The sequence below is a fragment of the Embiotoca jacksoni genome, unplaced genomic scaffold (assembly GCF_022577435.1).
Source record: "Embiotoca jacksoni isolate LCO1_2020_lvr unplaced genomic scaffold, fEmbJac1.0.p SCAF_23, whole genome shotgun sequence".
Classification (NCBI taxonomy): domain Eukaryota; kingdom Metazoa; phylum Chordata; class Actinopteri; family Embiotocidae; genus Embiotoca; species Embiotoca jacksoni.
The window spans coordinates 2,178,404-2,290,282 of NW_027185374.1; the positions used below are offsets into that span (position 1 = coordinate 2,178,404).

At 40.8% G+C, this 111,879-nt stretch overlaps 1 protein-coding gene across 4 annotated transcripts; it reads left to right on the top strand.

Annotated features, from left to right (window-relative positions):
• Positions 1 to 9,651: 9,651 nt before the first annotated feature.
• On the top strand, positions 9,652 to 97,764 carry stxbp5a (syntaxin binding protein 5a (tomosyn)). Of its 4 annotated transcripts, XM_069158215.1 has the most exons (27): positions 9,653 to 10,254; positions 12,542 to 12,639; positions 41,784 to 41,865; positions 43,309 to 43,409; positions 52,116 to 52,250; positions 59,242 to 59,305; positions 60,378 to 60,461; positions 69,634 to 69,757; positions 72,021 to 72,099; positions 72,895 to 73,049; positions 76,923 to 76,995; positions 77,290 to 77,437; positions 79,344 to 79,411; positions 80,436 to 80,476; positions 80,854 to 81,074; positions 82,583 to 82,764; positions 83,118 to 83,243; positions 83,657 to 83,808; positions 85,732 to 85,794; positions 87,318 to 87,371; positions 89,418 to 89,467; positions 90,508 to 90,790; positions 91,076 to 91,445; positions 92,923 to 93,088; positions 93,383 to 93,494; positions 93,581 to 93,801; positions 94,769 to 97,764. In XM_069158215.1, the coding sequence occupies exons 1-27, from the start codon at positions 10,117 to 10,119 to the stop codon at positions 94,808 to 94,810; spliced, it is 3,432 nt and encodes a 1,143-aa protein (XP_069014316.1). In that variant the 5' UTR covers positions 9,653 to 10,116; the 3' UTR covers positions 94,811 to 97,764. The 4 variants fall into 4 exon arrangements, with proteins under 4 accessions (XP_069014318.1, XP_069014316.1, XP_069014317.1 ...); XM_069158217.1 differs by lacking the exon at positions 87,318 to 87,371 and having other exon boundaries at positions 9,652 to 10,254; XM_069158216.1 differs by lacking the exon at positions 89,418 to 89,467 and having other exon boundaries at positions 87,318 to 87,370.
• The last annotated feature ends 14,115 nt before the right edge of the window (positions 97,765 to 111,879 follow it).

Consider the following 111,879-nt stretch of genomic DNA (forward strand, 5'->3'; position numbering starts at 1 on the left):
TGTGTGGTATAATTCTTGGGTGTGATTGCATGCGTGTTGTAGTATTTTGTTGTTAGAGAGAGAGATCACCCAACACTCTAAGTGACAGTGACATTTGTGTATTAACGGAAAGGCTGTTTGTTAATTGGCAGCTGTTTGCTGGTGGTTTGATGCAAATGTGCTGTGAGCGACAGAGGAACACCATTATAACCTTGAAAACGAGCAGACAGTCAACCGTTGTGTGTGTGTGTGTGTGTGTGTGTGAGAGAGAGAGAGAGAGAGAGAGAGAGAGAGATTGGGTGTGACTTCCCACAAGTAATAAGAAAATATTTGATTCTTAAATGGACCCACATAGAGGGATGATGAAATTAACTGAAACTAGATACACATCCCCCGAGTGGTCTGGAGACTGTGATGACTCCTTAATTCACTTCCATATTGGAGGTAATAATTCCAGGATGCCGTAATCAATTTCTTTGCTGTTGCTTTTGTGAATGAGAAAAGAGCATTCTAGTTAGCTTTAAATTCCTGTCTGACATTGCTTGATTTCTCTTTTTCTTTAATATCTTATTCAAATACTTTATGTATATACAGTCCTGCATCCTGTCGTTTCACTTAAGCATACCCTTACGTCACCAGAGTTTAAAAGTCCAACCTGTTTTGTCAAGTCTTTTCAAGTCATCAGTGTGTTTCATCTGGTGCAGCAGTTCAGGGCAAATGACCTTGTGGTGCAAATGCAAGATGTGAGTAGATCATCAAACAAAAGCAGGCTGGATTTTAAGCTTTATAGTATTTTGCCCTTGTTTGATATTACAGCAGTATATATAGGCATGAAAAACACAGAGCGGGGCGATAAAAGATGAAAAGATTTTCTGACTGGAATTGTACCAAAAACTTGGTCACATTTTTACATGTGCATGGTAACCCCACTACTATCAGGGCACTCAACAGAAGTGGCTTCTTCATTAGGGTCAGACCTTTATGAGTCACTGCGTGCATCAAGCATCTCATTTGAATGTAACAAAGCAAAACAAACAGTGTACAGTGTGCTCGTGGCTCTGTGAGGCTGTACTTGGGTGTTTTGAGCTAAATGCTGTTGTCTGCCTGCTATCCTTACCGGGTTTGATTTTTACCCACATTCATCATTTTCGCTTTGCTTTTTTGTTACGTTTGCTGATTAGTACTGAAAATAATGTACAGTTTAGGCCAATAGGAATATCAATATAACACCATGATGGTTGTAACCCTGCTGGTCTTGCTAGATTAAAACATGACATTTACAAAAACAGTAGGAAACATTGTCTTGGGACCAAAGATATCTGTAATGCTTCCATGTCAAATGCAATCCTGTACTGTACATGTCAAGACTATAAAACAGACTAGAAAGCAAAATGTCCCCCCTCATGGTGGCTACACCACCACCTAAAAATAACTCAACTGACTTGCAAGCAATATTTTACCCATTTCCTAAATTTGGACTTAATGTGACCCACCTTCATTTGCAGCGCGGACTAAACAAGGCTTAATAATGCAGGGGGGGGGGGGAAGAAAGGGGAGGGCTCAGATTAATGGCAAGGTTTTACTGCAATAATCTAAGACCCCCTGTGACTCCACTGCACACACACACACACACACACACACACACACACACACACACACACACACACACACACACACACACACACGCACACAATCTGAACCCCAGACTTGCAGACAAAGAAGTGCTGACCTGGTTGCAGCCTCATTCTTGCAACACAACTATCTCTCTCCCCTGCCTCAACTTGCTTTACTCTCTTTTCACTCTTTTGTGGCCAACTTTCCAGCAACGATGCTTCTCTCCTCAGCCAGCCATGCAGGACTCGGCAGACTTCAAGGGGGATGTGAAAATGAAATAGTGAGTCGGTTGAAGTTTATGAAAAAAAAAAAAAAAAAGCCCCAAAAAAGCCTTCAAATTTGCAGGCGTAGCGGGAATAAAGCACTGAACACAAGGTCATCAACGGGGTAAAACAGTATCTGTCATCAGATTTAGGTGACAAGAGACCTAAAAAAAAAAATCCAAGTTTGTGTTCTATTGTAACAGATTCAATTTCTAATTGTGTCACATGGCCTTCTGTTATCAATGTCTGCAAGATCCAACCTGACCTTTCAGTAAATACTTTGTAAAGATTAGTCTATTCCCATTTGAAGGTCAAACTGAGTCAATATTTAAGCAAGGATGAGGAATCGCATGTTGAGGCGGATCTGGATAAACTGTCTGCGGCCCAGCTTTGTGTACATTTAAAGCTTCAACTGTGACAGCAGAGATAAGAAGTCATTAGTCAATGCAAAGGCCCGGGTTGACATTTCACAGTGGAGAGATCAAGGGATTGTGTGTCTTGGCACATTGTAACATGTACTGTATGTACAGAAATACTGGTTGTCAAAGTTTATTTTGAGCTGCCAAACTACACTTCCTGACAGTTACACGAACTGTTACTGATATGAGGGGAAATGTTTGGGGGGGCTGCTGTTGTGTGTTTCAAGGTTGTGAAGGTCAGTTATTATAGAAAAGTCATTGTGCCACAGACTGTCCAAAGTGTTTATTTCAAAAGATCTTTGTACAGATCGCCCCAGATGTGTTCTTTGCTTGTATCGTGTCATGTATTGCATATGCATGGTGTTAAGGCACAGGTTTTTTTTTTGGCAGCACGCATCATTTGCCGTCACAATTTCAAAGCTCTGCCTCAGATGTTTGGTGGATGAAGTATCGTCTGTAGATGTCTGAATGGAAGGATACACACAATTTCCTTAAATAGCACCACAGCGACTGCTCGAATCACTACCTAATTGCCTCGTGTTGGAGATGATTGCATTAATTCAGCAAAGCAGACTCAGTTTACACAGCAGAGCCGGGAGGTGTCAGGTTGCCAATAAAACAGGAGTCTAAGTTTCATCCCACTTTATTGCATTGTGCAATAGCCTTTGCCAATCACAGGGGATAATTGTGCTGCTTAATTTACCATCAGAGGGTACAGGATGAGAGGAGTCGTCTGTAAGACAGCTCAACATCACACAACTGTAGTCCTTGAGGAAAAGGCATTTAACTTTCTTCAGAATCCGCTTTAAGTGCTCATGAGCTGCATTTCACGGCATCTTTCTGTTTGGGTTCAGATTTCCTATTTATGGGAACACGTCAGGTCGTGATTCTTTCCTGACAGACTTTCACTTCTCATGCGTGGATAAAGAGGACGCTCATTGTGTTGCCTCTCACCAGTTCGGGGGCACGGTCATGGTCATGGTCATGGTGAAGTGCTGATTTGATAAAGTGATTCGAGAAGAAACCAACAGGGGAAGGCTGCTCAAGCACCCGCTTGAACAGCAATGACCTCACTGATAACCTGCCCTGTGCTCAGCATTGATTATTGCTATCTTAGATAACAGGACAGGAGACCTCTTTCTTTGTGACACACACACACACACACACACACACACACACACACACACACACACACACACACACACATACAGAGACACTATTCCCTGTGTTTATCATTTTGCTTGTATTTCTATGCATCAGTGTGTGAATTAGGGAAGAAGTTAGTGATACTTCCAGGTGTTTGTTTATACGTGGCAGCCTTTCGTTGACTGTATTGGATTCTCCCCTGTACTTCAAAGCATTGTGACCAGCGGTAGTTGTGGTCTCGATACACCGAGTCAGTGACACTGAACTGAGGATAAAGGGGCTATCCACCTCTCATGTCTCTTCAATCTCCAGATGACTGGGCTTAGCAAACTTAATTTTGGCTGCCTGCCGACTACGGCCTCTTTCTAAGAATCCGTCTTCCCAGAGGTCCTGTGTCACTGCCATCGTAACATTGGCAATGCCCTTTCCTTTAATAGTGGCATCCATCTGCCTTACTGTGAGCATATGCGTGCGTGTTGATGGTCAGCTTATCGCCTTGCCTGATTATTGGAATTGATACCATCTGTGGCTCCCCGAGTGGAGACAAGCTGACGTGTCACGTCCATCCCCAGAGCTGTTTGCACAGACATGGCTGTGCTAACACACACACACAAACCACAATCTGCATTTTCAGGCATTACTGGCTTGTTTGGGCCACATAACCTTATGACCTTGAAAACATAATAAAACAACACATCTGTTTGCTTCGGGGAGAAACATCTTCTGTCAAAGTCTTCTGTTCTCTTCTGTTTCCTTTTTCCTCATTTCCTCCGAGTACTTCTCGTCTTCTCGTTTCTTCTCTTCTCTTCGCTTTTCTTCTCGTTTTTCTTGCTGAAGGGCAATATAACCAACACTTTGGTTGCTGAACGAGAACGTAACTGACACTTGGGTCTCAAACGGGAACCTTTCTGTCATAGCTGAATATTAAGGCCAAAAGGTCAAAGGTCAAAAGGTCACCAGGTTTTCCCAAAAGTCATTTTTACCATTTGAGTCACTCCACGGATTTCATCAATTTGTTTTAGACAATGAACATAGAACTTTTTCCAACTCAAAGTTGGGGTTGCAGAAAACGGCTCATTTGGTTTTGGTGATTCTGGCTGCATGTCAAAGACGCCAAGGTCTTCCGCAAACGTCAGAAAGGTCATCAGGTTCCCTTACTTGTTTTGAAAGGTCTCCTCCTCTCTTCTCTCCACTCACGCTTTTTGATTAGGAGTGTTGTGGACATGATGAAGGCTTTATGGTGTTTTCAATTTCTCCACCCCCACCTCTTGATCTCTTTTATCCTGCCATCAATATTTATTAGACCCTTTGTAACCATAAGGGCTGGTGGTGGACGGGAAGGTGGGGTGCTGTGTGAAGGGACACTTACAGATGTGTCTATAAGCGTTGTTACCTTGTGCATTCTACATGTATAGGAAACATGGTGTTTGCAGGGGGAATGTTTGACATTGAAAACATCCTCCTATTTAACCAGGCAGAGACAATCAAGTGTTGCCTCGAAGGTATCGGCTCATTAACTTTGATCCCTGTGGGACTGCTGTGAATGTTTGTGCAATGCCTGCGCATGTGTGCACGAACGTGTGTCCTGCAGAGTTTTGTTAGCTTTGTGTATTTCCTCTTCTCCAGCTGTTTTGTGATTGGGGCGTTCTTGTGACTAACAACTTGCGTCTTCAGCTTGTTCCTTTTGAATCACGAGCACCCAGCCATGTGTATAAGTTACGTATATGTGTAGTTCCACTCTACGTCCTTTCATTTGTCAGATTCTACTATAAATACTCGTATGAGGACACAGCGGTTGAATGCTGCAGGGTGGCTCGGGGTCATAAGCCTTAAACTCAGGTGTGCTGTGATCCGCTTGATTAACTACAGCTGTCAAGCGAGGGCGGAAGGTCCCATCCCTCTAGTCTTTCTGCATGACAGGCAGACGCCCCGACTCTCTGCGACCTGACGCTGTCCCCTGCGTCCCCCGGGGTTTTTCACTTTCTCCAGACAGCACAGGGACTTTGTTGCGAAAGGGGTCAAACCGGGCTCACTCTGATGCTGAGCTCTGGGGCCACAGAGTGTGATGCTGCACATGGATCAGTCTTGAATGTGTGAGAGTGCGACAAGGTCCATCCCTGTCAGGTCATCTGTAAGATTTGAATGGGCTAAAATCCACCAGAGGTATTTTTTTGTGGAAGAACACTTATTTTTCAGCGTATTTGCATTGTTTAAACATTTCTTGTTTACTGTGTACAGACTGTACATTAAAGTCTACATTAAGAATGTGATTATAGTACAATTCACTTAAAATGTTATATAATCAGACACCATTCAATTATTATTTTTGTAAGATTGTAGTAATAAGATGCATGTAGATGAATGTATATGAAGAATGTATGTGCATATTCAAAATATTTTTGCAAATATCTGTGTGATGTATACAAATTTGCACGTGCAGGTGGAAGTTTTTACTTTACTGTGCAATCTGCTGTCCAACAATACACGTCAGCCTCTGCTTCTTCATCATTGTCTGAAACAGTTTCTGTATGAACACTGGTTTTGCTTGTATCAGCAGTTACTGCTGCGTGCAAAATTAGTGGAGCTTCAATGCAGGAGCAACATGACACATAGTTGTAATGCTATAGATGTCTTCTGACTGGATTAGCTATTCACCCATGTGCATGACAGCTCAATTTGCATATGTCCTATGCTTGTTGTGCTGAATGATTATACACAGATAATAGGGGCACTGCAGAGAAAGAGTTTTGCGTAATTGGTTCACAGTTGTTTTCTTGAGAACAAGGTGTGAGCAACTTTCTTAATGGATGCACCCTGAGTATGGCACAGTGCACTTAAATCTGCAAGACAAGAAGGTGACTTTGTAAACTTAAAGGATAAATTCATAATTCTTAAAGTCTGTCTTAAACAATCGCCAGGTGTCCATTTGAAAAGTGACAGACTGTTTTTTCCTGTCATCATTATTCCTGTAAATACTGACCCTAAAGGTTCCTACCCTAATCCACTTTCAATGGAAGTCAGTGGGGACCAAATCCTGAACTGTCATTTCTGTACAGAAATGTACTCAAGACTTTATCGGAAGCTAAAATGCAGCTTTAGCAACAGATGCTTCTAGGAGCCTCATATTTACATCGAATAAACTTTGAAATGGATTGTTGTACACGAGTGTGGCACACTACGAGGACTGTGGACTCCAACTCCCGTCACTTCCACTGAATCTCTTAATGGCTAGTATAAACAGGAAGAATTGAAAGAGTAAGAAAAACCTGTTTACATTTTCATGTGGCCAAGTGACTTTTGGTTTAAGGCAGAAAAACATATTAATATGAAAAACAATATAGTGAGTGCACTGACAGGAAGGCCATATTGAGAACGAGCAGCCACAAGTATACTAACAGGTGCAACAAGACTATATGCAGTAAAGGATGGACCAATTCAATGTGACTGCGCATTTCACTACTTTCACGAAGAACTTTACAAAATAAAAAATAAAACTCAACTTGGCTGTAATGTACTTGGCTAAATAAGTTAATGTGACCATGTCTCCTTGACTTTCCATGGGATTTACACCTGTGATCTTGAACCCTCTCTGTCGCTTCTCTTTCTGCCCTGCTTTGTTCACAATTTGGCTCTTAACCACAAACAAAAATGTAACTGAAAACAATGGCAACCAAACAAACAAACAAACAACAAATAAACACCAACAGTGCTGCCTCAGTGGACTTTGTTATCAAAGAGCACAAGCGCAGCAGTTACACTCTCAATGCAACACACACGAATACACACGAAGCAGCCAGATGAATGGCCTGGCCACAACACAATGGTGCTAAATTGAATCACTGATGTTGCCAAAAGCCCATCCCCTCCCATAACACGCACTTGTACACATGCAAGGATTGACTAATAAGCTCCTCTTTGTTAGCCAGCATAATGTATTTTGGATCAGGTGATCAGTTGGGGTTGGAAGGTGTACGGTCAATTTCAGTTCATTATGCCAATCAGTACGGCAACAACTGTTCTCAAGCCGCCCTTGCACGATTACTGAATTAATAAGTTGCCCTTTTATTCAATAGCATCTTCATTTCTTTGACGCGTCCTTTACATCGGCTGTGTGTCCGCAAAGGACAGCTTACATGGAAACACATGTGAACAACCTCATAATATCAGCGTTTATTATTACAGTAGCAATGCCCTCACAGTGGACACAGAAATTCCCTTTTTTTTTTGGGACTTTTGACAGAATTGGCATCAGGTGTTGTTAGCAGGAGCACAAATGCAGCTATTACTTCCGCTGCTGCACCCCTGTCCCTGCTGCCGGCGGGCACCTGTCGAAGATGAGCGTGTTAGCAAACGGCCCAAACAGGTGGCGACGTCACTCAAGCATGAGCGTCCTCAGTTGAGCTTGTCAAGGCTGGTACTCTCATCTGTGACCTTACAAACATACACAGATGTACTGGGGCTCTGAACTCAACTCACTTAAGCTCTGAGGGGAAACATAAATGCTGCTGAAGTTGCCTGAGTGGTAGATCTTTATAGCAGCTGCTCCTGGTAGACTGTGAGATGGAATCAGTATCATGATGAAAAACACTGAGGAGACCCATATTTCAATTTCTTAACACTCGATTGGCAACTGTGAGCTCATGATAGGAGTCCAGTGCTTTTGTGAGTTGGGGTGTAAGATGTTTGTGAATTTAGAGGTCTGCGTTGAGATAGAAACTTTAAAATATAGCCATAGACATAAACTATATAGACCCAGCCATTTAATGTGTTCTTTGCAAGGTGGAAGGGATCTGAAGCCCAGCTTACACTGAACACGAAGCATGGTCCATGCTGGACAAGTTAACAGTCTGTCACAAGGCTGATGCAGATAGTGTATCAGACATGCACAGTCACAGTCACACCTATCATAGTTTACTGTCACTGAATCCTTTGAATAGTGGGAGAAAATTGTAGCCTCCTCGGAAACCTGCACATACAATTGGGGAACATGCAAACAGTTCAGAATTCTCCAAATAGTATGGAAGTGCTTGGAGAGAATGGATATGTATGTCTCAAATCAAGCACATCTGAGAGATGAGTAAATCTCCAATCCCTTATTGCTACGACTGGTTTGAAGGTAACTCTTTTTATTTAGATTATTTATGTTCCTGTACTTTGTTGCAAAGCACAAGAAAAAAAAAAATCTTCAATCATATTTTGAGATTTCATCATTTTCAAGAAGTCCATATTGCTGTAGCGCCTTCACACTCTAACACCTTGTTAAAAGGTGTTACAGCACCACTGTTCTGCAGAACCACCTGTTTAGTCCTGAGCACACCGCAGTCCAGTAGCCACTCAGGGTTTCAAACGTTTCAATGTGTAAATACTGTCAGGGGAAGAATGCAACATCACCTGGTTGGCAGACAGAGTAAACATCCCCACAGTCTGCACTTTTACTCCTGCATGGAGTCTATACTTGTAATAGCCGCGGCGTGTTCTTCACGTTAACGGGAAGGCTATGAGTAAACTGTTGGACTCCAGCATAAGGAGGAAACAACCATTGCCATGGATACTCAAAGACTTATTGCTTGTTCAGCTGTTGGGTTATTTAATGTGCAGCTCCTCTGCAAACAACCCTATAGCATTCTTAAATGAAATATATCTGCATACCGTGTGCAATGATGAGCCTTTTTTGATCAAACAAAAAACGATTCATGGACTTATAGGTCAAATGTCAAATTAATACACGGATAAAGTGATGCTTTTATTTCCGTTTTTGTTGTTGTTGTTGTTGTCTCAACCCACCACGAAAAATAGCCTACGTCGTAAAGAGAATGTAGTCATATTCATGGGATTATTTCCGAGTCCGGCACAGCGAGATTTGATCATTTAATTCCTGCCATCAAACTGTTGTTTTGAATGCCCGTTAATATGGCGAATCTTCCAGGCAGGCACATAAAGAGAGGCGGGGTGGACAGGGTGTAGATGAAAGAATGGGGCAGAGCCCCGGTTTGTTTGCTTGTCTGTCTCCACGCAGACACTCCCGACGCTGCAGCATCCCACCATCACCAGCATCACCAGGTGCAGTGGAGCAAAATTAGGTACTATGTGTGCGTGGGAGAGAGAGAGGGGGGGGGGGCGTTGTCGCTGGGGGGAGATGAAACGAGGAAAGAGAGAGAGAGAGAGAGAGAGAGAGAGGTGGCGGGATTTGTGTTGAAGCTTCTATTCTGTCAGACATGCGCAAGAGCGTCAGCAGCACCACCACCACCACCGCCACCACCACCGCTGCGCCGCGCTGCGCCGCGCTGCGTTTCCGCCTTGGCTGAGCGGCGCACACAGCTGAGAGGGGAGGGAGGGACGCCGAGAGGAAGAGCGGAGCCACCGAGGCGCAGTGGAGCACAGCACGGACTCCGAGCAAATTACACCGACGCACCAACATCCCAGCCGCCCGTCTCCAAATTTACACGTCAAGAGGGCGACCTGTGCGTTGCGCGGCCGAGCTTTCCAGCATGGAGACTGCGCTAAAAAACAAGCTCTAAAATGTGACATTCACGGGGGAAATCAGAGTCGAGAGAGATAGAGAGAGAGAGAGAGAGAGAGAGAGAGCGCGTGTGCATGCGTGTGAGAGAGAGAGAGAGAGAGAGAGAGAGAGAGAAAGTGGCGATCCCCTTTTTTCTTTTGCGGGTGATTTCAATTCTGTGTTCTGCAGTCTGAAAATGAAGAAGTTCAACATCAGGAAGGTGCTGGACGGTTTGAAAGAGGTGTCCTCCTCTGCACCGTCTGTCCAAGTGGGGCCACAGGAGAACCATCTGATCCAGGAGACCGTCCAGTCCGAGCATTTCCAGCTTTGCAAGGTTCATGATTTTATTCTACACCTGTATTCATTAGCACTTCTGCATGCAGTCTTTTCTCTTATCATTTGTACATGTTGTGTTGCGCTTATTCCTTTCCAGGACAGAAAGTGCATGTGAGCTCCAAATATTTATTTAATTAATGGCATATCGTTTAACACTAGTCTTTTTTTCTAAACTAACGTGCAAATTCATATTTGGCACTAATCCATTTTAGAAATAAATTCCTTTTCGGGTTCTGTGCCTGTCCAAGGCATGGCAGTCAGTATAACATATCTACATGCAATGCGCATACTGTATGGCGAGTGCACTCTGGCGACAGGACAATACATATTATTTGGTTGCATCTTTTTGTAGTGCATTTTACTTGGCACAATTTTAAAATCCTATATTGTGTTTGTAGCAGACCTGTACGTGTGTATTCTCTGTGGAAATAGCAGTTTGCTGTATGTGCGCATGGCATGAACTGTCATATCGAGGGGCTGGGTTGAACTGATCCCTTCTTGCATAATCTGCTAGGTTTGGATTAGCAAAACGGTGGTTGGTAGTTGACGTGTGTGCGTGTGTGCGTGTGTGTGTGTGTGTGTGTGTCTCTCTCTCATCCCCTTTCGTGTTGTCTTTTCCTTGTCGTGTTGCTCCATTCTCCTCTTCCATCACCTTATCCTTTCTCTCCTCTTTCTCTCTCTCTCTCTCTCACACACACACACACACACACACACACACACACACACACACACACACACACACACACACACACACACACACACACACACACACTCCTCTCACACTCCTCTGCTCTGTCTCCCTCACACACACATAAACACACACCACTTTATCCCCAGATCATTGGTCCAGTGGGGACTGATGGCGCCTAAAGTGAGAGGGGAAATGGCCTGCCCTCTTCTGTCTGAATTGGCCATAACAATGGATCGGATAATTAAACATTCACGCAATTTACATGCTGTGCATGCTACATCTTACCCTGCTGTGAAGTTAGATCAGGATTTCCCCAGTTGCGCTCCAATGGTTTGGTGTGGCCTTTTTATAGACCCCACTGTGTGCTTGTGCTTTCTATTGATTTCCCCACATATTTGACCTATAGGCACGGCTTGTTTGTGGATTCCTTTTCTGGTTTTAATGTCTTAAACTGTGTGATTATTATTAAATCTATCAGATCGTCTAGGTTTAATAGCTCTCTGCAGTTGTTTTTCTAGTGCAACATGGTGTTGAAAACACAACCTTCATTTCTAGTAGCTGCCACAATACCTTGCCAATGATAGGCTTCATCATTTTTGCATGGTGGAGTCTCTGTGTGCTGCTGGAAGTCATGTGACTGTTTTACTTGTGTGTTTAGGAAACCAACAACCAACCAAACACCAATTTAAACTACAGAGATTCAAACCTGAGGCAGATTAACATTTGTCAGAACTAATAAGATCGAGTGCCTGAAATAATAATTAGAAAATGATGAAGGATCAGCTCAACACACCTGAGCGCTTGAGAGATATTGTGGTTTAGTGGCTAGAAAGACCAACTTACTGACTGTAGGTTTTATACCTAAAAATATCTATCAACAGCCAGACATCTGACTGAAGTGTCTTTGAATATGACTTCAGCCTTCCTCCTATACCTTGGCTGTCTGTACAGAAACTCGCTATAATGGTTCTCTACAAGGAAGGCAGGAGTCTCTGATGCACTGAGTGCTTCTTATGTAACATGCTTTAGCCTTCTGCCACTAAGCAAACACATCCAACAGCCCACCACTGGCTGACTGATGCCATAAAACTAAAGTCACACAAATATACTGAGAGTGAAACGGGAACACCTTACAATGCAATACACTCCCGCAGAAGGTCCAGCAACAAATCCGAACCAAATATCGATGCCTTTAGACTTCAGCGTAATCACGACTTCATGTTGGAAGCAGCGAGAAGGAAAAACGACTTAAAAAGAGAGAAATGAGAGAGAAGGCATTTCAAAATAGGCCCATGATTATAAAAGGATCCCAAATAGCGAGGCCAAATATCAGCCTATCATGAAGAACAGGGGATGCACACAAAGACCATTTGTTCCTCTCCTACATTCTCTCTCGTCTGCACAACGTCAGGCTTAACATTTCTTTTTCATAACACTTTCCGCATCCATCTGAGCCATTTGTTTTAACAAAATCAGGTGTGTGACATCTTCTGACACAACACCACCCCTGCTGTGAAATGCAAAATGATATTATCTCTGACACTCTTGTCGCTTCTCTCTTCTTTGTTTTTCATCTGTCTGCATATCACACCAGACCGTCCGTCATGGCTTCCCCTATCAGCCGTCGTCCATGGCTTTTGACCCTGTGCAGAAGATACTGGCCATAGGCAACCAGAGGGGAGCTCTCAGACTGTATCCTTTCAGTTGCCATTGAGCTGTTATACGTTGCTGTGGCCTGTGGCGGCTCCTTCGGGGAGCTGCATTCCTGGGAGGCAGTAGCAGGTAAGTGAACAGATGTCTGAGCTGCTGTAGCTGCTGATGTACGTCAGTTGAGTTTCGGTGTATTTTTAGGGTGTGCTCGAGACTTTTTGATAGAATGGCTTCACAGTCTCCTGGAACTCCGTGCGCTTGTGAGCTTCAGCATCAAGAATAGGATCTTTGAATTACCTTAAAGTCCATGTTCAAAATGTGATCACGGTAAGATAATGCTTAAACCGCTGACCAACAATAACTCGGCAGTCCTTGAATTGCACGTTTTAGCTGCTGTCACTGGCATTACCTTGTTCATATATTTTAAATCACGACAAGTCCCTGAAAAGTTTACATTAAGCCACATGCTGAGGGACGTGTTGCAATTCAGCATAAGCGATAGCTCATGTCTGCTTCCTTGCAATATGAAGACATTTACACAAACAGGGACAACAGCTTGCAACGAAACGGCACCGCAGGGAGTCGTATAGCTTCAGAGAACGCCCGCGAGCTGGCCTGCGTGAGGCTGCTTTTACAGGTCCTCCATGTGTTCTCCTGCCTGTCCGACAACCTTTGCCAGCTCATTACGGTGTGATGAAGAGCTGTCCGCTTTCGCTGTCCCTCATTCCCACCTGCTGGAAGCTGTGGTTGTGACTCTGTCTCGTTCACCTGTACAGGATAAGGGAGGGTAAAAGACAGGATAGATAGATAGATAGATAGTTACTTTATTAATCCCACAAGGGGACTTTTTTTTCCCGCTACAGCAGCATTATAGGTACAGGAAAGCAATAAAACAACAGTAAAATATTAAATATAAAAATGCACAGTATACACAATAAATAGAATAAAATAAAATAGAATAATTCAATTCAATTAAAACTAACTAAACAATTGTGCAAAGATTTAAACAAACAAGAAAACAGACAACCAACGGTGTTATTGTTGTGTAAAAACAGAGAGTCAGAGGCAGACGATGATGTTTACCGGACTTATGAAGGAAGAATGATGGGCTTGTGTACCCTTAGCATGTTTTCTTGTTCTTTTTAACGGCAGACAGCGGACATAAAATTGTTCCTTATTTTCTACAGATGACTGAATTTTCCTAAAGATTTACAGATTCAACAGAAACCACAACCCGACCAGAGCAGGTTCTGTCAGTGGTACATTTGTCTGAATAGATTGGAGATGAAATCCCTCCTCTGATATGTGAGGGCTTTTGAAGGAAGTGGTGAATAAGCTAAATGGGGCTTATGTCTTTCTTGCTGGTACATTACTCCTGTGAGCTCCAAACTGGGCACACTCAGAATAAGAAGCTGTATCCAAGGAGCCTATAGCCAATCAGCTTAGAGATCAAAATGCATTCTTCCTCAGACTTCTCTGCGTTTGGGTAAAATTATCTTGTCAGATGTTTTCCTGCAAGCTGTAACTGGTCACTTTGAAACTGAATGAACAGAGGAGTCTCTCTGGGTGATGTGGACCAGATAGTCTTATCACAGTCGGTGGAAGGTGAATTGGGAGTCATCTATCTGTTCTTTGGTGCTGCTTCTCCTCCCCTGTTATTTTGCTGTTTAGTCATCCCCGTCTCTTTATCTGATGATTACGATACCGCTGTGGCACAGATGAAGGAGGTATAATGGAGGTTTCATGATTCATAATTTTTGCATGGCTGTGCTGACGCATGCGGGTTTTGTTCGAGGATGTATCTTAGTTTTTGGCTTCTTACAGGTTTTGAGTGAGGCATCCAGGGACTCCTGCGCTGATACACATCCATGTCCTGGAGGTCACAGTTAGTGGCTTTTCCTGGATATCGATGTCTGTGCGTGTTTGTTTGCCGGGTTGGCCTGCCAGGACATTTGGCAGCAACCCTCTTCCATGGAGGATTACAGGAAGTGGCAGATCAAGGGCCTCAGCCTGGCAGCGTGGCACAGGACTGAGAATTACAGCACAAACAGGAGCTGTATGCTGCTGATGTGTACATGTGCGCGAGTGAATATGTGCGTACTTGTTTGTGTGTGCACGTGCCCTCAGAGGAGACGTCTGATCCCTCTAGCCGTAAAGCCAATCGCTTCTGTGATTCCCCCCAAAAACTATCCAGCGTTTGATGCCCGCCACTGACTCTGCTGCTGCCTTCACTGTCCAGCTGGGATGGATGACAATGTCCCTTTGGTGTTGTCTGGAGGAGGGAAAGAGGGGAATAGAGAAAGGGGTTTGGCAGGGGAGCCTGCGGATAGGACAGGCCAACAGACGAGGGAGAACAGAGAGAGGGAATAGAGAGGAAAGAGTAAGAGAGGCAGGCTTTCCCTTTTTCAAGATCTAATGGCCAAGAATAGAATCCGTATTGATCTGTGTGTGATAATGCACTGAGACAGATATGCCCAAGTGCACACACACACATTGAATTGTTTTTTGCACAATATCTCAGGAGCAAAAAGAAGTCGTGAGCATTTAGAAAACAGATTTTGCTGTGCAAGCAGTCACCCCACATTAGCTATCCTTTGGATTTGCTGTGTAATTTTTAGAAAAATAAGCAGAAAAGCGGCGCTCCAAAAGGCTGCATTAAAGAAGCAGTTTTGGTTTTAGTGATGAGACAGTGCTTCTGATAAAAGGTAGTGCAGCGTGAAGTCAAAGGAACCTTCCGGCTTCTTGTTCCATATGTCCTTTATTTGTTGACCCGACAGAACAAAATTCTTGGCACTGATGCCACTTAGTACCCGTAACTCCCGAGACTCTTTTGGCTTTTAGTTTAACCAGGTTGTTGACACAAAGTAATATCGTAAGGCCAGCGACAACAGACACAATATGTATCCAAACTCAGGTCATAGTGCAATGAGTGCCGTCTTAAATGTGTCTGTAGAACTGACAAGAACTCTTGAGAATGTATTGTTTACCTTTGGGTCAGATATTTCCTCATCTAAATCTGTAAACAAGGCTAATGTTGGACTGAATCCAAGTTCTTACATGTTAAAATGACAGTAGATGCGAGTAGTTTTGCATAATAATAATAATAATAATAATAATAATAATAATTAAAAAAAAGACTTACAAATGTACTTTGAATAATCAGCTGTATTTTCTGCTGGTTCATTTTGTGTTTTTTACGCCAAGCACAACAATTAACACATTTTCCAGAGCACTGTAGCATGCCGTTGTTAATGGAAGATTTTGCCACTGTCTGACTGAAAAATGGACAGTTGTGAAAGCTTATCGCCATAAATCCGGAGTCATTTATATGTATTTGTGTGTGTGTGTGTTTTCTGGGTGGCGTGCTGCTGTGTAACAACGTGGCGGCTCACATCTCCGGGGAGATGGCTCTTTACTGGTGGTGGCCTGGAGAAATGGCAGCACTATAACTCAGAGACTCCCTGTGAGCCTGCAAGACGCAGATCAATAGATCAAATTGTCAGTCCATGCTCTGCCAGATTATCTCCTCGACAGACGCAGGACATCATAAGACTCGTACATCCAAATGAGGGCACACACACACGCGCTCACACACAGTTATTATTTCAGGATGTACATTCGGAGGTGGCAGAGACAACACACGTTTGTGCAGATCCGCACACACAATGCTCGATGAGTTACACAAATGTTAATGACCGTGCACGCAAATATTTTACAGATATATATTATTTGTACTGACATACACAAAAGGGCAAACGCTTGCAAATGCAAGCAGACGCTGGTGCACACATGTTTGCAGAGACAACTTTGTACACCCATAAACACAAAGGCTTTGCAGTAACGGCTGTGACTGGCTGTAGCCCTGTGCAGCTTTGTGTTGTCGCGTAAATTGACTCTGACATATCTTCATCATGAATCCTCCTTCTGATTCACTCCGTAACTGTGCTTCAAGCTTCCTCTACGTCTACAGCCACAGGAAAACCTTACTGAGCCATGAGTTCTCTGACTGCACCATAATGGAAACAATTTTACGTGTTAAAATGGAAATTGTTGCTCAGCAGCAGATGCTGGAATTTCATCGGTTTAGTGCGCACAAAGGAAAGTGTTCAATTGTAGCTCGCAGTTTCAGGAGAGCGTCACCACATGTGTACATGGATGTTTCTCTTTGTGAACAAACTTAGATTCCAATTTCATTGGATTCCAATTCAGGTGAGAATTTTCTGAAGGATCCTAATACAATCTACCGCAAGCTCTTGTTTCACAGTGTAGTTCACAGATGACTCGAACAGTACACTATCTGAATATACTTTATTTGATTCTATGCTTTTAAGGTCAGCACCTTGTCTTGCATTTTTAATGTGAGTAATGCTATAGATACTCAATCTGGTATCTTTATGGATTATTAGTGTTAATACCGTAATATTGATAATGGATTTTAATTTCAATGTGAGATAACAGCGACTCTGGCTTCTTTTCGAAGGTATGTTAAAGTTGTGTGTCTGTGTTCAGTTATGCAACGTGCCGGAGGAGCATAGCACAGCAAAGACGAGCCTGACAGCAACGCTCTCGTTAAAGGAGTTAAACTGCTGCTGCCGTCAGTGTGTCGTGTAGTGGGAGCATGAATGACTTCAGCACGTGTGATCGGTACATGCATCCGTCTTCATACACTATAAATTGTACTCCGGTGGGAAGGTCTACAAAAATTCATTAGCGAGTTTTTCCTGTCTCAATGTATAGCGGCTTAGCTCGCCGTAGCATATGGGGTAATGGAGAGGTTTGAAAGAGAAACGGTATCACTAAACATCAAGAGGGATTAGTGTCTCATCCCAGTTGACCTCATTTTACTTTTTACACAAGTGGAACAAGGATTGGGGAAAGAAGAGGGAATCGTTTAGAACTAAGTAATTTTATTGCATATGATGAGAGAGGCAAATGGTGTGTGCGTTCATATGCTCGTGTGTGTGTGAAGAGCTGCTGGTAGAGTTGGATGAGTCAACTTGTGTCTGCTAGATGGTATTGCAAAAAAATTTTGAAAGCAGAGTCCGTGATGAGGTCACCAGGGAGCTTCCGAGATGTGGCTTTCATGTCAGTTCAGTGCACATCAACTTTACACCATTACTGCAACAAAGCGTGTGTGTGTTTGTGCTTGTGCTTGTGCACTGTAGTGAAGTACTCTTAATCAAAGACCCCTCGTGGCCCAGGTTTCATCTTTCATTCTCTCCAAAAGCACTCAGCCTCCTGTGTTCTATCGCTTCTTAGAAATGGAAAACAAATTTTGCTGCATCAGTACCACAACAATGCAGTTGCTGCTTCTCTCCGTCCAATATCCTGACAGTGTGTTCTGCTTAAGTCCTTCAGCCTTGACAAGCGCCGAATGGGATCTGGGTTTAGGGTGATTAAAGTTGCGCTGCCATGTTGCTTCTCCTCAATAATTTAGTGTACATTTAACTCAAACTTTTACTTCCCTTGCTCCCTGTCTGTCCAGTCCTGTCTTGCCAGGAACAATAGTTTTCTGCATGTATGTGTGTCTGCATGGACAAGTGGGACACATGACTTCGAAGTTTAGTTGTGTTTGTCCAGATAACTAATGGAATAGGGTACATGCACAAAAACTCATCCATGCACAGACACCCAGCCTTTCTCCTTCCGGTGACTCATCACAATTCAGGAAGCCATGCAGTATTTCTGTCCACTTTAAAACAATGTTATTATAGGACAAGAAATCTCAATACAGGTTAACACCGTGGGCTGCTGTCAGAGGCTTACTAATAAATAAGTGTTGTCTGGAAGTTAATGAGTTCATTTTGACCTTCAGGTTTTGTATTTAAATTATGATTATCCTTTCACTAAAGATACATTTAATGAGAAAAATTGACATTTGACTCTGTGCACAATAAAAATAGAAACCAAGCTGTAAGTAGTGAACGTGTGGGGACATGCATGTGTGTTTGAAATAGAGTAGCAATGCCTGAGAGGTCACCAACCGGCTCACTAATTATTCCCAACAGAAGGGAGGCAACGCTTGAGTGGCTCATCGTAAATACACAGTGTCATGTGGCCTGGAGAGAATAAATGGGTTCATGTTTGTACACATACATCGAGAGAATGTACTGTATCTACTGCACTGAATGACGATTGGCTGTCTTCAGACTGCTGGTGGACGTGTACAACTGCAGGGTTTTGATCAGGCTAATGATAACAGAGTTTGCGTCATCATAATGCCTTATAGAGATAAAAGTATGAATTGAAAGTATAGATTAAATAACTATTTGATGAGATCTGAGACCCCAGTGATGTGGCTAAATACTGTAAGGGTCTGCACGGCAGATTAGCCAAACATGTGAAAGAGAAAACAAAGACGACCGATACTTTAATGACATCCAATCTCTGGTAACGGTTGCTTGGAAGAGTTTAACCTTTGTCAGAGGAATCGAAGAACTGAACGAGTTTAAGAGTTGTTGTTTACTGTGTCAATCTTTGTTAGCTAGGTAGTAGGAAAATGACAGTGACAGATTTAATCCTGTTTACAAAGCTTTAATTGGTGGAACTGGTGCCATCAGTCGGTATACTACTATACCCGGTGTTGCTAAACAAATGGGAGATGTGGGCAGGAAATGAAAAGTTTGAAACCATTTTAGGACTCAACCGTAGCTGTGTGTGCACACAGTTTTCCTGGGAACCAAGAGATTCAGAACAGCATTACATGTGCAAAAGCTTTCGCTTTTAGCAGATCAATTTATTAACTGCTCCGTCTGACTTTATTGAAACATGTTGCCTTGATCTCAGTGATATTTTTCGTGAATGCATTGCCGTTATAACTAAAACAGTGATTTATGATCTGAGATTGGAGCTGCGTTTTAACCATGTTGTGTGGAGTATTCTTGGAACCTGATTTCCTGCACCCTTCGGCCTCGCAGACGGTGACAGTCGGGGGGACACACAGTGCTGTCGGTGTGTTGTGATTTATGACAGGAATTATTTCTCATAACTGCATTTCTAACATTGCCGAGGCCACTTGTTCCTGCTGTACTGATTTGCACTCATATTAGTGCTGGTCAATATACTTCTCTAATGTAACGGCGCTCATGACCAAAGGGTTTGACCGCTGTTCCTTCCCTATACCACAGAGGTCCCTTATCATCAAGAGTCTAGTTCTCAAAGCACACTCTATTGGATTTGTATGGTGTGTCTGGTTCAGGGGTTATGGTGCTTTAGCCTGTGGTAATACTATGCCTCCTATTGATTTCACTTGTAAGTCTGAGGCTTTCATTTTCATGACACTTTAGTAAACTCCCCGAGGAATAAATGGCAGTGCTGCAAAAATCACATCAGCAGCAAAATATTAAAAAAACAAATAATCCATATATCCCCTTTGTCTATAAATAACGCAGTTCTGGGTAGGTTGAAGTACAAGTTGTTGTTTGTGACTTGCCCGGAGCAGCTTATGGCATGTGCTGATAGCTCTCGCCTGTCCAGTCGTATAAATATCACTTCTTCATACGTGCTGTAAATCCAGCGTCTCACTGAAACGTCACTGTCATTTAATAAACCATACATGACATCGACAGAGAGCGAGCAGTATGAGATCAATTTAAATGCGTTTTTGAGGTTGAATGACAATGTGATGACTTTCAATTACCTTCAGTAGACACAGTGTGCGCCAGGAGATTGTTGAGAAGCAACGTCTCGTCTGTAAACACGTGCTCGTCCACAGGTCGGGGACGGAAGCTTTCCGTGTATCCTGCTGTCGAGGGAAAGAATTGGAAGACAAAGTAAGATGTAGTTTTGTGTAAGAAAAGGTCACAGCTGAAGACGTGCGTTTGTTTATTCCCAAGGTGACCTGACAGCGAAAGGCTTCTCCTTGACTGAATAAAAATGCTGCGTTTGATGAGCAAAAAATAAAAGAACGTCTGTTCAGGTGCCGGTTTGAATTCAACATTAGTGAGATTTGTTTTTTGGGGGGTTTTTTGTGCTTGACATCGTTGCTGAGGTGTGGCAGTTTTGAGTCAAACTTCTGCCGTCAGGTTGGCACAGTCCCTGTGGTGCTTGTAAGGGGCCTGGCTTACAGAATGCCATGAAGCACAAAGGTTTTGTCGTCTCATTTTTCCCCCCGCCTTTTATGTGACGGGGCCACAGCGCTGAAGTACTTGTATTTCTCCCTCTTTTAATGCTCTCTCTTACTTCATTGACTGTTGTACTGCATTTTTATTTTTAATTTTTTTTTTTTATATCTCTGTAATTAACATTCCCATGGATGTAATTGTGTAGTTGTTTTAGGATTGTATAATTTTTCTAATGGCATTTTTTATGTTTGCCTCATGCACTTTGTTTCCGACCACAACCACCGTGATGAACTAATTGTAATTAATCAGAAATCATTTATTATTAGCTTTTATGTCACCGTTCACATTAATGCAGTGAGGTTCGCCAATGTCTAACGAGATCACATACATTATAGGTTTTTACGATTAGTATGTACCATGATGGGAGGTGGACAAATGTGGAATGTTTGAAGATGCTTAAGCTCCTTTTAAGAGCCCCCCCACCCGTCGATGTTTGTAGTATAACAGGGGTGTTAGGAGACCAAGGCGGTTGTGGTTTCATGGCCTACGGGTGACAAACCGTGAGCATCTAATGGCTGCGGGCTGCGTAAATGGTTGGTTATGACCTTACGAAAATCTAGATGCTCCGTCTCTGTCTGCAACGTCCTCCACATGCGCGCAGACACATGCACACAAAAACAGAGATTCCCAAGGTACCAGCCTGTCGCTGTGTTTGTGTGCTGAGATGAGTGTGTGTGCGTGTGTGTGTGTGTGTGTGAGATAAAGGCTACTGCAGACAGATACTGATCAGTGTGTGATTTCAGCTGCATACATACAGTAGGTGTGTGTCTTTGCTCGTGGTCACTATATTTGCGTGTTGTAAACTCCAACAAGGCCGTAACATTCAGCCAAATGTGCATCCAGGTGAGCCATCTGTTACGGCAGACACACACACACACACACACACACACACACACACACACACACACACACACACACACACACACACACACACACACACACACACACACACACACACACACACACACACACACACACACACACACACACACACACACACACACACACACACACACACACGCAGTTTTCAATTGCTTTATTGCTTCAAAGCCCAGACGTGTATTACACAATTGGAGTCTGACTATTCTATTTCATGCTTTTTACCTTCTTTGCTAAAGGCTAATTTTCTACATACTCAACTAAACCAACTCCAGCTGGAGAATATTAGTGTTTCTGTCAGCTGTAGCTAACAAGCCTACACTGCCAGTGTGGCCATGTGGGTAATGTTATGGGACGAGGACTGCCCTGCTCACCGTACATGTGCCTTGTTGCGCGGTAAATGTTTGCTGTTGTTTACACTTGTACACCAGTACAGCAAAGCGCTTATGAAATTCACCTTAGGATAATATTTGACACAGCGATTTGTTCTCCCAACTAAAATATTTCTCAACAAGGTGGAAAGACCTCTGAAAGGGTTCCAGCTGCCCTTGTGCCCTACACACATTTGAAAATTAGCAAAGCATATGTGTGGAGTCTTTCTGGGGTCTGGTTCCTTGTCTCAGTAGGACCACCAGATTGCTTGCTAACAATATGATAAGTGGAATCCGTCCACTTCTGGTCGGGGGCTTCAACAGTTTTTGCCCATTTTGGGTCAAATTCTTATTAAAAAGCTTTGATACATCAAACTGTTAGTAAACTTTTCAATCCAATAAAATAAAAGCACCACTAGTAAGGCCAGTAACCTTTTACATATTTAAACTTTATGCAACAATAAAAAGAACAGAAGCAATTTTAAGGGTGTCACTTATTTGTTAGATAAAACCAGCTGGTGGGCAATGCTGAGAGAAAATTACAATATTTATAACAGCAATGTGATTTTTTTTTTTATTCTTCTGGAGATCAGAGATATTTGGAAAAAGTGTGAGTCGTCTTTAATGCGAGGATTACGTGTAGATAGTTTGTTCTACATGTTCAGATCAGATATTATTTTCAGTGGAGAGTGTCTTCTGCACAGAGTGTTGCATTGTGGGTCGTTTGTTGCTTCAAGATCCTGATAGGAGAGAGTGTATGAATCTGTAACTGATAAACAAAACACATAAATAATTATAAAAAGTATTCAATGTTTCCCTTTCCCTTCTTGGTTCGTCTGTATTGTCCCTCTCCACGTCCTGCTGAGTTGAGCTCAATGTTTCCTTGTGGGCAGTGATGAGGACAGAGCCTAGATACTAAACATTAATGTTGTGCATACTCTACCTAATAATCTGTTCCGTGCGAGTTGGCTGCACTTCGCTTGATCAAAGCCCCAAACTGGGATATTCCATTTATTTTGTCTCCCTTGACTGACTCCATCACGGGCCTGCGGTGTTTCGGTACTTCCTCCTCTTGCTGACGGTGGCTTGCGAACAAATGTTCAAAATTTTCCTCAGCTCAAGGGAGAGGGCTCTAAATATCTGCTCAGTGACTTAAGCCTCACTGCTGCCAGCCCAAATAGATGGCATTTTGTAATGGACTTTGCTTGAGTAAAGCCAACGTCCTAAACTTTAGCCGGCTGAGGTTGTGATTCTGCCTGGGCCTTGGCAAGGTCTTCGCCTGTCAAGAAGAGCTACGCAAATCTTGACGTTTGCCTTCCTCTGCTTGTAGCCGCGATGCTATTTATCCCCCTGTTGCTCCCCTGTAGGCTGCCCGTTAGTGCGCTGTCATGCTGAGCGCCTGCAGGGAAGACATAAACATGTGTCGCATGACCTGATGACTCTGATGGCTTTAATGCCACACGGCTGTCATGTGCACAGCCCCGCCCCCTCCTCAGCTCCCCGCCTGTGCTGTGTTTGATATGGGCCTGGGTTTAAGTGCATCTGAGTCTGTTAATGTCCAGCATGTGTGTCTGTGTGTGGAACGTGACTGGCCATGGGGCTGTTGTGCGTTTCTGACTGATTGAAGCGCAATGTGGATTGTGTTGTGATGTAAAATGTTGGAAACGGTGGGGAGGGAAGGATGAAGGATGAGACGGACATCTCGGTGGCGACGTACAGAGAGGAGGGAGGACGAGGAGGGGGTTACACACTTGTGTTTGTCCAGAGACAAAGCGCTATGGTACATTGTGTCCGTTTTGCTTTCGTATCATCCGGAGTAGGAGTTGGCAGATTCCACAAGAGGGACGTATGCTGTAATTTCTTTTTTTTTTTTTCTACAACACTGGAGACATCTCGAACAGCATCAAAATGCTGCAAAGCTATAGAGATACGACTACCTAAAAGTGCCGCAGATGTGTCCTTGGTTTGTCATTCACTGCAGCACAACCGGGGCTGAATCCCTGCAGCTATAGGAGACAGCATGACAAGCAACAGGAAGAGAGGAGGGGTGAAATCACTGCAGACTGACGAAGTTGCGTCTAAGTTTAGAAAAGTGAAGAGGAGGAAGAGAAATTAGAGGGAGATAAAGTGTACTGTAGGAGTGTCTGCATATGGAGTGGAGCCATAGTGGTCGCAGCCATTCAGCTCAGTGACTCAGAGCCCCGGTGTTGTGTGGGTGGGGTTTGCAAAGATTGGAAGGGCAACAATTGGTTCCTGATCCAACTGTAATCAGACTGCTGTCCAAGCAGAAGCCAACACATGTTGGTTGTTTGTCTTCTGAGAGCAGGATAAAGTCAGACCCCTCGAGGGGGGAGATGCCCACCATCTCTCACCCATCACACGCATCTACTGCAGACCCCCCTGTGTGCACATAAAAGAGCATCCTTTATCTCTGCATTTTACTTCTTTGATTCATAACAAAGGCAGCATGTGAAGGAAAGGACAACCTTGCAGCTTTTGGATCCCCACATTCATTCCAGTGATGAATCAGCTAATTTGTTTGATAAGCCAGGAGCCCTTGCCCTGTCCCAGACACCAGTGGTAGTGAATGATGAACAGGCAGTGGGAGAGGTCTCAGCTAGCCGTGCCACTAGGCCCCCATTAAGCCTGGATTGGGGTCTATTGGCCTGATTTCTCTTCTTGTCTGGTGCTTGGCAACGCTTTTGCTTTCACATTAGAAGCGGGTGTCGATGATTGCTGATAACTCTATGAGGGAGGACAATGGTGAGCACATTAACCGTTAATGGCCCTGCCACAGCCCTGACAATATTAGCATCCAGGGAGAGAGAGTGCTCTGGTAACTATTTCACTGACAGCTAAATCACAGATATTACAAGAAGGAGTGCTTTAAATGTAATTGGGTGCATTGTCTACTTTCTAAGAAGAGTGTTTTTATATTCCGTCTTACTCTCGGTAGGCAGTTCTCACAGTACCAATTAGCAGCTGGCCCTGGTGCTCATTTTTAGAAACTGTTGCTGCAGTGCCATGCATTTTTAATGGAGAAGGCCATTGTAGCAGGCTGTATTCTGCGTGTGTGCATTTACTGCATGCGTGTTCGTGTGTCCGTCCTTTACGTCTACGTATATTGTATATACAGTGATGCAGCTTTACAGCCAGAATGGGGGGGAAGAGCCAGTTGAGTGAAATGAGTATGTGCTTTTGTTTGTTTGTGTGTGTGTGTGTGTGTGTGTGTGTGTGTGTGTGTGTGTGTGTGTTTAAACCTCTGTCAGCACGTGTACATTTGTACGTGAGCGTCTGCTTCCATTTGTGTGTGTCCACCGTTTTGTTAGCTATCAGTGATTTGGACACTAATTTGATGCGACAGCTTTGGGCTCCAGACACACTCCCTGAATCATTTTGAATAAGACTTGTGGGGCTCAGATTCCCAGAGGTCCCTCTATTAATGCTTCCGTGGCTCCTGTGCATTGCTGCAAAATTAATTTGAGGCTTAGCCAAATCTAAAAAGAAAAAAAGAAAAAAGGGAATTGTCCAAAATAGAATGAAAGAACAAAGCAGCACAGGCAGCCAAACATTTTGCAAGAAATGTGAAGCTCACATTTATTTAATTGTATTACAGAGAATATACACGAGATGTCGTTCCTCAGAGGTAAATCATATAGCTGGACCTGGAGGAGCTTTCTACGCTCTGCCGTGTTCTATTACATCACATTTTCAGTTTTGTGTTGTGAAAAATGTCTTTCACTTTTTATAACAGCTCAAATCTATAATTTTCTTTTTCAAATCGATATATCATTAATAGTATTTGTGTTCATTTGACTTGGTCAGTTGATTACACTGTGGTGTGGAATTCTGGGATTGATAGTGTCTGGAAAGACATGACAAGACATAAGATACTTTAAATAAATCTGAAAACGCACCGACACACATTCAGGTGCACATTCACTCACACATCTATTGTCCTCGTTTCAAAGTAAACAGTTCATGAGGTTCCAACACATGGGGGTCAGTTTGTTGTCAGTCTGGTTTACGCACATCTCACAAAAGCAGGTGTAGTTCCTATCAAATGTTTCTGTGTATGCAATGCATGTATGTACTGAACATCAGCACAAATGCACGTCATGATCCTTGCAGGTATCCTGGAAGAGCGATTGAGTACGAGGGAGGAGGAAATAGGAAGAGCGACAGATCAGACAGAGAGGCGATAGAGATAAAAATGACCGAGACGGTTCGAGCAAGAGAGGCGTAGAGGCGACAGAGGGGATTAGCAGCAGAGCGAAGAAGACACGCTTTCTTTTTTCTGCTCTTACTCCTTTCCTCTTTTTTTTTTTTTCTGTCTTGCACGCTTTGCCAAACCTGCAGTGATGAAACGGAATACATCCTGGCCTGCGAGCCCTCCACACTGCGCGACACATGTCTGCAAACACACAAACGCATGCACATTCACAAACAGGGACAATCCGCTTGACTTATGTAACTGCCTTTGTTGCACTGTGCACTCACTTTAGACCCCTCCCCCAAAAGCCTGTATATGGCGTGTGTGATGTGATTATGTGTGGGTCCGTCTCTGCCCCGTCTTCGCTCTTCTCTCGTAACCTGTCTCTCATAATCCCAGGCACTACAGGAAGAAGATGAAGCACAAACAGGCTCTGTAGTGTTTGTGCTGGAGTCATATTTTTATAATGCACAGATGGACATGTGAGTCATCGAAGAACCGTTGTTTAATTAAGTGCATGTTGTGCTGTGGGTAGGATTGTGCATTCTTTATTTTATTTATCTTGTCATTCAGACAAAATTACCTTCCCTTTTGGTGTCCTGGATGACTTAATCCAATCAAGTGCATCACCTGAGTTAATCCAGAGCTGCTCTGTGTCACTGCTTAATGCTATTAAAATGACTACACTTACATTCATCCATCCTCCAGTACATTTTACTATTAACATCCCTGACCTGTCCTGGTCAGGGATTGTGATAGTGTTTGTAGAGGTATTTTGGTCAGCTGGTGGTGTGACCTAAATCCAACCTCTGTTTAGCCATCAGATTACTGTTATCTGAGATTATCACTTTTTTATTTGGTTATACAATGCCAGAAATGGTTGAAAAATTCCGTACAACATTTGCTACAGCCCAATGTTATGTCATCCAATTGTTCTGGTTGAACTAGAGCCTAAAACCAACTATTTATGATATCACAGGATCAAAAAAGAGCAGCTTTAAATCCTCTCAACTGAGAAGAATAAAGCGATTAATTGATTATCAAAATGTAGTTGGTAAATCAAATATTGTAAAAATAGTTGTTGTTTCTCTTTCGATGAGTGCATTAAAGCACCACACAGCATTCAACTCCTTGCTCAAAGACACTTCAGCAGGGCAGATGGTTACCAACACGGGGAATCTTAAACCTATGTCCTCCAGTTGAAGGACACCTTCACTACGGACTGTGCCACCCTGCTGCCCTCATTGTGTGCGTGGGTGTCAGAGATGAAGGCAGAGAGAATATTGCAGATGTGTCACAAAGTGCAACACAGCAGTGCTCCTCTATCAGTGTGTATGAGTGTGTGCGTGCGAGAGGTCACTGGTAGTCTCTATGTAAGTGGTGGGGATGCTTGGCCTTCTGTCTCACATTAATCAAAGAGCAAAGGACAGCGCTCAGATTAATATTTTATATGATGCATGGCACTTGGCAAGATGCCCTCCTCTACTGTGCTATTGGCAAAGTGACAACCATACAATGTACCAACGGTGTCTAATTAATGCTAAAGCAGACACAACAGAATTCATGCCAGCAGGGAGTGCTGTATAGATAACTCAATCCATCAGCCTGAATAAATCTATAGATTCCAGTGAAGTAGGTCTGTTTAGTCATTTCAGTGCCAAAGTAATGGTGTCATTTCTCCTCTTATTCCACCGCACCAAACTAACGTATTATTTGAATGTGTTTGTTTTGCAGTAACATAGATTGCACAAATTCTGCCCTGACCCTGCCATTTCTGTGATTCTTTTTTTTTTTCTGTATACACCCGTCAGCTTCTGAGGTGTGTATTATTTGCAGTCAGTGCGTGGCTGGCAATACACAGATTTGTGCTTTACTAGCAGCTTGCAGGTACATGACCTTGAAAGCAAGACATGGTTCTACACTGGCTGGCACATTGAAACGTATTGGAGGCCAATGGTTGCTAATCTCCCATGGTCCTACCTTTGAAAAGATGTGTTTGATAACAGTGCCAGAGGGTGCATATGTGTGTGTGTGTGTGTGTGTGTGTGTGTGTGTGTGTGTGTGTGTGTGTGTGTGTGTGTCGAGGTTCAGAAAGAGAGCGAGGGGAGGGAGGCACATATAAATACAGTGCAATACAGTACGCTTTTAATGCTTTGGAGGAGTTTTGGGAATGTGGTGAGAATACCTCCAGGAGAACAGTTTTAATGTCTGTGTCAGCTTTTAAAAATATGTTTTACTTTGTAAATGATGTAGCATTCATTTTAATGCTCCTGTATCTCACTGTCTGAGTAACTACGCCAGCCAATGTACAGTTCAAAACATTATAGCGCCCTGCACTGTTCAAATCAGAGTAACACAAGTGTCTGGATGCATTTCATTGCTGTTGGAATTTGTAATAAAACAAAGACTCGTGATATTGCATTGTGAGTGTGTTAAAGGTGTGTTAATTTGGCATTAAGTTACATTCTAATAAAACATTTTCCTCCCTACCACTTTGAAAGGCTAATACGCAAAGCCATCTAAATGTATGTGCTGGCTCCCATTCGTCACATCCATTATTCATAGACAGGAGGGAAACCAGTCACACACTTTTAGACCTGCAGATGCTTGTGTCTTCCTCCTCGCCTCTCTCTCTCGCTCTTTCTTTTCCTCTTTTTATTCTCTCTGTACATTAGCAAACCGTGTTTTTCCTTAAAATTATCCCCCTCTTGTCTTTTTCGACTTTGAAACCGTTATACTTTTCTCTCCTTTTTTTCTTCTTCCCCTTCAGACATTTTGTCTTTTCTCTCAGTCCTTAAATCCATCAGTTGGATGAGGTAGACTTTTATTGCAACTGGTGGAAGATGAGAGCCTCACTCGTGGGGAAAAAAAAAAAAAAAAAAAAAAAAAAAAAAAATATATATATATATATATCATATGCCTCATCCACTATGGTCAATAACAAGCATGTTTGAGAGTAAAACATTATGTTTACATGGTAAAATTGATCAGATATGGTGGAGTCCTGCTTAGTCCGGTCTGTACTAGATACCCCATTGTTTGGACTATCTGATACTTTATGGAATAAACACTCTGTTTCATAGTGATCATGTTCAATACGTCCAATCCAATGACAACAGTGGGCTAAATTTGTGAGGCAAGAAAGACCAATGAACTCTGTGTGCAGAGGAATTATGAGTCTCTCTGAGGAGAGCTGGAGGTGATGTGGTTCATTTTCAATGTATATCACAGATTCTCTTGTTACACAAGATATTAGAAACACGTGTCCACAGTAAACACAAAATATATGTCTCCCTGGAGAGATTGTTGAGAATTGTCTGCAGCTATCTCTATTTTTAAATGATACTGCGGGCTTTTCATTCCACCTTGTGTGGCCACGAATGGTTTCAGTAAGCGCTACCTACCAGGACATAACAGGCCCTTAGCATCTTTACTGTTTTGAGTTCCTACCACTCTCATTTGTGTAGTTGTCAGTTAAAGCAGGTTGTTCAGTTTTTCAGGAGTAAGTGGAGACTAGAAGAGAGGAAAAAGAAGGGTGAGTTTTGGACTTACTGTCACCAATTGTCCAGAAACAGGACTCTTAAATAAAAGTTGACTTTGCTCCGCCCCTGTTGTATGTGTCTTAAATCAGTGTTAGGGATCACTTAGTGTTCTTAAAAGGAGATAATCAGCCGATGTTTAGTTGTTTCCTACACCCCGAGTTGCCCAAAAATCAGTTAATGCAAGTTTGATATCAATTAGCTGAACGCAGGATGTACCTGATTGTCAATACTCCAGTAGTTACGGAGCCTTGTTCGACGTCCAAGTTAAGTTTCAGCATCAGCAGAGTCAGTTAACACAAGGGATAACTCACTTCTTCTTTGTCTTCTCAATTCTTATTCATGACAAATGATGGATGATGAACGTTAAAAAGTCGAGAAAAACAGAAAGCTGCGGACACGAAAGGCAAGAAAGATCAGGTGAGATTTAATCTGAGGCCAACGGGTGAACATAGGCTTCCACAGGTGACAGATTAGACCAATTGGCTCTCCTTTGCTACATGATAGATGATATGTGTTATGGTTTCCAGCACAGCACCGATGTGTTTTGTTGTGTTGCCAGCGTGTTTGTTCCTCTCCAGTCTGAGTGTTACACACAGAGACATACTCATAGCTGTAACAGTCACAGGAGATCGCATAAAGAAGATTAAAACGACAGCAAAACTGGAAATCACTGAGGACATATTTGATGTACTGCAGAGTGAACTGGGAATTTTTTGCTTTCGAATTCAGCGGCATAAAAATCTGGGCCCTGTACACACGGTATGTCGTCTCAGTGGGCCCCTTTACCTTTCCAATACATCCGTGGTCGCGCCTGTAAGAACGGATAAGTCATCAAATATAAACCCACTCATCTGCAGTGGTTATTAGTAATTAGTAATGAAGTGTGAGAGAAAATCTGCGTAATCTGAACCTCAGCATATTTCAGTGCGGTTTTCTCAGCATACTGTGACTGCTGAGTCAGTCTTTCACTGAGGTCATTTGTTATTATCTCCATCAGGTTTTTTTTTTTAAGTCCTTCATAATACTGTACGCGTAAGACAAAGATGCAGAGTCATTTTTCTCTGGCCCCTACTCTCAGGAAGTATTACTAGTATATATGTATTACTGTATTTAATTATGAAATATCATATAGTCAATATGATCATGTGTTTTATTTGCAAATTTAGGTCAATTAGCTTCCCCCAAGCTTGCCCAGTCTTTTTGAACTAAGAAGCAGAAAAACCCGAGTGACCTAATGGCCTAATGTATAGATACTGTATATGCAACAGATTCTCAGACGTTTGACTAGACTTATTGTCTAATATATTAACTCAGAGTTATTATACTTCTCTGATGCTGCTGATGTTTTTTTTTCCTCATTAAAATTCATCAAAGCACTACAGAAAACGAATCATGTTTGAACAGTTATTATGAAGAAACAGCTTGAAATTGTAAAATACCGGACAATATTAATAACGTCCAATAAAACAGTATATGGTGTTATTAAACCTCTCGGTAAACTAACAATTATAATATTAGCTTGCTGTCCCTGTTACATATCTGCATTAAATCATTTTGAAACACAAACTTTGTCTGAGCAACTTTTCACATGATCGTTTTCCGATTTTTGTTTTTCTGTTGCTGTTTTGATTTTACTTGTTTTAAAATGATATGACTGCTTTGAAGTTAGAACAGTGGCTGGACAGTGGCTCTTACCCTGCAATCGTCTGAGCTAGGACTCATATTTGATCTTCTTTTAATCAGCTGATTGTGTGTTTTATATATGTAAAATATGCAGTTAACAACGGTGTGAATTTGACCTGCCCAAATCTAAACGGGTAAATACTGACTGCATGAAATTTGAATTGTCTTCTGAAACAGTTCAGATGACAGCAACACTATAATTTCATATTAAGCAGGGCTGCATTCAAAAACAGATTTTCTGATTAATCAACATTTTTATTTTAATGACCCAATATTGATTCTTAAAATTTTAACATAAATCTTTAAATTTGCGATTTTTCTCAGTATACATGTATTACATCTGCAGTAAATACTTGTTGGTGGTTCGGTTAGACCTCCGTGACGTGTAAAATGTCTTCTTTGTGTAAATTGGGGTATTATAATGTGCAAGCAAAGGTTCATTTTAAGTTGAATTACAACCACCTTGAGTTACGATAGTCCCGTAACCGGTGATGTGAATAGTGGCTGTCTACGTAGGCCGACCGCAATGGATATCTGGTTGTTGATCAAGAGATCTCATTCAGGGATAGACTGGAAAAAGACGCTGATCTTGCTTGTTGCTATGAGAAATGAAGTCGAGTGAGCTGTATTTTGTTTCTTCCTTATTCAGTCCGTCTCTGCCAGGAAGCTAATGTTAGCTTGCCAGCTGTCTGCAGATATGAAGCTGATGTCCTGACAACACAAACGGTGCAGATTAATTAGCACGCAGACTCTGTTTCTGTCCTGTCTGTGCTCAACGTAAAAGAAACATCTGGTCCTGGCAATTCACAAGTAACTGCGAAAATTGCTTTATGCAACATTGGTGTTCATGTGGTGGAACTGAAACATCAACCAAAATGAATGTAATCAAATACAAGTGAAAGAAAATCAAATCTGGACAATGAGAATCCAAATCAATTGGAATCAGTGCCAACATCCAGCCCTGCTCCATGTTGTTTAGGTCCATTGTCTGTTGGAACATAATCCTTTAACTGGCTTTGCATTGCTATCATAACAGCAGAACTTGTGATTTCTGTTAAGCCGCTGGCTGTCACACTCATGTAAATGAGACTATTAAACTGTTTGGCAGCTACAGCAGCATACCTAAAAGATGAATGTCTGTCCTTTCCAAGATCTTCTGGGTATTGAAAAGTCCAGTTCAGTCTTAAAAAAACAGAATATCCTTATTTCTCTCTTCGTACATCATCCCCTCCTCTCTAGTGAATTCATTCACTCACCTCTCTTTCTCTGCCACACACTTTTTTCCCCCCTCATCTCTTCTCCTGTCTCCTTCGATTTCACCTCTTCTTCCCTTTTTTCCCCACATCTCTCATTTTGTCTCTTTTGCTTTTGCAGGGGGCCACAAGCTATTCTGCTGACTCAACATTTATTCCCTCATAGTTTACCCCTTTACTCCGTCCCGCTTGCTTTCTGTCCTCGCTCTGTCTCTGGTCCCTCCCCTCGTACTCTTTCCTGCCTTCGATCTCTACAACCAGTAAATTTCCTTCTCCCACCACTCCTTCCCTTCCTCCGTTTCAGCTCTTCTCAGTTATTTGCCGCTAAGTAGAAGTACAGTATCTCAGTGCTGACTTGTCCTGCTAAAATTAGATAATGTCCTGGCTTATTAACACCCTATACTACTGGGCAGAACTGGCCATGCTCCAACAACCAACAATCCACATTATCCCTACAGCATGGGGAGGTTACAGTTTTCACTGCGTATCACTGCTGTGGCTGCCCTGCCCGCTGGCTCACACCCAGACTAACATTTCTTAACAGAGCAGAGATTCTGCTCCAACTGGCCACAAACGTTTTTGTCACAACATTGTGCTTCACTGTAATAGGTCAGTGAGGGTGACTGTCCGCTCTGGAGAGGATGGTGGTTAGTTGAGTTCTGTGTAATGTGTTTTTCTGCGATGCACAAGCCCCAAAAAAAATAGTCAAATTAAAAGGCATTGTTTTCTGATATTCTGTTATTGTTATCATTCTGTGTACAATGTCCATGGGCTGTGAGCGCTGATTTTATAAACGCAAAGAAGTGCCTCTGCAGCCCTCATTTCGCAGCGTCTTTCCGCTCCTAATCAGCCATTTACCTGCGAGCAATCAGAACAGGCCTCGTTCTTTTATTTGAATGGTGATGACTGCAATGTTGAACTGTGCACCTCAGCAAATGTCGAGAATGTCATCTCGCCGAATCTTTGGGACAGGGGCCATAATAGATGTAGGGGGCTGTAGTGTGTGTGTGTGTGTGTGTGTGTGTGTGTGCGTGTGTGTGTGTGTGTGTGTGTGTGTGCGTGTGCGTGTGTGTGTCGCAATGCTTTCCAAGGTGATCGTGAGGAAGCTGAGGCAGCGACAAATACTCCGTCGCCCCAACACAGTTTAATTGTTTGCCTGCATAATAAATCAAATGTGTCAGGGGGGATTATTTATACAGGGAGTGTGTTAAACAAATGAATCACCAGTTTGCTCAACTCTACGTTTTTCTTGCCGTGTGTAGCTGTGTGTAGGAGCCCGAGGGTTGCGTTTGTCTGTTATCTGTTTCTGTTTCAGTATGATTGCATGACAAGACTTGTGGGTCTCCCTCCCCCCCCCCCACACACACACACATGTGACTCTGAAATTCACGAGGGAGCGTAAGTCTCCTGGCGTCTTTGCACTCTCCGTGTCATTGATGTATCAGGTGCTGCCTGAATGCTCTGGCAGCAGAAGGGCAAAGGAAAACAAATTAACACAAATAAGTCATAGGGCCTCTTAAGCGCTACAATGTGCAAATCTCTAAAGCCCAAAGGGTGAAGACCTGTGTCCAGGAAGCTTTTTTAGATGGGAGTGTGCACCAGCACCTTGGTGGGATGCTAGTCATTTTTCCTGCTGTTGCTAAGCGACAATTGAAAGCACATTTTTACTCCGGTTGAGACATTTTCAAATTTTACTGACCGGTGTGCAGCTCAGCAAAACAAAAATCAAAAAAAGCCAACAAAAAATGTCTTGCCCTCTCCGTCCAGAACATGTTTTTTCTGTCACCTCAACCAAACAACCAGGTCAGCGTTGTACAGCGAGGTACTGGCGGGCGCACAGGACATGCTACAGTTCTGTAAAGACATAAATAATGACATACTGAGCGTTAGATTGGTCAAAAGAATAACTGATGCATTGATACGCTAAAATGTGTGATGTATACCAAAAAGCTTTTTATTAAAAAAGTAATAATGACATCATCAGCCGTGCTGAGTCGGGACAGGCCGACAAAAAGGCGAAGGTACGAAAGGTCGAGCTAATTGCTAGGGAATAGCTGAGCGCGGGCCACGGTGCAGGGCTGGATCACGGCCTGGAGGAATGGAGATACAACTCCCTCAGCGGCCTTTCAATTTGATGTGAACAGCCGCAGGTAAGGCAAGAGAGAGGTGACATAGGATCGTTCTGGCACCCTGAGGTCAAGGTCGGTTGCCGTATTATGGATGATTAGTAGGGTATTACCTCAAAATGGACGCTGAGTAATGTGAGGGAAAGGAGCTGAGCTCAGTCCTTTGTGGATAGTGCTGGATAGTCCTTATTACTGTGTAGTTTTCTTGGCCGTTGTTATTTCCCCCGTCTTGCTCATATCCTTTTTATTCTGATGTCGCTCTCTGTCTTTGTGCGATGCCTTCACTCCTGTTTTCTGCCTCCCAACTTCCATCGCCTCATCCCTGTCTGTGGGTCCAGTGCAGAGCAGGCTGCGCCCTGTGGCCCCGCCCCCATCCCTGGCAGGGTGATGTATGAGTGGCCAGCTTTGACGTCACTTCAGGCCCAACGTCATAGCAACTCAGTGCTCCCAGGCCTATTCTCTCTGGTGCTTTCTCTCAGTGCCTCTCCCTTATTCCTTTTCCTCTATCCTCCATTAATCACCTCTTTCTTCTTCTTTCACTGTATATTCCTCTGTGATAGCTCTTCGGTTTTACATCGATACACAACCATTTCTTTATCATGTCTTTTCATCATTTGGTTCGTGTTGCTCTCCCTCTGCCTTGTTGTCACCCCTCTGGAACTTTCTGTTCCTGTTAAAAGCCGCATCATCCCCTTCATTTTATAATCAATTCCCCTCACAGACATACACCTAAACACGGGTGTGATCTGTTTGACTGTAAACAGACAAGCAGCAAGCGAACCCCTCTGTTATGTGATGCAAAGGCTCATCTCTTTATTCACAAGATGAACTGTGTTCCTGGATGGTTTCACAAAACCTGAAGTCCGTTTCCTACAGTCAGTTCTCTCGATGACAGCTTTGCTTTGCCAGATGTCCAGTGACACACCTTTTTTTGTCAGAAAATTTGCCTGTGGCTTTGAAAAAAAAAGAAGAAGAAAATTAATAAGAGCAGTGTAAAAGTGAATTACCAGTCAACTTTGACTTCCAGAATAGCTAGGGAAAATTTCATCAGACTTGACAAGATGTGAAGCTGACCCACTTTCTTCTTCCTGTCGTCTTGTCTTGCTGCTATCGCTGCCTGCGGTCAGTCTGTCCACTGTTAGAGTTGGTGCAGTATGGTGGGAGGGACGCAGACTGAGATAAAGACCTCGCTTGGCTAAAAAGGAATCAGAAATGCTCTCGTCAGCAACTGTGACACATCTCCTACTGAGGCTGCCCCATGTGGCTCGAGCTGAGGCACTTTAGAATAACTTTGGGTCATGTTTGTTAAAATGCTGGGAAAAAAATGGACAACTCAGATGTCAAGGACTTTTGCCTGCAAAGTGAGGCATGTCATTTCAAATTTCAAATGTATTTTGCTGATTGTTCTAAAAAAGATTTGTTTATCCCTTTGATATAATTAGTCTATCTTTCTATTCCTGTTCTCATCGTACTATTTTTGTTCCAAACAGCTCGATAACAACATGAAACCTCTCACTACTTCTGCAAGATTTCTGCAGGTACTGACATGTTTTCCCTTAGGGTATAGCAGACATTCAGTTACTTTGATGTACATAATGCACCTTTGGTTACTTCCAAGATTCACAGACAAAACATCATGTTCATTATAGAAACTGTATGGCGTCAGATGTCTTTCTTTCTATAATCCGGTGAAATATTTAGTAAATGTTGTTATACTGTGTCAAAAGCCAATGATGTGAGAACAACCCACAGAAATTTAAATGATCTTATTTCCCACCCTGGCATGAAATCGCAGAGAAAAAAGAAATGCACCGCCAGAGGAGACATGTATTTTATAGGAAACACATTTTGATAGAGCATAAGTAAACAGCTACCCTGTGCCATGCCGGAGGTTTACAGAAACAAGGGTGAAAGCTTTCATGTACTGGATACAGATTGAATTACCAGCAGATATTGAGAGCAGCAGAAAGGGCATTCAAATAAATAACTCAAGCAGGGTGTTCAGGATCGAGTGGTCCTTTATCTGGCAATGATAGTTTTTAAGTAATTACTTATTGGTGAACTAATCCTATATCCTGTGGAAAACATTGATGTACATTTGCAAATGATTACTAAAAGATTTGTTGGTCTACTTAGTCCTTTAGGAATCAATTGAACTATTATTTTCTTCAATTTTTGTTCTTGATTAATTGTTCTGTAAAATTGCGGCAAATGGCAAAAAATGATCATGGTAGTGTTTTACAATGTATGTTTTTGTCCATCAGCAAAATCCCACAAGATATGTTGTTTACTACTAGAAAAAGTAACAACAACAAACACGTTTGAGACGGGTGAATTTCGGACATTTCTTAATTGGATGCATGTGCATGTAAAGAGAGGAATTAAGACCAGACACTTATGGGGGGAATTCAGTCCACGGCCAATTTCTCTGCATGCATTAATGCTTAGTCTTCTTCTACTGTATGCAGAGTGTTTTTGTGCACTGCTGCATTTTTATGAGAATTAGTACGGCAACCTTCACTCGTAAAACACGAACAAAAGCCAGTGTTTTCGTCTTTGATGGAGTGAATTTATTTTGCAGGATGTTTTTATGATCACGTCTGTGTCAGTGTGTTTGTGCGCCTCATGATAATGTGCATGTGGGATGGCTGCCTCCCTTCAGAGAGAAGGCAATATGAGCAGTTCCTCTCTCTTTTTTAGACCTTGGAAGATTTGGTTGCCAGGCAACATTAGGACAGAGTTTTCAGTTAAGTCACTTGGAGTTAGATGGTCTGTACTGTTGGTGAGTCCAAATCATCCTATTGGGAAAAAAACAGGATGATTTTGTGACTTGATGAGTTTTAGTTCCAATGAAGAAATCAGGCATCAGAAAAAAACGCTCTGCCCATAGAACCAGGCCAATCATTTATCCAGCCAGCGTGGGAGTGTCTCACCAGACACCAAATTGTCAAACTCTGTATACTGTGAAATACAGAGATTTATTTGGCGGTGATTGGCTGAATCAGCCTAGTATGAACTCATTTGGTAAGGGCTTAAATCTAATGGATGTTCATTTACATGTAAAAGTCCTTCACTATAGGTTTGACTGACTACAGATCAATTTATCTACTCTATTTGTTGACAAATAGCATGAGGGTTACCTTTATTTATAACCAGTAATTCAATTGACACCTTAAGGTGGTAGACTGTATTTTGTGTTTCTGCAGACAGCAGTGACACCAAGTCATTTGTGCTCTCATTATTTTTCCACTCTGACCTAGTAAACTATATAAAAGAAACGTTTTACCTTTAGCTTCTGTTATAATCCTCATTAAATGAGTTGATCTAAACTTGCTCTCTCTTACTTGCACATTCGGCCTAGATTGACGTCAGCTTCCCTTTCCAAGCCTGTAACAGCTGAGCCTGCTGCAGTGTCCTGGAGGATGGTGGGCATACGAGGTCAAGTGGAGAGAGCATTGAGGTCCTCTGTCCTCATCCACTTGGTGTGACATTGATTTGGTGCGAGCTGATGAGCTTTTTGCCTCTCTCCTATCGTCAGTGTTTTGTTTTTTTTGTTTGTACTTTTTCCAGTGTAAAAAGCTCTAAACTTCAGGAGATATCCAAACAGCATCGCCATTCAACTTCTATCGGTCTCCGTGGCAGCTGGTGCATATTTAAGAAGTTGTTATGAACCTTTTTGAAACCAGAACTGGCACTGTGGCAGTGAACATGTACTGCATGCATCCACAATCACAAGGTTTATGACATTTATGAGAAACTGGTCAACTTAAGTGTTACCTAACCAGCCATAGCAAGCTGTTGGTGTGTTGTCTCTGTATGGAACCAAAGCAGCAAGCTGCCTGCTGGATGAAGAATACACATCCTCTCATTGGTCTAGTTGCAGCTCATCTCTTCAGTCACACCTGACAACATCAGAAGTACATGCAGCACATTGGAGCGGAAGCTAGATTCTCCCCTACAGGCATTCGTGATACTGCTGCATTTGGATTAAAGTGGCTATAAAAAAAAAAACCCAGCTGTAGAATTTGAGATTTACAGAGAGAAGTTTGTGGATGTCATATTACACTCCTTATTTGGAAGCCTGGCCCAGGGCTCCTTCACTTTTGATATCATTTTTGACACCAATGAATAACATTTGTCCTAATAATGCAAAGATGAAGACAGATGGGATGCCAGTTGTCTCCCTCCTCATGATCCTATGCAGTATTTGTTTTGTAACAGGCCTCTCCTCCATCAGAGGGTGTCTAAAGTTCAGTGAGATAGAACTTAAGCTCTCAGAGCTTTAGTGAGGATGAGCGAGGTGGCTGGTAGTCATAATGCGTTTCAGGCTAAGCTATCTACATGATGATGGCTACTGGCTCAGCGGAAGATATGATCATGACGGTTTTGGTGGCGCCCTTCTAGTTTTATAGTTCAAGTCTGCTCCATCCCCCTTGGGGTTTATTGGCTGAAATCCAATGGAGCTGCTGGATTTTTTTTTTCTGCTCAGTGCATCACTGGCACAGAGATAAAGTCCGTTAATTGTCTGTTCAAGAGGGGGAGGCAAAGCTTAATCCACCTGAAGAGTCAGAGGGAGGTTTCAGGCAGCACATGGGCTACTTTGATATCTGAGTGGGGGGTGGAGGTGGCAGCATGTGATCCCGACTGAGCTCTCCGTTAGACCAGGGACCATGAGTCTGGCAGACTTTGATTCAATTATCGAACTTGTTAGCAAACAGTTGCTTATTTACACATCCAGCAGCTACACAGCAGCATTTGTATTCATGTAGAGTTGTGTTTGCAGCCATCTGAACTGACTGTAAGTCCAATATTTTCTCTCTATTTAGCGCTGCTTTAGACTCCACCAACTCCTGACAAAAGTATCTGGTCTTTTAGCTGCTAAATGCTCCATTGTATATGTTCACCAGCTTTTTGATCACAGTTGCCAGCTGTATCTGAAAACAAATTGCAGGACAGGAAAACTAAAACTGATTCATCACTTGAAGCAACCCTTGTGATATACAGCCAGTTGATCCATTGCTAATATAAAGATATTGATTGTAGCATCTTTGAGCGTAAATGCGATCGTGCTTTCACACAGCACCTTGTTGTCAGATACTGTACAGCTATAAGAGAATACAAGCCACTAGTGGACCATAGATTAAAATATATTTATAGCTGGTGTATTTACGTATACACGCACTTTATTGTGTGTTCAGGCCAAAATAAAAATGTATGTATAGGTTGACTTGGGGGCGTTCAGCTGTGAAGAAACAAGGGGTTCGATGCTGGCTCTGCTGATGAGCTGGCTTTATTCAGTGAGATGGTCACAACCCATTTCAGGAATGATTACATGTATTTCTACTGTATAAATTACACTGATGCCTGTCTGGGGGCTGAAGGCACAGTTTGCACTGTTGGAGATGACAACTTGATTGTTGGAGTTTTTATTCAATTCTGAAGTGAGCTCTTCCTGTTAAGGGTTAACCAAACCAACATCTCTCTCCTTCTGTCATCCTCCCTGTGTTTATGTTTATGTAGATGCAGGAAAGATCCTCTTATAATGGTTTGTAAATCTGTATTCATAAGTAGCTGCATGTGTCAAACGGTGCTTTACTTGGTTAGCTCTACAGGAGCTGGCGGCATGCAGAAACAGCCCACCGCCCTCCCCTTACACATTAATGATGAGCAATAGTGTCGTCCCTGGCTGGTACACCTCGATGTGCCCCCAGATGAAAAATAGCCACCCCCCACCTAAGTCCCGATGCTCATGGGAAAAATGAATGGATATAATCAGTAAGCTCACCCATTCACTCTTCTGAAGAATGCAAACTCGTTATTCTGTCAGTCTCCTCCTTCCAGTTGGCTTCCATCCTTCTGCCTCGTCTCTCTCCCCTCTGCATCTTTTATCAGGGTTGTAGATCTCTGTTTAACTGTATCCTCTCTCCCAGTCCCTCTGCTATTATTTTATCATCTGCTCACATAATATCCACCTCTTCTGTGCTGATTCATTATCTATATATTTAAATATCTGACACTCCCCTTTCCATTTTTTCTCCCGCGGTCCTGGTACATTTTTATTGCTTCACTGTAGCTCTGCCAGTGTCCCCCTATTTTATTTTGACTCGATGTATTAATTCCTTGCAAGCACTCTCTTCTAACATAGCTGTTTCTGTATAACTGTAGCCATCTATGTGGCTGAGTATTTCCTGAATTAGATGTAGTATTTGTTAACTGGCACCCAGGTGCATTTATTCTTCGAACATGTTCTCTTAAAATACAATGCTCACTGTTAAACTGATCTCTGTGGTATAAAGCTGTAGAGCATACTGTATAATGAGGTAAGGGATGTAATATAAAGGCATGTGGGGGGTCTAAGAGGGGTATAATCTTACAATCTTAAGATCTTTCCTTGATGGAGGGGATGAATATGCTCAAGCTCTGTTTGGAGACCATACAAATGTTTGTGTGTATGTTTTACTTTCCTTCCCAACAAACACCCCGGTAACAGATGTCATGACCTTGGAACCAGAGGCAGCGACCTTTAAATTTGCAAATGCTGAGGCACGTGTTCTTGGAGCCAGTTAACAAAGGTACTGTTGGAGATGAAGAACGTTCAGGGATTCTTCACAAATAGAACAACGACCCCTCCAACCCATAAGACGTTATAGGTCATATGTTCCTACACTCAAATGCGAACCACAATAATTTTTCCTAGGGTTTGGGAAAGATAATGGTTTGGGTTACAATTATAACTTAAACCGTGTTGTGCATTGAAGTTACTATTTCCTTAAAGTTATGCGACCTTCTTTGCCATGGCAACAGTAAATGCGGTTTAAGAAAGCTGTCCCAACTTGTGGTTCTGAAACATGACGCTGACAGTGGTCTTCTGCACATAAATTCACTGCTGTATCAAAACTCACACTATATTGCTGTGAAAAACGAAAACATGCACTATTGGTCTGGTGATACATTTCTTTGGTGCAACTGTATGTTCCTTGACTGAGACCCTTTCAGGTTTGGTCGTCCCGGTGTGGAGTGTTACTGTCAGCACGAGAGTGGAGCGGCCGTCATCCATCTACAGTTTCTCATCAATGAGGTAGGTCACAAACTCAGAGAAATTACTCCGCTGGGACCAGTGTTGACTTACAAAGCTCAGGACAGGGAGCTCTGTGCGTTGCTGTCATTGACTATATATGAAAATGGGCGCAGTCTGAAAAGTGAAGCCAATGCCAAAGTGCAGGGCCACTAGGGCCTAGATCCAAAAAGCCTCTTACTCAATAGACTCCTATTCAATAAGTGTCAACTTCTCTCATGAAATAAAAAGTGAATAAAAAATTTTCACAAGTCATTTTTGTGTGAATAGCTAAATTCATTCTTTCTGATCCGCATTCTGGTGATTCTTCTGAAAATAATTGATGTGATAATCTGTCTTAAAGAGAGGTATGTTTGTCACGTGGTTGCTGGAAAAAAGATCTGCCTTAATATTCCACTTAAATTCCACCATGTTGTGAGTAATTTAATCGGACTTGTGGGCTGAGTTATGAATGTTTCACCCCTGAAATGTTCTTTCTGTCTGCTGTTGAAAGTAAGATAGTATGAATGATTATGCATGCAGGTACTTCTGGTATTAGACTGGTTAACAATACTTAATGCATTTTAGCACTGAGTATTACTACGCTCAAATCACTTGAGTATTTAAAACTGGCTAGTGTTGAAAATGGGTACCGATGGCCTGGTCACATTCTCCCGCTGCCCTTTGTAATTCACTTAATTGGGAAATAATGAATGTTTGCTAATTTTAGTCTGTATATGATGTCATGGACGATTAGTGATTCATTGACAGTTTGGCACATGTTAATAAATGAAAGAAAAATAACACGCCTTTTGACGGACGTTGTATATTTTACCAGTTTACATCCTTCCTTTTAGAATCACTGAGTCAGGATTCAACTTACCCTTATTCAGCAATTGCTTCACTAAAATAGGCAGTGCTGTCCATTTGTCATGTTAAGCTACAGGCCACACATAAAATTTGAGAGCATTTCCTTTTGTGTTAATTGACAAGTTGGAGACATGCTGGCAGTATTGAATGCCTCTAGCCTTTTCTGTTTGAAAAAAAACATGATTTTCATTTTCATTATATTTATGAGAAATGCAGTATTTCATGCTTAGCCATGTGTGATTGCTGTGTGTGTGTTTCAGCGTCTGTGTGACTGTGACTCAGCAGCTAAAACAAACCCTTAGGGAGATGGAGATGATTTTTAGTGCCTCCTACACACACTCATATACATCTTATGAATCATCATCGTTACCTAGGAGAAAGCTGCCTGATTTAAAATGACCTGAGTTTCCAGGGAAGGCAGTCTGACTCATGCATCTCATGCCCACCGAGAAAATGTGCAGTCTGTAGATATGTTTATAGAAATCTCTCCACGTATAACTAACATGTATTCAATGACGGTGCCTGTTTTTTGTTTGAATACTTATTCTTGCTAAACTTTGAATATAAATGAAATGCTCTGCGCTTTTGTTACAACAGGGAGCACTGGTGAGTGCTTTGGCTGACGACACCGTCCACCTGTGGAACCTGAGGCAGAAGAGACCGGCCATCCTCCACTCTCTCAAGTTCAACAGAGAGAGGTAAGTGGTTCACACAAAACTGCAACTGATAAGGAAGACCGTCTAGTAATGCGTCCACTTCACTGCCTCCATCTCTTCTCTTTTTCTCTGTTATTCCTGTCTATGCTTAATTAGACCCCCACACTTGATCTGGTGCAACAAGAACCGTGGCTGTCTGAGCTGGGACAGTGCCGTAGTTTGCTGCCTGTGTCAGCTGTTAGTTTTTGCTGTCATAGTGTATGCCAACAGACGGCATTTCATTTGGCAAATGTGTCTGAGCGCCTGAAAAACTGTGCACAGGGCAAAGGAGGTGACAGAGAGTCTGATGCTCTCTCTCTCTGTTTCTGTTCCTGTTGATCTCCAACTAAACACTCATTATTTGGGTCACTTACTCCACGTTTGTGGATTTCCCCCATCACTGGGGCACAGGTGTGAACCTGCCCAAACACCTGAACATTCACATTAACAGGCAGTTAAACACACACACACACACACACACACACACACACAACACACACACACACACACACACACACACACACACACACACACACACACACACACACACACACACACAGGCACAGACCATGCACTTACAGTTTGTGAAATTTAAAGTTCTGAAATTTGGATTTAGTTGATCATTAGTTATAAATACAGCTTTTCCTCCTCAGTCAAAGTCAATTGTATCTTCTTTCTAGAAGACAATAGGAGTTTATACATATGACAATTTTTGGAGCCATTTAGCAGGTTTTTGTTAATCGACTAAAAGCTGTGTGTACTCTATATTGATAATGCTTTAAAGCATCATATTTTTTTCCCTTTACATCAAGGTTATCAGTGACAATCAACTTGCAGAGACTTCAAACTGACTTGTTATACATTTCTCTCCAGATTGACCACTTCTCAGATTTGTATTATTGGCAACATGTTATTGGCACCATCTTCTGGGAGATCAACCACACCACCCAGCATCCAAGTAGCTGATAGGCCAAAAAGTACTGGATTTACAAGCTATTTTTCTTGCAAACAGGTACATCATAAAGAGAAAACATATTTTTACTTATATTTAAAACTTTAGCAGACAATTCCCAAATGAATGAATACAAAACAACCACCTTCAAATAATCCTCCAATTTCTTCCTGCATTAGATACAAAAAAAAGCAAAGACTCTTTTTAGTTTGCAAATGTTGTCTAAGGTCTGAGAAAGAAGTGAAGAATCACCTCACCTCAAGGAAATTGGTGTCCACTGTCTCTTCAGATCACAATTACAGTGATAACCCATCAGAGCCAATCATATCATTGGCCAGTGATCTGTCACTGTGAAAACAGTGAAGGGGTTAAACGTCAGAACCAATGATGTGCGGCAACCCTGAAGTGATGGACAGGTGGCCAGCAGCGGCTTTTAGGGCGGGTTGTGTTCTTGCAGAGGCGCCTGACCGTCTCTGACATTTAGTAAGCATCGTCGTCCAACACAATGACCTCGAGACATGGCATCAGAGAGAAGTACAGTTACTGCTTCTTAAGAGATGTCCTGATGGAAAAGAGACGCTGCAAATTCATTTGACACATTTAGAATGGAAATAGGAGAGAAGAAAGCAGAACAAGCTGGTGAGGAAGAACAGATAAAGAATTTGGGAAAGGAATGGTATGAAATGGGAAAAATTTAGATTCAAAAGGAAGGGTTTAAAATTAAAATAGTAGGCCTTACAAATAAAATAGAAGGCGCAGTTGTGTTGATATGTCATATATCATTGTATGTTGCGCCGAGTCCTTTGGGACTGCATGATGGGCTTCTGAGGACCCTGAGCAGCAGTAAGCAGGTACAGATAGATTAAGAGGTTAATGCATTTAAATAATAAAGTATTAGGAATTGACATTCTTACATCATAGATTTTTTTTTCAGACTATTCATGTTTGAATTGGTTTAAAACCAGTAATCTGTTGTGTTGTACTCACAAAATCTATTCCGACCGATTTAACATAGCATAAAATGACAAATTCTACTTGGCAACAGTCTTCACATCTTTATCCAAGCAGTATATGAAATGCTTCATGGGAAAGGGAATTGTATGCTACATTGCTGTCAAATCAAGTGTTTGCAGATCAGCACTGTTTTTACCTTCTGTAGACTGATATACAGCTCTGCAGTCGTCCATTGCTGTTATTATACTAACGGCCCCAAAGTTAATGGGAGCATCAGGGTTTTGTTTCATTTCATTTGAACTTTCCTCACACTCTAGCCAGGTGTCTTGCACTCCGATAAGCTTTTAAGATCTCTGGCACTAAAAGCTGCAAACATGTTATCTCTGCTTTGTTTATTTTTTTTTTTTATAAAACGTGTGCACTCCTTTGATTCTTGTCAAAAGAAATTACAGAAGGTTACATTTGCAAATGGAGATCACCATTCAAAGTGTCATCTGAACTTAAGAGCGACTGTTGAAGTGAAGCCAAAAAAACAGTGTCGACCATTTTTGTGTGTAAAACAAATAAAGGTTTTGGTCACCCTCTGCCACCCTGTCCCATCATTTTCCCTTTGTTCTTTTCCTTTCCCCCTCCCTGACTGTTTGCACAAAGCTTGACTTTAACCTGTCAGGGTGTTGAGGACGAGGCAGCCGTTTCCTTCATCAACAAAAGGACAGTCAGCCAACCAGAACTGTCAGACAGACAGCCTCCTAACAGAAAAAAAATAAACCCTCACGAGCCAAATGATACACTCATTATTAAACTACCCGAGATACTTATATACTAAGTCGATCAATAATCTGATTTTCATAGAGAAGTGTTTACTGTACTGAAATACATCTGCATTTTAAGGGATGCTCCTAATTTTGTGAATTGTTGCAATGCTTTTCCGAATCAGTACCATTACATGTCTGTACCCAAGTAAGGAGATGGAGATTATTTTAGATTAACATCAAGACAAGCTTAAAAAACAAACCAAAATGTAAAGAAGGCAATTTGGGGTTTTAAAGGGAGTCATGAGGTGTAATAAACAACAATTTTCCACAACTGCACTTCTGTGCAATATGTCTGCTGTGTACCAATCAACCTCGTGGTAATGACAAAACTGTGATTAATTACTCTGGAAAGTTCCATCATGTAACTTAAAGACACTAATTGTCATTTTTGCCGACTTTTCTGTGTACAGAAACGCTGGAACAAGAATTAACTAGTTATTTAACGAGCTGTAGAGGCACTATGAGGTATCTCATTTAACTCTGAAGAGAGTCGAGCTAGTTGTTTCAATCTGCGAAACAAAGCTGAACACCTCCTGGCTCATACTCTGTAATTATTGCACGGATATAAGAGTGTTATCGATTTAGCTATCTACAGTATCAGAGAGGAGTTAAGTGCAACACCCAAAAACCATTCCTTTAATGGATAGTTTGGTGTAAATTGGCTCTCAGTGGGTACAGCTTTCTTGCTGACAGCATAGGTCTTTATGCCAGCTTCCATCAAAAAGTTACAGTAACTTTGCTTTTAGTTTTGACAAGGTTCTCCACAGAAACCAAAAAAAGAGAAAAGGTTGATGACAGGGTGGTCTGAGAAAAATTACAAAGTTGTATTTGGTTCACCGCTGATCTAAAAATATAATCTGGATGTGTCTACACAGTCCTAAAAACTCTAAACAGATCTTCACTGATTCCCACCTTCCTTAACCCCCCAATCCCCTTATCCCCTGCTTCCCTGATCAGTATTTGAGTTGATGGGTGAAAGCAGTGTTGTAGAAAGCCCTTCAGCGTCAGCATCCATTCACATCGGATCGCAGGCACTGGGAGAGAGGAGAGGAGGAGTTGAGACAGACTGGGCCTCAGCCAGAGAGCAGTGAGTCAGTCTGTGGGTAGGAGTGTGGGGATGGAGGGAGCGCAAAAGAAATCCTGCCGAGTCATTCTGGCGTAGGATGCTCTCGTCACCTCCTGGCCTCACAGGAGAGCACTGCAGATGTGGATGCTATCCTTGAAATGGGGGTATAGTTGTGGGGGAGGGGGAGCGTACAAATAAATGAGAGATTTTACTTGGTAAGATTGAGCAAATTTACTTTTTCTGAACAATAACTCTTTGTATATATGGTTAAAGCTGCTTGAATCACTGCCTATGAAAGCTGATCAGTGGGACTAAATATTGGTAATTAAATAGCCTGAATCTCAGGTTCGATCCCAGCAGGAGTCATAGCCGGCCTGAAGTGTTTTCTTATGAAAACAGCCTTAAGCCATCCACTTAGTAGTGCAGCATCAATTAAATGACTTAAAATGCTTGAAAAAGTATTCAGTTGAACAGAGTTTACTCAGAGATATTTGACTGGTTAAGATTCCTGCAGGGCTGTTGATTTTTGTTTAATTCCCTACTTAACTTTCTTTTCTTTTTTTTATGTCTGCGTTTTCTCTCCAACTTCACCTTCTAACTGTACAAATGCGGCGCAGCGGCTCAGTGGTTAACACCGTTGCATCACTGCAAAAAGGTCCTCTTGCTGAAAGGCAACCCCTAGTTTAGGGTTAATTCCTGCCAGTTCCCTTCTTCAAGGCTCTGGCAAAAGAAGCTGCAATGTGTGGCTGCCCGCTGCTTCTAGTTTGCGTGTGTGCATGGGGTGGAACAAAAAGCAGAGGATTGATTTCCCCACCAGGATCAATGAAATACTTAAAGGAAAGAAAAGCATGTACATTAAATCCTGTGAACGTGATTTAACTTGTGATTTTTTTTTTGCAGTTGTGATAAAGATACAGATTCAGTGTGTAAAGGTGCTCGAGAGATGTGTTGTAGAGACAATCTGTGTGTGTGTGTGTGTGTGTGTGTGTGTGTGTGTGTGTGTGTGTGTGTGTGTGTGTGTGTGTGTGTTGTTTGTTTGTGTTTGTGCAGTCTGGTATTAGATTAGATTCCTGTTGACCCTGTGGTAGATTGAGGTCTCCTGCATTGATTGGAGCTCCTCCTTCCAGTTTGGAGCTTTGCCAAATGGATACTGTATGTTTATTGACTTCTATTGGATCTGTGCTATCTTCGCGACGGGCAATTTGTCCCGTGTCTAAAGGCTATTCAACAGTTAATCAACTTCTTTTTTTTTTTTCTCGCTGTTGTCGTTGCTTAATAATCGCCAAATTTTCTGCGTTGCCTTTTGTCCGAGTCACAATTCCAAACAATGCTGAGTGGAATATCTGCAATCTCATTTACTCCAAAAACCAAACAAACAATTGTTTTAGAAGAGAATATCAGCCACATAAACATTTTATGGAGGCAGGATTAGCATACAGTATTAGATTAATATGCACTGTATGTCATATTTTCATGTCCTATTATTCTCTCTGTCAGCATCTTCCCCTGCCATTACAATGGCAACACCAGCAAAACTATTTTTCTCAATATGTTTGCAAACATTACAACTTTAAGTAATATAAGAACTGTAAAATCTTCTGTCCCGCTATTTCACTGCAGCAACGACACTTTCATTAGAGGAATCCGTTTTGTACCACATTACTGTCCAGTCAGCCACTCAGCAGTTAGTGGTCAGTGCTCGAGGGTAGTTTAATAAAAGTTGTTCAGAAAAATGAAAGTTCCACTAAATCAAGGCCATTTACATCAAAGTATTTAAACTGGTGAATTCGAATGACAGCGAGAAGAGATTACTCCATTTGTAAGGATGATCCTCATTGATTGGAGCGTCACATAAAACCATGCATTACAAAAGAGGATTTTCTGAAGTATCCCCTCTCCCCAATTCATTGCCAGTGAAGCATGCTCTCATGCGTCTCGCCTACAGTGCAGTTCAGTCTCCGAGTTGTGCTGTGTGGCAGGCGTCTGTCATTTCTGAGGCAATGTGTTTGGCCCTGAGCCTGCAAGCTGGCAGCTGCCTTTGTGTGTCGTGACCACTTGAAGCTGGAGATTTCAACAGGAGACACGTGCATGCACAACAAGCGCGAACACAGCGACACACACATAAGTACAAATGCACAAAAAATCTGTGCCTATTTGCACACACTCACTGACACTAACAGAGAAATGGACACACAAACACTAACAAACTGGGAGAAAATTTGTATAATTATGCTCCTGACACTGCATCTCAGTTGGCCCTGTGTCAGAACACTTAATCAGTTAGCTTGTATGTGCACACATTCACAGATCAAACATATTTCTATATGTATATTTACATATAGTACATATATAATTACATTAACTTATATGACTTGCTGTGGGGCATGTTATGTACACACACACACATAGATGAGCATGTAAAGGGACATAAATACAGAGACAAATAGACATTGAATGCACACACAGTGTCTGTAATTTACAGAATCAATGGGCAGCACACGCCAATCCTCATATGCATAAATGAGCCACATCTGTTTTTGCAGATGGAAAAGGACATTAAATCTAGCAGACCATCTGCTGACTGGATATAACGATGTCACAAGTTGTCATGAAAAGTCAAGTTACTGGTACATCCTTGCTGGTTAAGTGAACCTGGACACACGTGTGCATCTCGCATTACTCAGAAACAATTTTGTCTCGTGTATGAAGATATTATAGGAAAACGCCTACATTAAAACGTATGTTGACCTCAGTGAACAGATCAAATCAAATCAGCTTATGTAACTCCATTTATGATTAAGCTACGTCATAGTCCAGCTGTATGTACATTTAACCTACAGAGCAGACAAAGGAGATCCTCACCAGGAAAGAAACAAGTGTCTGTTGGGGAATTCACTTAAAATAATTTTTCACAAAGTATTTAATATGATAGTTCTGTTTAATTTCACGTGTGTCTGCTCAATGACTTTCCATCTCTTAAACTTTGTGCAGAATGTGTTAAAATGGCTTCAACACAGTTCTTTCTGTGTTGATGAAAACCTGCTCAAACTGACACCACTTTTGTCTGGTATTTCAAACTGAATGAGCTAAAGCACGGAGCCCAAAGAAGAAATACTTGAAATAAATGTCTAAATACTTACTGAGTGGACCGTACACTTTGAGTTAAATGTTAAATTCGTCTCTCTGCACATTTTGGATGGTGTGGACGAGATTTATGTCGAGTAGCCCGATGCCTCTCAAAAAATATGAATATATTCATGTGGTAAAGCAGAGCATTGGGGCAGAGAGGGAAGGTGCGTGTGCGTGTGTGTGTGTGTGTGTGTGTGTGTGTGTGTGTGTGTGTGTGTGTGTGTGTGTGTGTGTGTGTGCGTGCATGCGTGCGTGTGCGTGTGTGTGTGCGTGTGTGTGCGTAGTAAAAGCTGCTGATCTCAATACAGCCCTCGAGCAACAGCGTGAGATAGACTCACACAGAGCGAGGGAGAGAGAGAGAAGCTTTTTGATCATTAAAATATACAGGAAAGACACTGCAAGTAACGGCAAGGACATATTTACACAGATTTGTCTTTTGCTATGAGTTAATTGTATGCGTGACTATGTAATACGACATTTATGTTTTTTTAAATATGTGGCAGCATCCTTAGATTACACATAAGGGAGCAAATCCTAAGTTTTAGATGCAAGAGACCAGTCTTGTATCTGCATGTTCGTGTCCCTGTGCTTCAATTTAAAGTGTTTTTTTTTTAATTTTACCGAGATCACAATCTTTCCAATTGTTGGAGGTGCCCAGTATAACCAGAGTTCCCATTATTTGTTGATAATAATGTAATTTGCTTGCAAAGTGTTTTCTTCCAAAAAAGTAGTTATGTTGATTATGAACATAATTAGAAGACAAACAGAAGATAGAATTGCGTTGTATTGTAATTAGGGTAAAGTTATTAAAGCGTGGGATTATTTGGCTCTTTCCAGGAATACTGCTCGTAGAGCTTCAGTTTAAACTCGGTGTCAATTTTATTAATTAATCTATGTCAGAATACCATTTAATCTTATTGTAAATTCATATCAGTGTGATATTTTCTAGACACGCTGTGTCTTCTTAATCCGTCTCTGACAGCAGACAACATATTCGACTTGTTGTGCTGAGTGACTCCATGCCTGAATACTAGCTAATCTGTCAGGGTTGCAAGGGAAATACTTCACTGTGTCCTTCTTTTTGGAAATACTGGGCTGGGAGAAAATAATCGGATCGAGCTTTTCTCTTCTGGGTTTCCCCGCTGATGAAACCTGTGGGCTTCGTCTTATAGATCCAATGCACTGAAGTCCACAGGTGTGGCTCAAACCACCGTGCACAATCAAAAGGATCACTGGAGGAGCTGAACGACCTTGAAAATATTAGCAAGCCAGATTACCAAGGTTGAACGTTATTATTCCTTAGAGGGGTTGGAGGTTGAATTGGAGGATGGATGAAAGAACAAAATGATGAAAAAGGGATGAGAAGATAAATGGATAGCCACAGTTAAGGAGGGAAGGGTTTATAACCTCTCATTAAACTCAAGTCTGATGGATGCATGAAAGGAGGAGATGGGGGGGGTGATAATGAAAACAGGAGAATTATGGGTGCCTCTTTGCCCTCATGTATCCTGTGGGTGTTGAGGAAAGGGTGCTGATTGAATGACTCAAAAAATCTCTTTGGGTTGCCACTTTTCTTCTTGACTGCTTCGACCTGGCGGAGTGGCAAATAATCCCCTCAAAACTTTGCATAATTTGTCTCTGGTTAGAATAGAACATCAAGTGAATCGCTGCTATCTCCTGGGTTTTCTCTGTCTTTCTCCCAGGTGTGTCCAACCTTATTTTTCCCTCCCTTTTGTCATTTTCTCCACCTTCCTTCTGACTCTAACACTCGTCTCCTCTCCTTCTCTTGACAGAATAACTTTCTGCCACCTGCCCTTCCAGAGTAAATGGTTGTACATCGGCACAGAACGAGGGAACATCCACCTCGTCAACGTGGAGTCCTTTATGCTCTCAGGCTACGTCATCATGTGGAACAAAGCCATTGAACTGTGAGTGGTTCAGCCTGCTGTTTTACCCTCTGATGCTCCCTCGCACATTTTGTCCCAAATGGTCTTTGCCTTCTCTCTTCTTTATTCACAATTTAGCATGCTACTGTATAACTTTGTGTCATATGGAGGGGTTTTCTATCCACAGCAAGTACTGACATTAATATTTGAACTGGGGTGGAATCAAATTCATATCATGTGCACTGCAACACTGATCTCAGAGTCTATTGACTCACCTTGCAATCACCAAAGTGAGGAATGCTTTGTAATCAGCATTTTACCTTGCAAAAGGTCAAATGTAATGAGATAAGAAAGAATCATTAGTCAGTCTATCATGTTCCCGGCCCAGTATCAGATTCCAGGTAGTGAGCAGCCTGTCTCTTCACTCTTTCAATGGATCTGTCAGCTTGACAGGCTCCATTTTGGTTCCCTGCTGTAGAGACTTAAATTATTCACTGGAGCGTTTTGCTTCACGCTTCCCCCTCATCTTCTTCTCTGCGCACGCGTGTGTGTGTGTGCGTGTGTGTGTGTGTGCGTGTGTGTGTGCGTGTGTGTGTGTGTGTGTGTGTGTGTGTGTGTGCGCGTGCGCGTGCGCGTGCGGAGACAGAGGAGAAAGAGGAGAAAGAGGAGGAAGGAGGAAGGGAGGGTGGAACAGGTGTCTGCCGAGATCAGTGTATGGTACACACAGACGTCTCGTCTCGTCGACAGGGCTGCAGGGAAGAAAAGACGAGAGTGAGTGGTGGGAGAGAGGGGGGGGGGGAGGGAGGGAGAGTGTAGAGGGGAGAGGAGTGGAATGGATGAGACAGGGCTTTTGCCTGGGGAAAAGGACATGCGGAGAGGAAGAGCGATGGAGGGGAGTGGTGACAGAGGGATAAATGCAGGTAACAGAGGGCAGAGCAGAGGATCGCCCAGAAGAAAGGAGTGTTGCAGAAAAGTCAGAATGCAGAAGTAGAGGGAAAAAGGTTTCCAATTTAAGAAAAAAGGGCAAAAGAGGAAGGAAAGGAGCGATAATGATGGGATAGAGAGTAGCGATGGATGATGGAGAGGTGGATACTAGTGGGCCCCTCCAGTGAAGGGCAAGCAATAACTCCCATTATTGTTTCACTACATTCGCCTCTTTTTCTCCTTTACCTTGTTTCACTGAGATGTCACTGCTTTTGCTGCAGACCACAAATTGTTTCAGCAAATCACCTCGATTTCAAAGCGCCTCCTGCGTGCGTGGAAGATATATCCATACATCTCTAGCTCCGGCTACATTGAAGAAATAATCTTGAACCATCAGTTTAATAAGACATCCGCTGAATGTACAGCCAGTGTGAATAATAATGAAATCAATCTGCGTTTCTTGAAATAATAGACTGGCATTGGAGCAGCGCTTTTATCCAAAGACTTTTCCCCATTCAAATACAAACACTCACACAGATTGTTGTGTGAAAGTTAACAATGCTCTTGCCACAACCTTTGGGAGCAGCAGGGGATCAGTAAGTTGCTCAAGGACACTACCACATGAAGACCGGAGGCCGGCGACTGAACCTGATTCCAGCCTTGTGATTAGTGTATGACCTGTGTGTGCTACAACACACAGCCGGCCCAAAATGTGAAAGCGTGTGACCTTGGTACCCCACGGTGCGTAAGACACACACACACACACACACACACACACACACACACACACACACACACACACACACACACACACACACACACACACACACACGCTGCTGTGACTAAAATAAAGTGTCTGTTGTTGAATTTTAAAATATGAATTACTATTCAGAAAATATATATATATATATATATATATATATATATAGGTTTAATTGCATGCCCTTGTTTGGCTGCATCAACCATCAACATCAACTTCTCGCAGGATGTTGTTTCAAGGTGAATCAGTTCTTTCCAAAACTCTGGAGATGGAGTATTACACTTAGAAAGAAAAACGTATGTTAAAACAAAAACAAGAACACACAGCTTATAAGTGGAACATTAAACAGACTCACGATCTTCTTTTTGACGTCATAAATTGCAAAATCATGAAACAAATTAACCATTTTGCTTGTCAAACATAATACATTTATAATTATTTCCCTTTGAAATATTAAAGTAACATGTATTTACGAAAAGATGACAAATACTGTGCCTTGTTTAATTTTTAATTCATAAAAGAATATTGATCTGCATTACTCTCACACCCTCTCCCTTCTCTCATTTCCACTTTTTCCTAAGATCTGATCGACATTTATTTGTACATCTCCTGTTTTTGCTCTCGATCCATTTCCTCAGCCCATCTTTAGATTAAATTGTGCTCATCATCATCATCGTACATCATATAGCCTTCTTTTGTGCCAACCATAACAGCTTTGTTAAGCCACAAAACTTTCTTTGGCATGTTGCTGTTTCGGTCCAAACTGTGGCTCTGCACGATTAGTTTGAGAAAATGATGTTTCTTTATCTTTTGGTTCAGGCTTCAGCCACTCAGGCGGCCGTTCTGTTGCGATATTGTGTCTTATAAGATGGAAGCAGCGCTGGGAATCAATTCTGTGATTCGCTACAGATGCACTCAGTTTGCATATCTGTTTGAGTGTGTGTCTGTGGTTTGCTTTGATGCAGATCAGAGAGGTGTGAGGTGATTCTCTTGTTCTCTCTCTCCTTGTGTCTCACTGCCAGCTGTGGGGTTAGTAAGGTTGCCGTCCAAATACAAAAGCTTCTGTCCCTCTCTTATTGTCCTCATGTGATGCTGTTATCAGATGAAGAGAGCCCTTGATCTAAATTACTGTAACTGCAATTATAGCTGCAGCGATTGGTTGAGTGATAGATTTCTAATCAGCAATATTTGCTATCACTCATTAAATGTTAAAGTCATTTATCAAACAACAATTGCTGGTTGCAATGTCTAAAATTTGAATTTGCTGCTTTTTCTGTTTCAGATTTTGAACTGTTGTTTTGACAACAATAAAAAGCAATTGGAAGATGTCACCTTGAGCTCTGAGAATCTGTAATTAACATTTTTCTGACTAAACAAATTATCATTGGGCCATAATTTCAAACAATGTTTATCATGCTCACCCACACAGTGTTATTTAAAGAATTACTTAAACATTTTATTCCAAGTCCTGCCCAGTACACCTCCGTTCTACTGTGGTTGCAGTAGTGAGGCTAAGATGTAGTGTGGGCTTGGGTCATCATCCCTGGGGCCCTGCTATTTGGAATGGCTGCAGTTGCTGTGCCAGTGGCCCCAGGCCTGGCCTGGCCCAGTGCTCTGTGTATTTGTATGACTCACACCTCTGTTCCCAAGCTACTGTACTGGAAACTGTATTGGACAAACACATATCTTACACCAAATGCAAGGCTCTATAGTTTAGTCAGTGCTGGAGGCATTTAGGCTACTGCAATAAGGCCACATGTAAATCTGTGTCTGTTCACATCATGCACAATTTGTCTGCATATATGCTCTGTGCAGTAAATGCAAGAATGTTTATATGTATGTATCTGGCAGCCTGTGTGTGTGTTTTGATTTGATTCAGCTAAATGGTCACAGGGTACAGAGAACCAAGGAGAAGTGGGACAGGAGTGGCAAATGTTAACAGCTTACTATGACACACAGTTCACGTGAACATGTTAACCTGAGGCATCTTCTGTTCCGTCCACGCTCGTTTTCTCCCACTCACCCACTCGAGACCCTGAGGCTCTGGTAAATTCTTGGTCAAATTTTTTTGTATGCTTCTGGCATACTGTGTTTTTATGCATGTGTGAGGTCCTCGGCTGGTACCACAGTGAGCCAGGGAGGCATCGCAGCCTCCAATGTCCTCAAAGGCTATCATAGTGGTTCCAGGACTCCAGGCTCTACATATAGGCCCGGTAGAGTGAGTTTTTCCTGTGGGACATAATACCATGTGTGTATTTTTAGGTGGAAATCATGATTCAGATTATTATGTTCAGTTCAGTACAAATATTTGTAGTCTCCTGCTTGTTTGAACTGTTTTGTTTAGTACAAAACTAAACCTATGTAACCAAGCAATGAAGGGTCTTACATTTTTGGAAATACTCTTATTTGCTGTCTTGCTGTCTCATGTTTGTCCATTACATATGAAGGAGACAGGTAGCGTAGCATAGCATAGAGACAGGAAACACTTGTAAACAGCCAGCCTCTACCCAAAGGAAAAAACAACAGCCTACCATATTCCATAAATATAACCAATTAACATGTTATTCCTTCTGTTTAAAAACAACATTGTGCAATTTTATGAGGGAATATGCTTTCATTAAGTTCTAGTATTATGGGTGAGTTATTACAGAGCAATCTTTTATGCTCAACTAAGCTAAGTGGTATAGATGTTCTCATCTAACTCTCAGCAGGAAGGCAAATAAGCGTATTTCTCAAAAATGCAAAACTATTCCCTTAACTGCAACAATTATCACATCGTGGTTGCTTTTCTCATTTTCGCTGTTTTTCGATACAGTTTTGAGAATATGTGTTTCATGACTGAGCTGCTAATGGCACCCCCATTCAGAGATGTAATGCAAAAAGCTCCTGATCGCTTTAGTTTGAGGATTTAGTCTAAAGGTTTTGATCATTCATGTTCTAAACATCTCTACATGTTCTCACTGAGGTAGAGGAGGTCAGGACTGTCATCTGGAACATGTTTTAAAGGTGGAAATTTCATACACAGGATTCTTCATGTAATCCTACATAATGATGACTAGAACACATGTACATGTCTAACGGGGTGAGGGATGAGGGCACATACGGTATGGGCGGGCTACAAAGGGGCTGTTCAAGCCATGTTGCCTCGGAAACACTGTCATGGTGACTGCACTTCTGCTGCCTCAGAGATTGTCACCTGTGATGACACCAGATGTTCAGGACTGTGTGTGCACGTGTCTGTGTGTAGTAAAGCCTTTGAACAGGCATACTGGATGACAATTTATGGTTTTATTCAAACACACATAATATCAGAAATCACATCATTTTACTGAGTTCACATTATTGATGTATATTATGTGTGTGTGAGAAAGGGGAAATGTGGGTGTGTCTTTTTCAAATTCAACGAGGTGTTATCTTTCCTTTTGCTCAAACTGCATCATCTACTCATCTAAAGACTCTTGCTTTATGGTGTGTGTGTGCACTCAGGTGTTGTGTGTGTGCTTGCAACACATACGTACAGTAACGGTCTATTTTCTTTAATGCACTGAAGCATTAATAGAAAGGGGGAATATTTAATATACAAAGAAAGATTTGGTGTAATAAAGATTTATAACAAATGAGGAATTTTAAGATTGTATTAGGTACTGTGCAAGCATTATATTTGCTATGGGGCATTGAGTTTAACTCTAGCAGTCACCTATAGGGGTGTGTGTGAACCTTGAATCAGTAGTGGAAAGACAAGAATGTGATAACTGTGAAAGATACTTTGATAATAGCGACTTGCTCACACCCAAACAAGCATGTATAGAAACAAATACATTTGTATGCATGCACAGTGAGATGTCTCGTCTCGCTGTGCTGAGTGGCTGATCATCGTGTGTGTGGGTGGTTTTGTGTGTTTGTGGCAGAGTATGGATGATTTTTGGGAGCCTGTCTGTGCTCTGCCCATCCTGCCTCTGTTGCCATGGTGATTCCTTTATCTCCAAACCTGAATGTGTATTTGTGGACTTTGTAAATATGTTCAAGTCTGATGTATTTACTCTAAACAGAAGCAGATTTCTTAGGGAGTCTCACAGGGGAACACATTGCACATAAAACCCTAAAACAAGATGAAATAAACCACAAATGATAGGAGGGGCTATTAGAGAAGTTGCATTTTGTAACTCGGCAACAGTGTAATTGTTTGTTATTGTGTCGAGGGTCTTGTTTACAATTGGGGCAGGTGTTAAAATGTGTCTTAATTGTGCTGACATGAAAATGGGTGTATGTGTATGTGTGGTGTGGACGGCTGTTCGCCGAGAGACAGCCACTGAAGGGGGATGAGATAAATCAACAGCTCCGGCTGCAGCAGAGCTTAGGTAATAAGGCTCCAGCACTAACAGGCTAAATATAGAGACAACTGACTGACTGCCTGTCCACTAACTGCTAGTTTCTAACACACACATGCGCGCACACACACACACACACACACAAACAAATTGTTACGTATTCTTCCATTACTTCTCCCTTTCAATATTAATTATAGATTGATGCAGATATTCAGAGCTCAATTGAACATTCATCCTCTGATAATTGATTTAAACTAAAACAGGTTCTTGGTTAAAATATGTACCTTATGATCTTGTTTTATGTTTTCATAACATCATCAGCATGTCCTGCCCTTCACTGTCAGACTATAGGATGGATAAAAAAAAAGAAAAAAGTCTGCACTACTGGTAGTGGTATTGGCCAAAACAAGGATTTGCCTTGCCTCATTTTTGCATTACTTACATTTGGTTGCAGCTCTTTTCTCTTCTTCTCCTTGCCAGGCATCCCTGCCCTTGCTCCATCGTACGGGGGGAGGGGGGGTTATGTTCCAGGCTCGATCACTCTTTTTCCACCACTGACCTTCCTTGGCATTCTTCAGCCCACATCATCTGTTTAAGGCAGGGCAGGTTAGGTAAATTCTGCTGCCACGGGGCACACAGAGAGAGGAGATTTGACATAAAGCTGTCTGGAGGGTAAAGCACAGACAGGACGAGCATTTTGTGCCGTCTTCTCCAACGACATGCAAATGGGGACACACACCAACGCACACGCATGCACATACACATAACCACCGGGGACCGCCGGGCCTGACACAGTCCTCCATCACAACCTTCAATTCTTGTGTCTTATGTCTGAGTGATTGGCAGCTCTGTTCCCCCAGCAGACCTCCTCTACAGGTTCAAAGACACTTGGTCCCCACCATAACCTTCTCTATACATTACTGTGTGTGAACTATTCTATTATCTTGTGTGCTTTCTGACTGTTGCATCACGGTTTAAAGAGAAATACTCTATTTGTCTCTCTCTTTGTCTCTCCAATAAGGTCCTCCAAGGCTCACCCTGGACCAGTTGTCCACATAAGTGATAACCCCATGGATGAAGGAAAGGTAAATGTACATTTATCTGCAGACAAACACCCACAAATGTGCAAAAGTTCACATTTTAGAGTATGTACATGTTCTGAGATAACATCTATATTGGTCTATGTCAACCATGAACAGCAAATTCATCTGCAGTGCAATGCTACTTTACCCTGGTCTCAAGATTAGTCCCACACACTCACATACACAGACCTATGTCCACCGTGCATTGGCAGCGCTGAACAATGTGTATATCTTTACAATACCAGGTAAAAAAAAACCCCACTCTGGCTTATTTGTATTTTTTAACAGTCGCATTTAAATGAAACCGAGAGTGTTTTTGAGCACTATGGAGAAAGTCATGCATTCACACATATACACATGACCATGAAACATTTCATGCTGCTCCAGTGATCATCAGTTAGCAGACACACCAAGAAACATAGAAATTTGCCAACAAAGCGACTGAAGTCCAGAATCTTTACTCATAATACTGTATGAAACTGAAACAGAGAAGCCAGTTTGCTCACTGCCTATAGTACTATTTTTCTCATTCGCTGCAGAGTTTTGCTCAGCCTTTAAACATTATAGACTATAACAGGTTATGCCTTTGGCTGAGAAGACAACCCCTCACACTCATCTATATTCCACCTACAATTTTTTTTTGCAACATACTGCATGTATGATTATGAATAGAACTGTGCTTGAATGCAGCCTCGTTGTCCCAGGGCCTTGCTAGATTTCTGTTGGTTATTTTTGTTTCATACATAAAAGTGACACACATTTCAATTTGAAAGCATTAAGACTGAGCGTGAGAGGTGTTGTTTCTATAAATACATGTAAGTTGTCAGGATCACTAAAGCCGTATGCTCTTTTTCTACATCTCTTTTTGCATGTTCTCCTATCGTGTCTTTTGAACCAGGGTGGGCAGGTTTCTCCCTGAGCCGTTGTGGTCTGCTTACACCTGACTTCCTTTCATGCCGTGTGTGAATGTCACATGTATTACTACTATTTCTGCCCATCATGGGGTCTTATTCTATCCTCTGTCCGTCAGCTCTCCTACCTATCTCACTGACTGCCTGTCGCTCTTCCTCTCCAGCTCGTAATTGGATTTGAGTCTGGGATCGTGGTCATGTGGGATCTGAAATCAAAGAAGGCAGAGTATCGCTACACTTATGATGAGGTAGGCAAGTCTCCCAATTTTCTTTTCTTCTCACAGCTTTCAGTCACTGCTTTGACTTCTGATCTACAGATTATCTTTTAATAAAGAAAGTGGGAATTAAAACACATATTCATGAACAGAGCTGTATAGCCTAGAGTTGTGGATGTGTGTGTGTGAAACGTGGACTGAGATATTTTACTACACATGGCAATGCTTGTGATTTCATCATGTGTATGTAGCTCACATACACACACACTGTACATGCACACACCTTTCTGAGAGTGAAGCTCCTCTCATCTGTTCAGAACCTGATGGTGGTACAAAAAGAGTGTTAACAGCAGAGGAATACGACTTTCTGCCTCCTGCTTCACCTCAGTAAGGGGGACAGGTTTGTCTGCATCAGAAATAGCAGCTCTAATTTGCTGTTTGATGAAGATGAAGCCAAAGTTTACCAGTCAGCGCTAACTGGACTCACTCAGTGGATTTGTGCTATGCAGCTGCAAGGGTAATGAAGATGCACATTAAAAAGTAGTTCCTCAAAAAATAAACATTTTGGTTGCTTCTTTTAAATGTCTGAAAGTTACTGTGCAAAGGCTTGTTGCCATGCTGCAGAATGAGATTTGTTGTGATGGATGCGATCTAAATGTCTAAAGCACCGACAACTTTTGCAATGTACTGTAATTAAATGTCTTTGCAAAACAAGCTTAGAAACACAGTCTCTCTGGGCAGCACTCTCGTCACAACTAAAGAAAAAAAAAAGTATGAGCTGTGTCATTTGCAAAGAAGAGCAGTTAGTGAAATGCATCTTTAACGATGTCATGATTTATACAGTAGAGTGCCGTGTGTTCGTGCCTCCACAGTCAATTTGCATTGTTGCGCAGGGATTTTGCTTGCATGTTACATTTGTGAAAAGGGTCCGTTAGTGGAAGGTCCACCTTTTTAAAAGGACTTAGTCATGTGGCTTCATGGCTTCCCCAGAGGCAGTAGTGTGTGCCTATAAATAACAGGTGACACAACAATAAAACACAGAGACGGTGTCAGAGCTGCTTCGATTCTCTCTGGGCCTGGCATGTGTCAAAGCTTGATGGTGTATTGTTAATTTAGCAACACTGCACACAGATGAAATCTTCATTTAGATCAAGATTTCTACTCATAATGCACCACTTAACTCCTTTTCAGCTAACATTTCCATTTATATACAGTTTATTGCATCACTTTCCCAGCTTTCTTTTAACTGTTTCCAGAAAGCTTATTTCTACTTACATAAACCTGCAGGATTGTTTTAATATTATTATGAATGTTATCCAAAAAAATGTTGGTGGTTGGATATTCTCAATATCTGCATATTTACAGCAAATGTATGTGTATATCTGATTACAGTCCGACCTCCCACAGTCCATGATTTAGAGTGCTAGTGGAAACTGAATAAGAGCTCTCATTCATAAGCTTGTCATTGAGGCTTACGCAAACTGAATGGCTGTGGACAGACGCACACACACACACACACACACACACACACACACACACACACACACACACACACACACACACACACACACACACACACAGTCAGCATGTACATAGCAATCCAGCAGTATCTGTGATACTTAGACACAGAGCTCAACTGCCTCTTTAAGATAATGAGATTATCGTAACTGTAATGCTGGTGGTCACCTTGTTGGCAGTGCTGCGATGCTGTAAGCACTCTGAGATACCCATGTACAAAAAAGATAGTGGATTTTCTATGTTGAGCATGTTGGAAGCTCTCGCTCGCTCGCTCTTTCTGTCTCTGCCTTTGCTCGGTCTCCCTCGCTCAGATAAGCTAATATCTTCCTGCTGCTCCTGGGCATTACAGTCTCTCGTATTGAATCTCCCAAAGGAGCTCATATCGTCTCTCCAAACCCTCACAGATACACCTCTCCAGAGACTGGGGGTTGATTGGGTGGGAATTGAGGGAGGGGGAAGGGAGGTGCTCCTGCTTCTCATTTTGCTCTCTGTGGTTTGCACTGATGGACTTAAAGAAAGGGCCCGCAACACCCAGCAGCTCTCTTTTGGTATGTCGTGACGTTATTCCCCCAGATAGAGTCAGATTTGTTTAAAGTTTAATTTGGCCCCAGACAATCTTTCAAATGGAATGCTTTGCTCTATCAATAGTGATGATGTGATTTCACTGTGAATTTTCTAATATTACTGTTGTGGACGGGCCTGAAGCCAACACTAATTAAACCAACTGAAGAGTGAGTGCCATAGGATGGAGCCTGTAGCTATACCAGGGCTTTATGGTGGGAGGTGTGGACAAAATGAATATGATCTTGATATTCACTTAAGCCATACAAATTATGTAATAATCTCATCAATGGAAGTCTCCTGTATAACAATGATTGAAATGCAGTTTTTGTTTCAAAATATGTATTTTTAGGTAAAGAATAAATATAAAAGATATAAGCTTGTGCTGTAACATATTTTAAAAACTTGCTTAGATAAACTTTGCCAGCCATTGTAAGTCAATGTAAGAACCTACTACGTTTTTGATTGATTTACAATAATACAATAATGATTATTATTTTGTTGGTGCACATTCACCAGCTAAATCAATCAACACAATCAACTGCACCCCCTCTGTTTGGTCTTTAAAATGTCAGAAAATAGTGAAAAATGTCAACCAGGGTTTTCCAAAGCTAAATGTGCAGTTTAAAATGTCTTGTTTTGTCTTGACCAACAATCCACAACCAAGATAATCAATTTATTATCATGGAGGAAAATATTCCCATTTTGGATACTGGATTCAGAGAATTTTTGCATTTTTTCATTTAAAAATGACCCAGAATGATTCATCGTTTTAGTTTTCTGTTGATCAATTAATCAATTATTATTGCTTCTCTACTTGGATCCCTCTCACATCACACTATTTTTCCTGTTCACTTGTCATTAAGATTATGGTGTGCAAGAACTTGACTGAAGTTTTCACTGCATAAATAGAGGAACGTTAAGTATCCTTAACTGATGACTATAATGTAAAAGTAGTTATGTGTTTGATTTTGTTGTGTTAAATCAATCATGTTTTCAAGTAAACAATGAGGTTTTATGGATACTTGGCTCTAATTCGATGTGAGTCTATAGATGGTAGTTTACTTCTGCCACAGTTGAAGCATATTCTTAACATGAATTATAAGCTGCTGATAATGCATGGATTAGTAGGTTTAACTCCAGTTGTTTGTAGTCAGTGACTGGCATCATTAATTTGTGCAAAACTTCCCTGTACAGCTTCTTTAAACAATACTGTAGGGTGAAACAACTTTTCACAGCTATCAAATCCTTTGTGAGTTTTACTCCTCCTGCTGCGTGCTCTTTTTTTCTGCCGTGTGCTTTCATTCAAATCCTATTTACCCAGAAGCTTGCTGCCAAGTATCAAAGTTGTCGACTGAAATGAACAAGGAATCTTTTCCTCTTCTTCATTTCAACAACAAAGTAAGCCAGCAGACCATGCAGTGATGGATTCAGACTTTGTAATAAGCATGTCTTAAAGCATATTTTCATTTTTTGATGGATGTTTCTGAATGTTTAAACAAGTGAAAGGCAGTCTACGGTCTCTGATTTTAAATGATAGAGGAGATGAATGTGAGTAATGTTGCTTCCTCTTGGCACATTTTATTTTATAAAAAATAAACCTTGCAAACGTTCCCAGTCAACATCTCCAAATAGCAAAAACTAATGAAACTGTTCAGACTCAAATAAAAGCAGCTTTTGTTAGTTACAGAACTGCAGAATTGTCAGCAAAGCGGCCAACTTAACCTGACTCCCAGATAACAACAAAGTTTCCAGCAGAGTTCAGACAAACAGCACAGGTGATAAAACTTTTGTTTTTAAGAGCTCTCAGAGCTGAGAGAGCACGTCTTCCACTCTTTGTGGATTGTCTATTATTAGCTGAAGATCAGCAGTATGGGTTTCTAGTGAGCGCTAGCCAGAGACCATCCGTCACGCTGACCCTGCCTCTCTCTGCTCTGTCTGACTCAACACCTTGGTCTGAGTCCGAGCCTGATGGATGGTTGATATTGGAGCCAGATCCAAGTTTCTCCTCTCTCAGTCTTTGTCTCCTGGTGTCTCTCACTGGATGCATTGATGAAATGTTTTTTTTTTTTTTTTTTGTCACCCTTTTAATAGGCCCATTGTTCAAACTTACTAATTTATTGTACAGTCTGCTTACACAATAAGCCCATCCTTTGTCTTTCTTCAGAGCTCAATCTTTTTCTACATTTTTTTCTCTACTTCCCTTCCTAATGCTCTAACTATTTCTCTTTTTCTTTATCTCCTAATATTTATTTGTCTTATTTTTCTCTTGTACTTTGCCTGATTATTCTGGCACTTTCTATCTCTCCATCTACTTTGTTTCTGTCTCCCTTTTCTATCTATCAAATCATGGAAAGAGACAAATGATAGAAATTGTCGGTGTGAAATGATAACCAAGAAGTGTTTGTGCACAAACGCAACCCACACCATAGTCTGTCTAAATTTGCACTGTTACACACACAAAAAAAACAAGGCGTAAAATGATTTCCCTCAACCACTAATCATGAATTAATTCACATCCAAGAAACACAGCGATTGCCTACTTTATATTTCATACCAGAATTAATATTGTGAACAACAATACAGTGTTTTCAGTGCTGCAAGCAGGTTGAGTCAGATGTAAACCAACACTTTTTTTTAAAACCACTTCCAGATGGGTGAGAGTCTCCACAAAAGAGAAAATGGACTTATTACTAGACAGACAAGCTTACAACAAATTTCCAGTGGTGTTCATTCTGATAGACAGCTCTGTTGTCTTGCTTTAATGTGTCCTCTTGCTGTAAATCCTTCCCATCTGGTTGTCTGAGAGGATTAAAAACAAATGCCACCAAATGTTTTATAAACTCTATCTAGCACTTTTCTTCCCCCCTCAAACAGATAATTTAACTATTCATAGCTGTTGGGTCATTTGGCAAGTCTGGTGCTACATATCATTCTTTATACAGTATGATGTTGTAATGTTTATTCTGAACTGAAAGATGTTGAAAATGTCCCTAAAATGTTTGTAACTGTCAGTCCACTGCTTTGATCTGAAGTGATTTATTTTTTTTTCAATGTTAAAGTTGTGCCACATTTCCTTTTGCCCTTCTGGCATTTTATAGAACATTCATGAACTGCTGGCACTATTCAAGACTTATATAAATATGAGTGTAACATATTTATCAACAGATTCTTGTCTGTTTGATCATTTTGGTCATTTGAAAAATACTGCCTAGTCATAGAAACAAAACAGGTGTAGTGCACAGTGGAGTGTAGGACTAAAGCCTTTTTTCAACATCAATGCAGTCAGTCTGTGTAAAACAAGAGTCATCTGCCAAGCTAATGACTCTGGCAACCTGCTCCAAGTGGTAATAGTGACATGCTCAGTATAGGTGTAATGTTTACCATAAATAGCATACTAAATCAAAAGTTTAGCTTGAAGCAAGCTAATATTTGCTAATAAATAACAAATTGCAGAATGTATGATGGTAATGTAATTCATTTTCCAAGTCTTTTTCATGAATTTAAGTACTGGACAACAGTTTTGATCTGATGATGGCACGAGTTGAAAGTCAGGAGATCACAAAATTAAAATTCAGACTGACGCTAGGATTTCTGGCTAAGAAAATGTCTTTACGGAGATTTGTCTTTATTTTTAAATCAAATGGATTAAAGAGTGAATGACTTATGTGATCATCCGGACTTCATCTAAGAAGACATCACCTTGGTGTCAAAATCCCAACTTTTCAAACAGTTTGACAATGTACTGTACCTCTGAAATTATAGACCAAAGTCTTAGTGGTACTTTGATATAAGTATTAACATTACATTGCATCATCTTTTTTAATATAGAACAAGTCTTAATTGGTAAATAGAAGCTCACTGGGGCTTACAGGGCTTATGTAACAACAGCAACACACAAAAACAGAAACGGAGAGGATTTCATGTTCCAATACAAAAATGGATTGCTCAGCAGGAATTAATGTTGACATTTTTTCTCCCAACAGCTTGTTTTTTTAGATTAAGCCTTTTTTGGATGATTTTTTTTATTACTTGGGACAAATTACAATCGTTGCAAGAACCCCTGTTTGTGTGTGTACTTGTATTACACGTCTTGTGGGGACAGTCAGATTGTTGGGACTTGAATCCCTTTTGGGAACGAGTGCTCATAATGTAAATTATTGCTTTTAAAGGAGAATACTTGGTTTTAAGGTTATGATATAGGTTAGATTTAGATGTCAGACTGCAAATATTAATTATGGTTGAGTTAGGGTAAGTCTCCATGAGAATACGTCAATGTCGTTTTCTCTGAAGTGATGGAAACATGACCGTGTGTGGCACTTGAGGGCTGATTTGGGTCCCAGTGTGACACAATGCTGGCAGATGCTGTTCTGACTCGGGCTGAAATATGCATGTTTATGTTTATGTCTGTTTTACATCATCAATCTGTGTGTTTGTTAAAGTGAAAGTGTGTGTGTGTGTGTGTGTGTGTGTGTGTGTGTGTGTGTGTGTGTGTGTCCATGTAAGAGGCTCCTGTGTGATTGTAATAAGTGTTGACTGAATTCCCTCATCCCCAAAGGACAAATCTGTGGAAACTGACCTAATGTAATAAATCATGAAATTAGTCTTTTTAATTAGCATTGTTTGATTTGATGAGCGCCATGTGTTTGAATTACCCTACTCATCTTCCAATTAAAAACAGCTTATTGTTGCCTATTGAGACTGTCACAGCGAACAATACACTGATAGATTTCTAGAAGTCTGTCTGGAAGTCTTGCTGAAAAACAATTTGTGGCTGAATGGGGGATTTTTCTAATATACGTGTGATGAGTTTCAGCATTTAGTATTTTCTTAAATATCCGCAGATCAAATCTTTCACCTTGGCTGTAGTCAGCATAAAGAAAACAATCTTAGATCCCTTCTACTCATATCTAAGCTCATTGATGTCTAACATCTATCCATAAATTGCTAAATTAAATGGAAACGAGACCTATAGTCCCGGCCAGTGCTGACTTTAGGATGTGGGTCCCCAACAATGCCCACTGTATGTATAATTACAAGTAAAACTTAGTCTTCCATAATTCATTTCATTTCAGTGTGAGATGCACAATTTTTTTTACAGAATCAGAAATTAGTTAATTGAGAACACCTGTGATAACTACATCCACGCCACCTGGCACTGCACACCGGTGAATCACTTCAGGCAAAAACATCGCTGACAAACTAGCTCTCCTTCTTGGCAGCTGCATCCCACCATCCCCGACACTTTCCGAACGCCACCGCTGCCAGCTTATTAAGACACCTAAGCCATTACTCATCATGTCAAATTATTTTTAAGCAAACAATCCACATGAACAGGAAATCAGGAAACTCCATAACCAAAGAACTTTATCCATGAGTCATTAATTGCGCAGCAGGAGTCTGTGTGTCTGTGTAGCTCACCGTGACCTCGAGGAAATCTCACTGAGAAAAGCAAAATAATAAGACTTTTGAAAAGGCTGTGGATCGAAAAACAGGAAACTATGATTTAGTTTAGTTGGACATAAACAACTTATTCACAATTTAAAACTTTCATCTTTGCCATTTTAAGCTCTGGTCAAGCAAGCCTATTTAAAGGATAGCATTCTTTATTAGCAAGCGATGGATTGGTGTCATTACCCGACAAAGAATAAAAATATGAGACAGTTTACTGTGACAGATAAAACTTGGTTTATTGTGGTGAGTGAATCACTGGTGTCGTTTGAGCACAAGTTGACACTGTTTCCCGTGCTAAGTCATGTAGCTGCTTTCCTAAAACCTCAGCAGATTCAGGTAGCCTGACACAAAGCATCTTTCATGATTAATGACACACCGAAGGCAAAATTCATATACAACTAAAAATTCATTGCAGCTGAAATTGAAAGAGATTGACTTAACCTGACTGTATTTTCACATTGGCCCTGACAGCGAGGTAATCACTCATTTCAGATGAGTGACGTGAGACAAAGTAGCAGCTTTAGGGAGACAAGGTAGACAGGATCAGTAGCAAGTTCCCGTTTAAGCGATGAGGGGAACTTTAGACAGAATTTCTATCAAATAGTGCTTGGAGTAAAGTGTGTACTTAATCAGTCACTTAGCATGACCAGCAAGCTAATTTTTCAGAAAAGGCTATAACTCATGTCAGAGATCAATATTTGTCTGTAAAATAATGAACTTCCCACAGACAAAGCGTTTGGTTTGTCATGAGCGCTGCAGTGTTACTGATGCTGCAGGTGTTGTGGAATTTACTCAATATCATAATGTTCACTGGTTTTCATTATTAGCTATGAAAAGCGCATCAATAAGCAAGGTTGCCCTTCAATGGCATTCTTAGGTCATGATGTGTTTGTATTTTCAGTGATTTCTTATCAGTTAAATCATCATGAGCCAGGCTCACAGCAGGACTGTTCAGATGTTGGGAAGGACAGAGGACGATGGTTCCAACTCTTGTCTGTCTCTCCTTATATATTCATTTAGTTGTGAGCTTGTGTCCGTATCAGAGATCTGTATCTACTCTATTTAGTTCACCTGTACCCGCCTCTGGCTTTTTTTAAGCCCTGACTAAACACTTAAACTTGCTCCCTTTTTAGCATCAGTGGCTTTTCTAGAAAACTATGTAGATATTAGGATTTTGATTACTTTTATTTCATCTAAACGTGTGGTCGTGTCTTTACTTCTTTGCTTGACTTTTAAATGCACAAAAAACTCACAACCTCAAACTAAATACTAAAGGATTTTGTTTTACCTCAATTCAATATCTTAAATCCATGGCTCCAAATGACCCTGAATCAGGGTTATCTGGTTCAGTTATATTGAATGTTGAAGATAAAAAAAAGTTCTTGATCGAATTTGTATCTTTAAAAAAATTGAATTTTGAAATGTATAACCATGATAATAAAAGTCATATGTAAGCTTCTCCCGATATGATATGCATTTATGACTCTTTTATCTCACTTTAACCATCTGTCCAAGAGTACAAAGTCACGGACATCACCACTCATGAACGTTATGCACCGTATGGCTGTGGTAATGCAACAAACTTGTAGCGTCAGGGACGTGGTGGCATATGATGTTTTCAACTTGCTCAACCACTGTCTCCTCCCTCGCCTCTTTGCCTGTCGTTTCTTAGGCTATCCACTCAGTTGCCTGGCATCACGAGGGCAAGCAGTTCATTTGCAGTCACTCAGATGGAACTCTGACCATATGGAACATCAGAGGCCAGGGCAAGCCCATACAGACAATCACACCACACGGTAAGTCGCGGAAGGCGCGCGCACACACACACACACACACGCACACGCACACGCACACGCAGGCTGTGTCTGAAATCACTACCTGACCCACACGTTTAATACTTTGTCATGTTTACATACAATTTTCATACAGGAATTCAGGGAGAGGACCAGACACTTGTGCAGGGCAACTGGAGGACACAATGTATTAAACAGGAAGTGATCTGCAGCAAGATGCATGATGGTCTCATCATACAATGCTTTTGGAATTATATGTTAACTATCTGGAAGCTGATCTACAAACATACTGCAAGCATATGATAATTCAGTGGTTTTATCTTTGAAGACATTTACATGGCTCCAATCTCAACTAATACAATGTCCTGAACCTAATTTAACTCTTAGTACATCTAAGTTTATAAGGAGTGTAGGAATTCAATATTTGATCTTGATTCCTGACAGTAAACATCGTAACCATCACAGAGTGAGACATTTTCTATGCGACGGTCAAAAAACGTGAATCAAAATATTCTCGTATCAGTGCATTTGTTGTGCAAAACCTCCCAAAAAATGGCTCAGGACTCCCACAGAGAGTTGTGAGATGAACCTAAAGGGGTGTGTGATGTTTACTGACACAGCAAATGAGATTTTTTTTTTTTGCCACAGTTCCATGTTAACTTGTTTTCAACCTTTGCTTATTTTGTGAAATATTGACTATCTTTCCCTCTTTGCTTTTTTAGAACATGTTCAGATTAAACAGACTTATAGAAATGCAGCCTGTGATGATGCGTTGCAAGTAGACTTTGCTTTGTACTGAGGGATCTGAACAAAAACGTTGGTCACCATGTGTGTGAATATACCATATACCTTTAAAAATACGTGAGGACATCAAATTTCATGTGTTGTATCCATATGGAGATTGATACATCAGTGTCTTTAGATCAGAGTCACCCAATTTGGGGCACTTTCTTTGCATTGTCTGCCACGGCATTTGACACGCTTCTGCTTAAAAAGTTACTATTGGGCCGATTAAAGACTAGTATTTTAATTGTTTAATTCAGAATGTAAATTTTGTGTGAAATATATTAGATTTGAATGAAATATAAACATTTATTTTTGGCCCGCTGCCCTCCAACCAGATCAATCCTTGGCTCTTCACAGGAAAGAATTTGACTACTTTTTCTTTAGATCATCACATAAAAAAATAAAGCCACTGATTCTGATTACTTACAGGTCTTATATAATACTGTATACTTTTACAGTTCACTGTTACCACTGCCTTCTGTGAGACGTGCTCTCGTTGTTGCCATACATCAAGAGTCTCCCTGCACATGGCCCCCTGGTTGTTTCCTCATTTCATTTAGAGGATTATTGTCAGTTCAATTATGCCCTGCCTCTGTTTGCTTTACTTCGTGCCCACATGCACATTTGTTAGTGCCGGTGCTGTTTATTTCCTGCAGAAAGCGAGTCTGCTCTTTTGAAGATGAATTCTAATCCATACTCCTCTGTCCCACACACACACCTACTCATCTCACAGAGTACTTTGACAGTTCACCCAGATTAAGGACCTGGAAGGAATAGACAGAGTGTGTGACAGCGGCGACTGGACAGAGAGAGCAAGAGAGGAACAAGGAAAGGATTTAAATCAAAGGAAGGAACTTCTAACCAGTTTCTCAAGCTGGTTTAGTGTGTTGGGGACTGCAGAAAGGATTTCACCACACAGGCTTTTTAATTAGTTGTTTCTCCCACTGCTATATGCATAATTAGTTTGGTATTTAATGGCCAATTATGCAAATTCCTTTGACAGATTTAAGGCTTATAAGTGCTCCTTTAATTGTCTTTTTCGATATCCGTTATTTAGATGTTGTTATTAAAAGTGTTCTTTATTATACAGACCTGCATTCGGGCTCACTTGGTAATATTTTAGACACATTCAACCATTTACTGTGCATTGTGATACAAAACTATGCGCAGGTAGGCACGGATGTGATGAATGTGCAAATGTCCTTCGCAGTGACGTCTCTCGAGGTTGGAATAGATGGGTTCTGTAAATCATCCATGATTTTCACACCTTCTTTGCATGTCCCGGCCTCTGCATTAGTCTTTCTCCTCTCTGATGAATAGGCTTCTGTTATTGTCTGACGACTGTTCAGCGCAGCATTTTAAGTGCAGCTTCTGGGGGGAAAAAAAGAAAAAGAGATGACAGGAGAAGCAAGATGAGAGAGAGGAGGTGAAGAAGAAGTGAACTGGCAAACTAAAGTAACTTCTGTTTGTTCTATTTTAGGAAAACAGCCCAAGGACGGGAAGAAACCAGAGCCTTGTAAACCCATTCTTAAAGTGGAGTACAAAACAACTAGAAATGGGTAGGGTCCCTCTTTCTCTCTCTCTCACACACACACACACACACACACACACACACACACACACACTAATATACACTTGCGCACATGCACACATGCTTGGGCATGAATGTATTTAATTAACTCAGCTGTGACGTAAGACACAACAAGGTTATTTACATGAGTTAATAACTCATGCAGAGGCAGTGAGTTACAAATGTATGCTTCCCTTGGAGAAGGAGCTGCCCACAACTTCCCACAAGTCTTATATCAATCCTGCTGAACAAACCATTTCCTAGCAACAACACTTCTTTCTACTTAACTATCAGGCTGTAATGTAAGTGACAAACTCTGTGTGAGGTGTGTTGATATTGAATTCAGAAACTCTTACTCCTCCTCGCATCACAGTCTTCTTCAGCTCCACCTCTGTTGTCATTTACTGTGTATCAGGACACCTTACATATACTGTACCATAATATACTGTGTAGTTACTGCACAAACACACACACACACACACACACACACACACACACACACACACACACACACACACACACACTAAAATCCTAATTCTTTTAAAGGTAAAATCAAATTAACTCATGGTTTCTGGTAACGTGTACCAAATCGTAAGGCAAATCCTTAAAGTCAGTTTACCTGCTGGTTCCATTAAACATTATCATTATTTAATGTGTAAGAATATACAATATTTAAGAATAACTATATTTTTAAATAAAACACTTTCATATTAAAACCTTTATGCCTATGCTTGTGTGTGTGTGTGTGTGTGTGTGTGTGTGTGTGTGTGTGTGTGTGTTCCAGGGAGCCCTTCATAATCTTGTCCGGTGGTCTGTCTTATGACACGGTGGGCCGGCGGCCATGTCTGACGGTAATGCATGGGAAGAGTACTGCTGTGCTGGAGATGGACTATCCTATAGTAGACTTCCTCACACTTTGTGAGACACCATATCCTAATGGTAAGTGTGTGTGTGTGTGTGTGTGTGTGTGTGTGTGTGTGTGTGTGTGTGTGTGTGTGTGTGTGTGTGTGTTTTGGTCTGCATGTGCACTTACAGTACAGTATGTGTTTTAACCAGTCAGTGTTTATATGTATGAGGGTTATATTTGTACGGGAATTGTCTCCCTTTCCTTCTTTTGGACTCACACACACACCGATACACACACACACACACACACACACACACACACACACACACACACACACACACACACACACACACACACCTTTTTGTTTTTTAATTACGTCGGATTGCTCGCCCCTGTGTTAGTGCTTTTCTGTAATGAATATGAAATTTCCCAAAGGAGCCTACTTTTCAGTTTCATTAGCTGATGCACAGAATATTACATTTTCATTTCATCCCTTTGAACACAATAGCCTTATATCTAAATTAAATTATTATCTTATATCCTGTGTCGGAAAGTCAACAGCTACGATATGGGATCCTGCATGTATGTAATCCTGTATTTAATCTGTGCTGCTGTGTTATCGGGCACATATACAGCCACAGAAAGGATTAATGAGTTACGTAACAGTGGTGACTTCATTATGTCACTGGGTCTTTGGATTACACGATGCATTTCTGGCAGATAGTGTGTGCCTGCACATGCTTCAACCATCATGAGTGATGATGTGACTGCAGACGATGCAAAATGTAACATGTACTCAAAAATGTTTGGAGGGAAAAAGCAAATGGCAGACAAAGTGCCATAACTAATACTAGTTCACACACAACAACCAGCAGACAGATGCAGTTTCCAGACAAAGGAATGATTAAAAGCGCAACTCATAAAAATAAATACAGTGTAAGTTTCTCTGGAAATAGTGTAACAAAAACTTATAGAATAAAGTCCACTTGCTTGTTTTTTTTCTAAGCTTTTGGCCACATGTCATGGCATTCCTTAAAGGATGGATTTTTCTTAGTATTGCCTGGTATTCTCAGAAAGGAATTGACGTGTCTGAAATCCCAAAACATTTACGAGGGTGGATCAATAAGCTTGGAGACTGCTGCTCTTGCATGTGAACAGAGTGCACTGCCATGATGTGCATGGAGCAGGAGGAAAGTTGAACCCTAATGAGTTCAACACCAAGTTCTACTGTGATGTAAAGAGGCATCTGAGGAAAAACTTTGAGTGTAATTGACCTGAACTGTGGCGCTATGGCAGATGGGTTCTTTAACATGACAGTCCGTCCTTTCACAACGCACTGAAAACACACAAGTTTCTCGACCACAACAACATAATTGTTGCTCCCCACCACCCCTACTCACCAGATTTGGCTCCCTGCGACTTCTTTCTGTTCCCCAACGATTTGTTACATACTTTTATGTGCGCTCTCTGTTCAAGTTTCCTGTGTGTAAAGAATTGCTGACGCACTGGACGACTGCTCATAAAAACTTGTGTAACTCCGGTGCTGATTTTGAACAATTGACAACATTGTTAACACTTACTCAGTACAGTTACATGTATACTGTACCTTTCTCCTGCCTTGTGCATGTCACGGTGCTGCGGTCCGTTCGCGCGCAAGAACAGCAGTCTCAAAACATATTTATCCACTCTTGTACATACATTTTATAGCTGCTTAGAATTGCTTCATTCAAAAAATGCCAGGAGGACTTGAAGCCCCACATTTTTACCATTACTGTCTGGCAAATCAACTTTAATCGATATATAAATGGATCCATCCCAATCAAACAGAGAACACATGATTAGACCTAGAACAATCAGTATGTAAAGACATTCAGATCTCAGACTTACCTTTTCTCAGCCAATCCTAGGATTCTCCAATTTTACTCCCATCAGAAACAACCCTGATTTTTTAAGTAACAAAAAAACACTTAACTTCTGCACATGGACTACAAAAGGCTCATCTTAAACACATCTTCCATAATAACAGGCTGGTTTCATTCCCCCACTCGGTCCAGATGTTTGACATCGGGAGAAATCAATTCCTGGAATATCTGCAATTTAAATCATTCATTCAAACAAAATGCCATATTATGCCATCCAATCTTCCTCCCTCTACCTCAGAATGAATTAACATCACGACCTCAAAACAGCTCCTCTTCAAAATATACAGAATAATTTTACAGTCTGACTACGCTGTCCATACCATCAATAAAATGGGAACTACACCTATCCATTACTCCTGGATCCAATTTCCACAGAATTCATTGTACTGGGCAAAAAAACATTTAAAATGAGATTTTCATATGATATCTGTTCACATTGCACACAAAACAGTCCGGATAGCTACGTTCATGCCACCTGGCACCGCACACCCGTTAATCACTTTTGGAAAGAAATCACAGAGTCACTGTCCGTCATCCTGCACTGCCACATCCCATTATCCTCCTCACTCTGCTTACTAGGTGACCTATCAACAATCAAACTGAAGAAAACAAACAATAGATTATTCCTTGTGGCCCTAACTATCGCCAAGAAAAGTATCCTCCTGAACTGGAAATCAAGGAACACCATACACATTACACACTGGAAAAACCTTCTAATAGATTACTTCTCTATGGAATCAAAAATTCTGCAACAGATTCTCACTCGATTTGGTAATCTCTCAAACCTGAGCCCATCTATCCTGTTATCTAACTTTTGTTTTCTTTGCATATCCACAATCATAATTTAAGTGCACGCACGCACGCACGCACGCACGCACGCACGCACGCACACACACACACACACACACACACACACACACACACACACACACTTGCCTTGATACCTGAAATGAAGACAAACTGATATACTCATATGCTGTATTATATTTTAAACTTGAGTCCTTACTTATGTGCTATTGGAAGTATAATTAAAACGGACCAATTATCTCTTTATTATCAAGAAGATTTTTGGGGGGTTTGGTTAACTGGTTTGCAAGTAGTTTCTATTGTTTGGTGAATCAGCAGTGAAAGTGGACATCATTACAGTTGCTAGTCAGACTTCCCAGTTGCCAAAAGTGGGTACAGAATGTGAATCACTTCAGAACCAGGGAAGTAAAAGGACAGAGACATAAAATGTCAAATAACCTTGGATTTGTACCAAACAGGTGTACCCCAGTCACTGTGAGTCTTTTGACAGACCAGTTTACAACCAGACATCCTCAAATAGTACATATCTGAATGGTAGAACCAGTTATGATATTTCCAAATCAAATATGCTAAATAAATGAAGAAGTGGAGCTACTGTTTGTATGTAATGCAAAGTCCTGTGCTTTATGACTGCTGTGGGTCCCGACGGAGCTTGAGGGCAGCTTTGTATTTCTTTCCTTTCCCATAAATTTTGTTGTGGTCTTGTTTAGTGAGGCTTTGAACTCCCAGCTGCTCTGATTTAGTCCCTGTCACCAGCAAACCGATGTGGGAACTCTCAACTGGACATGTGATCTGGGTTATTCTACTAAAATTAAACAATATTTGGATTCATTCTCTACAAAATTGAGCAGCATAGTGAAGGCTGTACCGGCTCCGATGTTGTGCTTCCATAGATTATGCAATTCAAAGTTATATATTCATCCATTACCACAGTTAAGTTACAAGAGACTCATCCTAAAGTGGAAATATTACATTTTACTCTCAAATGAGACTGATACAAATATTCAACCAAAGCGATATTCCCAACTGTTATATTATTCATAGATTAATATATGTAAGCGTATGGCTTTCCTGCCCTCACACCTTCAGGGCATAGAAATGATTTGCCGTATAAAGTGTAAGGAATTGATCCCATGTGGTTTTGCAGATTTCAGAGGACTTCTTTCTTGAAGAATTACAATACTGATAAGACTGCAGTGTGATGAACGACTTGTCTTTGTGGGTTTCATTTTACAGATTTTCAGGAACCTTACGCTGTGGTGGTCCTTCTAGAAAAGGATTTAGTGGTGATCGACCTTGCACAAAATGGGTGAGTCTGGCACTGTTAAATAATTCTTCATCATCTTGACTCCTTTTCTTTCTTTCATGTGAGCTAAAATACTGCAGATGACCTGTTCGTGCTTCTTATCTCTGTTATTTATTGCCCCCTTCTTTTAATAATTATACAGCTTACTTTCATAATTTATATTATTAAGGAATGTCTGGCATTTATTGAAATCCAACTTTAAGCAGGCATGCAGTACTGACAAGTACTAATGGACTGATAGTGGCAGACTGACTGATGTCATTCAGAGAGACTTTGTCTGTACTCTCCTTTGAACAGTTACCCCATATTTGAGAACCCCTATCCTCTGACTATCCACGAGTCTCCTGTGACCTGCTGCGAGTACTTTGCCGACTGCCCTGTGGACCTCATACCTGCACTTTATTCTGTCGGCTCGCGGCAGAAACGACAGGGCTACAGCAAAAGGGTACGATGCAAGAAAGCTTTATGTTGTAACACTGGGTCTTACTGCTGATGTTGTTCCCTTCTTTCTCTGAAACCTTAACAGACAATCTTTCATATCATATCCATGGTGAATATCAGGCTTTGGGATGAGACACAGAGAATTAAAGAGAAAAGACTTCTTTCCAAGATTACAATTTTGCACAGACAGGCAAAAAGGGGGAAAAGGAAAACTCATTTGTCAGGGAAGAAGAGATATTAATTTGTTCTCAGGTTGTACGTAGTGTATCCACAACACATTCATTTTGACTGGAGGTACTTTAAGGAGTGGAACAGATGTTGTGTCCTTAAAATTGTCTCAAATCCACAGAGGTTTCCTGGTAATACTGTTCAGTATTAATAACAAGAAAAACGGAAATTTACTTAAAATAAAAGACCATTTAAACCCAAATGAATAGTTTTATTAATTCAGTTTAATTGCATGCTTTTCTTTAGAATTGTACACTTTTGCAAGTTCAGTTGACCCACTGTTCAAAGACTAAAAGCCTCTAAGTTTGTAAAAGGAATGAAAGTTATTTATTGAAAGTGCACCAGTTTAATCGTATCACCAGTATTTAGCAAACACTTGAGAAACTAGTGTCATCAGCCTCAGCTTCAATCTATGTTCAGTGCTAACCAGCAACTGTAAGCATGCTATCAGGCTAAACTAGAGGACAAACCTGGTAAACAATACATGCTAGACATCACATTGTTAATATTGTCACTGGAAGCATGAACGCATGTCACTGTTACAATTATCTCTAAGCACCACTGTGCCTCACGGGGATGCCAGCATAACTTTAAGATAGTTTTTTAAGTAGTCCCTGTTATTAGTATTAAATATTTTGGAAACTTCTCAGAAAACAGAAATTATTCAGGAGTTACAGAGCTGTAATATGGGCAGATGTTAGTAAAATTGATTAAATGCTATGTGCCATCATTGAATGCCATCAAATCATCATTTTTTGTTTTTAAAGTAATTAAAACAACCTATGTAATACCTCACCTATCACAAATACATGATGCATAACAGTGTAAAACTATCCTGAGGGTGCAATTTTCCTTCACGTTAATGTGGATGATGGTGTCTTAAAAAAGCTAAATGGCTAAATTAGAAATGTAAATGTCCCACACTGCACCCTCTAACCATCATGCGCTACACCAAGATCAACAAGGTTGCATGATAAAGGCCACATTAATACATCGATGTGCATACTAGAGATGCAAACTGCATTCAGTTTTGAAATTTGTCCCTGTGTTACTAAAGTATATTTCTCAATGTTTCCATGAAGCTAAATGTACCATATAACTGTCATATTACCGAATGATCCTCCTCTCTTTCTGCACACCTCCTCTCTCCTCTCATTCTCGTCTCTTATCCCTGTATCATCTGAGACAGACCCCCTGCTCCTTCAGCCATTATGTATGCTTATGTTCTTTTCCCTGTCGCCTTGCTCTCGGTTTCTGTCGGAAATGTCAGCATGTTCTAACCCAAACTGGGAACCCAGCGTCTTCTTTTTTACTTTTTTTTTCTTCTAAGCACGAGCCATACTTAGCTCCAGGAGGGCATTCTCACATAAAGATCACCATGAGTCATCCTGGTGACCTTTGTATGTGTCAACGTGTTCAAAGCCAAGCCCCCACTAACGCACACACATACTCGCAGATGGAGGCACACACTCTCTGAGGTGCATAATGTATAATTGCAAGTCACACTGAGAGACGTACACAAAGGATTTCAACCTGTTTTCGCAAGCAGCCTCACACGTACAGTTTTATCACATCGTCGGTTTCTAGAATCAACGTGTTTTATTGACACGCCGTTTATTGACAGAGCTGCTCCTGTACTATATCATTCACTAATGCAGTGTGTGTGTCTGCTGTTTATCCAGGAATGGCCTATTAGTGGTGGAAACTGGGGTCAAGGCACACAAAGCTACCCAGAGATCATCATTACTGGGTAAGATAATACTGATTTCATTAGCATTATCGTTATTATCCTGCTGCAATTACTTTCACCTCTCCGCCACTGTCAGGTCACCACAGCGAGGGAGCTTTTTCTTAAACACTTTACTGTAGGCCTTCATGTATTCCAATCATGTGCACTTTGCTCCATTTTGATGTTTATTATCCCGCGCTAAGCTGTCAACAAGGCGAGAAGGGGCGTTTTTAACAGATCACAAGCACTGAAGAAGTGACATTGAGGTATGGGTTTGGCAGCAGGAGGCTCGCGCTCCTCTCCTCTCCTGCCTCCCTCTCTTCTCTCCCCTGGACCGAATAACATTACTATTCTGTCCAGGCTTCTTTCTCTGTCTAAGAATGCCACAGCCTGCAAAATATTTCTCTCCCAATCCACTCAGCTGAACGCGGAAACAAAACAAACAGAGATAAGGGAAAGAGGAGAGAACTAACAACCAAAATACAGCACATGACATTTTTCTGGACATCAAATCTCAAAACTGTCAATTATCAAGAGTTTAACATTCTTTTACTAACCCAATTAATGGTACATGGCCAGAAGCATGTGGACATCGCACCTTAATTTGCTGGAAAATAAATGTTTTCCTTCTCCAAAATGTTGCTACAAAGTCGGAAGCACGCTTTTGTCCTCAATATAACTGGATATAATGGCATGAAGATTTCCCGAAAATTTAACTCGGTGGCTAACAGCTGCAAAACAAAACTCATTTTAATTTTGATATTTGTTGTATATTTTCTTCCTGGAAATTTGGTTGTAAATGCTTTTGAACCGAAAAGTCATCAAAAATATTTTTATTTAATTTTTATTTAAGGCTTTTTTGAAAGATATTCCTGAGATTTCTTTACTGCTGCAAATCTTACAAGTTGTCTGTTTTTGTTTGATCAAACTGAAAATATAAGTTAGAACTCGATGTTTTGTTGTACAAGACAACACAACACTAAAACTAAACTAAAAAAATGTTCTTTCAATTTTTTCTCCTGTTTTCAACGCTCACATTTTCCAGGCATGCTGATGGAACTGTGAAGTTCTGGGATGCCTCTGCAAGTAAGTTCTGCTCATAAATTACAAGCATTGTTTCTTATATCACCTGTGTTGAATTTTCAAACAGTAGAGGACAGTGTGCGCTTCAAATAAACTTTGAAATAAAAAAGCGGAAAGTAAGAAAGAAAATATCACTTTAGAAACTTGAGTAATAAATAAACGCTTTCTGAAAGGAAATTTTCTGTATAGAAAAAATAGTATTTGCAGACTTAAACAACGTTAAAGAGCTAACATATTTTTGTTAAGTTTTAATTTATTGCAGTGACGATCACTTCTGTATTGTTTAAGGCACCCCATTACCTCGTGTAGCATTCGGCTCTAAATGTCTGAAATGCCTCGATTGCAACTACTGCTTTCTTTTTCTCTCCTGTTTTTTCTAGTAATGCTCCAGGTGCTCTATAAACTCAAGACAGCCAAGGTGTTTGACAGGAACCGGTCTAAGGACGACAAGGGCAGCACTGAGGTGTCAGATGAAGACCCCTTCGCCATACAGATCATGGCCTGGTGCCCCGAGAGCAGGATGCTGTGTGTGGCCGGGGTGTCAGCCAATGTTATCATCTACCGCTTCAGCAAGCTGGAAGTAACTACTGAGGTGGTGCAGGTGGGTAACGGTTTAAAAACAATTTTCTCAACTTTCAGAAAACACATCTCTTTTCCCTTATATTCTCTGTCTTTCTAGGTCTGTTTGAACGACACAAGCACAGTCATAAAAAACCAGGGACTTAATGTGACCGTGAAGCCCTCCATCACCAAACACGATGCCTGTGTTTGTTATGAATAGCCCTCACCCCTCACTTTCTCCCAGGCTTTAAGATACTGAGACATATGCACAACCACACACACATGCACTCATAGATCTGCCTGGTCAAGGGCAGTATGGTTACCATGCCAACAGACAGAGCGGTGAACAAGCAAAGCTACACCATCTTAATCTGCCTTGATAGCGATGTAAGTGCTAATGTCGGTGTGATGGGAGTCAGTGTTTAATGAAATACGGAGAAATGAAGTTTAATCACTGTTATGCTCACAGCTCCTACTTTATGTTACAAGTGAGAGGGTGCGTGCATTTATGCTTAGTTTCTGCTGTCGGTCGCCGTCAGTCAAGTGATAAATCAGTAACCAGCATGATACTGTATTTATTTAAAAGTCTGGCAACATTTTTCTTGGCAAGCAGTCCTCGCTGTGGTGTTGTTGCACCAGACTTCACAGAGATCTTGTCAATCATAGTATGTGGGCAGTACTGTGATTTGTTTATCTGATGCTCTTTTTGTGTTCTTTGTTTTAAATGTCCAAATCTTCAACTCCTCCAAACAAATAGCAAAAAAAAAAAAAAAAAAAAAGTTTTGCCGACTTCGATTGCTTTGTTTAGAAGCACCTTGGTAGCAGCTGAAAGAGACAGATTCAAGTCAGTCACTTTCATGTTTCCTGAAGCTTTGCTATTTGACTGCAAATGAGCACCGATGCATGTCAGGGAAATTTCAGGCCCTTTTCTTCAACTCCATGTGTTGCGATGTGGATCAGGACTAGATATGCAGCAGTAGTGAGCTGTAATTAGGAGAACAGGCTCCCTTTGCGCAAGGTCGAACACCTCTCTATAACCTTGCAGAAAAGGACGGTAGTGGAGGACGGAGACAGGCAGGAGACAGAATCTGAAGGAGGGCACTGATCACTCTTCACTCCCACATGTCAGTGGGGCTAATGAGACGGACAGAATGCAAAGGAGAGAAGCTTATGGGCAGTGTGTGTGTGTGTGTGTGTGTGTGTGTGTGTGTGTGTGTGTGTGTGTGTGTGCACGTGTGTGTTTAGGATTGCATGTGTCTGCGCGAAGGCGGAGGATGCAAAGGGGTAGCCTGAAGGAGGACTTAAAAGGAATTGAACATTTCAGTGTTGGAGGGCCTTTTTGACTCTCAATCTGCCCACATACACACATCAACAAATCCTTATCATCAAAGTGACCCTGTGAATGCATGCAGCTGTCATTCACAGTCAATTGCCCTCTTCTCATCCTCGCAGGAATTGTTGTTTACAAGATTTGAGATCTCATTTTGACATATCCTCATTTATACATTTGCTAATATCCGCGCATGTTTTTCTGTGCACCTCGTACAGTTACTAGAGGTGCGAATGCAGTACGAGCTGAACGACATAGAGTCACCAGATGGCGGGAGTGGCGGGGGTGAACAGACATCAGCACATCCCACCCCTGGTGCCTCCCCTCAGACGAGCGGCCCACCTTCACACCCTTCCACCAGCAGCACCAACTCTGATGGAGGCAACATGCCCTGCCTCAAGTATAAAACACACACACACACACACACACACATACATACATACATACATGCAGAGGCACTTACATAAACTCTCAGAAGCAGGAGCACACATACTCATACACACAAGATTCTCGCCTTTTGCCTCAAGCACACTTGCACAGACTTCTTCAGCGCCTAAAGCATTCTCAGCCACAGCCTCCCCATCATTCCCTTGCAACCACTCATGGCAGACCCTCAACACACAACTGCCTCAGAACCGCAGCTGCACCACTTATCACTCTCTTTATTAAATATTTCTTCAATGTCTCTCCCTTTTTCATTTATTTTTTGTTTCTCTTGCTGTCTCTTTTTGCCCCCATTCTGCCTCTCTACAGAGTGCGCAGTACTCCTTTGAAGCAGTCTCCAGGATACCAGGTAGATTTGGTGGTCCAGTTAGTGTGGGTGAGCGGAGAGCCTCCTCAGCAGATCACAAGTCTGGCGCTCAATTCCTCCTACGGCCTGTAAGTACACACACAGTAACATTTTAGTCGAGACTTAATCTCTTCTGGGAAGTTGGGAACCTGGATTTATTTTATTTATATCAAGCAGTTTCATCTCCAGTTAAAAAGTAATATGACTTCAATTTGTAAAACACCATTTTATAGGGAGAGCAGACACACGTGCAGTTGTGTGGTTCAAGAAGTAACAGCTCAAGGAATATGGTGACAGCCAGGACTGTCAACACAGTTTATGGCAGCCAGAAAAATGTTGACATTCCAGCTGTTTTTGTGCTCTGACTACATTGTTTTTATCTTTGAAAACTAAATCAAGTCCCACAACCACATTTTTCAAAATAACCTTTTTATCCTTGTTTCTCAAACTTTTTTTCCCCTCCTGCTTCCTTCACTTCTCTGACTTTGTCATCCCTCCCCAGATTGGTGTTTGGCAACAGTAACGGTCTGGCGGTGGTGGACTACGTCCAGAAGACAGTAGTGCTCAACTTAGGGACGGTCGAGCTTTACGGTTCCAATGACCCCTACCAGAGACAGCCCCGCTCGCCAAGAAAGACACGACAACCTTCTGGAGGTAATAAGGAAAAAGGGAGAAGAAAGATACCAGAAAGACAAACAACTTAAACTTTTCTGATTTTTTTTTTAATTTTTTTTTTTTTTACTTAAAGTAAAGCAGCCATATTATTTTATGCCCACACATGACTAATCACACATCCAAGCTTTTTTTTTGCCCAATCTCAAAATTCAGTTGATTGTGCACCAAACTTGCAAGTCACTCTGAGATAATCAAGGGATCGTGAAGACCGCAGTCATTCCCAGTGTATTTGCACTCAGCAACTAAAGTTATTATTTTAATTATACCAAATGTTTCTTTAATTTTAGAGCTCTCATTAAGTTTACAGAAGCACAATACATGCTGTGTATGTAAATAAAAGATTGTGTAAAAAGTACTGCAGTAAAATTTAAGTCTGATCCTCATTGCCAATATCATATTTGAAAGTTTTTTTTTAGACTTACTGTTTGTTCACGTCTGGCTACTAAAGCCATTAATTGATTGTGTTCTCTCTGCTCTACTTACATTTGACTTTGACTGTGGTCATCTACCATGAAGAAAATAACTGGCACAGCATCTAACTGAGCTGAACATGGATTTTCGAGTCCTGCTTTTGTCTTAAAGGTGAAAATGAAACAATCAGGAAAAATTGCACAGAACATTACTCTATTAATTAGTCAGCTTTTGGTGTTGACCATATAAGCACAGTGAATCTCATAGGAACTACAGTTGAATCTGGCCCGTCTTTCCATCACACAGGTGTAGGTTTTCATTGAACATGATGACTAGTTTTTGCCACTTGAGCTTACCTTGCAGGTCCATCGTCCCTGATCTAATCTGTAAACCAATCCGAATATGAGAATGAATGCAGCGACTCACATTGCATTTCAAATGATCCAGCCTCAGTTCACAAAGCTGATGCATGACAGAGCACTTTGGCATCACAAATACTTACTCTTTCTTTGGACTTTGATTGACTTTGTCTGTTTATTTATCCACCTCTCTCTGTCTCTGTCTCTTTGCCTCTCATTCACACATACACTCTCACAGCCCATCCCTTTTACACACATCGCCAATGCAGCTTTACAGTACCACTGATGGACGATAGGGTCTCTCAATGTGGACACACTGCCCCCATGTGTTGGACAATGGCAGCGCAGCTACATAGACGATGCCGCAGTGTCATGACGACAAACTGCTCATACTTAAGCAAAAGTTTGATTGAATGTGTCCGTGGATGCTGAGAGATTTATTTTTTATGTATAGTAGTTTATGCATGATTATGTTAGGCAGCTATGTATGCAGGAACAGACACTAACTAATGTATACACACCAACACATACACAGGAAGATGCAATTGTAAATACGCATGGAGCATCTGGTGTCAGTGACTGGTGAGCCGTGGGCTGGCACCTGTCAGGGCTTGGCGAGTGTGAGCAGTAATCAGGCGTCCAGCTGTGTTTCTTCTGCCAACAGGGACTGCTGTCTGCTTGGCTTTCTGCCTCATAGGACAAAGTCTCTCTCACACACACACACACACACACACACACACACACACACACACACACACACACACACACACACACACACTTATACCCAAACACGCACGCGATAAAGGGCAGAATTAGCTTTCAAAACGGATTAAAAAACACATTGCAATTGCACATAACGGAGTTTCTGGCGCACTCATCTGTTGGTCAGTGCTCCTGACAGGTGAAGAGAACTGTAGACATAGAGGTCATTTATCTGTACATATAGTCCAGTCTAATCTCTGGAAAACATGTTGCTGTCCCAGTTGATATCTTAGGTTCTCTTTGAGATTGCAGTATATGATAAAAAATAAAACCAGTATGAGTTATTCATACATAGAATGAACACCCCATTGGATCTTTTTGACCTGCCTGATTTTGGAAGTAATGATGGATTGTGCGATCTCTGCTCCAGGTCTGTGCGACATCAATGAGGGCTCGGCCACATCAGAGGACCGCTGCAAGTCCCCTACTTCAGGTAACATGTCCTTCAGCGTCTTATTGAAAAAGAAAAAATACATATAACAGAGGCTTTGTGCTGCCGAGACGTAAAACCCAACAGCGAACCTCTACCTCAGTCTTTAGAAATGCACTGTTTGACTTTCATGCCGAACGTTTATCGGTTTTTGAGAGTATTTTCCCATTTCTGAATGCGTTCTTTTACCACTTTTCAGAGTTCAATGAACAGGAATAAATTTGTTTTAATCTTGCTCAGTATCCTGGAACACTGGGCTATAGTTCTGTATTCAATCTCTGTGATGCTAAATTAATGGGACTGCAAAGAATTGTAAATTAAATGAAACTATAAAACAAAACTGCATTCTGGGAGAGAAACCCATTAATTTACATGAATCAGAATATTAGTTGAAAAGAAGACATTCTTGTGTACTTTCTCATATTCAGTAACTGCATAATCTTCAGCAGGCAAATATATCGTATTGCTTGCCAAGATTATGTGAATCCACTTTTGATTTGGATTTGGAGCAGTGATCTCCTTTCAGTTAAACATTTAAATGTGTCTGGGCGCACCATATAAATGCAGATTCTTCTAAATACATTATCATATCAAGCAGCTTTCATAAGTACATGCCCAGACGAAAGCAAACAAAACAGATTGTGCTGTCGGTAAAAACATAATTTTTTTTATCATCAACTTTGTCGTAACCTTACGCCACCTCTAAGTTCAAATATACAGCCTCAAGATGATCGAGGAGAAGAACTACATTGTGTTTTGCATCATTAAAATGCTCTGCTGCTCTTTTACTTGCTTCCATGTCATTAGTATTTCAGCTGAAAGTGCTTGAAGAGAGAACAGCCCAGATTCATCTCATTAGGGGTAACTTGGCATTAGCACAGTGAAAATAAGGAGCTTTATAAAAAGGTCAGACAGAAAACAAATTTCAAAGTCTGCTCACTGCTGTTTTCAGGTATGATGGCTGTCCCAACCCCCGTGTCTGGTGCCACCAGACTGTGGCCTGATACATCTGTCTGCTTTGCATTATTCATGTGACAGAGTGATGAGGTGCTTTCCTGCAAAAACCGTCTGCTTTAACTTGTCATTTATTCTCGGCCAAAGTGTTTTTGTGCGAAGCCGTAAACTCTAGTGGCAGAAGAAAAACACTATTTGGAGTTTTGCCGATTTTACCTTAAAATAAGTTGCAGTGTGATGCATTAAGAATAGATATGTTCAAGGATAATGTTTCCTTGCTAAAGAAGATTCTTGTGGAAGTGGCTGTAATATTATGCTATAATCTCTCAGTAATTAATCTGTTAATCGTTGCTCGAGTTCACAAAACAAGGTATTTGAGTGAAACTAGTGTCCTGAACCAACATTTTTCAAATTAAATGGCCATTTTGCTGCTCTGGACAAAAAAAAAAAAACATTAAAGAAAACTGCGACAGCCTGTATATCGTAAAAAAAAAAACAATAAAAACAAAGGGTGTTTCTAACTGTACGTTTACTGTACTTTACCCCCCCGCCCCACCCACCACGCCCAAAAGTGTTGATGTCAAACAGCAATCTGCAGCAATTCTACAATGGAGGTGGTAGAGGAGGTAAGATTGGGCAGAAATGTCCATGACAAGCTGTGTAGGCAGAACAAACATGGTCCAGATTTGGTCCCCCTGTTTTGTTTTGTTTTTGTTGTTGTGGAGAAACTGTCTCTGTCCTCCGTGTCCATAGTCACCACAGTGGGGAATAGACTAGAAGTTCCACTCTACTTGTGGGTTAGCCTCTGTTCTACTATCTTTTGGTTCTCTCAATATCTCATCATGCAGCTTTTTTGTTCGTTTACAATGACAGGATGTTTTTATTTGATATTTGAGTACACAACAATGTGGATAGAAAATCACACTCGGAGGAATTATAGCTCTTGGAACAGAGGCTAACCTGGAGTTAAGGTGTGACTGCAGCTCTCTGTAGACACAGTAGTTGTCTGATATACATCTTGCATGCTACATGTATGTACCACGAGTGTAAAACTGTAAATGTGCCTGCGTTTGATATCTGTCGCGTTATGATTGTGTATAGTACGGTACGATCGCACCGCAGAATGGAGCGCAACTCATCTGCCCCACTGTCTCGTTATGTACCTCTGGTGTGTGTTGAGGAACAATCACTTATAAACCATTATTTGGTCACATTTAAGCTAACTGACAAGTCAAAAAAAAGGATGGAGGGTATTCGATATCCCATACCTTTTCAGATGTAAGTGACAATGAGTAAGTACAATATCTACAGTGTCTGTTGTATTTCATGATGGATTTGTCATCTTTGCCTTGGCTTGACCCAAAGCCAATGTTGTGGATTCTTCTTAGCTTGCCTTAGCATTACCTCACTGAAATAGTATGTTCAAAATCGAATCGTTCACATAACTTGCTTTGTTACGACCCCAAAAACTAACGCAGGTCTTTTCTTTGGTTTTGCTTAATTATACATCTTCTAACCTCCTAATTTGCATGTCCCCATTCCTCAGTTTAGCTTTATTGCAAATGTGAGTTTGGAAACATTACATGTTGATCATTTTTTATGATTACATAACTCTAAGTCTAGCTCCACCCAATTTCAGCCTGAGCAGAAACTGAATTAACCTGAAGAAGTGATACCTTTGTCGATACCTTATGCAAGACCCTTAAAGTTAATAGGAGGGAGAAGTAAGCCACTGGTGTTTTTTTTTTTTTACACAAGTTAAAGACAGGAACTTTGATTGTCAGTGTGGTGTCACATTTTTTAATTATACCCTTTAACAACAATTTTCTAAAACAGTGAAAACAAAATATGTTCTGTTAATTAACTGAAAAAAAACCATTAAGACAGAAATAATTGAGCTCAGTGGTATTAACACTGTCACAGATATCTATGTAAGGTATTTCTATGGATTTGTGAGTTTTTATCTGTTTTTGAAGCACAAAAAGATAAATATATTATTCCTGGCCAGACACAACTTCATGACTTTATCACTATTATTATTGGGCGAAACATTTCAGTGCGTGCTTGATGAATGCTTCCTTTTATCATGTCAGTCTCCTACTTCTGTCTATCTTGAAAGAGAAAATAATATCTCATCTCAGACCTTCATTCACTGCCGTTTCTATTCTGTCCTTTAAGATGAATTACAAACTAGTGCTAAAAACATACCACTATCTGAAGAATACCTCCGTAACTCTAAACTATCTTCACTATCTTCTTCCGTCTCTGGTTTCATTATTTTCTGTTCCATGTTACTTCTTTGTTCTTGGTGCATGCTCTTTTGGCATGAAGGTCCTGAATGGCTGTGCAGTTTGGATGTGTCTTACCAGTCCTCGTGCAGGGCATTGTGTGATATCAGCGTTCACGTTGTTTGTTTTGTCTGTCACAGCATGCCTCTGTGATATACAGGGTTGTCTCGGAGTCCTTAAGCAGTGTCTTCTCCTGTGTAAAGCATTTTGGCTCCTCTAAGTCAATAAAACAATCCCTTGGCACTTGATCCACAGCCTTTTGTCACTCTGGTGTATTTTAGTTTTGTGCACAATCCTAGTCCAATGCTAGCTCTCTAGCTTTGCATGGCATCGTGTGTTAGCTTAGACGTGTGTTTGTAAAGAGGGATGTTCTCTTTTTTCCAGCAAAGATGTCACGGAAATTAAGCTTGCCTACTGAGCTAAAGCCAGACTTGGGTAAGCCTTGACTTCGTGTCTCCAAACAATTTGTATGAAAATGCAGTACACTTTTGTCACTCCGACTGGACCCCACCACTTTCCAATTAGTCCAGTTCTATCTGGTTATCAGCCTCAAAATTGGCAAGCCGTGCAGATTTTCTCCTTAGTTTGCATGGGTTTGAAAGTAGCACTGATCTGAATTAAAAATGTATTAAGCTAAATCAAATTGTTCGAATCAAACTCCCATTTTCTGACCTTTGTGGGGGTTTTACTCAAGGTCAGTGGTGCTAAGCTAAACGTTGCACACCCCATCTCACTCTAAAGCTTTCTGTAACTTTTGCAGCTTTCTTTTTCTCCTCTGCGTTCTACATGTCTTTCTTTTCTCTGTCTGATTGGTTCTTTGAAATATAAATCATTTGTGTTTTGTTCAACTTTCTTACCAGGAATATTCAATGGAACGTTGTTTCATTTTAAAGGGTCAAATTAAAATGTGCAAGTGCCAAAACATTCCCCTTGTTTAAAAGTTCCAGTGTTACACACATGTAACCTTTCCGAAGGGCCAGACAGCTGTTTACTTTATACTGACTAGTGATTGGGGTTGGAACATTTTTGCATTTGATTCTTTTTTCTTTTTTTTCTTTTTTTATTGTGTAACACAAGACCAGTGTAATGTTGTAAAATTGCCATCAATTCAGTTGTAGGTGACGCTGGTCTGTTGAAAATTTGGAGCTCTATCTGTTCTAAAAGAGCTAAAAGTACTGCAGCCATGTAATTTTATCTCCTTACTAAATGTTCAGCATGCAAACCCGTACTCTCTCTACCAATTCCCTGTGTCAACATCATCAATATCTTACAGAGATCATTTAACTGGTATGCCTCGAGTTTGCTTTAAAATGTAAACACAATTTCGTTGAATTAATGAAGGGTTTCCATTAAGGCATTAATAAAAAACTAATATTTGATTTTCTATTATCATTACAGTGTCCACAGCTGTGTTGTCTGTGCTGTGATGTCAGTTCTCTGCGGGTGCTTTACCTCTCTCTGTTTTCTCCTTACTGTCCTCCTGTCTGTATGCCCGCCGCGGGGTGCCAACCCATTAGACCACCGGGACAACTCTTTCAGCCGCTCACGCTCCTCCAGCGTCACCAGCATCGACAAGGAAGCACGGGAGGCCATCAGCTCTTTCCACTTCTGTGAGACCTTCGCCCGGAAGGGGGACAGCACTTTGACACCCTGTCTGTATGTGGGCACCTCCCTGGGAACTGTGCTGGCTATGGCACTCACATTGCCACCTGCTGGGGAGCAACGGCAACTCCAGCCAGTTATCATTTCACCTACAGGTAGGTACACAAATCTGAGGGGGGGATTTACAGTTTTGGATGTTTTTTTTCCTTAAAAAAATGCTAGTTAGTTTAGCGCACAAATACATTATTCTAATAGTTGTCCAAAAGTAAACAGAAAGATGAAAATGACACAAATTTGAGGTAGATACAATAAAGGGAAGGTAAGAAGACAAAATACATATGTAAAACTTTTTTACCCAAAATTACGGTGAATACAGTAACACTATGAAAAAGATAAACTCGCCCACCAAGTTAAACAAGCCCTTTTGTTTTATTAACCAGGCATGTTGGTACGACTGAAGGGAAGCATCATGCGGATGGCTTTCCTGGACTCCGTGGGTTCCCAGCTGCCTCCTGCGTATGAGCCTTGGTATGAACCCAACGTTACAGCAGATGGTGAAGAAAGAGAGAAGGTCCGTAAGCGCCGGCCCGTCTCCGTGTCCCCGTCCACCTCCCAGGACCTCAGTGAGAGCCAATACGCCGTGGTGTGTTCAGAGAAACAGGCCAAAGTGCTCTTCCTCCCCTCTCAAACCTGCATCTATAAACACAGCATCACAGAGACTTCCTTTATCTTACGGGCAGATGTGGTGCAGATGAGCCAAGGACTGTGCGTGGCTTGTTTCTGTGCCAACGGCCACATCATGACCCTCAGGTAAGAAAAGTCTCAGAGTCCAAGGTCAGTCAGGAATAGAGGGTTATAAATAAAAATGGGTGAGCCACGTCAGTTTCAATAAATCAACTGAATATTGGTAGATTTAATCATTTAATCTGCCCTCTGCTGTGCATAGTAAGTTTGATCAATTTCACATTGAACAATCTTCACATTTAAATTTGTGTTTTTAAAACAAAAGAGTCTGGTCAATGGTCAATAATTTTGCCAATCTGGGTAAGTATTGCAATGACACTGGTTAGTTAAAGAACAATCGAAGAGTGGGTCGGGTGCAGATGTGAGCTCATCGCGGTTGTGTCTGAAGATGGAGATGAAAGTTCTCTATTCAACCATATTTTGGCAAAAATGTGAGTGGAAGATTGCTTGCACACGAATGGACTGTTAACAAGAGGACTTGGCTGCAGAAATAGTCCAAGTTTATTTGAGGATTTTTTTTTTTCTCAATGAAACTTTTCACTATTGGATCCCATTCTGTCATGGGGTGAACCTTTACAGTCACCAGCAAACTTGCATGTGGTGAGTGTTAAAACTAAAAAGATAAATTTCAGGTTGAGCATCAAAACACTGATGTGTTATAATGGAATTATTCCTGGTACAATGTTGTCCCCAGTGTAATTGTTTTGTGAAGCTTCATGTATCCATTCATTGGTCTCTATGTTTTAAAATAGTAAAATGGTTGATATCTCTATCAGGTTGGTTTAATCTGAGCAACAGATTAACTGAACTTTCGGATGACAGAAACTAAATGTGGTCACCACTGAGGCAGACAGCCTCCTCATATTATGTGCTCAATTAATCTCTTCCTTTTGCTCAAATTGTCATTCAAAGTCAGACACACGTTTGTCCTCACGCACACCCACAACAAACTAATGCACTCCTCAGACCTTTACACTCATGTCAACCTGCCATTGACTATCATCCTCTCACATCACTGCTAACCTAAACCCACAACACTGTGTCACACAAATGTGCCAGTTGATTCAACGTGACAAGGTTAGGAGTAACCCACACATACACACACCTGGCTGATTTTCATGCAGTGTGTGTGGAAGGGTGTGAGCGTGCAGCGGGGTATTAGTGTGTCGGTCATCCTCATGAATCTTCACTTCCCCAGAGGAGAGGAGAGGGATAGGGACAGAACAGCCTTCCATATGGGTGTCTGACAAAGCAAGGCTGTCCAGCTGTCCCCCTGTCTGTGTGCATTTGTGTTTCTGTGTGAATACGCTTGTGCTTTCCTGTTGGTCAGAGTGCAGGAACATTGTCCTCAGTGTTTCAGGAGATTAGAATATGCTAAATACAGTGTTGAAAACGTCACTGATCTTGACTTTAATAACCAAAGTGACAAAAGCTAGGGTTAAACGCCAAACATCAATCAAGGCTCGATATAGAAAAAGCATTTATCGGCAGTTTATTCCATAAATTTAAATTCATTCATATCATTTCTGTGCCTCCTGTCCAGTGTGCCGGGGCTGAGACCGCTCATGGATGTAAACTACCTACCTTTGACAGACATGCGGATAGCCAGGACGTTCTGCTTCACCAACCTCGGTCAGGCCATGTACCTCTGCTCCCCCACTGAGATCCAGAGGATCACTTACAGTCAGGACACATGTGAAAACTTACAGGTGAGTTAACATTGTGCATACAGTACACTTTGTGTGTGAATATGGTAATGAGTCATATTTCCATATCTGGGGGTTTAAACTCAAAAAGGTTTTGCAAACTATATCCTACACCTTGGGAGCATAAACGGATTGCATGTTGTACTAAAGAAAAAACGAATCATATTTAATGATGGACATGTAAAATAACATACAATGTGTTTGTATATTTAATCTGAGGAACTGTGTATGTTTGTATGTGTTTTTGTAGCGATCGGACTGTTTACTGTAGTGCAATAATGTGTGTTGATGTTTTAGGAGATGCTGGGTGAGCTTTTTACACCAGTGGAGACACCAGAGGCACCCAACAGAGGGTTCTTCAAAGGCCTGTTTGGTGGAGGAGCACAGTCCTTGGACAGAGAGGAACTATGTAGGCAAAACTCACATAACATGCATCCACAGTTTTTCTATCCTAGAAGCAACATCAAGTACTGTTTTTCTCTCCTTCACTCCCAGTTGGTGAGGTAACAGCTGGACGGGCATCTCGAAGTCTGGCCCAGCACATCCCAGGCCCGGGTGGCATCGAGGGCATGAAGGGGGCAGCCTCGGGTGTGGTTGGAGATCTGGCACGTGCCCGGATAGCTCTAGATGAAAGAGGCCAGAAACTGGGCGAACTGGATGAGAGGACAGCTGCCATGATGTCCAGCGCAGATAATTTTTCCAAACACGCCCATGACGTAAGAGAAAGTGTGAGAAGTTTAAAAGCTGGAGGGAGACGTGTCTGTTTAGGCGATACCCCCTGTGATGTTACAGCAAGGACACCACAGCGGCTTTATGCTTGAACATACACTGATCAGCCATAACATTAAAACCACTGACAGGTGACGCATGAAGGGTAATACAACAGCCTAGCAATGAATCTTGCCTTAATTAGGATCATAATAATCCGTTGTTATTCTGTCTGATTGAGAGAAGTGTAGAGTTATTTAAATGTTCATTTTGGAGACTGTTATTTGTTGTCTGTTAAACTATCCTGAGAGGTGTTCCTAATATTTTGACCTCCCAATTTATTTAAATGGGGGGGACATATGAAGTGCCTAATAGAAAGAAGAAGTCCTGCAGAAATGAATAATTAAATGAGGAATAATCTTCACTAAAAGCTGAAGACACTGATATTATTATGGATTAGTGTTGTTTATATTACAGCTCTAATTGACGATCAGAGCTCATACGCTAGCTGTGCAATCTTTAGCAAACCAAGTCTTGGGCTTATCATTAATGCTCATTGTATAACCTGCATCCTAATAAACATTAAAAAATTAAATTAAAAGCCATTAAATGATGATGCTTCTTGTGATCCTCTGAAAAATACTGTGTAAGAACAAAACATGGTGCAGTGCGGTGGAATATTGTGTGCAGTCTTGAATACTGAATATCCTCAAATTATTTCACAAATATTACTTTCACGATAAACCCACCAGAGGGCGTTGAATGCCCATGGAAAATCATGAATGACGCACTTACTCTTAAGATTGTCTCATCACAAAAGAGACATAGATGTGAGGTCGCCTGTTTCCTGCGATATTTATGATCTGACTGCATGCAAACCAAATTTAAAGCAAAAAACGTCCTATATTTATTGAATGCGGAAGGATTGGTAGTTGAAGATATTTTGAATCATGGCAACATTTCTTTTGTTTCCAGATGATGCTGAAGTGCAAAGACAAAAAATGGTACCAGTTCTGATTAGTGTCGGGGTGAGAGTAGAGCTTTGTGGACACCACTGACCTTCCATCGGCTCATCTGGACTCACCGTGACCCCCACCCATCCGTCTGTCCTGTCCTGTCCATCCGTCCCTCCAAGCCTTCTTCGCTGAGACACTTGGGATTTTCTTCCCTAGCACAATGTTGAACACTGTTCTTACCTCAGTCTTAGGGTGGAACTGAGGGGTAAACAGGGGAGCAAGACCACCTCAGAGGAACTAAATAAATGGTGTCTTTTTTTTATGTTCTCGTCTCTTCGTTTATCTCCGTTCAGCCTCTCCACAGAGGTTGCAGATTGGCCCGTGTACCAGGAGATTCTTCATTCTCATTTGCCAAAATGTTCTTTACTGTCGTTTCCACTCTGTACCCTCGTGGCCAATATTCAAACCGACGAACATAGCTGAAAAAAGACAAATATCTGATGAAGAAACAAAGACTATAAAAGATTATTAAAAATGTAAAAAGACAGAATAAAAAGAATCTAAATACATCATTATATATACATAGATCTATTAAATGTGCAATGCTGTATCCACTTCCGAGTGACAAGTACAAAAGAAAGGGATTATTCATCGAGGAGGTGGAAGCAGGGTGCGAAGGCCGAATGGAGGCGGCATTGGAGAACCATAAGAAGCGACGGTGATGCCTCCTCTATGCAGAGAGTCACAAGGATAAAAGCAACTCATTCTGGATATTTCATCATCTTGCTCAATCTCTAGACTCACCTCTGTATCTAACAGACTTTCATATTGTTACTGACCGTGTGTGTGTGTGTGTGTGTGTGTGTGTGTGTGTGTGTGTGTGTGTGTGTGTGCGCGCGAGTGTGTGTGTGTTACCTTCAATTTTCTTGCCATTCCTCTGTTATTTGTTGGGTTTTTTGCTCCGTCTGTATTATTGGAAAATCTCTTATTTTTCTATTGTTGTGAAAGTGGATGATATTTGATTTGTTGAAAAAAAACTTTTTGTGACTTTTGTCTTACAACTCCAATTAATTTCTCCTTTAAGAAAAGGGCTGGAATCTACAAGGAGGGCAAGGATACAAAAGGCATATATCATTTAGGACTCACTGACATGGCAACAGCAGATTCCTTGATTCATATAAACCACACACATTCATTGTTTACCTGAGGATTTAATTTGCTGACTAATCTGATGTGATGTTACAGTAACTGCCTCCCTTTGATGTCACAAGCTTCCACAATTTGGCTCAGTCTGTGAGTGTGTCTATACATGCTGATGAGGTCAGTGTTGAGTACACTAATAGTCTATCCAGGTGTGTTGCGGTTTCCAACTTCTGGAGCACACTTCAGTATGAAGATTACATACAGTACACATGAGTAGAAATCCTAACAGTATTCCTATATGCAGGTTGATAAAAAAAAAAATGGCTGTGTAATCTTTTTAATTTGTGTATTGCTGACATTCGTTTGTATGAGAAGAAGGTCTGTGTGGTTCCTTTGTCACTATTTATTTACCTATTTATCAAGGTGCAAGAGACAGTTGTGTTTGTTGTCAGAAACGTTCACCCTCGTTATGACCTTGTTTCTATTTCCATGTTTGCAGTAAAGCTCAAATGTGGTGTATCTCTGTCTACCAGGCTTTTAACCTTTATTTGTATATAAGTAAATAGTTTGACAATCTTAAGACCAACTGGAAAGTACGTGTCGAGGTTGCTGGAGCAGCAAAAGAGGAGACAGGCCATATTTTTTCTGACGCCAAAGAGTTGCTTTCGCTTTTCCATCGCATTATCATTTTGGCTGTGTGATTATAGCTTCACCCGTGGAGTGCACTCCCAGGATCAGACCCATCTAGAAATATTATCACCTTTTATCACTTTTCAGGGTTCAAGAAATGGGAAGTTGTGTTGGAACTCAGCCATTCAGTATGATACATCATAAAATGTCACATTTTGACTGATGTCATGGGTTTAAAGTGGCTGAGCTGTAGGTTGATATGGATGTGTCATTTTAACAAAAAACAAACCATTTGACTACACCTCAGACAATATTTACCGTATTCATTTATTTATGTGTGTGTGTGTGTGTGTGTGTGTGTGTGTTTGTCTCAGTCAGTTTGTGTGTAAGGGTGTGTGTCCATGTAAATTAAGTGATCTAATTTGTAATATTATGTTCTGGTTGTTTACTAATTGCTGTTGATGTCCTTGTCTCACCAGTCAGCAGTTTGTGTCCAGTTGAGTGTCCATTAGACAAACTACAGCTGCCAACAAAGATAAAAAGATAACCATAGGATAATGAGTATTAGAGGATGACCTCTAAATTCTGGTTTAATTTTGCCAGCACATGTTCAGTCTTTGCATACATGCTTTGACTGTCCTTCGCTTTTCAGTCTTTGCCTTTGTCCTCTGAATTCGCTCGTCCTCTAGCGAGTCTGCACTGACTCTGTTGGTTCCACAGCTACAAATCTGGCCTTCTCTGTGTTTAGTGAGCATTCTAGTGTGGATGTTGGCAGGTAGCTTTGTCTTTTCTTCAAAGGTGAAGATGAGAAAAAAAAAAAAAATTAAAAAAAAAAAAATTCAGGAATGATAGATGTTTTAGGTCATCCCCAAAAACCCGTTCAATGTGCTTTCTATTAACCCAACTGTGTTTTTTTATTTTTTCATGTTATATATATATATTTTTTTTCATCTCAGTGATTTATTTCTTGTCCATCCACTACAGTATGCAGTACTCTTACCTGTTACAATCCACAAAGTCAAACAATAAGAGGGAGTCCTGTCTATCTGCCATATGCCATCTTCTGTCCTGGATTCAACAGTTATCAGTGGGTTGCAGTATTTTTCTCATTGTAGCCAATTTTCTTGTACAGTTTTATGCAACTTTCACATGGATGTTTATGACTTTATCTGCTGCCACAAAAATTTAGAAATTCTGTAGATAGAGATTACTGTGCAATGGAAAATAAAAGTGGAAAATGTATTTTTGTCTTCCATTTTGACAATTTTATGCTGAGATGTAAAGTTTAAATGAATATTTTCTTGCAATGTAATGTTTGGACTGAATATAAGGGACAGAGAGTACTGTAATGCATTCAGCGAAATATGATAAGATGATGGGAAACTGCTTCAAAACCATTGTCATATTTGCATCTCTACTCTAGATGGCAGCAAATACACATGGTTGCCTCAACATGCAACTTGACTGAACAGGGAAAACACAGTGCTGGGCCAAAATACAACTCTACCAACCTTTCAGTCATGATCAGCAGATTTAATCAGCTATTGTTTGACAGCATGTTAATACGAGAATACATTTATTGAGGAAGTAGAAGTTGATCCTGGAATTCAACTATAAATTCAAAGAGGCACATCTGTTCAGTTTGTCATTTTGAGGTCTAATATAATCTATTTTCTATTGTATAGTTCATGTAGTATCTTGCCTTTTTTGTTCATGAACTGGTATGTATTTATACTTTAGTGCCCTACTTTTTTAAGCAAGTTCATCCTGTATTGATCATGCTAGATAACCGGATGTGCTCTCTGGTTACTTTGAAGTCGTGACACAGAGGAAGAAGTAGTCTGTGAAACTCTTGAAGGTCATCTTTTTTTTCTTTTTTTTTAATTAGTGTTTTTACTTGAAGTACCTTTAAGTGACTCTGATTGTGACTTCCAATAAGTGTTATGACTGCATCTAGAAACAGTGTAATTACCTTACACTGGGAGTCTTTCTGTGGTGTTCTTCCACTTTACTGCCTTACAATAGACCTCTCCAATTAGGACCAGACCTCTTAAATCAGAGATCACAATTGTCCTAATCTAAATCAAGCTACCTGTTATGGTCAGTGAGTTTATACTGTATTTAGAATGGCTTAAGGTGTGGATCAATCACGGCGTAAACCAGAGAGGCTTCCAGCTTGACTGATAATTTCCTGTAGGACGACAGATTTACAGACTGTAGCACGACATTGTCACTTGATTGTTCCTGACATAACGTGTGACTCACGCCTGGTGACACACAGCTGCGATTCGATGTGGAAAAGGGAAGCCAGACTTCGTACAATAGTTCAAGGATAGAATATTTTTAACCTTTTGTGGTGACGATAGAATCATTTATGAATGGATGAATAAGCTATAAACCAATCCACCAACCTTATTGCAAATACAGCTATCGATTGCTGGGCAGAGGTATAAACCACATTGAATGCTGCCCACTCTGTAGCTGATTAATGATCAATCTTACTAAAATCAGATACTATATAGTTCAAATATCGAGTAAACCACAGTTGGGTTTTCCTGGAATAATAACAATTGAAGGAGCACCAACGATTTGTATACAAAATCCATATGTAAAATCCACAGCTTTAACAAATTATTGAGCTGAGGAAAATATAACAAAAAAATGTATCTAGTACTTTTAAATAGGAAATAATTATTACTCCTGTGCTCCTTCTATTTGCCTCCCTTTTCCCACATGTTGAACAGGGGTTATGGTCTTGTGACAAATTATTATTCGCTCATTGTGAAAAAAAAAAAACTATCAAAGTGGTGTCATCATTTTATTAGGTAGAGTGCATGTGTTTTTCACCAAACGTAATCTTCTGAGGCTGTGAGAGGTTGAAGGCTATATTAAGTCAGAATGAGAGGGAGATGGAGACAAAGCGGGGGAAATGGGGAAGGTGAGGGAAAAAAAACATGTTGATTTGTTCAATTTGGCTGAAGCCATGAAGAGAAGGTCATTGGGGAGAAATGTTTGTTGATGCACACTGTTTGAACTACTGACTGACTGAGATATAGGGTTAGGCAATCCAGAGCCGAGCATGCTGCTCAGCAAATGACATGTCTGTGAGGCTGTTGCTGTGGTGACTGGTAACATAAATGACCCCAGCCATGTCTGCACAGCGGGAATCAGCGTGACACCCGGAGGAGACTAAGCTGGCGGTGTCCCTCTGAGCTTGATTTAATGCATCCATCAATTAAAAATATAACCAGGAGTATTTTTCTCTCACAGTAAAATATTTCACATAATGAAATACATAATCTGTCCCATATAATGTATATTCATTTAATGAGAATATCAAAAACTGCTGTTTGTTTTATGTTGATTGTTTAAGACTGTAAAATAATCCACTGTCTAAAATGCAATTGTTTCCTGGTCAAAAAATTAAACCTGATCCAGTTTGACGACATCAGTCATTTTATTAATCAACAACATTTGAAATCTTATTTCAGGGGCTTGATGTTGTTCAGTTTCAAGCTTGAATATGCATGGACGGGATGCTTTTCCTTTCCATTCCCACACATATGTTGAGTCAAGTGAAGAGATAAATAGCAAAAGTATCATTTTAGATTTTATTTTATTTTATTTTATTTTGAATATTAAATATATAGATACATTTGATCAGATCCTTTTGAATTTAACCCATCCACCTGTGTGTTTAAAAAAAAATACAAGTAAGAAATAAGACTTTTAGAAGGGATTATCTGATTTGAAGCATATTGAACAATCTATTATATCTCATAAAAGGGCAAAAGCATAGTTTATTACGAGAATGCAAATGTATTTTATTTACTTAATTTTCTATTCAAACCTGCCCCCACTCTACTTTGGCCTGCAACCTCACACTACAAACCTCACTGTAATTCTTTTACAAATGCTTGACTCACTTGCAGTGATGACGTCACGTCAGCATGGGGCTGAACCGGAGGTTAGGCTGGGACCGGCGGACGTACCTGATGCGCATGCTCTGCCCATTGAACGTGCCCAGTGTGCATTCTCGGGCAGCACGGGAATGTCTCGCCATATTCAAAAAACTGGCTCAAATGTTTTTGCAACATATGTCCTGCCTGTTTTTTGATGAGTTTACTTTGGTTTTATTCAAAGTATAATTGTGAAAACAGTATGTAAATTAGAACCTCCGCCAAGGCCAATAGTTGACTCCTCTATGATATGCAATATGCAAAGCTGAAATTACCACCATTGCAGCCGACTATCGATTGTGTTTTTTGCTTATGAAGCCCCTTTTCCCAAGTGCTCCATTACGACTGCATGTTATATTATGTTTCAGCAAGTACATGTGTATCTCGGAAGATTATTGGTACCTTTGAATGTGGTTTGTCACATGCAGTCATTGTATTTCTACAGTACAATGACTTATTTTTTCATTATTGAACTTTTCTGCCGTATAGCATTGAGTTGGCCAAATGCCCCTTCTCTCAATGTTAATGAAAGTGAAAAGTAGATTATTGATCCTCTCCAAAATTTTATGGATTCTTCCAGGGTCCGTGCTGCACCCTTCCACCAAGTTTCAGGAAAATCTTTATGGTATTTTTTTTTCTGCTGACAAACAAAGTGCACCAAAATCATAATTGTCTTGGTTGAAGAAACAATGAGACATTCAGATAAGAATTATTGAAAACTTATCAACATGATGATGCTGTCATGTAAAACTGATTTTGGGGCTTTAAGAAGTAAAAATATTTCCTTTAGCATTCAAGTCCACTGATTGATAATGATTTGAATCCTTTTGCTGTAAAGCCTTTCTCATCACTCATCATCATAAAATTAACATAGTTTGGGGTTGACTACAATTGTGAAAATACCTCAGTAGCTGTTCATGTTCAATTCTTATTTATAGTAGATGAATGTTGGCAGGATCAAGTTTGGTGGAAAAAAAACTACTTGTGGTGATTGTTTAATGTTTGTTTAATGTTTGTTTCCGTTAGAAAAATTAACTTCATATTGTTTTCAGTATCTTTCTGATTTGAACCCATTTTCAGTAGCTGTCAATAACAGTATCTCCCACTCTCATAATATAAAGGCAGAACGTGAGATTTTAGTCAAAGCTCATTTAAACACACATGTTTCTGTTTGTTTTAACTGTACCCAGTTAACATCCAAGGGGAAACGTGTTAAAAGGATCATTAGCTCCAATCTGTCAAGCTGAGAAACATCTGTGTTTTGGAAGTGAGTTGAAGATGATTTTTAAGCAGATTTTCTCTCTCACTGTTTGAGTGTGTGTGTGTGTGTGTGTGTGTGTGTGTGTGTGTGTGTGTGTGTGTGTGTGTGTAAAGGGAAAAAATGGGGTGTCTAAAACAGACATGGGTGTGGTTGAAGCTATGACCTTGTAATTTAGAAATGGCTCAGACTCTGTGCTTCTCTCCCTGGCGAAGTGAGGAATCTGAAGACTGAAGCGAGTCTGAAGCTCAGTGATGGAGCTGTGGCTCGCTGCCCTCTGATCGGTCAATCTCGTGCGCTGCTATTTGCCTTCGAGACAGGATATTGCTCCCATAAGGCTATGAGACCCCAATATACACATCTGCTCCCCATTTTCCCTCGCAGGTGTGATTTCCTATTTGAAAATAAAGTGAAAAAAAATACAAAACGAATACATGCACCCCTCTTTTAGAGCCTCAGCAGAGAGGGGATGGCCAACATCCTGGAATGTATACCAAAAACAAAATGGCCACCGTCCAAGCCCTGAGCCTGTACGACCAATTTCAATTTGCTGTAATATGTGGTTTTGAAATTCCACAGCACTAATAAACACAAATTGAGGTCTTGTGTGTGTCTCTCTCTCTCTCTCTCTCTCTCTCTCTCTCTCTCTCTCTCTATGTCTCTCTCTCTCTCTCTCTCTCTCTCTCTCTATGTCTCTGTAATTACAACAGGCACTGAAGTGGAGTTTAATCAGACTGGTTCTGTGGGCCATGACTAGGGCATGGAGGATTTGTTCCTACAGTGAGGAAATGGTTGAAAACTAATCATGTCTTGTTTTCTGTAAATGTTACAGCTTGTATATTTTAATATGGTATAATATACGGATATTCCACATGCAGTCATTCTGTATCCAGAACTGTGAAAGTTTTTTTTTAATCCCCTTCATAGCAAACTGAACTCATTGTGGGTATATTTTTCCATTAGTATATGATTAGTGTTTTTGATGCTTTTGTACTGCTGGGAATTAGAGCTTTTTAGATGGCAAAATAAACACAAATTGTCTTTGTAAAAGAACGTGCCTGCCATTTGGGGCCTTTTGTGCAAAGATTTGATTTTTTTTTTTTATGTCTGTGAAGTCCTTGAACATTTTACTTGTTAAAATATTTAATGTTATTTAGGAAAGAGTGGCTTGGCTTCTCCTGAAGAGGGACCATTTTGCATATGCAGGACATGCCGTGTTTCAGCACAAAGGCAATGAAACTTTTAATAGCTGGTTTTAAAGCAGCCACACTGCTGCAGTGGCTCACGCCAGGTCATTGGACTGCATGACATAGCTCCAACGATAGTGAGCCGTTAACCCATAACTGCATTCAGGAGCGTTCGCAAAGTTTCCTTTTAATCAAGTATGCAATTCATTTTTACTGCTTCCTTTTAATTATTGCTTTAATTTTGTGCGATAATTTAATATGAAAAGGAAGACATTACAGAGAGCATGTATATGCTGTGAAGTCTTCTCCTCTCTTTCCTTCAAAAACTGATGGGCACTCAGGTGAAACACACTCAGCCACTGGACCATCTGGCAACCACTTTCATGTGTCCTGGTTACCATAACAAATTAATTAAGGCTGTGCCCTATCTGCCATAATGTATATTTGATCATGCCAGGGGATCTAATCTAGTGATTGCACCTCATCAATAATTAACAGTCTCAGCAAGATATCTGTTTATGTTTCCGGCATGGCAATAAGAAACTGTATTACGGAGGTTGGCATGTCAAAGGACATTCTGCGTTGATGCACAGCAGCTCCTACTGTACTGTGCAGCATTTTGTATAAAGAATGACAATATGTGCCTTATCTACTGTTGTGCGAGGAGTAACTAATCCCCCAGCCTGTTCTCAAATATTTGTTCAGTATTCCCAGGAGACTCATAATCCAAAGGTGCAGTCCAAGAGCTCTCGTGGGAGTAATAAATATCCATGATCCTTATCTAGGCTTCACTGATCCCCCATCGGAGGAGCAGCAAGGTTATCATTTCTCTGATTTAAACGCACCAGTCATCTGTTCAAACTGGAACAAGGAAAAAGCATTCTTCTTTTACAGCCTGCCAACAGCACACACCATTAATAATAATCAAATCCTGGGGAAAAAAAACTATGGCAGTCAAAAGAGAAAACAACAAGAGAACTTGTTCTTAGGTTAGGAGTCCTGGTAAGTCAAAAATGTTATTGGATAATTACAGTGAGTGTTTAAAAATAGTCACTTACCTGCTCTGTTTGAGGTGCCCTTTTATCAAAGTGCCATCTAGCCAATCACCAACTGGGAGGGAACCCATTCATTGTCCTAATTTGTGTGGCCAAGCACAGACTAGTCCAAATCTGGATGGTAACCTACTGTTTGGGCGTCGTGTGGTCTTTGAGGGCAGGAAGAGCTGCAATTAGTGCAGCCCGTGCTTTTCTTTGGTTGTATAGTGTAAGCCGTCATTTGGAGCAGCTTGACTTGCTCCCTGACTGTGTGGTGGTGATGCCCTCGTCCTCCCAGAGGTGTGGTCTTGAGGTAGAAGAGAGAAAAACTGGAAACCTGCCTATGTAATTTACGAGGCAAATTGTTTGACATCGATTTGTGGAAATAAAAACTTGGTCAGAGATAAAAGAGGCTGTTTTATATATCATGCTACAGTAACTTACAGACACGATATTGAAAAGCGAAATTGGTGACCTTTTCCTACAAATCTTAAATTCAAAAAATGGTTTTGTACCAATGATTTTACAACTGATGTTTTGTTCAGTTTTTACTACCTGTGATACAGTGGAGTTAAATATGCTTTGTCTGTGCAGTACAAGCTAAGAAGTTGTAGGTGTGAATACCTGAAACTGGTCAGTGTGCTTCCCACAACAGACCTTGGTAATGGACATGATTCACTGGAACGTGGGCTAAAAGAGGGTGAAAGTATTATAACAGTAATAGTGTAAGAGGTGGATGAGCTGGCACTTTAATGGAGGGATACTCTAGCTTTATTCTATCTAATGTTGAAGTGTCATTTTAGTTGTAATGGTGTGAGGCAACGTTTGTTCGGATCCATACATATATACTGCAGATTTTTCTCATCAGGGCTCTTAAAACCTCAGCTAAACGACAACTGTCATTTTGGTACGTATACCTGATGTAGACTGAATGTCTAATTCATTGAACCTAAATGTTTGAAACATTGTGTGAGCATAGGATGGCTAAATTATAGTGTCTAATTCATTTGCCACATGCCACTCCATACCCAACAATGCATTTTATGGGTTTTAAATGAGCCCATAAGGAGAACACAAAGTGGGCAAATATCTGTTGATGAAGACCATGTGCTATAATGAAGAGCTCCAGGATAGCTACTAAATGTACCCTGTGGTAGGATTGTTTTCCTTAACAGACGCAGACAGCTGTCCCTTAATATGGACTGAGAGGTGTTTGTACACAGTGAGTCTTTATTCTTCTCTTATCTGCCTGAATAGCACACAGGGTCTAATTAACATGTCTGGCCAGTAAATTGTCCTGTTCTCCCACAACAGCAGTGATTATTTAAAAAAAAAAAGTAGAATTAACAAACTCAGCTGCTCAGCATACCGCCTGTACAAACAAGGAAGATGGTCGGGAGCATAAAAGCAATCCATAAAACATAAACCACTAAGTAAACAGCTCAGTCCTGCTTCCTCATAAAATGATCCTATTGTGTCATTTTAGGTCACGCAAGATAATCATTTAATGCCCCATTTCTCAAAGCAAGGTGTTGTGTAAAACAAATCAACCGTATGTGGTGATGTGTGTTATCCTCCCTACTTTGGGCCCATGTGTCTTTGGCAAAGGATATTCCCACTGCTGGAATTTTCATGGATCCAGGCGCTTCATTTTGAAATTTTTAAGTGACTGCCTGGCTGCTGCTGGCGTTTCCACGGCAACTGTGTGATTGGGAAAAGGGGATTTGAATGGTTGCTGTCAGTGAGGAAAATTGAGTGCTGCCACAGGGATACATTTTACCCTGTGAGAGTTTATGTTAAATGTGGGTCAATCATAAGCTTCTATTAAGTCTTCACCCTGGTGAGGCATATTAATTTGCATTTTGCTTGCCTTGTCTGTGTTCCATTAAGAGTGGTGTGCTGCTTGCTGGTTTCTTGAGCTGCAGTTTAATGTGTGATGAATGTGTGGCAGCATAAAGCGTGGGGTAAATAAAAAGAACTTCCAGTGCTTGCAGGCTAATGGAGGCAGATGTCATCCTGCACTCTGCTTGCCTTTTGATCACTATTATTTTTTTTTTTTTTTGATCAAGCACCTCATTTAATGAACAATTTGACGGTATGTGCAGAAAATTAAGTAATAAAGTACAGCAAGGATTTGCATTAACAGACACTTTCTCAACATGACGAATATGGATTTTATTACAAATTGTTGATTAATGCCATCTTTGGAGCTCCATTGTGTTCAGTCAGCCCTGGCAATCCAATCACAATCACTTTTATTGTATTAATTTAATGGCTTCCAAAATTAAGCACTAAAAATCACCGCTCTGTTATATTGTGCTTGCATGATTCAAATCATTCAGCTTGTTTGTCTAAAATTCTATTGTTATATTTTAATAGCCAAATATAATTCAGATTATCAATTTAAGTACACCAGGTAACTGCTATTTATTTGTATTTGTATATTTAATTATAAGATTTGTAATGAGTGAACTTATGACATCTCAAAAGACTGGGATAAAATCTTAGAGGACAACTGCAGACAGTCTTCATCACACTGATCTGTTAAAAATGCCACTAATGACACATTTGCAGCCTGCCTCTGCTGATATGAATATTTTACATGTCATATATAATGGCACGTTTCAAACCAGTGGCCAATGGATGCTTTGCAGGGGCATTACCCAGGCATTAGGCAGAGGAACATCTGCATATCAGGTCATACATCTTATGATTACAGATGTTTTATAGCTGTGCCGTTTTTATTAGTTTGTGTCAAGCATTATCAGGTGAAAATGCCACACACAGAAAGTGCTGATATGCAGTACAATGGCAGAGGCATTGTATTAAATGAGCAATGGTGACTGTATGGTTAATATTATCAGGCATATCTGCCTGTGAAGGTCAGATTGGATATTTTCATAAAATCATCAAATGAACATTGCCTATATTTCAGCTATTAGGGGTTGTTTTAAATACAAGTTATTTTATATGTTCCCAGTCTGTTATTAAGGAATCTAAGATTGTGTAGTTGGTAAATGTTTCTAATATAAGTAGGTTCTATATATATATATATATTTTTTTTTTTTTTTTTTTTTTTTTTTATTCTAAATAATCGGTACCTCCCCTATTACAAAGAATCCCAAATCCCACAAATCTCTTTTTAAATTTTTTTTTTTATTTCAGTGAAGAGTTTTTCCAGACCCAAGAGCAACTAAAAGTAATGCACCATAAAGCCAAAAGAAAAAAATTGTTCCGCCAAAACAACTCAGATCCATCCGTGCATGGACTCTGAAGATGTCCTGTGGTATCGGGCACCAAGACGTTAGCAGCAGATCATTTAAGTCAAGAAAATTGAGAGATGAGGCCTCCATGGATTTGACTTGTCTTTCCAGCACGTCCCACAGATGCTCAATCGGACTGAGAACTGAGACAGCAGCAGTGAGACAGAGAAAGTCAACACCTTCAACTCTTTGTCATGTTCCCCAAACCACTGCTGAACAGTATTTGACGCTGCATATCGTGGACAGCTCAAAAGGCCGGCCATTTTGGAGATTTTTACTGCTTCCAACACATGCTTTCAGACTATTGACCTGTTACCTAATATAACCCACCTCTTGACAGGTGGTGAGCTGCCAAACACACTGAAGTACCACAGGGGACATTTTTCGCTGGTCAGGACAAAGTACCTGTCCAGAGGGAAGGGGGGACCGGGAGGGACAGAAACACACTCACAGTGCTAGCCGTAGATCTGCCTGTTGACTCTCTCTCTCTCTCTCTCTCTCTCTCTCTCTCTCTCTCTCTCTCTCTCTCTCTCTCTCTCTCTCTCTCTCTCTCGTCAACACTTTTGGTAATGATTAAGTATCTGTTACTCTAAACAGTGTCTCCAGAGAAGTGGTTATGAATGAGCGGTTTGTGTGCATATGTGAGCTCTTCACACAGACGGAAACGTCCTCCCCAGTGAATATGGAGCAGTGAAAAGCCTGTACACTTACCTCAGCACAAATCCAGGAAGAAAAGAAGGACTATAGCTGCACTGAGCTATGGATCCAATGCTGCTATTCATGGAATGGGCAGGGTCAGACTTCCAGCACCAAAAAGCCTATCTAGTCTTTTACAGTAGAATTTTTCATCCCCGGTCGGAAGCCCATGAATTCACCCGAATAACAAAATAAAAATTTGACCTATTCGAGAAGCTACACGTTGGCGTTATGTCTTGACTTTGTAAAAATGTTCCAACATTTATCTACATTTAAGGTGTTTCAGTGCATTAGCCATTACAAGATTTTTAAGTGGGATACAGACAGGAGAGCAGGGACTTGTGTTCAGTCAGAAGATGCAGGTAAATCTTGCATGTCAACACAGGCGCTTTTCAAGGTTCATTCAACAGGCAAATTATCTGGAAAAATACTTGTACTGTAGTTTGCAGTGAACAAAGCATTCCTTTCACATGTTTGCCAAACCCCTATCTCACCACTCAATTACTGTCACAGATTTTTAAACACTACATTTGCCTACATTTGCCTCACTCACCCGAGGCAAGCCAGTGCTCAGTCAAGTGAAGCCATAAATGAAGTTGGCGAAAGGAGGCTTGAGCTCAAGTGTAAGTGTTTGCTAGACAGAAAACTTTTTACTCTTTTATAATTTAAATTGCTTCTGCTGGTCCACGCTCTTCTTTTCTCTGACTCTCTTTCACTTTACTGTTGTATTTAGTAATTCTTTGATTGATTATTGTACGTATACAATAGGCTGGGAGGACATGCTAAAACATACAAACTAAGTATCATTAGTATTATTTGATGCTGACATAAAATGACTGAAATCAATCAAAATTACTGCTAAAATGTATTTTCCATCTTATTTGTTTCTCCTTCTGTGTAAAAAAAAAGAAAGAAAGGAAGATAAGCTGTTTGACTTTCTCTAAACTTCATAACCCCAGTACAACTTAGTGTTTTACTCAATGTATGATTCATAACCAAGCTCTGTGTGGTCTTTTTCTGTATAATTAAATCATGCAAATTAGACATTTGTGTGCCATGTTGAACAATTTACCCAATAGCTGCATGCAGATTTATGTATGCATATCAGAGCTTCTGTTTCAGAATGAATTGATGTACGACAATGTTAAATCTCTAACGGTAGGTAGGTAGGTAGGTAGGTAGGTAGGTAGGTAGGTAGGTAGGTAGGTATTTACTTTATTAATCCCCGAGGGGAAATTTTTTCGCTAATGATGTGAACTGCAGTTATTGGCAGGTTTAGAATGTGGAAAGGGAAGTAATGAAGGAAAAACTGGATCAAGGCCTTCATTTGTGTGATTTTGTACCCAGTGAGAACATTGTCATGATTTAGAATCCACCCTAACAAGGATTGTAATAGTCTTTTTTTTTTTCTTTACTGTGATGCTCCCTTGAGATTTCTATTCACTTTGTTCTTTTGATGAAGTGAAAGCAATTAAAATGTCAGACTGAGACCTAAATTAAAAACTATAACATGAAAAGATGAAAGCGTGACAATGTCACAAATAAATCCAAATTTTGTAGTTCAGATTCACATAATTAAAACTAGTTCAGCTGTATTTGTAACCATGGGCGTGCTTTTATTTTCATGGTTGAAGAGCTGTGTAGTTGAGAAGGCTACTAGTATTTGAAAAATTATACTCTCGCGTTGGAGAGGAAATGTGACAGCTTGATGTCTGTCCCATATGGATGCGTCTGTTTGAGCCACCTATGGTCTTTTTGAAGTCCACATTGATATCTTTGGACCTCTTGGTGTTGATGTCTGAGTTGATTTCAGCGCAAGGTGTTGCGAGGTGGTGGATCTCCTCCCCTGCAGGCTAACTCATTGTTGTTGCTAATGAGGTTGTAGTGCTGGGTGTTATGACCAAAGAAAGGATTTTTTTTTTTTTTTTAAAGATTGTGGCAGTTTCAAGTTATATTACCTTTTTATTTTGTCCCCAATCCTGTGGAGTCAGTGCCACAGAGTTTAGAAGAGAGAATCGGAGACAAAGAAATTTATAATTTTATAATAATTTTTTTTCCTACCTACCAGCCACAGATAGATTGTGCATTCCTCGTCCATATGTATGCACATGTACAATCTGTACAGATACATACTGTACATAAGCACATGTATCTAAACCATGAGCAGGAATCAGATCTTTGTTCAGCACATGCGAACATAACACTGTCTCTGCAGGGAGTAAGACTCAGACATGAAAGAGCACGCCTCACTTTGTGTTTGCAGCTGTGTTCAATTTGGCCCTGAAATAGGATATTGTCTCCTCTACACTTTTCCCATTTTAATTAAATGCTTTCCTATTCCAGAGGACAGAGTCCATACCAGAACAGACTGTGAAAAGATAGGAGAACAAATTAAAATAAGATTTCTTCTATTTTTAAAATTCTATGTCACGATGGCAATGAAAATATTTGTGCGCCATTCAAAGTGACATTGTGCTCTGATACAAAAGCCCGGTACTATTAATCTGACCGAACACAAAAGCACAGTGAGATGCTGGGGATCCAGTGGGCTGCCTGATGCGGCAACAATTATTTGTTAAAAGCTCTCATCTGGTCTCCTAATGGTGAAAAATGGTCGAACAAATATGAGCAGACAGAAATTGATCACTCTAATACCTGAAAATGTAACCCCTCCGCCTCGAGGGAGGACGCCCCAAAATTATGTCAAATAAGGTTTTATTTAAAGTGTTTCATGACAAAACTTGGACTCTTGTCTGAGTTTTGTAACTGTTTGCATTAGGCCTGCTGTGGTATAGTTTCTTTACCCATTGGTGAGGTAGCCATACCCACTCATCTATTGGACAGTGCGAGACCAAAGATTTTCTGCAAAAACTGAAAATGAAAGTACTTTTTATATCTGACCTCTGACAAAGATGTATATTAATCAATGAGTTAATTATTTTGTATCAAGATATATCTAAAATGTAAAACAATTAAAAAAAATGTTACCATATTCCATGTGTTTTGACAAGTCTATCTAAACCAGGCTAACTTTTTTTTTTTTTTTTTTTTTTTGTGAGGTTGTGCTTTTTTTAGCCTTGTAAAAAAAATGTCAAGCAAAATCACCTTTCCAAATCAAAGAGGGACTCACATCACTGTGAAGTTCTTTGGTTGCGCTGACAGCTTCTTGGAGCTAGACCTGCAAAAAAAAGGAAGTGAATGTCTGGTGAAAATCTTTGCCAAAGAAAAGAACCAGCACACCAGTTCTAGGGTACCGTGTGAGTTGTCAGTTTTGTCTTGAATGCTTGACAGCTTGCATGTCAGATTTCTCTGGGGAAAAGAGCAGCAGCGACAAAGTCTTTAAGAAGACAATCACGCTCACGTGGAAAATACATTTGCTGTGTCTGAAACGAGCACTGTGACACATGTCATATGAGTGAACTTTCTCAGAAAAAGGCACTTAGATATTTGAGTGCACAAAGATGATTAGAAGCAATATTCATCATCAAAAATGTGGCACTGCCAAATATGATGGGAACTGTAAAATTCAATTAAAGGATTAATCTTTTAATTGTTTAGTTTTTTAATGTTATTTTTATCATGTTATTTGCACCAGTTTGCTTGATTATGATTGTTTTGTTCTCCAGATTTCTGTAATTCATGTATTTTCATTACTCTGTAACACTTTTTATATTTTTTATTTTGGTTATTTCTTGGGTTGTGTTTTTTCATGTCTGTCCTGTCATCCTGTCATTATTGCTGCTTATTATAGCCCCTTATGTAAAGACAAATGCAGTACAGATTCTTGTCAAATGACCTCCTCACAATATCAGCCTTCCCAACAAAATGATGCACAACATAACATGCAAAAGAAATTCTCAAGTTTTTGTTGTTGTTGTTGTTGCTTTTTTTTTAAGAGAAAACTGCCATCTACCGTTTCTCTTCTTATCTTTTAGTTGTCTTATCACGTTGGATCTCCGT

Coding starts and splice junctions, on each gene's coding strand:
- stxbp5a (XM_069158215.1), top strand. CDS start 10,117: ATGAAGAAGTTCAACATCAGGAAGGTGCTGGACGGTTTGAAAGAGGTG. Junction 79,412..80,435: donor CCAGAGATCATCATTACTGG/GTAAGATAATAC, acceptor CACATTTTCCAG/GCATGCTGATGGAACTGTGA. Junction 85,795..87,317: donor CTGCAAGTCCCCTACTTCAG/GTAACATGTCCT, acceptor CACGCCCAAAAG/TGTTGATGTCAAACAGCAAT.